The 144179-nt window shown below is 38.0% G+C and overlaps 2 protein-coding genes and 1 non-coding gene across 4 annotated transcripts; 2 read left to right on the forward strand and 1 right to left on the reverse strand.

Annotated features, from left to right (window-relative positions):
- Positions 1 to 7839: 7839 nt before the first annotated feature.
- Positions 7840 to 87539, forward strand: LOC149832473 (SNF1-related protein kinase catalytic subunit alpha KIN10-like). 2 transcript variants are annotated; one of them, XM_090014519.1, is made up of 11 exons: positions 7840 to 7989; positions 9841 to 10030; positions 32702 to 32886; positions 41224 to 41406; positions 41514 to 41645; positions 41737 to 41922; positions 85254 to 85343; positions 85429 to 85512; positions 85831 to 85971; positions 86068 to 86313; positions 87000 to 87539. In XM_090014519.1, exons 2-11 carry the CDS (start codon positions 9841 to 9843, stop codon positions 87111 to 87113), a joined length of 1551 nt encoding a protein of 516 aa, XP_089870645.1. In that variant the 5' UTR covers positions 7840 to 7989; the 3' UTR covers positions 87114 to 87539. The 2 variants fall into 2 exon arrangements, with proteins under 2 accessions (XP_089870645.1, XP_089870644.1); XM_090014518.1 differs by having other exon boundaries at positions 7841 to 7989; positions 86953 to 87209.
- Positions 87540 to 107808: 20269 nt separating this feature from the next.
- Positions 107809 to 107881, forward strand: TRNAT-UGU (transfer RNA threonine (anticodon UGU)). The gene has a single exon. It is a non-coding gene; the product is annotated as a tRNA-Thr (tRNA).
- A 7594-nt stretch (positions 107882 to 115475) lies between these two features.
- Positions 115476 to 120136, reverse strand: LOC149832475 (anamorsin homolog 2-like). The gene is made up of 5 exons (XM_090013253.1): positions 120108 to 120136; positions 119925 to 120013; positions 115831 to 115961; positions 115617 to 115692; positions 115476 to 115507 (listed from the first exon to the last, which is right to left on the reverse strand). Exons 1-5 carry the CDS (start codon positions 120134 to 120136, stop codon positions 115476 to 115478), a joined length of 357 nt encoding a protein of 118 aa, XP_089869379.1.
- Between the last annotated feature and the right edge of the window lie 24043 nt (positions 120137 to 144179).

Consider the following 144179-nt stretch of genomic DNA (forward strand, 5'->3'; position numbering starts at 1 on the left):
GACTGCCTGACTAGGGGGTTTTCACGGTCCTTTTTATGATGAAGTTCTCTGACAAATAATCACTGGGTAAACTCGCTGGCACTCAATTCCTTAAGGAGCCAACCAGTGAAAAGCATTCATAACTGGTGAGAGTTGAACTTGGGAAGGAAGGGATCAGCAACTTCTCTCCAAGCCCTTTACCACTCAGGCCACCTGGATGGCTGTCATATTCAAACGCTTTTTAATCATTTTGAACAACCCCCCGACTAAGGTACACAATATTATTCTTTTTGCAAATAAAATAATAAAGGTTATGTTCTTCTGCCAAATAAATAAGTACTTAGAGCACTTTATTTATTGTTTTTGAGCAACCAGTGGTCACTGATAGGGGTGTTAACGAGTCGGGTTATTGGTGAGGGTTTATCATAATATATATATATATTGTACCACACACTTGAATATATCTAAGCTCCAAACACAAAATCTAACCATTGGATGGTTCTGATTAAAGTTGACTCGAATATAATGTTATATACCATTTTTAAACCACCCTTGTTTTCATGAATTGTGAGCCGTCAATTTTTATTCTCTCTAAAAATGGAATTTTAAGATGTAATACACATGATAAAATCTTCTAAAGTAGTAAATAAACTATGCTAAGTACATATGTATGGTTACATTTACCATTTGGCTGCTAGATCTACACAAACGAGTGTATGCACCATCGCATGGTATCATGGAACAAAATCACCTTATATTTTCCACATCTAGAATATGAAAACTAGAGTGTGAACTAGACATTTTTTTTAATGTTTATTTTACGAATCTAACAGAGAAAATGAGTCTGACATGATCCATTTGCTAGGAATCATGTGTTGGATCATGTTTTTTTTGACAAAAAAACATTATTTTTAGATGCTTGAATATTTATAAAATTGCTGACCCATCAATTTTAAAGCCTTAAAAAAAAACTTGCTTATGCATCATGATTAGTTGATTAAAAATTAATCCCTTTAAAACCAAGCATGTGCATCACATCCATACGGGCAGGTTTAAAAAAAATAAAAAGACCCGTGAATCTCAGTTTACACTATAGTTCTCATATTCTAGTGGCACACACACACACACACACACACATATATATATATATATATATATATATATATATATATATATATATATATATATATATATATATATATATATATATATATATATATATATATATATATATAATATGTTAACTGGAAAAATGTGAACCCTGAGTGTAAACTAGGCATTTTTGATATTTTTTTGCAAATCCAACCCTTCAGATGCATTCAGACTGGTATATTTGCTTTGAATAGATTGTTAGATCATTTATTTTCAATGAAAAATGTAATTTTTGGAAAATTATAAGCCGTTGATTTTCAAGCCTTAAAAGATCTTTCTTATGCAGCGTAATAGGATGATCAAAGTGTATAAAAATCAAGCATCTAGATCACATACTTATGGTGAAATTGAAGAAAAACAAAAAATAGCCATAAAAACTGGGTTCATACTCCAATTCACATATTTTCAGTTAACATATTCTAGGGCCCTATATATTCACTAGAGTCTGACGCTTTTTCACAAATACAACCCTAAAGATGTGTTCAGCACGATCCATTTGCTGAGAATTGACAATTGGACAATGTATGTTCGATGAAAAATGTGGTTTTTGGATGATAAAAAAATTACAAGAATTCTGAGTTGTCGGTTTTCAAGCCTTAAAAAATCCTAGTTATACAGTGTAATTGGCTGACCCAAGAGCTGGTCCCTATAAAACTGAGCATGTAGGTTGCATCTGTATGGTAGGATTTAAGAAAAAAAAAAGCTCATAAAAATCTCAGTTCATACTCGGGTAAACATATTTTTCAGTGACACATAGAATAGTCACTAGAACACGTTTACTGGAGTGTGAACTAGATATTCTGACTTTTTTTCCTGAATCTGACTCTGCAGATGTGTTCGGCATGATCCGTTTGCTAAGAATCAATTATCAGGTTGTATATTTTTGTATAAAAAATACTATATTTAGATTTTTAAATATTTACGAGTATTCCCATGTCGATTTTTAATCCTTAAAAGATCCTGCCTATGCATGAAGAGCCGGTCATCATAAACATATGTTTGTGGCTTCATATATATATATATATATATATAGAGAGAGAGAGAGAGAGTGTGTGTGTAACGCCCCAAAATTTTAATCCAAAATTTGAAGATTTTTTTTTAAACAGCGTAAACAAGAAATAATATAGGATTAATCATTTCGAGACATTACGGTGGAGAGAAAACTCAACACATTTATTTCCTTCCATTTATCAAGGAATAATGACATCAGAGTTTTAAAAACATAAAATGGACTCAACTATCCCTGGAACAATAAATCCAAAAATCTCGATCCGATGCCTCATCCCGCATCCGCTCATAAACCGTAGTCTTTACCTGAAAAATAGAAAATTGATTGGAATTAGACTACCACGTCTAAGTAGGAAAACTGTATTTTTTCTTGTAGGTATATCATGTGTCAAGTATATGATGTGGTTGTCGTGTGTGAATTTTCAGCCTATTAAGACTCACACAAAGAAGGTTATGTAATAGCAGTCACAGACATATATCTAAGCAAATAAGCAGATTATGCGGCAGCAATTAAAGCATTTTACGCAAAAACAACAATTAAACAAGTAAGGCCTTAAGCAATTAAAACATATTCTACAACAACAATAACAGTCATGCATAACATACATGTAGTAATCGCAATATGCATTTGATTATCTCATATCTACATATTGCAGGATGTAATTTTATCACAAGCTCAGAACATGCTGGGAGAATATAAACATGTCTCCCTAGTAACTCCTCTCACTGTGATACCTAACATGTTCTAATTGATGTTTATCTTTTCTTATCCCGCGGGTACACACAGGCCGAGGCAACCATCACAGAAGAGAACGTTCGGAAGTATATTATTTCAAGTTGTTTCATTAACCCGAACATTCTAACTGTGACTGAAATCCCAAGGGAGCGGCCAGTGACCGAGAGAAACTCCCAAAGGGCAAAACCAAAACATGATGCATCCCTAACTTTTGAAGAAGAACATGGAGCTACCACCTAGGACACGATTGGTAGTCCGGGTCCCCCAACTCTGAGGACTGGGATCAACGAGTCGCTTTACGCTCGAAAACAAACACATGTCCCCAGAGTTTTGTACCACCTACCCTCTCCAAGGTAAGCCGGAAACTGAGTGGGTTAATCTTTTCATTTAATTTATTTTCCGAAGTACAGGGCATTTCCCCAACTTCCTTCTACTACCACAGCAGTAGAATTCCCAACCTTAGTCATTTTACCAAGGGTATAGAACAGTCCAAATCCTTTGTCATATTGATTGCATAACACACTCAACGTGCTTCGGTGCCTTTAAACCAGTCAAGCACGAATGCCCCAGTGCCTTTAAACCAGTCGGGCAACAATATTATATTTTCATTTTCATGTGGATTCACATCATAACTTCGATGGTCTATGCATGACCCTCAACACACTGGCTTGACATTCATATGTCCACAACAAACCGACCCATAGGTTCGGTTATCAGATCATCATTCACCATCATTATTATTATTTATTTATTCTTCAATAACAAATTGCCACAACGTACCATTAGGTTTTGACTTGTAACATCTCAACACATGGTGTCATATATTAAAAGCTCTACCAACAAGCAAAGACACTATTGGTGTACCTTATTGAGCATGCAGGGTAATCTTAGAGATTTGGTAATACAACTATATACATTTTTCCAAACACCTTCTCATTTGAACCTTCCACAAGATATATAACTTAGTTGCCATTTGATACTTTCAGCAAATATATAGTGTTAGGCAATAGTACTTCAGAAAAATATACAGTCTAACATGCATATGAACATTGGGGGATAAGCATCTTAATGGCTTTTTGAACCTTCTAGATGATATACACTTAAGGGGCATTGTAACATTTTAAGAAATATGCAATTGAACATCATAAATTATGCAGCTTAATATGCAACTAAATATCAACTTAATATACAAGTTAATATGCAGTTGAACACCAATTTGTATGCAGCTTAATATCTTGAACTGGAAATCACAAATCACCACATGGTAACTAAAAAGGTTGATTCCACCTAATAAACACCTATATCAATCACTCTCATGATTGTTCCAATAAGATCCAGACTTTCATTATACAGCTAAGTAGTAACTCGAATAGCCCCTCATTATGCATAAAAAAAAAACGTTAGGGATCAGCTTGACATGCAACCTAACAGGAGAGGTTGAGCCCTTGCTTAGTGTACAGTTACACAAGCATCAATTAATTATGCAGCTTCCTATGATACAGAATCTCATCATAATAGGCAGCTAACTAGACAGTAACATCAGATTAAATATGAAATTTCATATAAAACAAAATATCATAATAACAGGCAGTTAACATGACATTTGGAATTATGGAGCACAGACAGCTTTATGTGAAATCGAAAATCATTATAATAGGCAGTTAAGTTATCATTGATTACTCATGTGAAAATCAAAAGGAATATGCACATGTTCTGATCCAACTGCAGACCCACATTCTTGTAATTATGATAACCCAAAAATGTACATATATATATGTGTATATATGTATTTCATTAGTACATTTGCAGCAATCAATTAATTAAAACACAAGTGATTCCATGTAATAATTCAACATGTATAGGAATTTGTAGTGCACTTAACCATGCATCACTTTACCCGAGCAAACCCATTTTTTTTTCAAGTTCATCGCATAGTCCTAACCTACCTTATACATACATGTTATTCCGGTTACCCTACATACAGAAAATCACAGCGAATGACCGGAATCGAAACAGTGTGTGGCGTACAGCTTGGGCCCCGAACTTAACTTAGAAACACAATTTTGCCATGGATCCATGCAACAATTCAATTCCTACTAATAACCTATTTATCAGTGTACCTTAAGTAAAAGACAATTCATTTTAGCACAATGACATGAGAGAACAAAAAGGAAACCTGACAGACCACTAATGATAACGTGGTAAAACTGCCTCAAATGAAGCATGAAAAAAAAATTACTGAATCCAACTTTGACTGGGATTTCCCGAAGCATGCTATCCATCACAAATAAATCTTAGAGGCAAGGACACTAATAACGGCTTGTTCAGATACAATGTGCATGGAAAATCTAAAGCACACGCAGCAATCACCAAGTAGCTCGACTACCCTTCAACCTATCGAACAAAACTTTCGCCGAAGACCACCACTCAGGGAGACCGGAAAAATCTCGGTTTCCATGACTTCAAGTCATCTACTCTCTTCAGAAATTGAACTCATCCAGGGAAAACCCCTTCCATACTTGGCAGAATACCCAAGCCAATTTCCTTTTAACGGTGGGACAAATCCGAAATTTCCCAAATCAGGGGTTTGGGATTTCAGATTCTCCAATTTCCAACTATTGGGTTTCGCAGTTGTCGAAACCCCCAACTCCGACTTGGGGGTTTCTGTTAGCCATGAGCCAGGGTTCCATGGCGACCGAAAATCAGAGAGACCCCAGTTGCTCGAGTTAGGGCTTCCCTGTAACCTACTTCAACATGCTCGACACTCTCAATACCCAAGAGAAAAGCACAGAGGTCCTACCTTGACCGGCGTAAGAAACCACAGGAGGTGGCCGTTGTCGCAAGAACCGGATCGCCGGCGCCGACGACTTGCTGTTGAGCGGGGAGGTGTGAAACAGAGAGGGAGATGAGAGCAGGAAACGGGAGGAAGAGGAGTCCCGAATCCCTCTTTAGTAGAAGAGTGGCCTCCCGAAAATGGAGGAAGCTGTTACTCTCGCCCCCGGCGGCTGCTCTCCGGCCCACCCCCTCCCATGCGATATCAGTTAGGGTTCACACTGAACCCTAACTTTCCTTTTTTTTTTTTATCGGGCAACCCATATCGGGTTACCTTTTTCTTCTTCTTCTTTTTTTTCATTACGCTGGGAGCTGGCCTGGGTCCAAATCCGAGACTCGGGATCCAACCGCGCATTGGATCCCTCAAGCGATGTGGATCCGTGACAACTTTACGGAGTGGATCCGAAGGTCGGATCCAAATAGATCCAACTATGGATCCACGCGATATGTTTATTTATATATATATATATATACACACACACATATATATATACTATTATACATATATATATATTATATATATATATATATATATATATATATATATATATATATATATATATATATATATATATATATATATATATATATGGTTCCTTTATGGATCCTTATTCGACTTATCTGGATCCGTTCATGGATCTGGATCTCTTTCTTAGGTGGTAAAGTATTATATTCTGAATACATTTGGTTTATTCTTCAATACGATCTCGTGGGTCTTTCATAGGTTAATATGGATCCGTTTACGTTAACCAAAAATTGACATAACTTAATATGGATCCAGGATCCATTGTGCTTCGTAAATCCTTTTAATAATTTTGGATCCAGAAATCTGAAGTTTTAATTATATGATTTGGAACTATGGATCCAAATGAATTATTATGGATCCAACTAAATATACATTGGTCCTTACGATTTCCATACTAGGATCCAGATTAATATTGAAGTTCCGATGTCGAAGATCCAAATGCAATGTTATGGATCCGAACATCGCCTAGGTTATACCAATCCCACTAAAGTGTTGTAGAACCAATATAGAAATTTTATCATTAAAAATTTGATTTAAACTTCGAGGATCCAATCCATTTGACCAACATCTATCATTAAATATTCAATTTAAGGTTCGTGGTCCGATATCTAAGATCTGAATCAAATATCGGAGTTCTAAATAGGATATTAGGGATCCAACATTGAAGATCCAAATAGGTTATCCAAGATCCAATCACGAATAAACAATTAAAACAATAAAAAAAATAACCTCGAAAGAACTTAACGATTTAAATCTCAAGTTTATTTGTTTGATAAAATTCACGGGTATTATAGAGAGAGAGAGTAATGGGTAAGGGCTAAATTAAATATGCTAAATGGGTTTTTTTGACTTTTTGGTATTTTTCGCAGTTTCAATCTCATAAATGTGTTGGGCATGATTGATTTACCAGAAATCCACACTTGGATCATGTGTTTTCGATGACAAATGATATTTAGAGTTTCAAAAATTTATAAAGATTTTCAACCGTTGATTTTTGAACCTTATAAAAACCCATCCATGTGTAGGACTCCAACACTTCAAGAGTTGATCCCTATAAAATCAACTGCATATATCACATGGTCAAAATTTAAAAACAAAACAAAAAAACCTGAAAAATTCATTTAGCACATCCATTACTATATATATATATATATATATATATATATATATATATATATATATATATATATATATATATATATATATATAGAGAGAGAGAGAGAGAGAGAGAGAGAGAGAGAGAGAGAGAGAGAAAAGAAACATATTTTAGTGATTTCATTTGTATAAAAATGTTCGATTTAACATGTTCTAATTTATTAATAATTTTTGTATTGTTTTTTATGACGAAGAACCCTTGCCAAAGGACAGAAAAATCTCAGGTGAGGCCCCACGACTACCCTACCTTATGTGGCTCACCTTTTACTGGTGCGCCAGCGGGGTCCCTTCATCTCAGCACCCTCGTAACCACTGGTCACGCGGGCGACCCCCATGGTTGTATCATGTTGTGGGAAAAAAAAAACCCAAAGTTCTTTTGATTTAAAAACCTTTTAGAAATGTTTGTATGTGTCTTGAATTTTAAGGTTGTAATGGTCATTTTGGTTAAGAAAAAAGAGTATGCCCTGGGCTAGTCGTGTTCTTCGTCCCCAATTCCTCGTCACTGTCCCTTAGCAACCTCCCCCGTTTTCACCGTCAACATTGCCGGCGTCCATTTTCCGGTGTCATTTCGGCCGCTGCTCGAGTGGCTGCATCTGTTCAGGCCAGCGCCTAGTTTCTTTCTCCTCAAAGTTTTTGGTATATATATGAATGTATCGGTGAAATGATGGCGGTTGTTTTTTATGTTTTTCTCTGATTCGGTGGATCTTGATCTCTTTCCCTTCTTCGATCTGCGTTTGAGTTTCTATGCATTTTTGTTTCGAAGTCAAGGTGTGGATTGTGATTTCTTAGTTCTTATTTCTATATTTTATAGTTAATTTTTCGTATCTCGAGGTCCCTGCTGAATTTTGGTAGTGAATTCTCGTGCAGATTTGAGATTGCTCGAGTCCTTTTTTCCCTTCACTTTTATGAATCCTGGATCCTGGAAGCTTTTAGGAGTCGCTCTTCGTGAATTCTAGGTTTTGTTTGTGAAATTGGGTTTTCTGATATAGTTGGAAGAATGGGTTCAGATTTTCCTTTTTTTCTTTTTGTTTTTCAGTTGCAAGTCGGATAGGATTTGTACACTGTGAGCGCTGATGGCTCTCTTGATGAGTTTGCACCGGGAAAATATATATATATATATATATATATATATATATATATATATATATATATATATATATATATATATATATATATATATATATATATATATATATATATATATATATATATATATTTTGTTCTGCCGGGAATTCATCTGGAAATTATTCTTCATAAACTAATGAAAATCTAATGATTCTGAGTAGGATCTGGTTCAAGAGATGAATCATTTACTGGTTGAGATTATAACGAAACCCGTGAAGCGGAAGCGGGGAATCGAGTGTTGAAAAGTAGAGTAAAGTGGGATGCGGGGTACGATTATGAAGCGATTATGCAAGTTCATGAAAAATGAAAAGAAAACATAGAAAGTAATATGATGCATGAGTGGAAGCAGATAAGAAATGACATAAACACAAATATAAATCGATATAAAACTAACATGCAAGCTTATTATAAAAAAAATTATAATTTTCTTATATGGAAAAGGTAGGAAGTGAGGGGAAAGCAAGTGAGAAGTGAAAAGAAGCCAGAGAGGAACATTAAGGATGCTAAAGAAAATCGATATGGGAGATGAAGAGGAAGCAGGCTTCCTACTAAAGGGAATCAAGTTTTTCATATTTTGGAAGTGTGTTTCCCAAATCTTCTCTTTTTTTTTTTGAAAGGCAAGCTGGGATTAGGCAGACCCCTACCAGTTATACAACTATACCATTGGGTTTTGAACCTGCAACGTCCCAACACAAGGTGACCTGCACTAGCTACTCAACCAGACAGGCGGAGCCCCCATTGGTTCCCAAAGCTTCTCTTGCTTTAGGAGAAGCGAGGAGTTTCCCCCTTCCCAATCGAGCTTCCAGGAGTAGCAAGAAGCTTCCGGTAACTATGGCTCAAATTTCCTTATGAACATTAGTTTGGTGTACTACAAAGTACGAACCTCTCTCAGCACTGAATTTTATGGGCTCACATGTGTGTAATGTAATTAAATCAGGTAACTAACTTTGGATATCATCCTCTTTGGTTGATTCGTTAAGTTACAACAGAGTGCATCTTATTGAGGAATTGGATTCAATTGTTTGGTGTGATCTCCTACTATACTTTTCTCTTTGAAGCATATTTCCAAGCCTTCTATATTTTCATTTGCTATGTCATCCATTTTTGAACATTTTCACTGTGGAAGAAATTTAAGGGTATCCTAGATTTACTAGGAAGATCTCTGGCTTGTTTCTCCACATTACATGTTATTTTCTTATTGATATTATGACATGTTAATGTTCTTTTTTAGCACAATAAATAAGAAAGTAAAGCAAATGGTTTGTGAAGTTTAAAGGGAGTCTTCACTTCTTTTCAGTACTTATTTGCTGATTTGTTTAATATTTAGATGGAAGGACCAACCGGCAAAGTGGGTGGTGGCTCGGATGTGTTTTTGTCAAACTATAAGCTTGGGAAGACACTTGGAATTGGCTCATTTGGTAAAGTGAAAATAGCAGAGCATGTTTTGACAGGGCACAAGGTTGCTATCAAAATTCTCAACCGTCGAAAGATAAAGAATATGGAAATGGAGGAAAAAGGTGCATATGCATAAGCTTGTCAGTTAGACCTTTGTATAGCTAAACGCGTATTGTTGTAGCATTGGATTTTTCAAAACTATGGTTATTGTTGGGCTATACAGATTTTATTCTGTAAATATTGAAGCCATTATTTTCCGAGTCTAGGAGCATCATGTAAAATAATTTGCTTAGAATGGTCAACCTCTTTTTTTCTTTCCATTTATTAGGATTCCTTTGCTTGGAAGTTGCAGAGCTGGTATTCATTTGTTATGCTATGTTGTCTTTTATTAATTTATATTGTTTTACCTTGCTTTTTTGAGAAAGATGCATCAAAGGTTTGCCTCGTTCCTCATGGAACAGTACTCCAAGTCTCCAAGTGAATTGTGCATTCAACTCTATTCTTGATTTCCTAATTTATTTATGGTGCGGATACATGGATATACTAATTACATGCATAGTCAGCTGCACACATATCTGCATGTATCGTTTTTCCTTTTCTTGTTGTTGCTCAACTGTTAGGTGGCTTGGCTGTTTTGTGACATGTGCATCTAAATAAGTCTCATCTATGTATTTTGTTGCTTGTCCTTTTCATATTTGAATAGGTAGGAGATGGGTTTGCCTTTTATTTTTTTATTGCATTATATTCATTTAAGGCACTGAGAGTAAATTTAACTGTATTTTCCTAATGTGTCAACATTGACTTGTTAGTAGGCTCTATTTTAGATACACTTCCTTATTTAGTAGATATTCTCTCTCTCTCTTTTTTATAAATATTTGCTTGTTGCACATGTTGCAAATTATTTGGATGTTTTTTATTTTTCAGCTGGTAAAAAGGGACTTAATTTTAACACTTAGCTCGTTGATTCTGTTGTTCAAAGATGATTCACGGAAATGAGAGATATATTTCAACCATTTTATTTAGTTGTTAACCGAATATATCTCATTCACTAAAGGGTCCAAACTAAAGGTGGTTTGTGCCAAAAATCTGCATTCCAACTGTCTTTCAACTGCAACCAAGCAGAGTTCGAACCAAATTCCCAGGCTAGTCATTGAGTCGATGGCTTATGTTCGCTAGGCTCTACCCTCCTCTTATAGACGCAATTTGCTGCCCTTCAATATTCAAAAGCTCTCCCAATCCAGCTGTAATACCATTAGTAAGATTCAAAGTTTAGTGGGAAAGCAGTAGCACAAAAGGGCCAAGACTCAAAGTGTTTATTATTGAGGGAACCAGAATACAAGAGGCAGCCCCTCTTTTATTAGGCTACACATAAATAAAGAACAATAGACTATAGTACCTTATTACGATAACATACAACATAACCAACAAAAAGACAAAAATGCATTTATGAGGACCTACTTACACAAAAGTACAAGAAACACTAGGAATTGCCGACTATGCCCCTCAAAGCAATGTTGTAATTATCATATAACTCTACCTACCCTATGGTCGATTTTCCAAAAGCATCTGCTTAACAGGTTTATCATTAGGTTGCGAAATAAGGCAGTGTTCAACAAGTTCTGGATCCAGATCCAACATGTCTTGGTATGACCATGAGAACATGTCCTTATACTGGGTTAGGCACTCAACTAAGATTTTTCTCTCTCCTAAATAGTGTCTTGTAACTTTATCGGAGGACTAAAATGAAAAATCACAAAAAAATATAAAAAATACAAAAAGAAAGAGAAAAACCTCTAAAAAATTAAAAAAGAAAAGAAAAAAATGATAGAATGCAATAGAAAAAAAGAACACAAATATATGAATTATGGGTAATTAAACATAAACATTCACTAGAAAAACATTTGAAGTGAAACTGATAATACTACTAACAAACATCTAACATAAGTCACAACTCACAAGCATGATCGTTTGATGTCAAAGTCATGCATTACATGACAAAACAAAAGAAGAAGCATCCTAATCTATCTATGTTCATCAATCATGATGACAACGATATCCAAATGATGAGTCTTCTTCTTCTGAGTCATATATTACTATTTTCAAAAATTAGGATTCTGTGACAGGATCATATATATATATATATATATTATTGTAGAAGGAAGGTCGATGCACAGCCACCTGTGTAGAGAGAGAGAGAGAGAGAGAGAGAGAGAGAGAGAGAGAGAAAGAGAGAGAGTCGGCTGCACAGTAAAGAATTTCATTACTTGGATTAGGGCTTCTCTCTATATTAAATAGAGAGAGGCTAAAAGGAATAATTACATCTAAGTCCATTATGAAAACACAATTTAAAAAAAAAACCCTCTAATATAAAAAGCCTTAAACTAAAAACCACCTATTTTCAACACTCCCCCTCAAGCTGGAGCATAGATATCAATCATGCTCAGCTTGTCACAACATTTTGAGAAATTCGGCCTAGCAAGAGGCTTTGTAAACATATCTGCAACTTGGTCTTCCGACTTTAAATATTTGGTAGTGATATGACCAGCTTGAATCATATCTCTTACATAGTGGCAATCAACCTCAATATGCTTTGTTCTCTCATGAAAGACATGATTGTTTGCTATATATGTTGCCGCTTTGTTATCGCACATCATGGTCATTGGAGAGGAAACCTTCACCTGAAGATCATGAAGAACAGTGCGAACCCACATCAATTCAGCAACTGTTTGGGCCATAGCCCGATATTCTGATTCTGCACTCGACCTGGAAACCACATTTTGTTTCTTACTTCTCCACGAAATCAAGTTGTCTCCCAAAAACACACAGAATCCTGTGGTAGATTTTCTATCTACTACAGATCCAGCATAGTCAGCATCAAAATAGGCTACTATCTCCAGAGTTCCACCTTTTCTGAACAATAACCCCTTTCCAGGAGATGATTTTAGATATCTGAGAATCATTATGGTTGCATTCCAGTGTACCTCAGTTGGTTTGTCCATAAACTGGCTAACTTTGCTTACTGCTAAAGCAATATCCGGCCTGGTCACAGTTACATATAATAGCTTCCCTACTAAGGAGCGATAGCTTTTGCTATCAACTGGTTTTGACCATTCTTCAAACAACTGAATTTTATGGTCCATGGGAATATTTGCTGGTTTAGCTCCCAACATGCCCGTTTTCTTTAATAAGTCAAGAACATACTTCCGTTGAGACAAAACCATCCCTTCACGGCTCCTGGCAACTTCTATACCCAGAAAATACCTGAGTGAACCAAGGTCTTTTGTAACAAAGTGTTTTTGAAGATGAGCCTTTGTGACTTCAATAGCTTTCACATCATCTCCTGTAAGAATGATGTCATCCACATATATCACCATAACAACTATGCCAAAGCTAGTTTTCTTTATAAATAGTGTATGATCTGCTGCTGACCTATTAAAGTCAAAACTTGACATCACTTCAAACAACTTTTGAAACCATGCACGAGGACTTTGTTTCAAGCCATAAATCGCCTTTCTCAATCTACACACCTTCTGACACCCCCCATCAACCTCGAATCCTGAAGGTTGTTGCATGTAAACGGTCTCAGATAGATCCCCATATAGAAATGCATTTTTCACATCTAATTGGCACAAGCTCCAACCATGCTGAACAACTACTGAGAGAACAAGACGGATGGTACCCATCCGTGCAACAGGAGAAAAAGTTTCAAAGAAGTCAATACCATATGTCTGAGTATACCCTTTCGCTACTAATCTGGCCTTGTACCTTTCAATAGAACCATCAGATTTGTACTTTATTGTATATACCCATTTACATCCAACAATGTCAGCATCTGCTGGGGAATCAACTAGATCCCATGTATGCTGAGATACTAAAGCACTCATTTCTTCTTGCATAGCCAGCTTCCAGCGATTATCAAGTTCTGCCTGTTGATAGTTCAGAGGAATAGTTTTAGCAGATAAGGCTGAAATAAAAGACTTCATCTGATTTCCAATTCTGGCATCGGAGACAAAATGAGATATGGGATATAAGGTACATTGTCGTGTCCCCTTTCGTAGAACAATAGGCCTGTTATCATTCTCCTAAAGATCACTATTGTCAGTAGAACTTACCTCAGGAGAAGAAGAAGATGAAGGCTCTTGCGGAGGTGGAGCTCTACGCACATATACCAATGGAGGATTATTAAATCTGGAAGAGGATGAAGTTTGGTTCGGTAATGAGGGCACAGATTCCAAAGGAAGAGGAGGTATAGGTAATGGAAAAGACTCAGCTGGATCAACCTGCAGCGGGGAACCAGAAATAGAGTAATATGGAGTGGATTCCAAGAAAGATACATCCGCACTGACATACTCTCGGCGAGAAATGGGATCATAACATCGATATCCCTTTTGATTTTTGGGATAACCTATAAATATGCATTTTGTGGCTTGAGCAGCTAATTTATCACGGTCAGGGCCAAATTTGTGTACAAAACAAACACATCCAAATATTTTGGGAGAGAAAGAGAAGAGTGGGGTATTGTGTTTTAGAATATGTAATGGAATTTGATCACCCACGGAAGAAGAAGTCATGCGGTTGATCAGGTAACAAGCAGTGGTAATCGCATCACCCCAGTGTAACGCAGGAACATTAGATTAAATCATAATGGTTCGGGCAACATCAAGCAGGTGCCTATGTTTTCGCTCAGCCACCCCCATTTTGTTGAGATGAATAGGCACATGAAGTTTGATGTTGAATGCCATGATCTTGGTAAAATTGTAACAGAACTTTAGATTTAAACTCAAGAGCATTATCAGTGCGAACAATCTTGACAATAGATTCAAACTGAGTTTTTATTTCAAGAATTAAGGATTTGATAATACTTGGAACTTCAGATCGCTCTTTTATCAAAAACACCCATGACAACTTAGAGAAGTCATCAACAATAACTAGATAGTATCGACACTGAGTCCTAGTAGGAATCTTACTAGGACCCCATACATCTGCATGAAGAAGTTCAAAGACTTTATTACTAGACTGACTCTGACTCGAAGGAAACGAACTTCGATGATGCTTGCCCAACTAACATGCTTCACACTGAAATGATGTGGTGGAAGGAATCTGAGGAAAGACCGAACGAAGCTTTAACAATGAAGGATGACCAAGGCGACGATGCCACTGAACAAGACTGAATGAATGTTCCACTGCAACATGAACATTACCCATTGGATGATATAGGTAGTAAACTCCATTTTCTTTATAGCCTCCACCAATCTTCTTCCCCGTCAGCAAATCCTGAAAATGACAGCCTATCGGATCAAATATTTCTCTACAATTTTGTTCTTTTATAAGGCAACTAACAGAGAGTAAACTTTGAGGAAATTTTGGAGCATGAAGAACATTTTGCAACTGTAATGAGGAGGATATAGAAATATTTCCCTGACCAACAACCGGGGAGGAACTCCCATCGGCTAATGAGACTCCTAGCTTGAGCATTAATGTCCTTTAGATCTGAAAAAACACGTGAATTTCCACACAAATGTCTGGATGCACCAGAGTCAATAATCCACTTACTGTCAGTCAGATGAACATGATTTCCGGTTGAATAGGCAACACCAGCTACAGGAGGGGTGAAACTCAAAGGACGAAGAGCTATCAACTCATCATATTCAGCACGACTGAGGGTGATACTACTGTCACTTGCAGAGATATTTTTCTGTGCCTTTGTTGCCTCGAGAGTAGTGACATTTGCTTTAGGAGCATATGACTTTGATGAAGAAGAGGTTGGCCGACCATGCTTATCCCAACAACGATCTTCTAAATGTCCAGATTTTCCACAAAATGTACATTGAAGCTTTTCTCTGTCTCCCATACCACGTCCACGTCCTCGTCCTCGGATATTCTGAATATTTCCACGCCCATAACCATATGAGACATCAAGAGCAGATGACTGAGTCACAGGCTGAGATTGTGGCAGAGAGATCGCAAGTCTACTCAGACGATTGTATGCATCAGCAAGAGTGGGAACATCTGATCCAGTCAACATTTGAACTTTTGCAACAGAAAATTCGGAAGAAAGACCTGTAAGAAAACAAGCAACCATGGTTTGTTCTTGATGATCATTTTGCTTCGAGTAACAAAAAGGCCTGTGAGCATTAAGTCTTTCAAACACAGCTTTGACAGAGGCATAATATTGGGCCAAGGTCTGATCTCCCTGCTGCAAATTATATATCTTCTGTTCTACTTGCAGGATACGACTCACATTAGTTTCTTGTGAGTATGTATCACGAAGATTGTCCCACATCAGTTTGGCTGTATTATAGTAGATCAATCCATCTGCAATATGGGGTTCGACACTATTCATGATCCATGACATAACTATGTCATTATCTTCATCCCAAGTAACATATTTTCCTAATTTTTCAGGGGGTTTGTCTTCCAACAGAATATGTTTTCGACGATGTCCAGATACCGACATCATAAAAGTTCTAGACTATCTGACATAGTTGTTCCATTTTAGAGTCACATTTCGAAGTTTCAGCCATACTGCTCACTTGAACAACAAGTATTCAAGTAGAATTTTCCAACACTGGTGTTTCCAAAAAAAAAACAACCCACAACCAACTGTAAGGAATCAGCCTTGTTGTTTCCAAAAAAAAAAACAGCCCATAACCAGCAGGGAATCACTCCTGTTGCTTTCACGACAAAGGGATAACTTAAACTAACACAACACGAAACAAAACTCGACACAGTAGGGGATCACGACCATTGCTGCGCCCAAACACACCACGACCAACGATAATATTCAGTTGCAAAACAGATGATCACGACAACTGCTGTTCTCCAAACATATAAGGCATAACAACCAATAAGTCTTCAGGACACAATTAAATAGATCAATCATATCTCGATCACACGCAACAAGCACAGGAAATAAATTTCAGAATCACGGCAGACACGCAATCAACACAGAAAAATGAAAACACGGCAGGCATGCAACAACACAGAAACTTGCTGCGTGACCCAAACAGCAGGAACAACCAACAACACATCAATCATGGCAGGCACGCAACAGCAGGAATACAACTCGTCAACAACCAAAAATCACGTCACAGCTGGAACAGAACTCGGCAACATCCAGGAAATCACGACAGGAGATCACGAAAACAAAAAAAACTCTAAACTGAGGAGAAAAGGAGGTTACGGCTCCAGGAAATCCTCGCTGGGAGCTCCATCCTTAGATCTGACGACAGATCTGGGTAACATCCCAGATCTGTTATCAGATCTTCCACAATCGTGCAACAACAAACCTGATTTCACGCAGTCGTTTTTTTTTTTCTCGTTGGTGAAGATCAGTCCTCTCGTGATCACGCTCCCGAGATCGAGGGCTCTGATACCATGTAGTAGGAAGGTCGATGCACAACCACCTGTGTAGAGAGAGAGAGAGAGAGAGAGAGAGAGAGAGAGAGAGAGAGAGAGAGAGAGAGAGAGAGAGAGTCGGCTGCACAGTAAAGAATTTCGTTACTTGGATTAGGGCTTCTCTCTATATTAAATAGAGAGAGGCTAAAAGGAATAATTACATCTAAGTCCATTATGAAAACAAAATTTCAAAAAAAAACCTCTAATATAAAAAGCCTTAAACTAAAAACCACCTATTTTCAACAATTATATATTTATATAATTATCTATATAATATATATATATATATATATATATTATCCATTAAATTTTTAAGAAATATATATTTATAAGCATATTTTTATCATGTCGAACACCGTGCCTATTGTCAGCCATGTGTCGTGTGTAATGAAATGGTGGTCTTCCACAAAAGCACGAGAAACCTTCAAAAGAGTGTCTATTGGAGACACCTCAAGCACAACCCATAAAAGGGTAAAAATGGAAGAACACACTAAAATAATAAATATTTATTTCTTCACAAGAGATGATTAAAAAGCATTAAGATACAAAGGAGGGGGTGTAATGACCCAAAATTTAACCCGAATTTCAAGGATTTTTTTTATAACGGAAATGTTCAATTTAAACCATGTTAAGCATCTCAGGCACGTCATAGGGGAAATCAAAGCAATACCATCCATTCCATTTCTAATAAAAATTAATAATAAACCAAGTGTTATGAACATTATAATAGCAGAATTGAAAATAACTAATCTATTTCTAAACATCTCGGGAACACCAATAATTCATGCAATACGGCTGTACATCATCTCGCAACCGCTCTGATTAATCTATTCTTCACCTGAAAAATAGTAAAGTAAATTGAATCAGACTACAACCAGTCTGAGTAGTAGGAAGATACTATGATTTTGCAGATGTACTTTGTAACAAACATGCAATGTAATTGAATATTCAATGAGAAGTAAAAGCTGAGATATAACATAACAGAATTAAAAGAGTAACATGGAATCATTCAATTGCATATCACATTTATGAACTCGGGCTACGGTTGGCCCGAAATTCATTTTTTTTCAAAAAAGGACCACCTCTACGGGTCGGGTTCAAATTTGGATCGGGTTGGATCCATTGTATATGATCCAAATTAATATGGATATGGACTCAGTCCAAGACCCATATTAAATTAGAGCTGATCCAACTTTGGGCTTAATTGAATTTTTCGATATGGATTTAGATCTTGGATCCGGATCCAAAATCCATACCAAAAAACAATATAAGCTTAAATTCGTTTTATATTCAAATTAAAGTTAAAAAGGCCCCCAGAGGGATAAGATACCTTCTGGAAGCTTTTGGATAATTATTTAGTAATAAATAATTCATAAATAATTAAATTATTATTTAATGGGTATTAATTCCGAATTTTAAGAGTTGCTTTATGGTAAGTCTTTAGAGGGGGTCACCCATATATATAAAAGCGGAGAGTGAGGTGGGAAGAGCTCTTCCTAAGAGTCGATATCCAACGACTATATAGTTGGTCAAGATCTAACTAGATCATGACTAACTAGTTCAAAATGAACTAAAAAATAAAAATAAAGAATAAAAGAAAAAAAAAAAAACTATAAATATATATTATTTTATTAATATATATTATATATGTATTACATATTATATTTTAACACTCCCCCTCAAACTTACGATATAAGGAGTGAAAGTTTGTTTAAGAGGAAGTGAAATCTAGGAGCAACGAGAGGTTTGGTGAAGTCCGCTAATCTATATCACAGGGACTCGGCAAACCGGGTGCCGCACCCGTGTCGACGCGATGCGGGTGTGACACCCGGTGCGGTCAACCCGATCCTAGGTGCGTTGATCGCACCCAGGGTCATTTGTGTCCAATTTTTTTATTAATTTTTTTTCTTCTGGGGGGCGCTGCCCCCCAGAGACCCGCCAGGGGCGCCCCCATTAGACCCCCGCCCGCTGATCGCGCAACGGGAGAGCCCCCGGACCTCCCTTTCTGCAAGGGCAAAAACTCTGAATCAGGCTTCACAACTCATCAGGTCGACCCCTCCCCTGCACAAAGAGGGCACAGGGAGGGGGCTCAACCCCTCCCCTGCATAAATTATATATATATATATATATATGCCTCTCCCCCGCACCCAAGTTTTTTGAAAGTGCCACACCCCCGCACCCACACTCGCACCCGCACCCATGTGACAGCCGCTAATTGATACTCTGATGTAACATATGGCAGATCAATGGTCTCATGTAGATATTCCTCTCTGACATAGTGACAATCCATTTGAATATGTTTGGTGCGTTCATGAAATGTTCGGTTGCTTGCAATATAGATTGCACTCTTGTTGTCACAGTACATTTGTAAAGCTTGTGTTGCTTCAACTCCCATGTCAGCAAACAAACGTCTGAGCCAAATTACTTCTATTATCGTGGTTATCATGGCCCGGTATTCAGCTTCAGTGGACGAGAGAGAGACCTTCTGTTGCTTTTTGCACTTCCACAAAATTAAGGATTTACTTAAGAAAACACAAAAACCAGTGGGTGAGTGTCCGATTATTGGGATCACCTCCCCAGTCAGCATCAAGATAGACAATTAAATCTAATGAATATGAAGCAGACAAGAAGATGCCACGTGAAAGAGAAGACTTTATGTATTTAATAATACGTAAAACTGCTCCCATGTGAATAGAGGTGGGAGCATGCTAAAACTGACTAGTTGTGTGTACAAACGTGTGCTATGTCTGGTCTAGTAATGGAAAGATAGGAAAGCGCTCCGATAAGCTGTCTGTAAGGAATGGGATCATCAAGAGATTATCCATCATCAATTCACATTTTAATGTTGACAACTTCTGGGGTGTCCACTTTCTTATCATCTGTAAGTCCAGACCTGAAAACAATATCAAAAGCAAATTTAGATTGAGATATCAAATACCCCTGAGGGGAATAAACAACTTCAATTCCTAAGAAATATCTCAATAAGCCTAAATCAATCATTTCAAATTGAGTTTTAAAAAGCTTTTTAATATTTTCAATTCCCTGTTTGTCGCCTCCGGTGATGATCATGTCATCCACATAGAGAAGAATAATAATAATTCCTGAATTAGAATTCTTAATAAACAAAAGCAGTGTCAGTCAAACAAGATTGAAAACCAATATCAATCATAACATGACTAAATCTGTCATACTAGGCTTTTGGTGTCTGTTTAAGACCATAAAGAGCTTTTTCTAAACAAAGAACTTTACCCTTAGGGATACTAATACCAGGTGGGGCTTCCATATACACTTCTTCAACTAGATTTTCATTGAGAAAAATATTTTTGACATTTATTTGAAATATGAACCATTTTCTAATGGAGGGCAAAGCTATTAATGTTCTTACAGGGGTCATACAAACAACTGGGGCAAAAGTTTCTTCATAATCGATGTTATACTCTTGGGCATACCCTTTGGCCATTAATCGGGCTTTATACCTTTCAAGAGTTCCATCACTTTTTGTTTTGACTTTGGAAACCTATCGACAACCTATAGGTTTCTTACCTAAAGGAATATCTTGAATAGTCCAAGTGTAAAGCCCGTGAAAAAAAAATCGTGTCCGACTCGTGTCAGACACGTGCCCTGCACGTGTCGGACACGTGTCGGGGGGTCTGGGCAGCTTTGTCGGGCCCGGATCCGGGTCTGTACCGGACCCGAGCCCAACCCGGACCCGGGTTCTCGAACTCTCGAGAACCTGCGTCTTTTAAAAAGACGCAGGCATCTCGGGCGAGGGTTCAAAACCCTCGCACCTTCTCTCTCTCCTCTGCTCCGATCTCCCCCCTCACGCTGCTGCCGGCGATCAGAGACGACGACGAGCGTTTCCGTCCGGCCGCCTCCCCTCTCAGTTCGACGACCTTCGAGCCGACCCTCCACCTTTGCTGCTGCCGGCGATCGAAGTCCTCGGCAGCCCTTCAGCTGCCGACGATTCGCAGCCGGCATCCTCAGCCACTGACGACCTGCGTTCCTCCCTGCGGCCACTGAGCGCCGGCGACTCGCCGCCGGTCACCCGTTTCTTCCCCCTTTGCTGCTTTTTCTCCCTGCAGCTGCTGCCGGGAGGCGCTGTCTCCCCCTCAGTCGCCGGCGACAGCCTTCCAGCTTCGGCAGCGCCACCACCCTCCGTCCGGGTGGCCTCAGCCGACGGTGGCCCTCGGTCCTCCAGCCTGCAGACTCCCCTGTTGCTGCCGTTTTCGGAGGTAAACCCTCCCCTCTCTTTCTCATTTGTGTTGGGTGGATCGACAGGGGGGTTGAGCCCCCTGTCATCACCGCTTGTTGGCAGGGGGCTAAACCCCCCCTTGCCTTCCTTTGTTTTTGGTCGACGGGGGGCTGAGCCCCCTGTTGTTGGCTCTTCTTGGCAGGGGGTTCCGCCCTCTGTCACCTTTTCCCTTTTTGCTGTTGATCGACAGGGGGGTTGAGCCCCCTGTCGCCTCTTGCTTGGCAGGGGGTTACTCCCCTGCCTTTTTGCGGTTGGTCGAGAGGGGGGCTAAGCCCCTGTCGCCTCTTGTTTTGGCAGGGGGTTACCCCCCCTGCCTTTTTGCTGTTGGTCGACAGGGGGGCTGAGCCCCCTGTCGCCTCTTGTCGGCAGGGGGTTACCCCCCCCCCCCCCCCCTGCCTTTTTGTAGTGGGTCAGTAGGGGGACTGAGCCCCTATGCTCTTTTGTTGGTTCTCGGTAGGGGGAGGGGTCCCCCTGCCTTGGTGGTGCCTCTCGGCAGGGGGCTTTGCCCCCCTGTCTTTTGTTTGCCGGCAGGGGGCGAGGGCCCCCTGCCTTCTGTTGTTTCCCCTGCAGGGGGCGGAGCCCCCCTGCACCCTCTATTATTCCTGGCAGGGGGCAGAGCCCCCCCCCCCCCCCTCTGCTCTTCTGTTGCTCCTCGGCAGGGGGTTCTGTCCCCCTGCCTCCTGCGTTGTGCCAGCAGGGGGCGAAGCCCCCCTGCTTTCTTGTTTTCGAGCAGGGGCTTGCCCCCTGCATCTCTGCTGTTCTCTGGCAAGGGGCTTTGCCCCCTTGCATTGTTCTTGCTGCCGGCCGGGGGCTGCGCCCTGTCTCGTGTTCTGACAGGGGGTGTTTCCCCCCTGCCTTGTTGTGGCAGGTGTGGCAGGGAGCCTCTGCTCCCTCCCCTGCCTTTCTTTGTGCCTGGCAGACAGGGAGCTCCTACTCCCTGCCTCTGCTGCTGTTGCCAAGCAGGGCTGAGGCCCCTGCCTCTGGCACCCTTGTCTGCAGGATGCAGAGTTCCTGCATCTGCCTTCTGCAGGCAGGGAGCCTTGCTGCGCTTGTTGCTTCTCGTTTATTTTACGGCTTTTGCTAACGATCTAAGCTCTCCAGGTTGAACGGTGGATCCAGCTTGCCCTTTGTAGCTCGAGCTCTCGTTTGCCTACGCTGCATGCGTACGAGGACCGCAACCCCTTAAGGTAGGGGATTCTTGCGTGAAAGGACAATGAACTGATAAATGCTAAAATAAGAAAGATAACTAAGAGAGGATGATACATGTATACGTATAATGTATATACGTATGTCTTTACCTTCAAGGATGCGGTTTCGCGATCCTTGTCCTCTTTACTTTCTTGCACTTTCCTTTCTGTCGCCGCCGCGCTATATGTGCCTAGGATTTTCTATTCCTGTCTTTACATTCCATGTCTTTTAACTCAAGGACGCGGTTTCGCGATCCTTGCCCTTTTTACTTTCTCGCACTTTACTTTCCTGCTGCCCCGCGCTTTGCGCCCTGGCATTTACTTGCTTATGTTTGCCTTGTTCTCCAGGATGCCTTTCTTGCACCTTACTTCCTGTATTTACTTGTTGCCTTGCGCTTTATGCGCCATGGCCTTTGCTTCTTGCTTTACTCTTCGTGCTTTACTTTCTTGTACTGTCGTGCTTGCACTTGCCTTTTGCTTGTGTTCGTCCTTATCTTGCTGCTGCCCTTCGTGCATGTATTCTTATCTCTGTCGTATGCTTTCTTTCTTGCTTACGCTTATCGTTATCGAGGTGCAACCCCATGCCTCGTGAGTCATCCTTTACACTTGCGTAGTCAGTATAGGATCTCATACCTCACTAGTTGCTTGCGTAGTTGCCTGCTTGTGCGTTACGATGATCGAGGTATGATCTCATACCTCGTGTGGAACTTTAGTGTTCTACCCTCGGGTGCGGCTTCGCCCACCAAGTCTTGTCCCTCGTTTTGCCTTTGTATTAGTATGTGCATGAGTTTGCCTCTTGTCAGCTTGCACTCCCTGAGTGCAACTTTGAGTGTATAGTGTATATCGTCTCACTTGTCTTACAAGCCACAACACACACTTATGCACTTCGGTTCTCCAAAGACATCGTCTTAGGTGCAAACCTATTTTCTAGATGTATAACTTGTAAAGTAGAGGTAGCGGCCGGACCTCCCAAATCGATGTATTTGGGATAAATGTGTACAACCTTAGTTTGCCTATTCGATATGACTTAGATAACCTTGTTTAGGATCCTGTGCACAAGTAGGGCGGGGATCCTAGCGAGGTACTTGCGCCATCACTAGATCCGCGTTACCTCACCTCTGATACGAGACCTAGTTTCTAGGCTTTCTAGTTCAACCATGTTTGTAGCGCCTTCATTCGTGAAGGTATTATTGGATCTCTTACGAGGGATCCATGTTCCTCCTCTAGTAGTTGTACCCTTAGTCACGTACGATATGTTTGGACTACGAAGAGCAGGACGAAAGATCTATAGTAATCTCTAAGCGTGTTTTGACACATTGAGCTAATTCTGTTATATTGTTTTCGCCTAATAGGCAGATTGTTCGCGATTGTCTATAGGATCCGAGCACGATCAGTTGGAACTGGAATGAGTTCACCGTGGGCTTCTGTAAAGCAGAAGTATTGGGATATCCTGCGAGAGATCCTTACCCCTCTCATCGTGGTTGTACTTTTGAACATGTACGTTGCGTACTACGATGAGTAGGATGAGAGGTCTATGTCTGCCTCGAACATGCAATGGCATGTGTTTAAGATCATAAGAGTGATGTTTCTACCCTCACTAAGGATTGACCCCCTTTCATCGTGATTATACATTTGAATAGTTACGATGCGTACTGCGGTGAGTAGGATGTGAATTGTATGGTTGTCTCGAACGCGCAATGGCGCGTATAACTCACTTAAATAATAATCATGCGCCTTCATAGGCAAGATGCTCGATTGGGTTGAAAGACCAGAGCATGAGAATGGGACGACGGTTAAGAAACCCTCCGTCGTGCTCATTCGGGACAGTTCATCAAGAGAGAGGATGGATGGTACAAAACTCCGATGGACAGTCATTAATGGCAATCTCGGGTAAAGATCCGACCTTCCCCAATCATCGGAGGTTAGGGGAAATCCTTTGGGCCACTTCTGCAGAAGTACGGATGCGCATCCATTGGGCCTTTGTTTGCCTTTGGGGATTCACTCTCTTGGTCACAGACCGTCCCCTTAGGAAGCGGACTCAGTCAGTCATTCGGGGTATAATAAAATACATAGCATAATGGACCCCCGAATCGATCTCGGCTGTTTCTACATTTTGCCTTGTGCGTACCCACAACGGCCTGCTCAGTAATGAGACAAGATATAACTTATACACATGATCATGAGATATGCATGTTGTGACGTGCGTTGCTTGCTTGCTTGTTAGCTCGGTAGTTAGGTATGCTACTCGTTGAGCTAGGTACGCCTGTCGAGGCGTTACCCTTGTTGGTCAAACTGCTTGCGCAGTTCTGCTAAGAAATGACTAGCTTCTCATACTAGTCAATTACTTATAATACTAACATTATGCTAGTTGTTGCATGTTGTGATATAACTGCTACATATTTGCCTATCATAGCTGCGGGCTGATAGACTGAACCATATAATGGTACTTGTATGTATTACGAGTGTTGTTATGAATACCTGTCTTATGCAAATGCTTTGCTTGACTGGTAAATAGAGTTAGTTACTCTTCACCTATTATATCTGTGGGATTGCTATAGTTGTTTGTTTAGCACCATAATCCTTCTTGCTCTTGTGTGTAGCTGTTTGCTTTACTAGAGCTTTGCTTACTCCACAACACTTTTGGTTAGATCTGCTAGTCTTGCTTGTTCCTGCTTGAGCTAGCGTTTATCTTGCTTATTGCAGCCTTTGCTCTTTCTTGTCCTTTGCACCCCTACTAGTCTGTTGTGAGACTGACCCATTTCATGGGCAGGTGGTGGACAAGATTTACAGCTTACGATAGCACGATGACACGATGCATTCAAGGCAATGCCCTTTCCTGACGTTGCGCACCTGGGGATACTTTTGATAGATGTGGTATAAGGTTTCTTTGAAAGCATCTATTTTGATTATAACTCTGCATTTCTAAAACTGTATTACAAAAATGTGGTTCTTTTTTTCATCTCAATAAAATATATATTTGAACTGCAAATCGGTTTGTAAGGGGGAATTTGCTTTTGGTTGTAATGTGCCCAAGGTCTAGGGACTTGTTGTTTTGAACCTGATCTTCCGCTGAACTTCTGTTTTAAACTCTGATAAATGATTGATTTCAAAGCTTTCAACCTTTTTCATAAAAGGTTTCAAGTCCACGATTTTGGGGCGTTACACCAAGTGTTAGCCTTTTCTAATGCATCCAATTCTACCTTCAGCTTCTACCAATTTTATATGGTTTTTGGCTTGAGAATAGGATGATGGTTTACGTATGATTGTATTAATGCAATGATTGCCCTGTATGTGGGTGAAAAAGATTCGTATGACACAAATTTTTCATGAGCTCTAGAAATTCTGGATGACCTTCTGGTTGGTATTTCAGAATATTTTTCTAATGTACATGAAAGATTTGACTCTCTACGTCTTGAATATTGTAGACTAACGTTCCTATAGGTTTGCTCTTCATTATCAACATTATGTTCAAAAATAGAACTTTGATCATTGTCAAAATCACTTTCAAGATCACATTCATTAGATTTTGAAGTCAAATCTATTAAAAAGGAATATTCAATGACTTCCTTGGGTTTTTTAAATTAAAAAAATCTTTCTTTCTCTAGGAAAGATATATTTCTTCGTTCATATAATTTCTCATTTTGGAAATCAAAACACCTATAACCTTTTTTATTATCGGCATATCCTAAGAAGACACAAAGAATCGCACGGGCAGAGATTTTGTCATTCTTGTTGGTGAAAACAAAGCACATGCATCCAAAGACTTTTAATCTCGAATAATCAGGAGATAAGTTGACAAGTTTTTTAATTGAAGTTTTTTTTTTCAAAGAATAAAAATGGCATTCGATTAAGATCTTATGTGTGATGCCATGTAAGTGAGATAGTCTTTGAATTCTTTGGATATAAATTCTTCCCCCGAATCAGTGTGAAAAATGAAAATATTATTTTGAAATTTATTTTTAATCATTTTATGAAATGTTTGAAAGCATGAAAAAACCTCAGATTTATACTTAAGGAAGTAAATCCAAGTATGCCTAGAAAAGTCATCAAATAAAATTACATAATATGCATATCCACCTTTTGAAATAACTGGTGCATGACCCCAAACATCTGAATGTATTAATTCAAGTGGTGTAGAGGAAACAAAAGTTCTATCATGAAATGCTAATCTTTTCATTTTGCCGAGAATACAATCTTTACAAGTAAAACCTTAAGAATTAATTTTTTTTTTCTAAACTTAGAAAATGTTGAATCTTAGACATATGAGGATAACCAAGTCTTTTGTACCACAAATCCAACTCTAGTTTCTAAACATTATAACGAAAAACATTCTTAGGCAATTCTAAAAAATCTATGTAATAGAGTCTTCTTTCTCTATGACCTTCCCCAATCAGCTTCTCAGACTGGTGATCCTATACCCAATAACCATGAGAAGAGAAGGAGATATTACTCCCATAATCAGATATTTGAGAAACAGTCAAGAGGTTTAAATTTAGTTTAGGAATATATCTTTATTTTATGAAAATTTTCAAAATTTTCCATTCCTTCTATTTCAAGATAGGTACCATCAGATGTGAAAACTTTTGACACACGTGAGTTATTTTTAAAACATTCGGATAGGCTATTGACATTTGGGGTCATATGAAAAGAAGCACCAGAGTTAAGGAGCAAAGGAAAGTTACCGGGATCGGAGAATGATGAAACAACTGCTCCAGTTGAGGCTTCAGTTGAGGAGGATGCTCTTTTGAGAAGGGGTTGAAGAATCTCCATTAATTGGGTCATAGATACCGGTGCATCTTGATCTTTTAATTCCGATTCGACAAATGCAACTTTCTTTTCATCTCTTCTTTTTAGCTTAAGACATAGAGGCCTATAATGCCCCGGTTCACGACAATGATGGCAAATAACTTTTCTTTTGTCAAAATCACCACTTTGTCTACCAAAATGAGGTGGCCTATAAGTGCGCACGTAGTTACCCGATTTAGACATAGCTAGAACAGAATCATCTCAGATTTTGGAATATTCTTCTTAAGTTTGTTTTCCTCAATAGCCAATTCCTCTATAGTATCAATGATAGAGGGAACCTTTTCTCGATGTAAAAGAGCCAATTTGGTTGACTCAAATTCCGGTCTTAGACCGTTTATAAATTGATAAAAGTGTTTCATATTGAGTTGCTTTGGCGAAACTCGATATCTTCGGAACAATGCCATGTTGGCTCAAGAAGAGCCAATTCCTCCCAAAGTTCAGATAACTCATTGTAATATTCTTTAATAGTTTTATCTTTTTGAGTCATCGTCCAGACTTTGTCTTGCAAATTGCACACGTGTGCAATATCTTTAAGGGAATACATATTTTTAAGATATTCTCAAGCTTTATTGGTGTGCTCAAATTTAGCAAGGTTAGAGCATTTCTTAATGTCAACACTATTAATTAGCCATAACATAATTTGGGTGTGCCCTATTCTCCACTCTTTTCATTTTTTCTCATAGGTCGCCAAGGCCTTATTCTTCTATCCTTCCGTGAGAGGTACTTATTTTCTATTCTCAACTTTTGTGAGAATTAGTTTCGGTTCCGAATCGAAACCATCCATCGTACCCTACAACCCTTTTCCCTAAATGTGGTGCTTCATGATAGAAGCCCACATCACATAGTTGGTGTCATTTAATTTCATGGGTATGATGGTGATCTTATCATTGTCATCCATCTTTTACAAGGGTGAGAAAAAAAAAGAATAGATGAGAGAAGAAAAAAGAGAAAGAGAAAGAGAAAGAGAAAGAAAAGAGAAAGAAAAGAGAAAGAAAAGAGAGAAGAAGAATGAACACAAATATAAATTTTCGTAGTTATCCTTTCTCCAAATGCTTTCCTTCTTCAAAATAGACCTCTTGAGTCACAAACAAGAGAATGAATTACCCTTTGCAAAGGAGGCACAGAAAACGAGGTGAAAATTCTTCAAGATCTAAAAATCTTCAAGATCTAAAAATCTTCAAGGCTTTGATACCATGTAATGAAATGGTCTTCCACAAAAGCACGAGAAACCTTCAAAAGAGTGTCTATTAGAGACACCTCAAGCACAACCCATAAAATGGTAAAAATGAAAGAACACACTAGAATAATATATATTTATTTCTTCACAAGCGATGCTTAAAAAGCATTGAGATACAAAGGATGGGGTCACCCATATATATACAAGAGGAGAGTGAGGTGGGAAGAGCTCTTCCTAAGAGTCGTTGGACCTAGTCCAACGGTTCTATTTATAGCCGACTATATAGTTGGTCAAGATCTAACTAGATCTTGACTAACTAGTTCAAAATAAACTAAAAAATAAAAAGAAAGAATAAAAGAAAAGAAAGAAAAATAAAAGAAATAAAAAAATATAAATATATATAAATATATATATTATATTATTATTTTATTAATATATATTATATGTGTATTACATGTTACATTTTAACATCGTGCACCATATCAATGTGTCAAACATGATGCTGACTGAGTCATACGTGAATCACATCATGTCCCGTTTCCGAATCCGTGTCTTGTTGTATCAATACGCAATTTGCCACCTAAGTGGCATGTCCTTGTGACATAGATTTTCTGTTCCCACCTCCACCCCCTTGCCCTTCTGTTGCCATATCATCTCCAGCTCCTCCTCAGTGGTTCCATTCACACTTCCGGTTGCTTCCCCATAGTCCTTAGGTGGCACTTCTTGATCTTACCAAGGCTGAGACATATTGTAACTCCCAATTTCTGCCAACTCCTGTTTTCTCATTCTCTTCTTCGAAGATTCCTTCAATAGCTCATGCATCTGCCACTTCAGAGTTTCAGGTAACTACCTAGCATTGCATGCAGCCACATTTTGCTTTGTGTCGGCTAAATGATGTTTCATCCTCGAAATGCCTCAATGAGTATCTCTTTTACAATAGTTGCACTTGTTGAACAACCTATTTCCTTCATAAACTGGAATGATCCCATGCCGAGTCTCTTGATTCAGTTATGCTCCAAACCCTCTGAATCAAACCCTCTAGGGTTCATATTTGAGGGTTAGAGGGAAAAAAACTGTTTGTGTAAGATGGAAATAGGCGGATTTAGGGCAAATCACACTACTATGACTTGTTTTTTAAGGTTAGAACTTAGAAGCCAAAAACTGAGTCTGTAGGATGAAAATGAGTGAATTTAGGTTAAATCACCCTTCTAGGATTCGGTTTTGAGGATTAAAAGCCAAAAAAAGGTTGAGTAAAATGGAAATGAGTGAGATGTGAGGTGAATCACACTTCTAAAGCTCAGATATAGCAAAAGCCTCAATTTTTAAGGTGGATTTGATCTAAAAAAATGAGTGGGTGTGCTTAGAAATGAGATTTGGGGAGGGAGAACACAAAAAAGGGGTTAAAATGACCCATGGGGGATTAAAAATGGCTCCTATAAGTGACCAGTCACTACTTTTCCGGCACCGGAAAACCTAAAAAAATTGAAGATGACTCATAATACGGTGTATCGTATGATACACCCTTGCATTGTACAATATGGTCCAATATAGACCGATAATCGTAACATTTACGATATACATGCTATATCGTATCAGTTTATTTGTCGATACTTCATATCTTATTGTACGATAAGATACTGATAACACTGCCTCAAAACATTGCCAAACAAGAAAATACAATTTTCACAATTATGTCCCAACAAATGTTGTGACCTGAGGGTAAGAAATCATTGCTAGATGGGTTTTCAGCTGTTAATTCTACATCATTCTTTGATGATAGGATTTCCAATATTCCTTGCTTGCTTTTCTTTCATTTTCAAAATTCATGATACTGCAGAAAGCTGAATTTCATCCTTTGACAAAGATAGTTAGGTTCTTCTGTTTATTGTAAATAGTTCACTAGAATGAAGAACACTTCTCAAAAGGGTTTAAGGTATTCTTTTGGTTGATTTCTAGTACCAAGACAGAGGAGTGGCCAGGATTCTTTCTGAAAGGAAAACCATCAAGAAGTACCAGTGAAATTTTTTTAAAACCCTTTCTTCAGGTCTATCATCAATAAAAAAGATCCGGAGCTGCTATGTTGAATCTGTTAAATTGCTTTCTGCACATTTATGTTACCGTTGGTTGTGCTTGTTCCATTGATGAAACCCTTATAGTATGAGCCACGATAGTATTTCTTGAGATTCTTGTTTAATGCTTTATCCATGATTCTTGTAGAGAAAGACTAAGGGGTGGGTTAACAAATAAATTAATTAAGGCCTTGTTTGGATGTATTTTTATTTATTGCTTACAAATATAAATTTAAGCACATTTCTTAAAGAAGAATCTTGCCTTTACTTTTAATTAAGCGAATGTTTGGATCACCACCACTATTTAAATTATAATAAAGAAGAAAAGAAGATTAATGAGTAGGGGTGATGATGGTGATGGTAGATGGTGATGGCGGTGGTAATGGTGATGATGGTAATGGTAATGGCAGTGGTGGTGGTAATGACAAAGGTGTTGGTGGTGTTGGTAATGGTGGTGATGACAATAGTGGTGGTGGTGGTAGTGGTGATGGGGATGATGGAAGTGAGATGGAAGAAAATAAGTACTGAAGAAAAGGCCTCACTGTACTTTTGAAAAAAAGAGGCGAAATTTATAAAAAGTCATTAGAAAAAGTTGAAAGAAAAGATCCAAACACCAAAACTTGCTCTTTAAAATAAGCATAAATATCAAGGAGCAATTTATAAAGAGATCCAAACAAGGGGTGACTCTTTTGGTTGCATGTATATCAAAAGTATTTGAAGAGACCGTGTGAGCATCTCTTTGAGCTCGATGTGGTCAACCTCCAGTGGGTGGATATGCATCTAGAAGGGTCTTCTCAAGTTCAAGGTTGGTTTCTCCTTCCTGCTTCACGATTAGGTTTTACAATATTGCTAAATTGGCCCTCTACACAACTATGATACACTAGTTATCTTTGAAGGGTCACTGGTCATGTCATTCCGTGTCTAACTTCCAGATGAAACCATTTTCTAGAATATCTAATAGGTCCTTGATGGGATTGTCCTCCTCTTACACAACCTTGCTGGAGACCAAGGGACCCTTCTGCTTTATTTTACTATGTCCACCTTCAAGGATGAAAGTGTTCACATGGTTTATTTCATCAAGCAGTTGTTCGTCATATCAATATTTGGAAATAATTAATGTTTTTTGGGAACTAATAGTAGGAAGTGCTGGTATTGAAGTCCCGAGTCAGATGAGCTATCAGCCCTATAATGTGGAGTCGTGGACCATATAATGATTATGCTCAGGCATATTCTACAATGTTATAGCTGTAAGAAGATCAAAAGTGAGTCAATCAGTGAATTGGACACAGTCCTGGGGAATATTTTTGTCCTATTGAACATTTACTAAATTTTGTTAGAAATTCTATAATATTGAAAGTTCTGATTTGTGAATTCTTCTAGAAAGGTACTTTGTAGGCATCTAACCAGAAAGGAGTGTTCTTCAAAGAATAGGCCCAGATAATTGTTTGACTATTTTTGTTTGAGTTTATGGTTTATACACACTCTGTGATAGCTATGGCATCCCGTCCTCTCTCTCTCTCTCTCTTGTTACAACTGTATGTCCATGCCCCATGGTTGGCACTGATAGTTTGTGGCTATTTTGTTTGAAAGACTGCTTCCGATTTAATGTCTTGATGAAGAGTATTTGGTTATGTATAATCTACTTTTTCATATTCTATACATCTGGTATGGTACTCTCAATTTTAAGTGCACGTGAATGGTTAGTAACTTGGTAGTTTTTTTTTTCCTTTCTGCAATGTTCCTATAACTAACCCTAGTGCAAACTGTTCATCATACAAACAGTGAATCACTTTTGATGTCATTTTCATTGTGGTATTTTTTGTCTTAATTTTCCTTCATAATTGATTTAATTGATTGTGTTTCAGTATTAAAAATTTGATTATTTTTTCTATCAAATTATCCAGTTAGACGGGAAATAAAGATCCTGAGATTGTTTATGCACCCTCATATTATACGCCTTTATGAGGTCATAGAGACACAATCAGACATCTATGTAGTCATGGAGTATGTGAAGTCAGGTGAGCTGTTTGATTACATTGTAGAGAAGGGTAGACTGCAGGAGGATGAGGGTCGTACTTTCTTTCAGCAGGTAATTTGCCAATTTCCATGTGCATAAGTTTCTCAATCTCAACACTTACTGTCTTTGTGTTTCCATATAAAATGAGAACACTTTAATCACAATCTGTTTTATTCATGTGCCTGGACCTTTTGTGGGTATTCGCCTGAGCATTTTCTCATGGGATTTCTGAAGTCAAACAAAGTACGCTGCTATACAACTGACTCACCTTCCAAAAATATTATATGTGACTGCCATTGTTTCTATTGTTATGACCAAGTCCCACAGTTCTTATTCTGTTTGTTCGTCATTTATTCTCTAGAGGTTCGCCATCATTTTCTCTTTGAAGGGACAAAGGTGAACATCTAGTTCACTATCACTTGATTTTTTCCTTTTAGGTATTGATTTTGATGGAAGGGTGCTTGGATTGGGTTGTTGTGGTCTGGTGTTGAGGACTTGAGGTCAATTTTGTATGCTAGGGTGGATCAGGAATAGGAGTGGACATTGGGTCGAGTACCAGATTGGGTAGTTGGATAGCCAACATGAGATGGGCTGCCTTGTGCAGCATAAAGCCTGAGAAGTGTTAGGCCTGACCTGGCCTGACTAGTCAACAGGCCAGGTTGGGCCTAACACTTATCAGGCTTGAGGCTGCACAAGGCAGCCCATTCTCATGTTGGTTATCCAACTATCTCAATGGGGCCCGGCCTGTTTACTGGTTGGGCTTAAAGGCCCAACCTCATCCACTTGGTTCTAAGCCTGATAAGACCTGGGCCTGTGTGATCGGTGCAAATTTTTTTTTCTTTTCCTTCTTCCTTCTTTTTGAGGGAAAAAAGAGAGAGAAGAAAAAACTCTTTGCAAGGTCTCACTTGACCTTTTGAAAAAGATGTTTTGAAATTTATTCGCTTTTGTTTTGAAATTTTGCGGGAAAATGGAGAGACGGGATTCGCTCGTTGGTACGAGGTTCAACCGTTCTTGGCGCCTTTATCAGGGGTAATTGGACCAAGGATCGAATAAATGCCTTTCACTTTACCTAAATTTGTCTAAGTGATTATTCTGAAATCCTAAATGCACATGGAATCAGGCTTGAGCTATGACTTTTGAATTTTGAGAAAATGTGTGCTTTTCTTGGAAATATTTTAGAAATTTGGATTTTCCAAGTGATTTTGAAAATGAATTTGGAAATATCCTTTTAGAAATGTCTTTGAAGTTCAAAAAATGATTTTTGAAAGGTTGAATTTTGAAATGGACTCTGCTTTGAAAGCTTGCAATTGAGGATTTGAAAATTGGATTCAGAGTTTGAGAATTTTGGAATCTGAAATCGAATTTGAATTGCTTTTAAATTGAACATCAAGATTTAGAAATTGATTAAGTTTTGAAATCATAATTGAATTTGAAGTTTGAACTTGAACTTGAAAGCAAAATTGATATTGAATTTGAACTTTGAATTTGGAATTTGAATATTTGAAAATTGAGTTTATATTTTGAAATTGAAACTTAACTTTGAATGTGGGAATGAATTTGGAAATTGAAACTTGGAATTGAAATAAGAAATTGAAATTGAAATTAAAATGGGAATTTAGAAATGAATTTAGGAGTTGAAAAATTTGGAATCCAAAAATAAGTTTTGAAATTGGATTTTGAATTTGGAACTCGGGATTTTGAGATTGAAATTGAATTGAAATTGGAAATCGATTTTTGAAATTGAATTTGGAATTTAAGATGGGATTTTGAAATAAATTTCAAATATTTTGATTTAGAATTGAATTGAGAATTGAAATAAAATTCAGAATCGAATTTGAAAATGAAAATAGAATTCGAAATTTTGGAATTTTGAAGAAAAGTAAAGATTTTAACATTTGAATTTAAAATAGAATTCTAAGTTAAAAGTAAGAACTTAAAAAAATGGGAAGTTTCAGAAAATCGAATTTGGAATTTTGAAACAAATTTTAAAACTGGATGAAATTGGAAATAAACAAAAGATGAATCTGAATTTGTAAATAAAAGTTTGAAAATGATTTTGAATCTAGAAGTGAAAACTGTGTTTTTGAAAATTTATTTCAAAAATCACTTGTAATTTCGAAAATAATTTGAAAAGATGGCAAATAATGATGCAAAATAATGTATGCATTGAAAGAATTTATTTAAAATTGAAATTTTAAAAGCAAATTTCATTCTTTAATAGAATTAAAATAAGATTAAATTTTAATACATTTATGACTATGGTCACAAATATTTTTTAATCTAATCTTTATTTGAATTCTAATAAAGAATAAAATAAATTTTTGTGCCTTTATAAGATTTAAAACAAAACTAAATTTTAATATATTCATGACTATGGCCACAAAAATATCTCAAATTAATTTATATCTTAAATTCTGATAGAGGAAGAAAATGATATCCATTTTTAGAAAATATGATGTTTTTCAGAAGGGACCTAAAGTGTAGGTCAAATTTTATTCCATAAAAGATAAAAATCCTAAGTATTGTTCACATTTTGATTGTGGCCATAAATACGAATCATTTACTTAGGGTCATTTACCTCTTATTAGAATGGTGCACGTGCCATTCGTGTTTTCTCCATAGTGCTTTTTGAAGAATAAAATAAAATAAAATGCCATAAGCAATTACGAGAATTTAAAATACAACTATATACTCATACATTCTATTCTAAACAGAAAAAGTAGAAATTCTCATTAATAATGAAATTATTCCAGTTTGAAATTGAAATATTAAAACTTCCTATTCTAGGAAAGAAAATCAGGATCTCTCCAGCTTCCCTGTAATTACAAGATAGCACAAAGCAATAGAAATGCAAAATATAGAAGGAAAATTGGAAATGTTATTTTAACACTGACACACGTATGGTTATGCTTATGCTATTATTGAAATGCATGTACATATGGGAAGATGTAATGCTTATGCTTACGAAGAGATGCATATACATATGCTTAAGTGCAATGTTTATGCTTATGAAGAAATGCATATGCATTTGCCTAAGTGCAATGCTTATGCTAGTGAAGAATGCACATGCATTTGCCTAAGTGCAATGCTTATGCTAAATGAAGAAATGCACATGCATTTTGCCTAAGTGCAATGCTTATGCTAATGAGAAAGTACATATGAGAATGTATATGCAATGCTTATGATGATGAGAAAATACATATGAGAATGCATATGCAATGCTTATCTGATGAGAAAATACATAGGAAAATGATATGCAATGCTTTATGCTAATGAGAAAATGTACATGCATTTGCGTAAGGGCAATGCATATGCTAATGAAGGAATGTATATGATGAAGCTTACAGTAGAACCTGGGCATGCTTTGAGAATACATATGAGAATGCATATGCAATGCTTTATGCTAATGAGAAAATGTACATGCATTTGCGTAAGGGCAATGCATATGCTAATGAAGGAATGCATATGATGAAGCTTACAATAGAACCTGGGCATGCTCTGAGAAATCAGATGACATGCTGTTAAGAAGTCTAATGACATTGTAAGAAACCAAATGGCATGCCATAAAGAGTCACATGATATGCTGCTAAGGAATCCAATGACATGTTGTAAGAAACCAATGATATGCTGTGAGAATATCAAGTGATATGATGTAAAAATGTCAAGTGATGTGCTGTGGAAATATCTAGCGATATGCTGTAAAAACATCAAATGATGTGCTATGAAAATACACAGCGATATACTGTGAAGATATCAAGTAACGTGTTGTGAAAATATCCAGCGATATACAGTGAAAACATCAAGTGATGTGCTGTGAAAACATCTAGCAATATACTGTGAAAACATCAAATGATGTGCTGTGAAAATACACAGCGATGTACTGTGAAAATATCAACTGATGTGCTGTGAAAAATACACAGCGATATACAGTGAAAACATCAGGTGATGCTGTGAAGATAGCAAATGATGCCAAGGGATAACATCAAGTGATATCAAATGATATGCTGTGCCGATATCAAGTGATATCAAGTGACTGATAAAATCGGAAGTACAGGTAAGTGGTGATGTGTAGGTAAAGAATCAAATATGCAGTGAATGATGTGCTGTCTGTGCAGGGATCATATCAAAATGCGTTGCCATTGATAATTCAAACTGGTCAATATCTACAACATGAAAAGGATCATCCAAGAAACCATGTTTTCTGTCATGGCTTTTGCGCCGAATGGTAAGCTCTGTTCTTCGCTATCTTTAACAATGTGACTCAGACTATCCAAAGAAAATGCGTTAGATTGTTCAGCAGTTGAACAAATCACAGCCATTTGAACTTTCAAATCAATCCACCATAGTGCAGTAAATCAATGATCTACTCTCCACGGCAGCAAACTGGTATGCAGCAGGTCATTTGTATACAACAAATTGACTTGCTGAAAACCGATTTCTGCCAGCTGGTTTCATCAGCCTCAGCAGATGGACTTTAGCAGCATCAAACAGTGGATTTAGCAGCAGCAGCAGCAGATCGACTTCAGCCAGCACATCGATTTCAGCAACAGTAGGTCAACATAACAGTAAATCAATAGAACAACACTGCAAATTGATTTGCCGATCGATTTTCCTAGCATATGAAAATTTGTTGCCGAAGGCTATGTCCAACTCTTTCCGTTGTGGACAGCTGAGCATGGCATGTGATATGTTGGTATGATTATGGGAGTCTGACTAGTGATTCCCCTTGGGAATTTCCTCATGAACATGAATGGAACTATTGGCTTTTGCAAAGGACGAGTTACTTGCAGCTTGTCAAGTCCAATCCCATAATGTAACGACCTGAGTTTCTTTTTTCGAGCCGGGTTGTCTAGTGATCAAATGGTTATCAATTAATGGTATTCAAGGGACCATACACATTATATGAAATCTGATTCTTCGCTTGTAAGGTGGAGAAGTGAAATGATGTGAAGTGAGGTGCCGTGAGCAATGAAGTGCTGATAAAAGCACAATGCTGAAAAGGAGAAACAGATGAGAAGATCTGATTTAAAATCAGCAGAGCAGTGTGTTTCACGGTATAGCAGAGGAATATTACCTAGCAAATGCAAAAATCTGTGAGAGGCTAATGCTCAGCAGTTTCTGGATTGAATCCAATTCAATACAGAAATCAAGTTTGATGCAATTGAGATCACTATACTAAGTTTGATGCAATCGGTAGCTGGGTTAAGTTTGATGTATCAAAACAAATTACAGAACATTAATGCCATTGCTATGCTGAAACAGGAAATTGATACAGTTGAGATGAAGATGCTGGAAAGCTGATGAGATGAAGAGACGAACTAGGATTAAGATTGGTAGATCCGATGAATATGATGTTAAATGAATGACACAAGAATCGGAAAACAGGAAAAATGCTGAATCAAAAGACGGAGTGCGGATGATGAAATCAAACATGTGATATACAATCTGATGAATGTCAAACAGAGATGATCAAATGAATGGATGATGTACATACAAATTGTGATGATGCAGATGAATCACAACGATGAAAACAAAATTTCAGAAACAGAAGAATATTACTAATGAAACCAGTAAAATGTTGGAAATGAAATAAAGAGGATGGAACTCAGAAATGCAGAAAATGTAGATTGCAACAGTAAATGCAAAACAAACTTAATATAGGAAATACAAATTGCTGAAATCATAGGAAAAACTAAATGAACTTGATACAGGAAATACAGAAGACACAGACGGCTGAAATAAAAAAGTTTCAAATGAACAGGATATTACAGATGCAAGGTATTACAAAGTGCACCACCGGTTGGAATGCAGATGCAGGGTATTACTGAAGATGCAAAATGCAGATGAGATGATGCGATTCAAAACTAAAAAAGAAGAAGGAAAATATGATGTAGTGATGAAGATGGATCGCTGAATCAGAAAAACGCAGATGATGCTGAAACCTATGTCACATGGGTGCGGGTGCGACACGGGTGCGGCGCAATTTTAAAAATTTTAGACACGGGGACTCGGCTATATATATATATATAATAATAATAATAATAATAATATATCCTGTGTGCATATATGTGGATATTGTCCTCTAAAGTTTGGCACTAGCATGAGTGTTTTTATAAACTTTGCAAATTGTACTTTTGCCCTTGCAGAAAGAGGGGTTCGGGGGCTCTCCCGGCACGGGTCCCGCTGCGCGGTGAGCGGGCAGAGGGGGGGGGCAGCGCCCCTCGTAATTTTTTTCTTCTGGGGCTTATGTTTGAGACTCATGCTATATATATATTTTTTAAAAAAATATATAAAAAGATCATTTTTTTTGTTTTTTTCCCTAAAAATGGACAATTTTTGGACTCAGTCAACGTTGACCGAGACAAAAAAAGGACGGACTCATCCTCGACTCGTTGACCAAGTCCGACTCGGCATTGACCGAGTCCGGGCCGAGTCCGAAGCCGCACCAGTGTCCGCACCCGTGTTGGGGCATGTCGACTCGGGTGCGGCGCCTCCCTAGCCGAGTCTGTGTGACATAGGCTGAAACTGAAATTTGCTGAGTGAGGATTAGATCGGATGAGATGAAATAATGCTAAACATTTAGACAACAAATCGCAGAAATATTAAAATGATACAATGCTTATCCGAAATTACGAAATGAAGCATAATTCGGAAATGCAATGCGATTAAGGTAGGATGCTGTAATGAGAATCAGATGTAGCTAACCCGATGAAAATGTCTATAGTGAAGTGCTAATGTGCACAGTGAAGTGAATGCGAGAATGATGCAGAAAATCAAAGTATATGAACCAACAACGAAAGAAATGTAACAAAGAAGAGATCAACATCTTATTGCAAAAATGCAAACCGATGGTGCTATAGGCAGATCGGTAGTGCATATTATGCGTCAATGGAGAAGAAACAAAAACTGATATCATATAAAGAAAATCCAAGCGAAAGGAGAGGAAAAAGGCAAATCCACAGAAAGATAAAGAGGGAGAGGGGATAATTCTTACCTTGGCTACTGTTGCAGGGCTGATTTCCTTCAGTCGATCAAGAAGAGAAGAAAAAGAGAGAGAGAGAGAGGGAAAAGGAAGAAGGAGAGAGAAAGGGGAAAAGGAAAGAGGAGAGAGACAGGGGAAAAGGAAAGAGAGGAAGGCTCGAAGGCCCTTTTGCAGTGCTCGGTGTGAGGATGCGATCGATGCTTGGTGGATCCGAGATGGTCTCTCCTGCGTTGGTTTATAACGGGGGAGGCCGTTACAAATTTTTCAACAAAGGTCCCTCACATTTTTAAAGTTTTTCAAAAAGAAGGTTTTATTACAAGTTTTTTTCAAAAAGAAGGTAAAGCTACTTTTCGAAATTTTTCTTTTATGTTTTTGAAAGAAAAACCTAAAAATACGAGGGAAATGCGAGGGATTTAAGAGATGGGGTTCAGATGAGATTTTTTTGAAAAGTTTACGAAAGTATTGAATTTGAAATTTTGAGAATTTTACAAAAAAGGGGAGTTTTGAAATAGCAGGTTAAATTTTAAAAATCGAGTTTTAAAATGGATCTGGATTCGAGGTTTTGAGCAAACATCGAGTTTGGATCTTGAATTGAGGAAACATAAGAGGGATGGATCCAAATGGAGATTGGATCTAGATAAAATATCTGAGCCACAAAAAAAATTGATTTTGGATTTTTAGATTTTGAATTGTAAATAGGAGATCCGAACTCAGAATTAGATTTGGATATTTGATCTGGATTCAAGATTGGGTCAAATATAGAAAATGAAATTGGATTTCGGATCTTCAACAAGGAAGTGAATCCGAGAAATAATCAGGAGTTGATAAGAAGTTGACCCAATTACTCAGAAGGTGGGGACCAGGGTCAAAAAAGGAATTTTTGAAATTTTTGAAAATTTGGGGTGTTCACAGCCTGGCCCAAACCCCAAAAGAGTCAGGTCAGGATTTTGGGTGGCTGGGCTAGGTTGAGCTAGCCTAATGTCCACATGCCAAGAAAGGGATAAGAAGCACAGCTGGCAGAAAAGGAGTTTTAACGGTGAATGAACATGGTTTACTAAAGAGGGTTTGCAGTGAAATAAAGGGTAGTTCCGTTAAAAATGAGGGTGATGTAGTCATTTCTTTAATGATGGACAAACAACTGATTTCAAAGCTGAATTAGGATTTTTATGATGGAGGTCTTCTCAAGTGTGTCATTAATGTGGCTTGGGAAATCTGAAGGGTTTAAATGTAAAATTTAAATAAGTGAGCTGGTTAAATATGAAACAGATAAAAGGTTATTGGAATTTGTTATTTGATCTAATTAAAGTTAAAATAATTTATTTTGAAATAACATGATCTTTTTTGGGGTATAAAGAGCTCATTTGAGAATGTTCCTAATTTTGCATGATGAAGTTTTCAGCATAACTTACAGTGCATTTTGAAATCAGATTATTTCTGGTGTGGAGTATTGCCACAGAAATATGGTAGTTCACAGGGACCTTAAGCCTGAAAATATTCTCCTAGATTCCAAATGCAATGTAAAAATTGCAGATTTTGGCTTAAGCAATATCATGCGAGATGGGCATTTCCTGAAGACCAGCTGTGGTAGCCCAAATTATGCAGCTCCTGAGGTAAGTACCACTTTCTAGTAGTGATTTTGTATTTAAGTTTTATGGCAAGGGCATTATGGTAAGGTGCTGTGCATCTGAATTTTTTTGTTTCTTCTCTTCTTATGTAGGTAATATCTGGAAAACATTATGCTGGACCAGAGGTTGATGTTTGGAGTTGTGGTGTGATATTGTATGCCCTTCTTTGTGGGTCTCTTCCCTTTGATGATGAGAACATCCCAAATCTGTTCAAAAAAATAAAAGTAATTATTTTGATAAGGACATCCCAAATCTTCCCTTTGATTTTATTGTATTCTTCAGTGTATTTTTTGTTTAATGGTCCTTTGCTCATAGGGGGGGATATATACTTTGCCGAGTCATTTGTCAGTTAGTGCAAGGGACTTAATTCCGAGGATGCTTGTTGTTGATCCCATGAAACGGATAACAATTCCTGATATTCGTCAACATCCATGGTTCCAATCTCATCTTCCACGCTATTTAGCTGTTCCCCCACCAGATACAATGCAACAGGCGAAGAAGGTATGATCTCTCACCTTGATTTGCTCAGATTCTTCTAATCATTTGATCTTTGGTAATGCATATGGCCAGATGGTACTCTTACTTTCTTCACAAAAGCAGAGGCTCATGTAAATAGATTCAGACTAAATTGGTGCAGTTCTATTTGTACTGTGGCCATATCTTAAGCTGGCTGAAGTTCTTATTTGTATTCTTAAAATACAACGTTATGTTGATTTTCATGCTAAAGCTGCTGGCTACAGCATAATTTCAATAGGAAGATTTTGCATTTCTGCTTAAATCTAGTTGGCTCTGCTTTGCTACTCAAATGTGCAGAATCCGCCCTTTGTATTGAATAATAATATATTAAGTGAAAAAATACTTGTTTAAATCTATGGCTGTGTTGCGTTTACTTCTAATAGACAGCCATTGCCATGTCAGACCTATGTCACATGATCTGCAGGGAGGGACATATGATGCAAATAAGCTTTGTAGGAAGACATGGCAGTTCCCAAAAATAAGGATATGGGGAGGTGACCATACCATACACAGACTGTCACGAAGTAGCACGGATCCTGAGGCAACCAAAAGACAAATACAAAAGATCTAAAACATAAACATAATTTATTTAACCAAAGATAAGAAATAACATATTTATTAATACACCCACAAGAACACAAAAAAATAAAATAATTTTTTTTATTAATAATATTTTTTTTTTTTACAAATGAACCTCACTACAAAGACACTCAAATACACCCCATATGTACATCCTCTATTGCCTATACAACAAAAGGATGAGCAATATATAGAGGAAGACATAACCTAGCCGTTAGAGCTAGTCCTAACAGCTAGTTTGACTAGTCAAACTAGCTGTTAGAGCAAATTCCAACTGCTAGTTTGACTTTTCAAACTAGCCATTACAAACCCCAATGGCTAGTTGGTTAATCTCATTTGACCAAAAAAAAGTAAATAAATAAAATTACAAATTTAGTCCTATTAAATAATGACTAATATTAATAAAAATAAAATCCCTATTCTACCCTAAAAGTATACAATATGTATACTTATCCTAAACTATCCTTTTACTAAAATTTAGATCACAATAAGTATACTTGGAATTACAATAAAAAAACAATACAAAAGAAATACAAAAAAAATACCTATAAGTATACCTTAGTATACTTATGTAGATAATACAATGTATATATCTTAACACCCCCCTCAAACTCATGGTTGACAAACGAAAGTTTGCAAACAAAATATAGATCTTCATTGGCTTCAAATAATAATATTTATGGTGAGTTCTTCAACAACAATAGATCTTTCAAAGGAGATTCCATGATCACTATTAGGAATCTACTCTTTCAAATCTCTAAGGAGCTTTATAGCAATCCATGACTTTGATTAGATCCTTTGTAGAGATAACGACACAAGTCAACCACTACAACAAAAGTATTATAACACAAAATATAGAAAAAAAATACAAGAAATATATATATATATATAATATTAGTTACATATATATATATATGGAGAGAGGATGGCCAAATACACCAAAGACATGAGAAAATAAATATAAATTACAATAATTTAAACAATGAGGAGAAAAACTATTTTAAAAAAAATTTGAAAACAATTACAAGAACCAACTAAATATAAGTAAGAGATACTATAGACCTTTCAAACAAGAGTTACTAAACATAATTTCATATCTTCAGTAATTCTAAAATATCCATAGTCACAAAAACAACACATTTCCAATGATAGATAGAAGATATTAAAACACTGGAGACCAAAAATAATCACAATATACACTATCAAGAGGCAAGCATGCACAAATGATATTTCAATAGCTTAGATAGACATTTCATACGAAAATTTAAATCATCAACAAATTTAAACAACTATATCAAATTGTCAATAAGAATCATATAAGAGCAAAACTTTAATGTCTCAAAGAAATGCAAAAGGTCAAAGGATCATAACAATAACAATATCAATAGGAAATAAATGCATTCAAAATGCTAATGGAGACCACAAATTACCATTTCTCATAAAAAGGCAAAAGGGCATTGAAAAAGATTAGAAAATACATGAAACAATTATAGAAATCCCACATCAACAAATTTTAACATCATAAGAAACAACAAGTTTTTTCACAAATCCCATCAAGGCTTTATAAAAACAATAGTTTGGTCACAACAAGCAATCACCAAGAGTTGCCAGTCAGGAAAGCGAGAGCAGGAAGCGATTCGAGAAGCGGAAGCCGAAAGCGAGGCACTTCCAAAATTTTAGCAAGTGAAAAGCGTGGGACGACTTAGAAGCAAACCAAAAATCGTTTTGGAAGCGGCCTAGAAAGTGAGGTGGAAGCGAGGGGGAAGTAAAAAAAGGAAAAAAAAGAAAGAAAAACAAAACAACTACGCCTTCATCCCAAAACAATTTGGGTCAGCGATATGAACCAAAAAAGAAATTCATTTTGGGTCTTCCACATGAATCCTTTTCCTCCAATCATTTCTATCCAATGCCATGTCCTCGGTGAGGTTCAAAGCATTCATATCCTTTCCTATCATCTCCATCCAAGTCTTCCTAGGCCTACCCCGACCTCTTTTAACTAATATATTTTCCCATTTCTCCAACCTTCTAACTGGAGCATCATTAGGCCTTCGCCGAATATGTCCAAACCACCGTAAACGATTCTTTCGCATCTTATTTTCAATGGGTGCAACACCTACCTTCTTACGTATCTCCTCGTTCCGAATCTTATCTTTTATTGTATTTCCACACATCCATCTAAGCATCCGCATCTCAGCTACACTCATTTTTTGAATATGATGTCTCTTGGCAGCCCAACATTCCGTACCATATAGTAAAGCGGGTCTAATAGTCGTCCTATAAAACTTTCCCTTCAACCGCAATGGCATTCTACGATCGCACAACACTCCAGTTGCACTTTTCCATTTCATCCACCCAACCTTTATCCTATGATTTACATCTCCATCAATTTCTCCATACTTTTGAATGATGGATCCCAAATATTTGAAATAATCATTCACCGGTATATCTTGCTCACCAAGCTTCACTACACTCCCATCACTACTTCGTTGCTTACTAAACCGACATTCCATATATTCAGTCTTACTCAACTTAAAAAAAAGAAAGAAAAACAAGAAGGAAAAAACAAAAAAAAGGAAAAAAGAAGAGAAAGTGAGCTTCCCATTAATGGGGAAGTGCGCTTCCCATTTTTTTTTGGTGTTTCCCAACATGTTTTGGAAGTGTCATGTTTCGTGCTTTCAAAACACACTTTGGGGAAGTGCGCTTCCGCCGTTCTTATGGCGCTTCCGGTAACCCTGCAATCACCTCACTGACCTCCAACTCAACATCATCAAAATCCGAGTGTATCACAAGAGATAAAAAAGTGTTAGCAATAACCATACCAGTAACCATGCACCAACAATACCGACTATCTATACTAACAATAAAAATAAGATAAAACCACAAGAGGTGCACACACCTCACCTCATCCATGGTAGTAAAACTATATATAACACCATCAGCTACAACGGGTGCACACAACTCACAACACATATTTGTAAAATTGATATAACATGACCCTTGGCCACAAAAAAGGCCACTCGAATAAGAGGGGAGAGAGGAAAGCAAGAAAGGTAAAGAAATCTTGTAATGAAAACAAACTAATGTTATTAGAAATTTAAGAAATAAAATTTGAAAAATAATATTCAAATCAAGGCAAGAGAAATAAGAGATTTAATTCACATGAACCACCATGGTACACAACAAAAATAGTATAGCCATCACCAGTGTTGTGAAAAGCGTTGTGGCGTAGCGAGGCGCTCCACCAAAAACCGAGGCGAGGCGTAAAGCGTAAGCCTCAATTTTTTTTTGAAAACTTTAAAAAAAGTATAAAAAATATATACAAATACAAATAAATAAAGAAATGCTTTATTGATGAAATAACAACCAATAAGAAATAGAAAATCTCAAATAAGTACTAAAAATATGAGATTAACATATAAAAGTAACTAAAAAACTGATTACATAACTGGAAAATATATGAAATTAACCAAAAAAAGTTAAAATATACTAAGAAACTGATTACATAACTGAAATAACTGGAAAATATATGAGATTAACCTGCAAAAGTTAAAATATATGAGATTATTCTAAAAAATATGAGATTAACATATAAAAGTAACTAAAAAAATGATTACATAACTAGAAAATATATGAGATTAATCAACAAAAGATAAAATATACTAAGAAACCGATTACATATCTGGAAAATATATGAGATTAACCAACAAAAGTTAAAATATATGAGATTATTCTAAAAATATGAGATTAACATATAAAAGTAACTAAAAAAATGATTACATAACTGGAAAATACATGAGATTAACCAACAAAAGTTAAAAGATAATTAATAAGAAATTGATTACATAACTGAAATAATTGAAAAATATATGAGATTAATCTACAAAAGTTAAAATATATGAGATTATTCTAAAAAATGTGAGATTAACATATAAAAGTAACTAAAAACTGATTACATAACTGGAAAATATATGAAATTAACCAACAAAAGTTAAAATATACTAAGAAACTGATTACATAACTGAAAAAACTGAAAAATATATGAGATTAACCTACAAAAGTTAAAATATATGAGATTATTCTAAAAAACATGAGATTAACATATAAAAGTAACTAAAAACTGATTACATAACTGGCAAATATATGAGATTAACCAACAAAAGTTAAAATATACTAAGAAACTGTTTACATAACTGGAAAATATATGAGATTAACCTACAAAAGTTAAAATATATGAGATTATTCTAAAAAGTATGAGATTAACATATAAAAGTAACTAAAAAATTGATTACATAGCTGAAAAATATATGAGATTAACCAACAAAAGTTAAAATATATCAAGAAACTAATTACATGACTGAAATAACTGAAAAATATACGAGATTAACCAACAAAAGTTAAAATATAGTAATATATTAAGAAATTTATTATATAACTGAAATAACTGGAAAATATATGAGATTAACCTACAAAAACTTTGCTGATTATGTCTCAGAAATCTTGTTGGAAAGTAAATTTTTTTTTTTGCGCCTTAGGCTTGCGCCTTGAGGCACAAATGGCCGCGCCTCAAGGCGAGGCGCACCTTTTGCGCCTCAAGGTGCATGTTTGATAACTATGGCTATCACAAATAAAGATCAATACAAGCATATAATCACAATGAATTACACACGCCAAATAAAACTCACATAGCCAGGGATCAAATCAATGTTAGTTAAAGCCAAACTGAGTATCGACACCGCACTCATAAATCGGCAATCTAAACCGATACAACGAGGTTCACACAAATCACCTCAACAAACATCTCTAACCCCACAATTAAAGAGGTGCATGTAATGAAATGAGCGGAAAACAAATACAAGCCAACGAAGGGCATACAAACACACACTACAACCACAAATCCACTTTAAGGATAACACATTAAGCCAAGTAGGGCTTGCAACAAAATGTAAAAAAAAATATCTTTTATTGTCAAAAAGCTTAGCGAGAAGCTTGAAAATAAATGGGGACCTTATGTCCCTATTTATACACATAGAGGGAGCCTTGGGAGCTCCCATAGAGATGTTGGGAGCTCCCAACGGCTATATTTGTAGTTGTTGGGAGCTATCCAACATCTCTATAGGTTAATTCCCATAGAAATCCTTACACTAACCTAAATTACATTTATTAAAAAAATAAAACTATTTACCTAATCAAGTTACATATAGTAAAATGACCAAAATGCCCCTGATGGACATTATATATATATATAAATATATATTAAACATTCATATTTTAACACCCCTCCTCAAACTTATAGTGTATACATTGAAAGTTTGTTAAGTATGAATATGAAACGAGGTGATGCAAGAGCTTTGGTGAAGAAGTCAACAAGTTGATATTTAGAAGTAACATATGAAAGCTCGATGATTCCTTTCAAATATTCGTCTCGTACATACCATTTTGATATGCTTGGTGCACTCATGGAAGGTATGGTTGCTAGCAATATAGATAGCACTCTTGTTATCACAACACATTTTCAAAGGTCTGGAGATGTCTCCATATCTTTAAGAAGATTCCTTAGCCATACAAGTTCCATAGTTGTAGCCATAGCCATATATTCAACTTCAGTAGATGACAATAAAACTTTTTGCACCATCATGAAATTAGAAAATCCCCTAAAAAAACACAAAAACGAGTAGTTGAGACCTTATCATTTGGATATCCTCCCCAATCAGCATCAGTATAAGCAAACAAATCCAATGATGATGATGAGGATAAGAAAGGCCATTTATTTATGGAATTCTTTATATATCTCACAATTTGCAACACAGTACTCATGTGTACGATGGTTAGAGCATGTTGAAATTGACTTGCAGAGTGAACAACATGAGCTATGTCTAGTCTGGTGATGGTTAAATAGGTAAATGACCCAATCAACTGTCTATATAGAGTAAGATCGTCCAAAAGTGTCCCATCTTCAAATTTTAGCTTTGCATTGACAACTTCAGGTGTCTCCACTTTTTTGTCATCTGTTATACCAGACTTTGCATAAATATCAGCAGAAAGCTTTATCTGAGAAAGAACATAGCCCCTGGGAGAATAAAAGACTTTAATACCTAAAAAATATCTTAAAAAATCAAGTCAGACATATCAAAATTTTTGTTTAAAACATTTTTAATTTCAATAACTCCTTATTCATCATTCTCTGTTAGTATCATATTATCTACATATAGCAGGTACATGTACTTTTAACAAAAAAGAGTTGTGTCAGTATAACAAGAATGCAATCCTAAATGAATCATGACACTACTAAATCTATCATACCAGGCTTTTGGGGCATGTTTGAGACCATATAACGCTTTTCTTAATCTAAGAATTTTCTCTTTATCAATACTAAAACCCGACAGGTCCATATAAATTTCTTTATTTAATTCTCCATTGAGAAATGCACTTTTGACATCTAGTTGATAGATAGGCCCTTTTTGTATGAAAGCTACGACTATTAGGGTTCTAATAATAGTCATCCTAGCTACAGGGGCAAAAGTTTCTTCATAGTCAATTTTGTATTCTTGCGAATAACCCTTGTCAACTAGCCTTGCTTTATATCTTTCTAGACTTCCATCACTCTTGGTTTTAACTTTGAACACCCATCTACAACCTATGGTTTTCTTTCCTAACGGTAAAGTAGTTATTTTCCATGTTTTGGCTTTCATAAGGGCATCTAATTCTATCTTTATAGCTTATTTCCAATGAGAAGTTTTTAGCTTCATTATAATTAGACGGTTCATGATAAGAATGTGATGATTACTAAATTTTTATCTAATGATTCTTCTTCGGGAGAAAAGTATTTTTCGAAAGCATTTTGAGGATTATTTTCCTCACGTTGGGTATAAACACGTATGCCTTAAATAGATCTCTTATCTACTATATCACCATCTATAGTATGATGATCACAAGGTTCTATACTCTCATTACTAGGATGGTTATCATCATTATTTAAAGTCTCATTATCATTCCTCGTAGTGAGATCAAATAAAAAAGTGTAGTCTACTTCTTTTTCATTTCTTTGATTAAAGCCATTCTCATTTTCTAAGAAAGTCACATCTTTGGAAACATAAAGTTTGTTGTTAAAATCAAAACATTTATTATCCGTTTTGATTTTTTCCATATCCAATGAAAACACATTCAATGTCCTTTGGGGATAATTTATCTCTCTTGTATAGGAGTACAAAACATTTACAACCAAAAACCTGTAATCTTTTGAAGTCGGGTGTTATTTTAAATAAATTTTTACAAGGGAAAATATTTTGCAATGATAATAATGACATTCAATTTATTAAATATGTTGAAGTCAACACAGCTTCGACTCAAAAGGATTTTGAAATATTCTTAGAAATAAGGAGGGTTCTAGCGGTTTCCATAATATGTCTATGTTTTCTTTGTGCTAGCCCATTTTGTTGGGGAGTTCTAGGACAAGATCTTTGATGGCAAATTCCATGTTTTAAGTATTTTTGAAATTCTTTTGATAAATATTCTCCACCCGAATCGGATCTAAGTGTGACAATGTTACTTTGAAATTGATTTTTGACTATCATATGAAATTCTTTAAAGAAAGAAAATACATCAGATTTTAAATTAAAAAAATAGAGCCATACATATCTAGTAAAGTCATCGATAAATGACACATAATATGAATAACTTCTTTTCGATATAACCGGAAAAGGACCCCAAATATCCGAGTATACTAACTCAAAAGTTTTTTAGAAATAAAAGTTCTATTTGAAAAATGGATAGATTTCATTTTGCTAAGTATACAATCTTTGCTTACCACGTCATTTTCTTTACAAAATTTTTCCTTTTAAGGAAAAAGATACATTTTTGAATAACTTGAGTGTCCAAGTCTTTTATGCCAAGTTTCAATATCATTATCTTGCACATAATTACAAAAATGTTTTGGTGGAAGAGATAAAGAATCTATAAAATAGAGATCTCCCCTCCTATAGCCTTGCCCAATCCGTTTCCCAGACTGGAAATCCTGCATAAAGCAACCTTTAGATGAAAAGGAGATTTTGTAATGAGATATGCGGAAAAACAAAGAGTGCGATAATCCCTTACAATGTCCATCAATGGACAAACAAAAGGGATGACAGCCAAATCCACAAAGGGACAACACAACATAAAAATATAAATGTCTCTTATTGAAAAGAGAGAGAGCTCTCAAGAGTAAAGAATACAAGAGGGGTTCACCCCTATATATACACAAAAAAGGAGAGTGAGGGGTGACCTTATGGCCTTAAAAGAAGCGCCACATAGGGGGCTCCCCATGGAGTCGTTGGGAGCCCCCAACGGTCACAAATGTGACCGTTGGGGGCCCCATCGACTCCATGGTGGGGCCCCTTATGTGGGTAAAAAACAAAATAAAAAAGAAGAAAATAAAGTGCAAAAATAAATACAAAAGAAAGGGAAAATAACAAGTACCCCTATCGGGTACTTGTGAAATGACTAAAATACCCCTATTGGGTATATTAGACAATATATATATATATATATATATATATATATATATATATATATATATATATATATATATATATATGGATTACATGTATTTTAACACCCTCCCTCAAGCCTTACTGGGATATAACCGAAAGCTTGTTAAGGAAAAACAAAAAACGAGGAGCGGCAAGGGCTTTAGTGAAGAAGTCCGCCAACTGGTACTCGGATGTGACGTAAGGTAGTGCTATTGTTCCTCTTAGGTATTCATCACGTACGTAATGAGAGTCCATCTCGATGTACTTAGTACGCTCATGGAAGGTGTGATTGCTTCCAATATAAATTACGCTTTTGTTGTCACAACACATCTTCGAAGGAGTAGAGATGACAATGCCCATATCACTGAGGAGACTTCTTAGCCATACAAGCTCCATGGTTGTAGTGGCCATAGCACGATATTCCGCTTCTATTGAGGACAAAGATACTTTGTGCTGCTTCTTGCATCTCCAAGAAATCATAGAGTCACCTAAGAAAACACAAAAACCCGTAGTTGAGACTTTGTCATTGGGATTTCCTCCCCAATCAGCATCAATATAAGCAATTAAATCAAGTGATGAAGAGGAGGAAAGAAAAACTCCCTTAGTTGACAGAAACCCCTGAAGTCATCAATGCAAAGTTAAGGTTGGAAGATGGAACACCTCTCGAGGATCCTACTCCCTACTGTCAACTTGTTGGGTCTTTAACCTACTTATCCATCACTCAGCCAAACATAGCTCATGTTGTCCACTCTGTTAGTCAGTTTCAACATGCACCTACAACCGTGCACATGAGTGATGATCATAAATTCAGACATGTCAAAATTTTCTTTTAACACTTTCTTAATATCATTAATTCCTTGCTCATCACTACTAGTGATGATCATATCATCAACATAAAGTAGTAGAATAACTACTGAAGACCCTGCACTTTTCATAAACAAAGCACTGTCAGTATAGCATGAACGAAAATTCAAACTTGTCATTACATTACTAAATCTATCATGCCAAGCTTTTGGGGCTTGTTTCAAACCATATAATGCCTTTTTAAGTTTGAGAATTTTATTTTTACCAATACATACTCCTGGTGGAGGATCCATGTAAACCTCTTCATTTAATTCACCATTTAGGAATGCATTCTTAACATCTAGTTGATAGATAGGCCATTTTTTAACTGACGCAACAACGATAAAAGTCCTAACACTAGTCATCCTAGCTACGGGTGCGAAAGTTTCTTCATAGTCTATACCGTATTCTTGAGCGTATCCTTTTGCTACTAATCGGGCTTTATAGCGTTCTAATTAACCATCACTTTTAGTTTTAATTTTGAAGACCCATCTACATCCAATCGATCTCTTTCCAGTGGGTAATGAAGTTATTTCCCAAGTTTTCGCCTTTTCAAGGGCACTAAGCTCTAAGTTCATGGCTTCAACCCATTGGGGAATGTTTTTGGCTTCATTATAATGTGAAGGTTCATGAAATGAGTGTAACGCAATTAAACACGCTCTATACCTTGGAGTTAGAGACTCATAGGAAACAAATCTATTAGGAGGATTAAAGATTCGGCCGGATCTCCTTAAAGAGGTTTCTTCTAAGTTGGAACCTTGAGAGTATTTTTCTAAGGCGCTCATTTGAGCTTGTTGACCACGCCTAACATAGGTTTGGATTGGTCTATCACTTTCATTTTCAACATTGTTAAGAGGAATATCCTCTAGGTCATTCAACGACTCATTAGAGATTTCCTCTTCTTGAGGAGTCTCATCTTCTTGAGAGAGAAGATCAAATAAGAAAGCATATTCGCTTTCGTCAATATCTTTAGTTTTTATAAAACCATTTTCATTTTCCAAAAAGGTTACATCTTTGGATACATAGAGTTTGTTATTTTTAAGGTCAAAACTAGGGTTACCGGAAGCGCCTAGCTAAAAGGGGAAGCGCGAAACGTCGGGCTTCCGAAGCGTGGGGGGAAGCGTCCCCCTTTTTTGGGAAGCGCGCTTCCCTTTAATGGGGGACGCGTTTCCCTTTAATGGGGGACGCGCTTCCCTTTAATGGGAAGCGCGCTTCCCATTACGCTTCCCCCTTGCTTCCCATTACGCTTCTCCTGTTTTTTTCAATTTTTTTGTATTTTTTATTTTTTATTTTTATTTTTTTCGCTTCCCCCTCGCTTCCGAGACGCTTCCTAGGTCGCTTCCGAGACGCTTCCCGAATCGGTCCTAAGTGGTCCCACGCTTCCCCACTTCCTAAAATTTTGAAAGTGCCTCGCTTCCCTCTCCTGCTTCCCGTATCGCTTCCCGCTTCCTCAACTGACAACCATGGTCAAAACATCTAAAACCCTTTTGATTTTCTCCATATCCTAAGAAAACACATTCAATAGCTTTAGGAGATAATTTCTCTTTTATGTGTAAGCACAAAACATTTACACACAAAAATTCTTAATCTATTGAAATCGGGTGTTCTTTCAAATAGTTTTTCATATAGAGATGTATTTAGTAAGGACGAAGATATCATTCTATTTATCAAGTAAGTTGAGGTTAAGGCGACTTCGGCCCAAAAACTCTTTGGAATTTTCTTGGAAATAAGGAGTGTCCTAGTGGTTTCCATGATGTGTCTATGCTTTCTTTCGGCTAAACCATTTTGTTGAGGAGTCTTAGGACACGATCTTTGATGGCAAATTTCATTTATTTCTAAATAATTTTGAAATTCATTTAATAGATATTCTTCACCCGAATCGGATCTAAGAGTAGAGATATTACTTGAAAATTGATTTTTGACTATCATGTGAAATTTCTTGAAGAAGTCAAAGACTTCGGATTTTAAATTGAGAAAGTAGATCCACACATACCTAGTGTAGTCATCAATGAAAGTAACGTAATAGGAGTATCCTCCTTTAGACATGACCGGAGAAGGGCCGCAAACGTCCGAATGGACTAACTCAAATGGTCTTTTGGACACAAAAGTTCGATTTGGAAAATGAGTGGATTTCATTTTGCCAAAAATACAATTCTTGCAAACAAAATGTTTCTCATTACAAAATTTCTTCCAAATGGAAATGAGTACATTTTTGAGAAATTTGGATGTCTAAGTCTTTGATGCCAAATTTCAATATTTTTATCTTGGACATGGTTACAAAAAGAGTTAGTGGAAAGTTTCAAGTTGCTCATGTAATAGAGATCTCCCCTCCTATGGCCTTGCCCAATCTGCTTCCCGGACCGGAGATCATGTATAGAGCAATCCTTAGTTGAGAAGGAGATTTCACATCCATGATCACATATTTGAGCAACAGAGAGGAGATTTAAATTAAGATTCAAATTAAGTTGAGGTACCACTCTCACGTTTGGCACAAAGAAATCTTTGAAAAAATTTAAAGTTCCAAAACTTTTTACTTGTAAAGATGTACCATCGGCAGTTGAAACATAGGAGTTTTTTGAGTTATTACACAAATCAGAAAGCTCATTTTCAAGACGGGTCATATGAAAGGAGGCTCCAGAATCAAGGATCCAAGAAGACATACCTGGAGGAGAGGAAGAAGCTATGGCGTCACTCGAGGTTGATGGTATCTTGAGTAGAGTTTGTACTGCTTTCAATAGTTGAGCAAGAGAAAAAGACTCCTTCCCTTTGATAGTTTCCTCCTTTTGAGTAGCTTCTTCAACGGAGGCAACCTTATTCTTAGGTGCTTCATTCAACTTAGGGCAATTAGGTCTTATATGACCCAGTTCTTGGCAATGATGGCAAATGACTTTTCTATAGTTGCCATTATAATTATTTTGCCTCCCAAAGTGTGGAGGTTTATAGGCTTTCACATGGTTGCCGGGTTTAGATACGACCAAAACGTCATCTCCTCCTTTAATCGTGGCAAGACGAGTTTCTTCTTGGCATATTTCGGCCATGGCATCTTCTAAGGAAAGAGGCTTAGATCTATGAAGAAGGGAAGATCTAACTTGTTCATATTCGGGCCTAAGCCCATGTAGAAATTAGAAAAAGTGTTCTTTTTCCATTTATTCTCTTCTTAGTTCCACATCCACACTAGAAACCCACTTTGGTTCTAGTAAAGATAGCTCGTCCTATAAGGGTTTAAGAGTGCTAAAGTAATCCCTTACACTCGTTTCTCCTTGCTTGATAGTCCAGATTTTTTCTTAGAGGAAGAATTGACGAGCAAGGTCTTTTTGAGTAAACATACCTTTCATAAAGAGCCATGCTTCATTAGCCATCCGAAATGTAGCAATGTTGGCGCAAATTTTGAGCTCCACATTGTTCATGAACCAAACAAGAATCTTCACATGCTTACTTTCCCAATCTTCCACTTTAGATTGGTGATCTTCAATGGCCTTCATGCAGGCATTTCCTTCAAGAGCTTTTTTTTGATCACCATCTATCTTGGTGAGTTGGAGTTGTGGTTCCGGAATGGTGCCCATAACGTATCCCCAAAGCTTTTTACCTTTGAGGTTGTTCTCCATGGCGGCGGCCCACATCATATAGTTGGAGCCGTTAAGCTGAAGGAAAGATCAATCTTTTGTTCCCCTTCCATTTAATCTCTCACAAGAAGACAAACAAAGAGAGATAAAAAAAAAGAAATACAATATATAACTACTCAACTAGCTATATTAAGAATCAAGAGCATACACAAGGCTCTGGTACCATGTAATGAGATGCGGAAAAATAAATAGTGCGATAAGCACTTACAATGTCCACCAATGGACAAACAAAAGGGATGACAGCCAAATCCACAAAGGGACAACACAACATAAAAATATAAATGTCTCTTATTGAAAAGAGAGAGAGCTCTCAAGAGTAAAGAATATAAGAGGGGTTCACCCCTATATAGACACAAAAAAGGATAGTGAGGGGGTGGCCTTATGGCCTTAAAAGAAGAGCCACATAAGGGGCTCCCCATGGAGTCGTTGGGAGCCCCCAACGATCACAAATGTGACCGTTGGGGGGCCCATCGACTCCATGGTGGGGCCCCTTATGTGGGCAAAAAACAAAATAAAAAAGAAGAAAATAAAGTGCAAAAATAAATACAAAAGAAAGGGAAAATAACAAGTACCCCTATTGGGTACTTGTGAAGTGACTAAAATACCCCTATTGGGTATATTAGAATATATATATATATATATATATATATATATATATATATATATATATATATATATATATATATATATATATATATATATGGATTACATGTATTTTAATAGATTTCACATTCATGGTCAGTAATTTGAGAAACCGGAAAAGATTTAAATTTAACTTAGAAACAATCCTAATTTTTGTTTGAGATTCTAAATTTTCAATACTTTTAATTTTTAAAGGTGTTCCATCGACGGTGGAAACACAAGACAAATTTGGGTTAGTGCATATGTGGGATAAAGAAATCTCATATGGAGTCATTAAAGGAAGCTCCCGAGTCAAGAATCCATAAACACTCATTGGGATACGGAGAAGAGGCAATGGCGGCACCGGATGTAGAGGATAAAGATTTGAGTATTTGTTGAAGCGCCATAGTTAATTGACAAAGTGTGTCCTTTAGCTCTCCTCCACTTTTGCCTTCTTACTCTTTCTTTGGTGTGGATTCTTCTACAAAAGCCACCTTGTTTTTAAGCTTTGGACAAAGAGGTCTAATGTGACCTGACTTATTGCAAAAGTGATAAATAGACTTTTTTGATCCTCCGTAGTTGTTCCATGAGCCATTTTGCCTCCCAAATTGTGGAGGTCTATATGCTTTAACATTGTTTCTAGGCCTAGATACGGCCATCACTTCATCTCCTCTTTTAACCATGCCTAGACGAGTTTCTTCTTGGCATACTTCGGCAACGACATCTTTTAAGGGAAGTGAAGATGCCCTATGAAGAAAAGACAATGTTACTTGTTCAAACTTTGAACGTAATCCATACAAAAATTGAAAAAAATATTCTTTTTCCATTTGTTCCCGCCTAAGTTCCACATCTTCGGTGGCCACCCACCTAGGCTCTAATAGTGCCAATTCATCCCAAAGAGGGGATAATGCACTAAAAAAGTCATGGACACTCATGTCCCCTTGCTTGGTTGTTCTAATTTTCTCTTGCAAGTAATGTTGTCTTGCAAGATCTTTTTGAGTGTACATGCTTTTCATAAATAACCAAACTTCATTTGTCTTTCTAAATTTGACAATATTAGCACAAATTTTCATTTCTACATTATTCATGAAACATGCAAGGATCTTAGCTTGATTACTCTTCCAATCTTCTATTCTTGATTGATGTTCTTTAATAGTTTTTGATCGAGCATCTCTTTCAAGGTCTTTTTCTTGACCTCCTTCAAGTTTGGTGAGTTTGAGTTGAGGTTCGAGAATCGTGCCCATCACGTATCTCCAAAGCTTCTTTCCTTTGAGGTTGTTCTCCATAGCGGAGGCTCACATACATCATGTAGTTGGTACCATTGAGTTTGAAGAAAAGATCAATCTTTTGTTAATGCCCCATTTGAATGATAGAGAAAGAGGAGAGAGATGTAGAAGAGTATGACCACTTAAGATCTCACAAACACTTTTGGATGCTTCTTCACGAATACAAACACTTTCCTCAAGATTGAGAGCCCTATCGCTCTGATACCATGTAATGAAATGAGTGAAAAACTGGTAAGATATATACTTAGTATATACATTTGCTGTAAACCGAAATACCCAACAAGGGTATTTTGGTCTTTTATTGTAATAGGCGTCAGCCCATTAGGGGCTGACAATCTTTTACTTTTATTTTATTTAATTTTGTATTTTTTTGTTTTTGATTTTTGTGTTTTTGGGGCAGCTCCAATATAGCTGTTGGAGCTACTCCCAACGGTCATAAATATGACTGTTAGGAGCAGCCCACCAGCCATATTGAGGCCACTCTCTAGTGGTCCATTTGTATTATAAATAGGCCCTTTGTGGCCTTGTATTTTCAACTCATTTTGAGTGACTCTATGCAATAACAAATTTGTTAGACCCTTGTGTAGGTGGTTTGATGATTCAATCAAGTCAAAGTGTCTTCTTGCATGTTTATTGGATTCAATCCATTTCATTACATGGTATCAGAGCTTTGGTTGTCCAAAAGCATTTTTTAGAGGAAAGTTCGTGACAATATCAAGAGGAGGATCGTGAGCTTGGCGGATACAACAAATCGTGGATTGTTGCATCGAGAAGCATGCCACCTCTCAAGAAAGTTTTGTATTATTTTTTTTTCTTTCTCTTCTTCTCTACACTCTCTCTTTCTCTACCCTTTCTCTTGGAATTGTAAAAAAATGGAGAATGAGAGGGAGGTAATGGTCTCCATTCCCGTACGCCTAAACGATACTATGTGATGTGGGCATCCATAATAAAACACAAAATATGAGAAAAAGGACTATGGGGTTTGGTGGACGGTACCGAAAAAGAACCTAAGCTTGTTTTTACGAAAATTGAGAATGGGAAGAAGGTTGCACTTCAAGGAGAGAAAATGAATAAAGCCGTTTTCGACTTTGAAAAGAAATGGAAAAGAGTGGAGGATGTGCCATTCCAAAATAATTAGATGACTCATCAATAATGTGGACATCCACAAATGTCCAGTTTGGCGAAATTTGATTTCGCTAGTGATGCGTGGAAATATCTTAAAGACATGTATAATCTTGAAGATATTGCACACATATGAAATGTTTAAAACAATGTGAGAATCATGACTCAAGGAGAGATGCGCATTAGAGAATACTATAATGCACTCTTTCTTCTTTGGGATGAGTTGACTCTTCTTGAGCCAAAGTGGCATTTCCCACAAGACGTAGAACTTCGTGAAAACCAAATTAAAACAGAGCATTTCTACCAATTTATTAACGGGCTTAGACCCGAATTTGAGGGAACCAAGTCGACCCTCCTTCATAGAGGAGATATTCCTTCCATAATGGAAACTCTTGAAGAATTAACTATGAAAGAAAATAGATTAAAGAAGTCTTCCGTTTCAAAAGATGAAGAGTCTGTGCTTGCCATGTCAAAGCTCGAAAATCATACTAGAAGCTATAAACCTCCTCGTTTTGTTAAAAATGAGAATGGAAGGAACCCCAGCAACTATGAGAGGAATGAAAAGAGGGGTGATCATGACTACAAAAAAAGTGAAAAGATAATTTGTTATCATTGTTACGAACCGGAACATATCAAGCCTTTTTGTCCCAAAAGAAAGAAGGATGATCATAAAGAAATAGTTGCTTTGGTTGAAAGGAGTGAGATAGACGACTCCAAGCTCGCTCTCATTGGCTCAACTAATGGAGGCGCTATAACCTATGCTTAAAGCTCAAGCTCTGCCCTTTTCAGGAGCGGCCATATCTACAAGTGGTGACCATGTTTAGACCTCTTGGATTCTTGACTCCAGTGCTCCCTTTCATATGACACCAAATGAGTCTATATTGTCCGAATGTAAGTTTAACCCAAATGACTATTATATTTCAACTGCCGATGGAACATCTTTGAAAATCAAAAGTTTTGAGATTTTTCAAAAGCATCCAATGTTTCACATGCAAAATATTAGAGTAGTACCAAAATTAAATTTAAATCTTTTATCAGTTTCTCAAATTACGGAACATGGTTGCAAAATATTATTTTCACCTAATGATTGTCTAATTACAAGATCTTCGGTCCGAGAAGCCGATTGGGCGATTCCATAGAAGAGGAGATCTCTATGTTGTGGACAATCTTGAGTTACCAAAACAACCGGTTTGTAATTTTGTAGAAAAGAAAAATATAAAAATTTGGTACAAAACACTAGGACATCCTAGCGTGACCAAATTACATTTGTTTCCATTTCTTTCAAATTATAAAGAAAGAGATTTTGTGTGTGAAGATTGCATTCTTGGTAAAATAAAGTCTTTGCCTTTGGATCAAGACATTTTATAACTAAGAACCCATTTGAGTTAATACATTCGGATGTATGGGGACCAACTCTAGTTGTATCCAAAGGAGGGGTATCCTATTATGTTGTGTTTGTAGATGATTATAGTAGACATTCTTGGATATTTTTTCTAAAACAAAAATCGGAAGTATTTGAGTGTTTTAAAAAAATTCATTGTTATATTAAGAATCAATTTAAAACTAATATTCAAATCCTTAGAATCGATAACGGTGGAGAATTTGTGTCAAAAAAATTCAAAAATTATTTTGACCTAAATGAGATTATTCACCAAAAAATGTGTCCATACACTCATCAACAAAATGGACTAGTCGAGAGGAAACATAGGCACATTATTGAAACCACTAGGACACTTCTTTTGTCTAGAAATGTTCCAAAAGCTTTTTGGGTCGAAGCCGCCCTTACGACAGTCTATTTGATAAATAGAATGCCTTCCAAAAACATTGAAAATATCTCTCCTATTGAAAATTTTTTTAAAACATCTCCCGATTATAAAAGGTTAAGGGTCTTTGGATGCAAATGCTTTGTCCTTACCAATAAGAATAACAAACTTTCTCCAAAAGCAATCCCTTGTGATTTTTTAGGCTATGACAAAGGCCAAAAGGGATATAGATGTTATGATATTGAAAGAGACAAGTTGTATGTTTCTCGAAATGCCACTTTTCTTGAAAAAGAAATTGGTTTTTGTAAAGAAAAAATCCAAGAAAGTTGTGACTATTCATTTCTTTTTTACCTTGTCAATGAACATGAAAAGTGTGAAAATATTCATGACACACATGAGAGTAGAAATGAAGACATGCATAATGCAAGTGAGAGTATGAATGCGGTCTTAATGATATAGACCCGTCTCACAATGATATACAAGCCTATGCTCGACGTACTGAAGATCATCCACCATGTGCTTTAGAAAGGTATTCTCAAAACCAAGACATAGATTCGTCTAGTCTTAAAAAATCCATAAGAATTTCTAAAGCTCCCAGTAGATTTGTATCTTATAATTCCTTTGAACTAAGGTATAGATCATGTCTTATGGCCATACACTCATTCAGAACCAAGATCTTATCATGAGGCTAAAAATCATCTAAGAATGGATTAAAGCGATGAATGATGAATTAGAAGCCTTGGAGAATGCAAAAACTTGGGAAATCCAAACACTGCCTAAAGGAATAAAGACCATAGAATGTAGAGAACATTAGAAAAATACAAAGCTAGGTTAGTAGCCAAGGGATATAGTCAAGAATATAAAATAGAGTACGACGAAACATTTGCTCCAGTTGCTCGAATAACTATTGTGAGAACTCTCATTTCCATAACATCAATTAAAAAATGACCTATCTTTCAAATGGATGTAAAAAATGCGTTTTTGAATGATAATCTGGATGAGGAAGTTTATATGGATCCTCCGCCAGGCTTGGAATTAACACATGGAAAAAGTCTTCGGCTGCACAAAGCTTTGTATGGCTTAAAACAAGCTCTCAAAGCTTGTTATGATAGGTTCAGTAATATGATGAATCAACTTAATTTTAAATTTTGTTTTACTGACACTGTGTTGTTTGTAAAGTCTTTCAATGCAGGGACGATGATCTTATTACTTTACGTAGATGATATGATAATCACAAGAGGTGATAGACAGTGAGTTGATCATATCAAAGATGTGCTTAAAGGCAACTTTGATATCACAAATCTTGGTTTTTACCTATGTCATAGGGACTCGGCAAACCGGGTGCCACACCCGCGTCGCCGCGACGCGATGCGGGTGTGTGTGCAGCACCCAGTGCGGTCAACCCGACCCTACAACAAACAACATGGGTGTAGAGCAGATAACATGGATCACGAATGCCAAATAACATGCCTAGTGCCTTTGACAACTAAAGGCAGGGACCCTGGCCCCAAGAATTTACAAAAAAAATCCTTAGGTTGTATACTTAACTTACATGACTCAGGGGTTTAGTCCAAAAATAATAATAAAATGCTATTACTCTTTCCTTGTTTTCCCTCCCAATGCCTTTTCAACTTCCTTTTTACACTTTTTACGATTTTTTCTTAGAATAGAAGTTGCCTACTCACATCGTGGTTATTTTTTGTCACAGACTAAGTATACAACAGAGATCATTGAACGATCAGGACTCTCGGATGAAAAACTGGTTGATACTCTGGAGGTCATAAATGCCAAAATGAAGAAAGATGATGAAGAGCTTTTGTAAGATCCAACTCCCTACAGACAAATGATTGAGGCTTTGTCTTATCTTTTTATTACTCGTCCTAATATATCTTATGCTATTCATTGCGTTAGTCAATTTCAGCATGCTCCCACTACAGTATATATGAGTGTTGTAATGAAAATTGTTAGATATGTTAAGAAATCCATTAATCATGGCTTGTTTTTATCGTCCTCTTCCTCATTAGAAGTCATTGCATATTCTGATTCTAACTGGGGAGGGATGTAAATGATAGACGCTCAACCACTGGTTTATGTGTGTTTGTAGGTGATTCTCTAATTTCATGGTGATGCAAAAAGTAGCAGAAGATGTCTCTCTCTTTCACTGAAGTTGAGTATCGTGTCATGGCAACAACTACGTCTGAGTTGGTATGGTTGAGACAACTTCTCAAAGACTTGAGAGTTCATATTGTGGAACCTTCAAGGTTATGCTGTGACAATAAGAGCGTTGTATATATTGCAAACAATCATACATTTCATGAGACGACAAAACATATTGAAATGGATTGCCACTACGTTCGTGAAGAATTTTTGAGAAAGACCATCACATTGCCTTACGTTCCGTCTGAGTATCAACTAGCAGACTTCTTCACCAAAGCACTTCCGTCTCCTAGATTTCACTTCCTACTTGGCAAACTCTCGGTTGTTCCACCATGAGTTTGAGGGGGGTGTTAATATATATATATATATATATATATAAGCACTTAAAAAAATAAATGACTCAAAGATCTAAGATAATAATCACACAAAAGCACATATCCACCTAAAATAGGCTAAAACAAAAGAATAACAAATTTGAAACCCATAAAAAAGAATAAACTTTAATTTATCATAAAGTCACCAAATGGACATTCATGAAAAATCAATAGCAATGAGCTTATATGCAAAAATAAGAACAAAAGAACATAAGGGATTTTATAAAAAAAATTAAACAAAAGAACACACACACAATGTATGAGTATAAAAAACAAAAAATAAATAAAATCTCTATTTTACCCTAAAAGTATACAATATGTATACTTATCAACTATCCTTTTACTAAAATCTAAATCACAATAAGTATATTTTAGTATAATTGGAATTACAATGAGAAAGAAAATACAAAATAAATACAAAGAAAAATACCTATAAGTATACTAAGGTATACAATACTATGCATATATCTTAACACAGGTACACATATATAAATATATAATTCTTAACCTTAAGTGATATGAGATGACATGAATATTATTTCAAGTTCCAACTCTTCAGTAACAATTCTAAATCACTATGATTAAATATTCAAATAATAAAACTAAGTTGAGATTGGAATGTAATGTAATTGATAACAAATTTTGAAAGAAAAAGAACACAAATTAATACAGAATAAGTAATCAAAATCACAAAAGGAAATAGATTAAGTTAATGATACAATGTTGACTATGTCCAACACTGGTTTGACTGTGTACATGAAGTGTCCTGGTGTGTCAGAGTGTCCTGTCTTGTGGACATGGAATATGCATGCTAATTGAAGCTTTCATGACCACCACCAAAACTGACACCATCATTTGTTGTCACTTCTGGTATCTCATGCATTTCATTACAATCTTGATGCCCTGTATTGACAGAAACCAAAATAAGGTATACCAAGCGAAATACTGAGGATACCACCTTGGTCATTCAGATCTCAACATCTAGTCATCCTAGATATAGTTCTTATAAAGAAGAAAAGGGGAAGGTGGTGTCTTTTCAAAGTCGATAAAGGAGAACAATCTCTCAAATTCATTGAAAAAATGAAAACAAAAAGCTGCCTCCGAAACTCCATGTCCCACGTTACATAGAATATAAAAAGACAAATAAAGAAATTCCAACAAGGAAAAAATATTCACTTAATATTAACATTTTCAGTCTTTTTTGTACCCTATCATAAGGGAACCATAATACATTACAAGATAACACAAAATAGAATTCAGATGGAAACTTTAAATTCTCTGTGACCTTCGTGGTTAATTGAGTTTGGATGTTGATCCACACTGCATCATAGGAGAAGGTCAACCGTCAACCCAAGTTTCAAACTTTCTTGCTTTGGTTTCTGATCTTCCAGTTCCAATGTTTTTGTGGGTTACAGTTCTACCAAAATTTAATCTGGAATCTTAATCTTAATCTTATGTTTGGTTTTTGTTGTTTTATTCATCTTCATATTTGACTTAACTTCAAAATCTCAAAATGTTTGCTAAAAAATTTTCGACCACTTGATCAAATCTTCAAAGGGCATTTAAATTTTGAAATTGGATGTGGTACATGGAACTTATCGTTATTTGGATTTTGATTATCGATGCAGATGTGAACTCTGATCTTGAACTGTGAATCTGACTAAGCCCAAACCTGTTTTGTTTTTCTTTTCTCCATAAGTGTTGATTCACTATTCAGCAACTTAGAGGACATCAAGGTAGTATGTTGATTGTCTTTGGGATCTTCATCAGATATTGAACCCGCCTTTGATTATAAGTGAGATTACCCTCAACTATGGGACCCTCTTGTGGATCCAAAACTTCAGGATATTATCATAAATTGTGTCCTCAAAATCTTGATTTCCACATGTTTCCTAAAGATAAATCAAAGCAATTCAGTCTCTTTTGATGTACTTGGATCATGTATTTACTTCAGCTTATGAATCAAAATCTACATAGGAGCCTCATTCTCAGATTTTCGTGAAATCCTAAACCAAATTGATATGAACAAGGTTGTCTTTATCGTGCCGTATTGTACAATACATGTTATTACTTTTGGGGTTTGCGATACGATACACACTCGTACTCGTATCGCGATATGAGTGTGTATCATACCCATATCGAGTGTATCGTACGATACACCCTTGTAGCTTGTCATAACGTACGATATAGGACGTATCGTACGATACAGGTGTGGCACACTTAAAAAGGACTCAAAACTCTTTTTTTTTTTGGTTTGGGTTTAAAAGGCCTCTTGAGGGCCGAGTTCTCCATATGGGTTAAGGTGAAAAAATCTTTATTATGAATAAAATTATAAAGCTACTCTCCAAAAAAGATTTGCCTCGGGGGGGAACCGATTGAAAATCAAAGATGGCAAAGATGGTTGGATTCGGTAGAAATCAAAGACGGCAAACCGATACCGTTGGATCCGCGAAAATTAAAGATTTATATCAAGGTAGAAATCAGGCTCCACACTCCTCCAACAAAGATGGCATAAGATGATCCGACATGGTAATGACGGACTCAAGTAATGTGTGGAAACCGATTGAAAATCGAGTGCAACTATTGCCATAATATTTTTGTTTATGCAATATGAAAGTATGAGTCTTGTGGCATGTTCTTAATTGCAAGATATTTAATATTTATGATTCTATATTAGTTGATGTTTGATGATGTCTTATGCAGCTCATAGAGACATAAATGCTTCATATGTGATTTTATGGTTGTCTTTTCTGAAATTCATCATTGTTTCATGTGATATGACCTTTTTAGAAATTTTTGCTATTTTTTTCCGACGTTTTTTTTGGAAAATTTTTATTAAAAATTTATGATACGGTGTTACTATGGGCCCGACCGATACGATACTTACAACCTTGATATGAACTACAACTCCTACCAAATTGGTACAGCAGAAACCAAAGTAACCCCCCATCTCCTCATTCACATAATAAGAAACAAACTCAATAGAAAAGAAAACTGACCAAAATCGTGGCTGACTTTCTATGGAGTGGCAGAAAGAAGGCAACAAGATAATCCCTCGCCCATGGACCTTGGAGGTATGAGAAGGATTAGAGAAGTGAACAGGGCTTTCTTAATCAAATTGTGGTGGAAGCTCCATTTCAACTCTCTTGGTGGGTCTTCTTCATTAGAAGCAAGTATGGAGTTGTTGGGCTGCCATTCAGCTGGTTTTGAAACCTTTAAGGGCCCGTTTGTGTGTCACAGATAAGTACTCCATGCATTGTTCAACGTTGAGCCTCTGTCCGCTGAAACGAAGTCGGACCACCCCCCGTCAGACTTCGTTTCTGCTGAAAGGGTGGTCCTCCCGGTGAAAAATGGGACTCTTTCCACGCAGAAAGGAAATCCCCTGTTTCAATGGGAGGCTGTGGGTCCTGCGGAAATGCATGGGGCCTCATGCGCTTCCGCAAAATCCCTCCACTTTCTGTTGCACGCAAACATGCCCTAAAGGTGGAAAGTTATCAGGCATATGGAAGGGGTGGTGTAGGGTTAAGACTCGAGGACCCCACATCACTGAAATCAGTTTCCAGTCTCATCTCTGGCCATTCAAAGGAACCATAAAAGATGAATTCCTAGGACTGTACCTCTTGGCCATCAACAAGGATTAGACTGTTGCCAACATTTGGTGAGAGCAGGCAGTTCTTGAACATCATTTTTCAAAGAAGGCTCACTTAGTAAAATTGAAGAAGGGATCTCCTTTGATCAACAACTACCACACCTAACACTAAACAGCATTGCACATTTGATCACATAGAAATTCAGCAAAGAAGGTGCATTCTCCGTGAAACCTTGTTCTCTTTTAGAACCGATTAATGCAATTTTCCTGAAGGGGACCATTGTTAAGTTGTACTTGTATATATATATGTATATATATATATATATATCTGTTTCACATTGTACATGTATATATTTGTTTCATATTGTACATTTATATATATTATTTATAATGTTGTAATAGGTACTACCCTTTAGGGGTATTTTTGTCTTTTGTAATAGGCTGTGCCCATTAGGGCCACATCAGTCTTTTTATTCTTATTTTATTTTTATTGTTTTTTTTTGTAATAGGCTAAGGGCACTTTGGTCAAAGGCCCTAAGAGCCGTTGGGAGCAACAGCTATATTTATAGTCATTGGGATGCTCCCAATGGCTCTTTGAGCCTCTTGATGTGTATAAAAAGGGGATCTCACCCTCATTTGTGGTAATGCTTTCCTAGGCATTCTATCTCAATAAAGATTATTATTTTTTATGTTTTTTGTGTTTCTTTTGTGTGTTCTTTGGTGCCTCTTATAATCTCATATATTTGCCATTGATTGGCTTGTGTATTGTCTTTTTGTGGACTTGTGTTTGTGCACATTTAGGCTCTTTTGTAGCCATTGTATGCACTTAGGTGCTTTTGTATTGCCTTTGGCATTTGTATTGTCCCTTGTAGACTTCTTTTTGTGCTTATGCATATTATGATTTCGCTTTTCGCTTGATTTCATTGCAACCATTTGGGGCTCCCATCCCAACCCTAGAGCTGTATACTTCACCTGGCTGGTTGCACTCAAGAAGATACCAACACAGGATCAGTAAATGAGAGGTTTTTACATGGCAGACATCTGCTACATGTTGGACAACAATGAGGAGACTTCATGGTACATTCTTTGTGAGCTTAAATTCTTCTCCGAACTGCTGGATCTAACCTGGACAGACTTTCACATTCAAGATGGAATAGTCTTTCAAAGAAGTCTTGTTGGCTCCATGGGTAGCACAAAAGAAATGGAAATTGGTGTTAAGTGGTGGTTGCTTTTGTTAAATTGTATCTTCTATGTACATATATTTTTACATGTATATGACGAAAGATACATATACATATATGTATGATGTATATGTATCTATTGTTATATATATATATATATATATATATATATATATATATATATATATATATATATATTTCACTTCATGTAACCCCCAGGGGTATTTCTGTCTTTTGTTCTATTTTACGCATATTTACACTTGTAAATATGTTTGTAATTTATTTCTTTTTTCTTTTCTTCTTTTCCTTTTTTCTTTTTTCTCTTTTCTTTTTCTTTTTTATTAAAGTTGACTTAGTCAACCTTGGAGGGGGGTCCAACACTAGTTGTTGGACCCCTCCAACGGTTAGATTTCTAACCGTTGGAGGGGCTCCAACGACTAGTGGGAGCCCATCTAAGGCTTCCTCTCTTCTATAAAAGGGGTTGAACCCCTATTGTATTTTCATTCAATGTGGGGAGCATTGTCCTCCAACTTGTTCAATAAAATTCTTTATATTTTTGCATTTGGGTTCTCTTTTAGTACCTTTGTGTACATTGTTCTAAGTGTTCTTGTGCCTTTGTGCACCTCTCCCTTTGTGGTGGTTGTGCGTATTTATCACTATCTCTCTTGAGATATTTTCACATGGTATCAGAGCAAGGTTGGTGATTGAAGATCGTGTGATTCTTCGTCTTTTTCAAAGTGCCTCATAAAGCGTGCCTTTGGCTTCTTGGTGATTGAAGTAGGGACTTCTCTTCCATCAATATTTTGGAAGATTCTTACGACAAGAAAGACTTAAGAATCCCTTATGGTACGTATATATTCTCCATTCTTCCTTTTCTAATGGGTGAGAAAGAGTCCCATTTTTCACTTGGTTTCAAATTAAATGGCTCAAACTACTATGTTTGGGCCGATAATATGGAGGCTCACATTAAAGGGAAAGGTCTTTGGGGATATGTTAAAGGAACCATTCCCGAACCCGAACCTAAGATCACCATTATTGATAAGGGTGAAATAAAGGTTCTTGATGGCGAAGAAAGAGAAAAAGCTTTTGAAGAATATAACAAAAGACATGAAGAATGGGAGATGAAAAACTACAAAATTCTCTTATGGTTCTTTTCTTCTGTTGAAACGAAGATAAATGCCAATATTTTGAAGTTCAAGAAAACCTTCCATGTATGGGAATATCTCGAAAGAATGTATACTTCGAGAGATTTGTCCCATAAATATTACCTTCAAAAGAAGGCATTGACCCTTCAACAAGGGGAAATGTCCGTTAGAGAATATTTTGCCGAGCTATCCACCATTTGGGATGAACTTGCTCTTCAAGAACCTAAATGGAGTGGAGAGGCTATTGAATTAAGGGCCAAAAAACTTGAAGAGGATCACTTCTTCAACTTTTTAAACGGGCTTAGACCCGAATTCGAGCAAACTAGGTCCTCTCTCTTGTCTTCTTTCTCTTTTCCTCTGTTGGAAGATGCACTTACCAAGCTAAGTGGAGAAGAAACTCGATTGGGGATGAATAAAACCAATCAAAATGTGTTGGTTGTTCCCTCTAAAGATGAAGATGAGGGTGCTTATGCCGTCTCTAGACCGGGGAATAATGTCAAAACATATAAACCCCCTCACTTCAACAAAAATCAAGGAGGAAGAGAAAATGGTGGACAATATGCAAGAAGAGATTATAGCAAAATCATATGCTACTTTTGCAAAGAACCGGGTCACATTAAACCGATATGTCCTAAATGGAAAAAGATGGTGTCTATGTCTACAACGTTCCAACAATATAAGGAGGAAGGACCATTAACTTCCAACAATGCTACATTATCTCTAAATCAAATAATGGAAGCTCTTCAACCTCTCCTCAAGGAATTCGTTTCCGGAGCTGCCATGTCCACCTTCTCTCCTCCTGGTAAGATTCTTTGGCTCTTAGACTCGGGTGCATCCTTTCGTATGACTCCAAATGTTTTTGCACTTTCTAAATACTCAAAAAATTTGTCACACTCTTTTGTTTCTACGGCGGATGGGGCTTCTCTTGAAATAAAGGGAATTGGAGATTTTGAAAGTCAAGGTTTTTTTGTTCCTAAAGTTAGATTTATCCCAAAATTAAATTTAAATTTGCTTTCTGTCTCTCAACTATCAGATCATGGGTGTGATATCAAATTCTCATCAAATAAATGTTGGATGGAGGATCGCCGATCCGGGAAGTTGATTGGGAAAGGCTCTAGGAATGTAGATCTATACTTTATGGAATTTCTTCAAGTTCCAAAACAATCTTTTTTGTAATGTTGCCCAACATAAGGATATAAATGTTTGGCGTAAACGCCTTGGGCACCCAAATATTGTCAAGCTTTCTTATTTACATTTTACCAAAACTTTATGTAAAGACAACTTCAATTGTAATGATTGTATTCTTGGTAAAATGAGAAGCTTACCTTTTGGACAAAGAACTGTGTTTTCAACTAAGCCTTTTGAAATTGTGCATTCGGATGTATGGGGACCGACACCCGTTGTGTCTAAGGGAGGGTTTTCATATTATGTTATTTATGTTGATGATTTTTCAAGATATAGTTGGATCTACTTCCTCAAGCATAAACATGAGGTGTTCTCTGTTAAAATATGATGTATATATATATATATATATCTATATATATAGATTATGACACATACACATATATATTAACATATATATGTCTATGTGTCTATCTACATATATAAATATATATATTTATTTTGTAATACCCAATAGAGGTAAATCTGTCTTTTCACTTGTACACGCATATCCTAGATATGCTTCTTTTATTTTTCCTTTTCATTCTTTTTCCTTTTTTTCCTTTTTCTTTTTTTTCTTTTTTTATTGATTAAGAGGGGTCCACATAGAGTCGTTGGACCCCTCCAACGGTCATAAATATGACCGTTGGAGGGGCTCCAACGACTCTATGGGAGCCCCTCCTTGGGTCCCTTAGTGTGTATAAATAAGGGGCTTGGCCCCATGTATTCTTCAAGCTTCTTATGAAGCCTTTTATGAGTGAAATATATATTTTTTACCTTTTTGTGTGTTTGACCACTTTTTGTGGTTTATTTTGCCCATTAGTGGCCTCTTGTGTATGCGCGTGCTTCCGTGCTTACGCTTGGAGATTTCGCCTCTATCGTTTGACACTTCATTACATGGTATCAGAGCCTTGGTTGAGAAGGCTTCATCGGATCCTCTCTTGACAAGTAATATTTCTCCTCTCTCTTGTCTTCAAAATTCTTTTTCTATAAATGGCCAACAAAGATACAAAAATCGATCTCTCATTCAAATTGGATGGAACCAATTACCGCATGTGGGCGGCCGCTATGGAAAATAATCTCAAAGGTAAAAAACTTTGGGGTTATGTATGTAGAACCATTCCGGAACCACAATTGGAGTTAACTAAGTTTGAAGAAAATGAGGAAAAAGCATTGAACGAAGAAGAAAAAGAGAAGGCTATTCTTGACTACTCTTCTAAAATGGAAGATTGGGAAAGTGAGCATGCTAAAATTCTAGCATGATTCATGAATAATGTCGAATTGAAGATTTGTGCAAATCTTGCAAAATTCAAGAAGGCTAATGAAGCTTGGTTCTTTATGAAAGGCATGTACACTCAAAGAGACCTTGCTAGGCATTTTTTTCTACAAGAAAAGGTAAGAGCTACCAAGCAAGGTGATATGAGTATTAGGGATTACTATAGTGTCCTATCCTCTTTATGGGATGAGCTTGTTCTTCTCGAACCTCAATGGGAAGGTAGTGCTATTGCCATGAGACAAGAGCAAATGGAAAAAGAGAAGTTCTTTTAATTTATTCATGGGCTTCGTCCCGAATTTGAGCAACTTAGAGGATCCCTTCTTCATAGGGCCTCTACCCCTCTAAGTGACATTTTGGCCGACTTATGTCAAGAAGAAACTCGTTTGACCTTGAAAAGAGATGTTGATGAAGTACATGCCGTGTTTAGACCCGGCAACAATGTAAGATCATATAAACCACCACATTTTTGGAAGAATAATGGTGGTGGAAGAAAAATCATTTGTCATAATTGTAATGAACCGGGCCATATTCGTCCGGATTGCCCCGAATTCAAAAAGAAGGTTGCTTCCGTGGGTGAAACTCCTCCAAACACCAATGAAGATTCAAAGAAGGATGGAGACATAAAGGAGTTCATCGCTCATCTAACCGAAACTCTTCAACAATTTATAAAGATGAACTCCTCTACATCATCCTCTTCACCTTCCACCTCCGGTGCCGCCATCTCCTCTTTTCCAGGTATGACTTCTTGGATTCTTGACTCGGGTGCCTCATTCTATATGACTCCAAATGCATCACTTTTGTCAAAACCAAGTCTCAATAAATTCAAATCATATGTATCCACTGCCGATGAAACATCCTTGAATGTTGAAGGCATTGGAAATCTTGAGAAAACTTATGACCAAACAAAGAATTTTTTGTTCCCAAAATCCGAATTATTCCAAAACTTAATCTAAATTTTTTTTCCGTTTCTCAAATTACCGATTTTGAGTGTAATGTCTCTTTTTTACCAACCCATTGCTATGTGTAGGATCACCGGTCCGGGAAGTGGATTGGGCAAGGCCATAGAAGAGGGGACCTTTATTATATGGATTTTTTGTCTTTGCCATCCAAATAATTTTGTAATCATGTTCAATCTAAAGATATTGAGACTTGGCATAAGAGGCTTGGACACCCTAGTATTTCCAAGTTGTACCTCTTTCCGTTTTTGGAAAAATTTTGTAATACAAATACATTTACATGCAATGATTGTATTCTTGGGAAGATTCATTCTCTTCCATATTCACATAGTAATTTTGTGTCAAAAAGACCTTTTGAACTTGTGCATTCCGATGTATGGGGACCGACACCCGTTATGTCCAAAGGGGGCTATTCTTACTATGTTTCTTTTATTGATGACTTTACTAGATATACATGGGTTTACATTATTAAAAATAAATCCGATGTCTTCACTAATTTTAAAGAATTTCACGTTCTTATTCAAAATCAATTTCAAAACAATATAGCCATATTTAGATCTGACTCTGGAGGTGAGTACATGTCTAAAGATTTTCAAAATTATTTTAAAACAAATGGAATTTTGCACCAACGATCTTGTCCTAAAACTCCGCAACAAAATGGTCTTGCGGAAAGGAAACATAGACATTTAATCAAAACCACAAGAACTCTTCTTGTGTCTAAAAATGTTCTTAAAAACTTTTGGGCCGAAGCTTTTCTTACCACAACATATCTTATAAATCGTATGCCCTCTTCTTCTTTGAAAAATGTTTCACCTTTTGAAAAATTATTTAAAATTACTCCTGATTTTAATAGACTAAGAATCTTTGGATGCAAATGCTTTGTACTTATTCAAGGACAAGATAAATTGTCACCCAAAGCTCTTGAATGTATGTTCATTGGCTATGGTGAGAATAAAAAAGACTATAGATGCTATGATGTTCGAAACAATAAACTCTATGTGTCAAGAAATGTAAACTTTCTTGAAGAACAAAATGGTTTTGATATCCACACATCTAGAGAAGACATCGATTATTCTTTTCTATTTGACTTAGCTCCTAGAATTGAGTCCCCTGATGCAATTATTTGTGATACTACTTGTGATGGCATCTTACATTATAATGATATACCACAACAAGATAATGTTTCTCAAAATGAAAACCTTAATGATATAAATGTATATACCCGGCGGTTAGGAAATGAACATCAACCTGCTATTGACAGATACCCTCAAGACTTCTCTTTAGAAGAATCTGTTGATAACAATCCACCTAGGAGATCCTCTAGTACTAGTAGGCCACCACAAAAATTTGTGTCTTATGAATCCTTTTCTCCGAATTATAGGACTTGTCTCATGTTAATACATTCGTATCATGAGCCTACCTCATTCAAAGAAGCTAAAGATCATCCACATTGGATTGAAGCTATGAAAAACGAATTAGAGGCTCTTAACAAAGCCCAAACTTGGAGCATTATTCGTCAACCATTAGGAAAAAAGGCAATTGGGTGTAGATGGGTATATAAAGTCAAAACCAAATGTGATGGGTCTCTAGAAAGATACAAAGCTCGCTTGGTTGCAAAAGGCTACGCCCAAGAATATGGGATTGATTATGAAGAAACCTTTGCTCTTGTAGCCAGAATGACTAGTGTATGAACATTAATTGCTTTAGCCTCCATCAAGAAATGACCGATATATCAACTTCATGTTAAAAATGCTTTTCTAAATGAAACTCTATGTGAAGAAGTTCTTATGAACCCTCCGCCAGGTCTTGAAATTGGGAAAGGAAATATTCTAAAGTTAAATAAAGCTCTCTATAGTCTTAAACAAACACCAAAAGCTTGGTATGATCTTTTTAGCAAAGTAGTTCTTGATAATGGTTTTTCCTCATGTTACACATATACTGCTTTGTTTATTAAAACTTCTAATGAATACATAACAATTTTGTTGTTATATGTTGATGACATGATTATCACAGGTAATGATAAGAAATGTATTGACCTTATTAAAAATATTCTTAAGAAAAATTTTGATATGTCTGACCTGAGTTTTCTAAGGTATTTCTTAGGAATTGAAGTTGCATACTCCCCCAAGGGGTATGTCCTATCTCAGATAAAGCTTGCCTCCGACATTATTGCCCGGTCTGGGCTGACAGATGATAAAAGGGTGGAGACTCTAGAAGTAATCAACGCCAATATGAGAGCCAGTGATGGCACTCCATTAGCAGACCCCACGCCTTACCGTCAGTTGATTGGATCACTAACATATTTATCTATCACCAGACCTGACATTTCACATGCAGTTCATAGTGCAAGCCAATTTCAGACTGCTCCTTCTACTATTCACATGGCAACAATAATGAGGATTATCAGATACTTGAAAAATACCATAACTAAAGGATTATTCTTACCCTCTTCTTCACCTCTTACTTTACTTGCGTATACTGACTCCGATTGGGGGGGGTAACCCCGATGATCGTATTTCTACCACAGGTTATTGTGTGTTTCTTGGTGAGTCACTTATCTCATGGAGGTGTAAGAAGCAACATAAAGTTTCTCTCTCGTCTAAGCAACATAAAGTTTCTCTCTCGTCTACCTGTTAGTTTGGATCGTGGATCCGACCCGACCCACCTCGAGATCCAGCAGTGGCATGTTTGTAATTAGATCTTATTACCTGTGTAAAGTGTATTGTACCACTTATAAATATCAAGTAAAAAGGGAAAACCCTATTGCGCCGACTATTCCTCTCTCTCTCTTCTCGTTCTTTATTTCTGATATTTCTCTAACATCTGCAGGCTGATATCTCTAACATCTGCAGGATATTTCTGACATGGTATCAGAGCACAGGCGCAGAAATCGATCATCTGGAAGGCCTATAAGGACCAGTGCGTGAAAGGACGTAGGCTTCCTCTATCCCTTTTCTGATCTTTTCTCTGTTTCTCTAAATCACGTATCCCTATTTCTTCAGTTTCTCCTTTTTCCCTAGTCTGATTTCACACGTTATTTCTTTTCTCCTTTTTCCCTAATCAGATTTCTTCAGTTTCTCCTTTTTTTCCCTAATCTGATTTCACACGTTATTTCTTCTCTTTCTTCAATTTGCGCATCCTTATTTCTATTTCGATTTCTTCTCTTTTCAAATCCTTTTTTCTGGCTCTCACACATTACAAAGCATTGCTGTTTTTCTGTGCACACAGCATTGCTGTTTCTCTGTGTACACAACATTGCTATTCCTGGCCTGGTTCACACGTTATGCAGCATTAAATTTTTTTTTTAACGTGTGTGTGTGAAGATTAATTTCTGGATTACACGTCATTATATTTTTCTGTGCAATGTGTTGCTGATATCATTTTCAGCACACACAGTATTGCTGTTCTTCTTCTATTAATACACTGTTAAATACAGTTTGTTCTCTCATTCTTCATAAAATCTATGGATTCCAAATTGAACCCTAGTTTTCTTACTCATCTCATGACCCACAAGTTATCACATGATAACTATTTGCTTTGGAAACGCCAAATTGTGCCTTTTATTCGCAGTCATGGTCTTTATGGGCATCTAGATGGACGATCGCCCGCCCCACCTACACATATCATGCAGGAAATAACAGGTGAAGACGGGAAGGTGAGTCAACTTCGAAGCACCAATCCAACTTATGACATATGGGTACAACGGGATCAGACATTAGTCGCTTACATAACTTCCACACTTTCTGATCGTGTTTTACAAACTATCTCTGATGACCAATCCGCTGCCGAGTTGTGGAATGGACTAGCTCATTCTTTTTCTCAGGTTTCCGAATCTCGGGTTTTGCAACTCAAGTGGAAGTTCCAATCCATGCGAAAAGAAAATAAATCCATTACAGAGTTTATGGGGGATGTCAGAGTGATTACAGATCAGTTAGCTGCCATTGGAAGTCCTGTATCAGATAAGGATATGGTACAACAAGTATTAGGTAGTCTTGGACCTGAATATCGCATGTTCTGCACGGCACTCCAGGTTGTCTCAGTCCTTCCATGTTTTGATGATCTTCAATCTAAGCTTTTGCAATATGAGGTCAGTTTAAATCAGGAACACGCGTCAGAGGATGCTCATCCTGTGATGATGACGCATACGCCTATTCAAACAGGAGTTTCATTTACTCCCCCTCGCCCCAATGGAACATCTATGAACAGAGGAGGATTACTGCCTACACCAGGAGGAGGAGGTATTGGTTCAAGCAGTGTACCACGAGGAGGACGTGTTCCTACTTGTTTTCTATGTAACAAACGGGGACATGTTAAAGCAAACTGCTGGTATAATCCTCAGAACCGGAACAAATCAGGGAGGCCAGATAGTAGGCCAGGGCAGAAGGTCACTCATCAGTTTGCCCGTACTCCTCAGGGACAGGTTCTTCCACAGGACGTACAGAATATCCTTATGACTACTTTCAATCAGATGAACTTACGCCAAAATGAGGAAGGTATATGGTATATTGATTCAGGGGCAACAGCACACGTTACTTCTGATGCAGGTAAATTTACCCACTTGACTCCTTACACTGGAAATGGCACTATAGTCATAGGAGATGGATCTCACCACCCCATCTCTTACACTGGAAATGTCTCCATTTCTTTGCCTGAATCTCAATTACCCTTGTCAAATGTCTTACTCACACCTGCTATTCAAAAGAATATTCTATCTGTGTCTAAATTAGTTGATGAAACAAATTCTTCCATTGAATTTACTCCTTCTGTTTATCTTAAGGATCTTCACACCAAGAAGACGCTCGCTAAAGGTGAACGGCGCGGGAACATGTACGTCTTTGAAGAATCTCATGTGCCTTTGAAGACGTCGTCTTCCGTAGCCGTGGCTTCTTCAGCTCATTCTTTTCCAACATTTTTGAGTCGATCCACAGATCATAGTTCTTCATCTAGAGTCTTGAAACTTAATAAGCCAAACTTATGGCATCTTCGTTTGGGTCATTGTAGTCAAGTCTTTCTTGACAAGTTGTCTGCTAAAGGTCTAATACCCGCAGTTAGTTTAGAGTCAAAATGTCCAAGTTGTCATTCATGCAAAAGTCATGTACTTCCTTTTCATAGTATCAATAAAAGAGCATCAAAGCCTTTTGAAATTATATGCTCAGATGTTTGGGGTCCTGCACCCACTGCTTCTCTTTCTGGATCTCGATACTATGTACTCTTTCTTGATTCTTACGCTCGTTTTAGTTGGATTTACTTCATGAAAAACAAACATGAAGTTTTCAAGTTGTTAAAACAGTTTCATGCACTAGTCCAAAACCATTTCAATACCAATGTTGTATATTTCCAGTGTGATGGGGGGGGGGGGGAGAATACATATCCCATGATTTTAGTGAATATTTGAAGGAGCATGGCATTACACGTAACATTTCTTGCCCTCATACCCCTCAACAAAATGGAGTTGCTGAGAGAAAGCACAGGCATATTGTTGAAACAACCTTGAGCATGATGCATACTGTGGGCATCCCTTTTTCCCTTTGGACCGAGGCTTTCCACACAGCTGTTTATGTTATCAACAGGTTGCCCATGACCATCCTTGAAGATAATTCTTCGTATTTTGTTCTTTATAATTGTCATCCATCATATGAAGAACTACATCCTTTTGGTTGCGTATGTTATGTTCATATTGATCATTCATTGAGAAATAAGTTTCAAGACAGAGCTATACAGTGCAAGTTCCTTGGGTATGCAGATGACTATAAGGGATACAAGTGTTATGATCCTCATACAGGCAAAATTCGGATATCCAGAAATGTTGTTTTTGATGATGAAAATTTTGACACTCTGGGTTCATCTTCCACAGATACACAGGACAGTTATGATCCTTGGCTCAGTGACTCACTTTTATATGACTCGTTGCCTCATGAGGATTCATCTTTATTGACAGACAATGAACCCTATACTTTTGATGTGGAACCACATATGGAAGACATTCCTCCTACAACAACTTCCTCACGTTTTTCTGGTCTTGTTTATTCTCGTAGAACTCACCCAGTCAATGCTGAGACTCCCCTACGACATTCCACTCGGGTTAGACATCCTATAGATCGCTGGGTAAGTTATAACAATTTATTTTTGGATTTTCAAACATTTCTAACCAGAGTGTCCAAAGAAACAGAACCTTCCTCCTTTCATGATGCTGTAAATTCTCGTGCCTGGGTAGAGGCGATGAATGAGGAAATGGAGGCATTGCATGAATGCAACACATGGGAAATTGTGCCAAGGCCATATAACAAGAATGTTGTAGGATCCAAATGGGTGTATAAGATCAAGCACAAACCGGATGGCAGTGTTGAGCGCTATAAGGCTCGCCTGGTTGCACGAGGCTTCACACAGCAATATGGGCAGGATTACGATGAAACATTCAGCCCAATAGTAAAACTGGGCACAGTCAGAATTGTCATTGCGTTGGCATTACAACATGGATGGTCACTCAGTCAACTTGATGTTAAAAATGCTTTTCTGCATGGTGAACTAAAGGAAGAAGTTTACATGGAGCAGCCACCTGGATATAGCATGCATGATTCATCAAATTGGGTATGTAAACTTCGACGCTCTCTTTACGGATTAAAACAAGCTTCTCGATCTTGGTTTGAAAGTTTTTCCACAGAGATCCAGCGTCATGGTTTTAATAAAAGTGTTCTAGACCATTCATTGTTCATCTTCAAAAGTGGTTCAGCTATTGTTTGGGTGCTTATATATGTTGATGATATCATTATTACCGGGAGTGATGAGGATCACATATCTTGGGTTAAGTCTATGCTGATGGCTAAATTCAAGATGAAAGACTTGGGTTCCTTGCGATATTTTTTGGGTGTGGAAGTTGATAGTCGACATGAGACTATTACATTGAGCCAACATAAGTACACTATTGATATTCTCCTCGCTACGGGGATGGAGAATTGTAAACCAATTAGCACACCTTGTCTTCTAAATCATAAGTTAAGTGCTAAAGAAGGCACCACTTATCATGATCCTACTTTGTATCGTCGAGTTGTAGGGATGTTACAATACTTAACATTCACTAAGCCTGACATAGCATACTCTGTCAATCAGGCTTCTCAGTTTATGCATGCTCCTATAGATGCACATATGGAAGCGGTAAAAAGAATCCTTCGGTATTTAAAGGGTACGATTGGAGATGGTTTGATGTATAACAAAGACACAGATTATACGTCAGGACATCGACTATTCACCTACACAGATGCGGACTGGGCTGGTGATCCTGATGAGCGCAGATCAGTTTCAGGGTATTGCATCCTTATCGACAATAATGTTGTAACATGGAGTAGCAAGAAGCAAAAGGCAGTGGCGCGATCTAGTACTGAAGCCGAGTATCGTGCAATGGCAGCAGGAACAACTGATGTTACGTGGGTGAGACACCTACTGCAAGAATTACAAGAACCAATCTCGTCCTCTATGCTTCTTTGTGATAATCAGAGTGCTATTAATATTGCCTTCAATCCCATTCTTCATTGTCGCACGAAGCATATCGAAATCGATCAACACTTTGTTAGACAAAAGGTGGAAGAAAAAGAAATTGAACCCGCATATGTTAGGTCAGATATGCAAGTTGCTGACATTTTTACCAAAGGATTATCCACTCATCAGTTTTGGGCACTCAAAGACAAGTTGAACATGATCAAAGACCATACTCAACTTGAGGGAGGCTGTTAGTTTGGATCGTGGATCCGACCCGACCCACGATCCACCTCGAGATCCAGCGGTGGCATGTTTGTAATTAGATCTTATTACCTGTGTAAAGTGTATTGTACCACTTATAAATATCAAGTAAAAAGGGAAAACCCTATTGCGCCGACTATTCCTCTCTCTCTCTTCTCGTTCTTTATTTCTGATATTTCTCTAACATCTGCAGGCTGATATCTCTAACATCTGCAGGATATTTCTAACACTACCGAAGCAGAATATCATGCGATGGCCACTACCACAACTGAGATTGTATGGTTAAGAAGCTTGCTTAAAGATATGGGTGTTTCATTCTCAACTCCTTCAAAGCTGTGTTGCGACAACAAGAGTTCTATCTATATTGCTAGCAATCACACCATTCAACTCCCATATGTTCCTACCGAATATCAATTGGCGGACTTCTTCACCAAAGCTTTGCCATCGTCTCGCTTCTACTTTCTCCTTATCAAACTCTCGGTGATTTCACCGTGTGTTTGAGGGGGGGTGTTAAAATATGATGTGTATATATATATATCTATATATATATCTATATATCTATATATATAAATTATGACACATACACATATATATTAACATATATATGTCTATGTGTCTATCTACATATATAAATATATATATTTATTTTGTAATACCCAATAGGGGTAAATCTGTCTTTTCACTTGTACACGCATATCCTAGATATGCTTCTTTTATTTTTCCTTTTCATTCTTTTTCCTTTTTTTTCCCTTTTTCTTTTTTTCCCTTTTTTTATTGATTAAGAGGGGTCCACATAGAGTCGTTGGACTCCTCCAACGGTCATAAATATGACCGTTGGAGGGGCTCCAACGACTCTTTGGGAGCCTCTCCTTGGGTCCTTTAGTGTGTATAAATAAGGGGCTTGGCCCCATGTATTCTTCAAGCTTCTTATGAAGCCTTTTATGAGTGAAATATATTTTTTTACCTTTTTGTGTGTTTGACCACTTTTTGTGGTTTATTTTGCCCATTAGTGGCCTCTTGTGTATGTGCGTGCTTCCGTGCTTACTCTTGGAGATTTTGCCTCTCTCGTTTGGCACTTCATTACATTCTCTACCTTTAAGGTTTTTCATATGATGATACAAAACCAATTTAATAGTAAATTACAAATTTTTAGAACCGATTCCGGGGGAGAATATCTCTCACATGATTTCAAAAGTTATATTGAAAATAATAGAATTATTCATCAAAGGTCTTGTCCCAAAACTCCTCAACAAAATGGATTAGCCGAACGAAAAATAGACATATAATAGAAACTACAAGAACATTACTCATTTCTCAAAAAATTCCAAAAAGATTTTGGGCCGAAGCGGCTCTTGCATCGATTTACCTCATAATTCTACTTCCATCCAAAAATTTGAACCATATAACCCCTTTTGAAATCTTATATAAAAAGGAACCCGACTACCATAAAGTAAGAATTTTTGGTTGTAAGTGTTTTGTCCTCACCGACAAAAATGATAAATTATCTCCTAAAGTTATTCCTTGTGCATTTTTGGGTTATTCAGAAACACAAAAAGGTTTTAGATGTTATGATATTAAAAATGACAAACTATATGTTTTAAGAAGCGTGACCTTTTTAGAGAACATAAGTGGTTTTAAAGAACACCAAGCTCATGCAGATAATGCCGATTACTCTTTTTTGTTTGAACTATTATCTAGAAATAAAGATTTTTTTTAGTGATGATGAAGTAAATGAGGATGTGGGTAGAAGTGAACGTATTCCACAACCCATCCAACATGAAGAAGAAATACTAGTTGAACCAATCACCTATTATACACATAGAGATAAAAGTACCTTTAGAAGTGCAATAGAAAAATATAGTGACATTAGTGAATCTTCTAACCAATCTCGAAGAATCGAAAGATCTAGGAAAAATCCTTCTAGATTTATATCCTACGAGTCCTTTTTTCCAAAGTATAGGGCATGTCTTAGTGCTATTCACTCCTACCAAGAACCTAGAAATTTTGGAGAAGCCAAGGAAAGAATAGAGTGGAGGGATGCCATGGATAACGAGCTTAGAGCCCTCAACAAAGCTAAAACTTGGGTTTTTCAAGATCTCCCAAAAGGAAAGAAATCAATAGGATGTAGATGGGCTTATAAAGTCAAAACCAAGAGTGATGGTACTCTTGAGAGATATAAAGCCCTCCTTGTCGCTAAGGGATATAGTCAAGAATACGACATTGATTACGAAGAAACCTTTGCTCCTGTTGCAAAAATGGTCACTGTTAGGTGTTTGATCACCATTGCCTCTATTAAAAACTGAAACATTTATCAAATGGATGTCAAAAATATTTTTTTAAACGGGTACCTTAATGAAGAAGTATATATGGATGCTCCTCCCGGCTTGGATGTTCAAAAGGGAAAAGTCCTTCGTTTGCAAAAAGCTTTTTATGGTTTAAAACAAGCTCCTAAGGCTTGGTATGATCGATTTAATGAAGTAATGGTTCAAAATGGTTTTGTTTCATGCTACACTGACACTGCTCTGTTTGTCAAAAGGTCTAATGCAGGTATTGTGATTTTATTGCTTTATGTTGATGATATGTTGATAACAGGTAGTGACATAAAGGGTATCAAAGATATTAAAAACACTTTGAAAGAAAGGTTTGAAATGTCATATTTGGGGTATCTAACTTATTTTCTTGGTATTGAGGTAGCCTATTCTTATAAAAGCTATTTTTTGTCTCAAACCAAACTTGCATGTGAGATTCTTGACAGATCTGGTATTACTGATGATAAAATTTGTGAAACTCTTGAAATTGTGGGATCAAAGATGAAAATTGATGATGAGATTATGTTGAAGGATCCTACCCCCCTACCGGCAACTTGTGGGGTCTCTAATGTATCTTAGCATCACAAGGCCAGACATCTCACATGTCGTGCACACTGCAAGCCAGTTCCAGCATGCTCCTACATCCGTTCATATGGGCGATGTTCTCCGAGTTGTCAGATACATAAGGGGAATTATCAACAAGGGAGTTTTTCTTTCCTTATCCTCTGAATTAAATTTGATTCCATATACTGACTCTGATTGGGGAGGTGACCCAAATAACCGTCACTCCACTACAGGCTTTTGCATTTTTTTAGGTGAATCCCTAATCTCATGGAGATGCAAGAAACAACAAAAGGTGTCTCTGTCATCCATAGAAGCAGAATATCGAGCCATGACTTCTACAACTATGAAAATTGTGTGGATTCATCAACTGTTACAGGATATGGGGATTCAGGTTCAAGGACCTACTAAGTTGTGCTGTGATAATAAGAGTGCAATCTACATTGCCAAAATTCACACATTTCATGAACGCACAAAGCATATTGAGATGGACTGCTACTACGTTAGAGAAGCATACTTGCAAAGAATTATAGATCTTCCATACGTGACTTCAGAATATTAGTTGGCAGATTTCTTCACCAAGGCTCTATGCTCTCCCAGATTCAATTTTCTTCTTGGCAAACTCTCGGTCATTTCGCCCTAAGTTTGAGGGAGGGTGTTAAATTGTATCTCCTATGTACATATATTTTTATATGTATATGACGAAAGATACATATATGTATATGTATCTATTGTTATATATATAAAAATATATATTTTTTCACTTCATGTAAACCCCAGGGGTATTTCTATCTTTTCTATTTTACGCATATTTACACTTGTAAATATGTTTGTAATTTATTTCTTTTTTCTTTTCTTTTTCTTTTTTCTTTTTTCTCTTTTCTTTTTCTTTTTTATTAAAGTTGACTTAGTCAACCTTGGAGGGGGGTCCAACACTAGTCGTTGGACCCCTCCAACGGTTAGATTTCTAACCGTTGGAGCGGCTCCAATGACTAGTGGGAGCCCCTCTAAGGCTTCCTTTCTTCTATAAAAGGGGTTGAACCCCTATTGTATTTTCATTCAATGTGGGGAGCATTGTCCTCCAACTTGTTCAATAAAATTCTTTATATTTTTGCATTTGGGTTCTCTTTTAGTACCTTTGTGTACATTGTTCTAAGTGTTATTGTGCCTTTGTGCACCTCTCCCTTTGTGGTGGTTGTGTGTATTTAGCACTATATCTCTCTTGAGATATTTTCACAGCTTTTCTGTTGGTGGTACACATGGGGAGAAAGGAATAAGGGAATCTTCAATGACAAAAAAGAAAACTTGCTGATCACACATAATATCTTTCAATCTCAGATCACAGTTTATGCTAAAGAAAGATGGGTGAATCGAAGCATAAACTGGTTTGGTTTATGCAGCATAGGAATCCACTCAGCAACTAAATTTTCTACATGACTTCCCATCCCTATTGCGCTATCTCCTGCTTATGCTTTCTTTTTAAATCATTACTACTCTTTGTAGCTCTGGCAACTTCTCATCACCTTAATGAAAATTTTCCTTAACAAACAAAAACAGAAAAAGAAACTTAATCCTACTTGTTCTTATTATCAGAGTTCCTCAATCGTTTCTTAATCTTAAGATAACCTTATTGCATTTTAAGATGACAAAATAAAATTGAAATGGAAACCTTAAATGCGCTTAGTCTTTCATGATGCTATGGATTTGGATTGGACCGCTTCATGTCCTCTCTCTTTTATAATTCAAAGTCGAACATGAATTACATCACTAGGATCGTAAGCTCTCCATGGCATTCCCTTGGACTTTTCCTGAAAATATCTTAAAGTTCACTTGGTGCCATCCAAAAGTTTCTCATGTATAGTATGTCCATCTTGTGGTTAACTTTCCTTATGGTTGATAACTCAAAGTATGCAACTGCGAATGACTAATATGGTCCATGCTGGATGACCACGACAAAATTTTAGAGGAGAAAAGAGGGCAGCACTTCTATGGTTCCTGTTTGACCCAAATGTGATAAATAGGGAATGGTATGGTAACAATTTTTCTTCTATCCCCTCCCATTACCATTAATAGGTTGAAAGTGTTGAATGAAGAATCCTGTTCTCAGTCAGCTAAAGGGATCTATGTTTCTGCAGATGCTGCTACTGTGAAGGCAAAGAAATTTCTCTGCTTTTTGATGGACCGTAGTAGTAGCTAAGATCATAACTTCCTTTGATGTAACATGGTGTTATCTACATTGTGACTGATGTCATTATACCTTTAAAACTTAACGTCCTGTATTTTATTTATTCTTGTTGGATGGATGCTTTCTCTTCATTTTTTTGCTCTTCCTTAACGTTCCACATGATGTAGAGGCTCGAGAAATCCTTGTATGTCTTTATATTGTAAATGTTATATGAAATTGTGAATTGACATGGTGTACGTATGAGGATCATGTATGTTTTTCTTCATGAATATTATTAACAGAGTTGTTTGCATTTAACATGTCTTTAGTTGGAGGATACTGAGGTACTTCATGTTTTATTGCAGATTGATGATGACATTTTGCAAGAAGTGGTTAAGATGGGTTTTGACGGGAAACAGTTGATTGACTCTCTCCTCAACAGAGTACAGAATGAGGTATAAGTAACTCTGGGTGCTATGCTGTCTATGATGTTTGTATGTTTTATTTCTGATTACATGGATGATGATGTTAATTTTACAGGCAACTGTTGCATATTATTTGCTATTGGATAACCGGTTTCGTGTATCAAGTGGATACCTTGGAGCTGAGTTCCAGGAAACGATGGTGAGCAGTTCTGCTTATGCTATCATTTATTTGATGTACTCTCTTTTGTATGGTCTGTTTCAAGGCTTGTGGTCACCCGTAACTCTTGGGACTTGGTTGAGCTTGAGCTCAGAGTACAGAATCTTTAGAAACGGCGATCTCTGCTCATTTGTCTGAATGCATCAGCAGCTCATCCTAAATTAGTCACTTTACGTCCTTGTACTAGCCTGCAGATATACACTGATTCTTAATGTTGGTCTTTGCACAGCATCTTGTTCTATGTCATTATTTTCTTGCATTTCATTTTCTATGATTATGATATTTAATGCATTTTTCCAGGAATTTGGATATGCCCGAATGCACCCAAACGATGCTGGTGCAGTGACTGCTGGACATCGCTTGCCAGAATATATGGACCATCAGGGCATTAGCGTGAGGTCCCAGTTCCCCATTGAAAGGAAGTGGACTCTTGGTCTGCAGGTCTATAATGAACTGTTCCTACTTGTTCTCTATGTATATTGTCTGCGTTGTCTTTTGTATGCTTGATTGTAATGAGATGTTTCTTTATTTTTGCAGTCTCGGGCACATCCACGCGAGATAATGACTGAAGTTCTGAAAGCTTTGCAGGAGTTAAATGTTGGTTGGAAAAAGATTGGACACTACAACATGAAATGCAGGTGGTTCCCTGGCTATCCAAACCAATCTGAGAATGTACTTAATAACCCCAGCCACAGCAACAATATCTACAGTAATGGAGCAGCCATCGTTGAAAGTGATGCTGTTGATGCAAGTGCGGTAAATGTGGTAAAGTTTGAATTGCAGGTATATGTATCAGACATTTTTATTGCAGAAGACCAAATCTCTCTCTCTCTCTCACACACACACACACACACACATGCACGTGTACATAAATTGTAAAGAACGATACAGTATCTTCTAAACCTATTTAATTCTTTCTTGAGTTCTTAGCCTCGTAGTCTTTACTCTTTAATATCTTGCATCTTGAACCTTGATGCCCCCTACAAACTTAGTTCGTTTAGAGCTGGGTGACGGAATCCGACACAAGGCTTTGACCAAGTTGGCAGATTTAGATTACTAGCGCAGAATTTCAAAACATGCACTTTTATATAACACATTGGACTGGTGATCCATCTTTGTCGAGCAAAGATTGAACCTTTGCTAATAATCAAGTATTAAATAACTGCTGCATCATTTGATGAAGTCAACAGGGAATGCAACGCTTGCATGATAAAGAAATGGTAGAGAACTACCAAAACTAAATGCCAAACTGGTGTTTTGTAATTACCGTCAAGCTGGGGGTTTGAACTGAAGACCCCACAGTTGATAGTTTGACTTTTTTTACTGCAATTTTAAAGTCTTGCTATCTTGACCCAAACAAAAATGGTAGGAGTTTGCAATGCTTTATTGGGTAACTTTTTTTTTTGCATCAATATCATACAGGTTTATCACTATGCTCTTCTTGATGGTTTGGAGTGCTTTGTTTGCAGCTTTACAAGACCAGGGAAGAGAAGTATCTCCTTGACTTGCAGAGGGTCCACGGGCCTCAGTTCGTCTTCCTTGATCTTTGTGCTGCCTTTCTGGCGCAGCTTCGTGTTCTGTGATTGTCCAATGTCTCAGTTTGCTGACAAATTTCAATTTGTACCGACCGACTGCGAGCTTACGATGTAATATATGCTGTCTCGCAAGCTTTTTCCTCTATCTTCTTCCTGTTTTCTTTTTGGTTGCTCTGTTTAGTCATGGGAACAAATGCAAGGCCAGGCGTATTTTAGTGGGCTGGCCTCTTGGACTCAAATTCTTATTAGTGAAAGCATGCCTAGGCTACTTAGGCTTTGGTATAGCTTCTAGGAGTTGCTAGGTGCTTAGGCAAGCGCCGAGACGGGGGCACCTGAAAAAATAGTCTATGTATATCTTATGAATTTTGAAAAAAATGTAAGCTTCTCTTAATTGAATTTCATGAAATATGTAAGTTTTTCAGATTTGCAACATTTGGAGAAAGGAATTCATTATCACATCAAAGCCAACGAAAATGTTAGAATCTCGTGTTTGTTTCCTATGCTTGTTTCAATCCTGTGAGAGTAGAAAGGAAATTATCAGCTTCCTATGTTTTTGACTGTATGAAGTGAGATATTTCTATAAGTTGAAGAGTCAATGATGTAACGCCTCAAAATTTTGAACCTTATAATTTTTTTGAAATAGTTGAAAAATTCTTTTTCTTTACAGAGTTTATTTTTAAAATCAACGGAAACGATTTCTTTAAAAGAAAAAGAACAAGTTTGACAACTTTGGTCACGTTAGCGAGAGAACAAAGATTTACCATGAACGATCTGCAATAATACTTAGGAAACCATTTCTTCTATTTAAAGAGAGTATCAAGTTTGTACAAAATTTGGATTTCCTCTATGAAAAACTGTATCAAAAACCAAAATGTTCAGGAAAAGAACTACGAGCAGAAACAGTGGATCCTTAAATCATTTCGCAGTCGCGCCATTGCCTGATGCACCTATTTGTCACATGTACCCATGAAATAACTTAATTTTGCGAAAAACTAGTAGGAGAGCACAAAGACAGAAAGAAATTAGACATAGATAATTTATGCAGCAGGTAGTAATGAGCAAACTAAGTACAACAAATTGAAAGGTGAGCATGCTCAATTTAGTTATCACTTGTTAACCGGCCATGCCGGTACATACATGACACGTGAGTCGAAATAGTCGAGTCCAAGCCGAGTGTTCATTATGTTAAGTATTTTAAGATACCTCGGTTGTCTGATTGAATCCTATTCCTATGGAGATGATCGATGGTCGAGAGAGTAAGTCCCCAATGCTTGATAGAGATGCATTCAACTTCTGTAGAAGTGTTAGGCTAACTTATGTAGCCCCTATCTCCCCCTAACCTCCGATGACTAGGGAAGATGGGTCTTTTGCCTAAAAAAGCCATAAATGGTTCGTCCATCGGAGTTAGTACCCTTCGTCCTCTCTCTTGACGAAGCCAGGTTGAATCGAGCGCGATGGGGTTTCTTAGCAGTTGCCTCATTCTTCATGCTCTGGTCCATTAGACCAAAATGAGCATCTTGCCTATGAAGGCGATCCCATTCTTTTATATGTGTTTTCAACTACGTGCACAAAACACTAATCGATGTCATAAGACCATCTCATTCAATCGTCGTAGTACTAACATGCCTCGCATGTTTAAGAGTACACTACGAGGAAAGGGATATAAGTCCTTAATAGGAGCCTCGGGAGTGTGTTTCGCAAAGATATAATGTTTTAAAAAGCTATTTTTAACATTTTAAATCTTTCGAAACGACCCACAACTTGCCAACATATGGCATGTGATTTTCTCGAATCTGACATCCGATGATGCAGTGTCTGGGTGCTATGCAAGTCACGATACTGGTTTTGGTAAATGGGCTTCGCAAACGAACCCATCACCTAACAACTTGATCTTGCCCCAGATCAAGGGTTTTCTCAAAACATATCGGGTAAAATAGTGGAATAGGTATTCCTCCCAAATACGATGAGTCGATGGCAAGGCAAAAACGAAAGACAATAATGCGAAAAGCAAGAGCCTGGGCGCGAAGCGCGACGACAAACAGAAACAGGAAATGCGAAAGCAAGGACAAGGATTGCGAAACTGCATCCTTAAATTAAAAGACAGTAAGTAGTAAATACAAAAGCAAAAGCCTGGGCGCAAAGCGCGACGGCAAATAGAAACAGGAAATGCGGAAGCAAAGGACGAGGATTGCGAAATCGCGTCCTTGAATTTAAAAGTGTACTTATATATGTATATGTAATTAAGTCCTTTCAACCTTTAATTATTTTAGCTTGATTTAGTTATTTAAGTAATTATGCAACTTCTCTTACCTTGGGGTATTGCGAGAAAGAAATCGTCTACGAGCGTAGGTGATTGTCGGTTTAGTTCGCGGAGCGCGAACGGGCTCCGTTGCGTAACACTGCAAAAGTATGTTGTTTAGCATGCATAAAACGAATAAGGATAGGGAGAAAACTCGGTTTCTCCGCAACTCAATGCAGGGGTCATCGGCCCCTACAGTTACGAAAAAGAACGGGGTAGGGTCCAATGACCCATGCCGTTAAAGGAGATAGGTGCAGGGGCCATCGGCCCCTGCCGAATATCTAAAGGAGGGCAGGGGCCATCGGCCCCTGCCGTGATAACAGTAAGAGGGGCAGGGGCCTTTGGCCCCTGCTGAGTCTTCAAAAGGAGGGGCAAGGGCCTTAGGAGGCCCTTGCTGGTTTTAAAGAAAGGAGGGGCAGGAGCCTTCGGCTCCTGCCAGGTTTTAAAAGAAAGGGACAGGGGCCGATGGCTCCTGCCAAGGAAACGAGTAGGGAGGGGGAGTGCAGGGGCCGATGGCTCCTGCCAAGGAAACAAGTAGCGAGGGGGAGCGCAGGGGCCAAAGGCCCCCCATGCGGCTTAACAGGAGAGGAAGCAGGGGCCAAATGGCCCCTGCCGAGCCTTGCTCGACAGAACACAGGACATGGGCCATAGGCCCCTGTCGGTCTAGAGAGGGGCAGGAGCCATCGACCCCTACCTGAAAGAGAATGGCAAGGGCCGATGGTCCTTGCCGGAACAACAAAAAGGGCAGGGGGCGTAGCCCCCTGCCTGCTAAAAGAGATGAAGTCAAGGGGGGGCGGAGCCCCTTGCTTGACGGAAAAGAGCAAGAAAAAAAGGAGAAAATGGGAGGAGAAGGGGGCTTACCTGGGCTGCCAAGGGAAAGGAGGTCGTCGGGGAGTGGCTGCCGTGAAGGAAGCTCGCCGGAGTGGAGAGCGAGGGATGGAGTCGGAGGGAGAGAGAGCAGAGGCAGAGGGGAGAGACGAGAGATGATAGAGAGAGTCGGGGGGGGGGGGGTCGGGGGAGGCTCGTAAGCCTTCCCCTCTCCCCTCTTGCTTTTTTTTATAAGGTGGGGGCGCACATAGGGCCCGCCCCCTGTGTCGCCGGAGATACCCCTGCCGTGGGCTGCCAGCCTGTTATCGTCGCGAAATTTTTCCCCGTCTTCCCTTCCTTGCGGAAGAGAGAAAGAGGAAACGCTTTCGCGCTTCAAACTTGACCGGATTTTGGAAAATGTTTTTGAAATACTCGCCTCCGTTTTGAAAATTGCGGGAAAATCCATGGGATGGGGCTCGACCTGTCGGTACGAGGTTCGACCGTTCCTGCCGCCTTTAACAGGGGTAATCGAACCAAGGACCAAAATTGTGCTTGACTTAGTTAAATCATCAAAATCATGTTCTATCCTAAATGCACAGAGAATTTAGGCATGTGCTATGAGATTTGGAAAATGCAACTTGGGAAAACATGATGTATGCTTGGAAAATATTTGAAGTTGAAAAGATTTCTCAGGAAAAGAGTAAATTTCTCAGGAAACTCAGATGAAAAGATTTGAAATCTTGAGAAAGTTTATAAAGACTTGGGAAAATCATGAATGATTGGAAGTCCTGAGAAAATGTGAGTAATTCTTAGGAAAAGTGTGAACATTTGAAGGGAAATGCTTGTCAGGAAAACTCCAGCTCTAAAAATTTTATTTGGAAAGAGGATTGAAAATTCATAGGAAAACTTTTGGAGTTGAAAAGCATTTCTTGGGAAAAGGTGAAAATCGATTTCTCAGGAAACTCAAATGAAAGGGGTTTTGAAATCACAAGAAAGTTCATAAAGGTGTGGAAAAATCAGAAATAGTTGAAAATCTTGGGAAAATAGAAGTGATTCTTGAGAAGAAGGTGAACCTTTGAAAAGGGAAACACTTCTTAGGAAAACTTGGACTTTGAGAGTTTTCTTAGGAAAATGATGGAAATTCATAGGAAAGCTCATTGGAGAAGGAAATTCAAAACTTGGGAAATTGAAATCCTGGGAATTTTACCCTTGAAATACTTGGAAATCGATTTTGATCTTGGAAAAAGATTGGAAAACTCTTTTGAAGCTCTTAAGAAAATAACATTTTCCAGGGAAAACTATGGGGAAATTGACTTGGGAAAACCGATTTTGAAAGATTCTTAGAGTTTCTTGAGAAATCGATTTCTTGAGAATGAAATTTTCTTAAGAAAATCATAAGAAAACCAATGATTTCATGATGCAAATGATATGAATGAAAGAATGCACTTTGAAAGGTTTTCTAGAGAAATTTGTTGGAAAAATGTGTATTAAGTCAAAGTAAATCCTTCACATATTCTGACTGTGGCCATGAATATGTTCCGAGTTTAATTGATTTAATGCACAAGATTTTGAAAACATTGGAAATATGATGTGCATTTTCAAGATACCCTAAGAGTGTAGGCTCAATGTGACTAGTAGAAAGATGATGGATCTGGGTCTCGTCCATATTTCGACTAGGGCCGTAAATATGGATTCCACCGAGTTCATCAACTCCCTAAGAGTTGGTGCACGTGCCATTCGTGAATATCCATAGTGCTTTTGAAATAAAATGCATGAATCATATAAGCAGGATATTGCATAAATTCAAACTATATGATATGCATCCTAGTCTAAGAAGGAAATTAACTCTCTTATTCCAAAATTTACATTATTACATCACTAAATAAAGGAAATAAAAGAAATTTGCAGACTTCAGCTCCTTCTTTTGAATGTCCCTGCCAAACTTGAAATAAGGTTAGCTCAAATATGTGGGTTTTTCCAAAATTTTCCAATAATATTATGAAATTATTGGATTTAATTGGATATAAACCCTATGATCATGCTTCCTTGATATTTGAAATGATGTAAATCCAGGGAATTCAGTGGAAAACAGTTTGAAATTCGGAATTGGGGTCAAAATGACCAAAATACCCCTAAAATTAAAGTTACACCTTTAAAATCAGGGTTTTTTGAAGGAAAACTTAGTAAAATTGGGATTTCGAAATTCAAATTGAATTCAATGATGATGAAATGCAGTATGACATGCTGCTAAACACATTAGGACTGTAAAATCAGAATTTGGCATTTTGCAATTTACTCAAAATAACGAATTTCGCTTGTTTTTCACTTGGATCCGGGTCCTGCGGGACCCTATTTTGGTATTGTGGCTAATCCGAACCTCAAATGGATTCCAAATTGCACCAAATTCGGTATGAAGCATCTACTTACTCTGATAAACAGCCTAGAATGCTAAAAATCACGAAATGATATGATTTAAATGCTACAATTCAAAGAAAGTTCTAAAATGGTGGATTTTGCCTATGGATCTGAACCAAATGCAATGCTTAACATGATAATGCAAGATTTACACCATGAAAACTTCTGATATTTTTTAGACTGCTAAAAGACTCGAAATGGAACATTTTTGGTTTTTACAGCCTCGGGATTTGAGCCATGATGAGTTTAATAACAGGGATTTAGTTCTGACAGAGGTAAAAATCACCCTAATCTGATGTAAAATGCCAAACAAATATAAAACAGCCATGGAAATTTATGAAATTAATCCGAGCTATGCGCGACATCTACATAAACAACTTTCATGTTTATGACTTCGACATTTGATCAACATAAACACATAGAAAAATATAACTATTTCTGCCTAAACTAACAGAACAGACAAATGTAGCAAAACAGGGGACTGACAAGAAAAATCCGAAGCAGGTATCAACACTGTTATAAAAATCACAGGCTTTTACATACAAACAGAGGACATCTCGGACACAATTTTCACTTTTTATAGTTTTGGATTTGGAGCAACACACAAAGAGAAACCATAGCCCTAAGTCGATCCAAGATCTCAGAGGCCCAAATTAGGCTCTGACACATGTCCCGAACTCTCGGATTTTTTTAGACATTAACAAAAATCCGGAAAATCTGAAAAAATCATATTAAAAACTAGACATTCTCCCGAGTTCAGAACATTTTTCGGATCGAAAATCGGATCTCCCATGAGGGATATCGCGATTTTACAAGTCGGCAAATGATTTTCAAAACGCATCCCGGGTAACAAAACCCGACTTGCCATTTTGAATGTTTACCGCAGTAAACAAATTCAAATGACTCCGAATTTTTGGCAAAATTTCAGGAACACCTAAGGGCGCATTTCGTGATTTTTTTGGGATTTTTAATAAAAATTAAATGCATGAAATGACGTGTGGACTGACTGACAAAAACAGAGACCTACTGAAAATAAGCATAATTGAAATTGATGCTAAATTAATCCTAATTAATTCGTGAAATATGCTAAATGAATGAAATAAAATGAAAATTAAATCTAGCTAAATGCATGAATGTTAGAAATCATCAAGGAAGCATAATGAAACATTTTTATATATGTCGTTTTATGAGAATAGCTCAATCCATCATTCGGATGAGCTCTTTCTTCAAACGACAACACGAATCAAACCAAAAGAATTATCATAGTGAAATCAATAGGAATGGAGGCTTACCTTGTGTTCTCCAGCGGTTTTGGAACTCCCAAAATGAGTGGCTACCTTGATAATGGGCTCCAGAGGGGCGTGAATCCAGAGGAAACCAAGAAAGAATGAAAATGGAATTCTGAAGTTCAATTCTCAAACAGGGCTCTCAGAGTGAAAATGCTAAATCCAAAAGAAGCTCCTCTAGGCTGGGCATGGGGCCTTGTATTTATAGAGATTTTTGGAAAATTTTGAAATTCAAAGAAGCTTAATCTGAGCCCTCCATGTGGCGCCATCTCAGAGGGTGTTGTCTTGGAGTTTGAAATTCAAATTCTGCTTTATTCTGGAAGGAGGAGAGACTTCCATGTGGCGCCATCTCAGAGCATCCACATTGCCATGTGTCAGAAGGTAGGAGCAGAGGAAGAAAAAGACGCCACCTCAGAGGGGTTTGAATTCTACTTTTTCTGATGAAAGGAGAGACTGACATGTGGCGCCATCTCAGAGCATCTTCATTGACATGTGTCAGAAGGAAAGGCAGAGGATTCAGATGGTGCCACCTCAGAGAGAGTTTGAAATTTAAATTTCTGCTTTTTCTAGAGAAAAGGAGAGACTGCCATGTGGCACCACCTCAGGGTGGCTCCTACAATGACATGTGGCAAGAGGGAGGAAAAGGACACGTGGCACCAATCTCACACAAAATAGAAAAGGTGAAGTTCAGGATTTGCACCACCTCAGACTGGAGTTTGAACATTTGAATTCTAGCTTTCTCTGAAGGAGGCAGAAAGTGACATGTGTCACTTGCTTTTTCTGAAGAAAGCAGAGAGAGACACGTGTCCCTTGCTTTTTCTGAGAAGTGCAGAGGGTGACATGTGTCACTTGCTTTTTCTGAGAAAAGCAGGGAGTGACATGTGTCTTCTACTTTTTCTAAAGGAAGCTGGAGATGACATGTGTCATCTACTTTTCTGAGAAAAATAGGAGGGAGACATATGTCCTCTGCTTTTTCTGAAAGGAGCAGAGATTGACACGTGTCGCTTGCTTTTCCTGAGGAAAGGAGAGAGTGACATGTGTCACCTGCAGGAGACATAATTCAAATGGTGCCACCTCAGGGGAGACAAGTTCTACTTTTTCTGAACAGGACAACACATGACACGTGGCATCTCATGGTGACCTTGGAATGACACTTGGCACAGGGTGAAGATGGTAGACATTGACACGTGGCATAAAATAAAGAGGATGACTAATGACATGTGGCGGCATCTTAAGGTGGTCCCACACTGACACGTGTCAAAGGGTGGCAGAAGAGAGAAGGTGACATGTGGCGCCAACTCTAGGTGAACCCTATGCTGACACATGGTAGGTAAATGGGAGGAGAGAGAAAGGACAAGTGGCACCAATCTAGGGGACAAGGTTCCTATTTTTTTGGGTTTTTCAAAGTTCAGTTTTTTCAAAAGAAAAGTCTATGTGACACCACCTCAGTGTGGGTCCCACATTGCTTCTTTATTGAAATAAGAACAAGACAACAACCGCTTTTTGGAATTTTCATAAAATCTGGGCTAATTGGTAAAACAGAAATTTTTGGAAAGAGTTGGCCCCTGTAGGGCAATTTTGTAAAAGGAAGATATTTGAAATTGTCAAAAGGGCAAAATCTGAGATAAGGTGGCTGAAATCCATATTAAAACTATCCAGATCATTTTCTTGAGGAAATATTTTAAAATTCAGAGCCCTGGGGGTAAAATGGGAAGAACTGATAATTTTAAAGACTCAGGGTTTTGAAATCAATTTTGAAAAGAGTTGAAATTCTAATCTGGATTGAAAATTTTGAAATCAAGAGTTCTGGACCTCGAAATGACATGCTGTGCAGTGCAGTGATATGAATTGCTCATGCAATGCTATACAATGACATGTCTTATGCAATATAATCTTGAACCAAGACTTGGAGATGCCTGTCTCCTGTCAGGAATAAAATTTTGAACATCTGAGCTAAAATAGGGAGACTTTGAGAGTTCCAGATGAAATTTGGACTTTTACAAGGTTCGAACTCAGAAAATGACCATTTTGCCCTCCGGCGATTTCAAAGGCTGAATGATGATGTTTGGTGAAAATGTCAGGGAGGTGAGTGAAAATTTGGGGTGTTTACACAGCCCCTCTGAAAAGGGGTTTTCGAGGGGCTGGGCATGGGTTGGATCCGGGTCGAGTCTGGACCCGACCCGGGTCCGAGTTTTTTTTTAAACTGGGTTTTACATCCAACCCTCCTTAAAATAATTTTCTCCTCGAAATTAAATTAAACTCATCGATCAAAGTACAAGTCATGGTATTTCTCCCTAATATCAGAGTCAGGCTCCCAAGTATATTCCTCTATCCCATGGTGCTTCCAACGCACCTTTACAAGAGATATTGTCTTTGATCTAAGCACTTGATCTCGACGATCAACGATATCGACTGGTCTTTCCTCGAAAGACAAATCCTTCTGAATGTCTACATCATCATAATGGATGACGTGTGATGGGTCGTGAACGTATTTTCGAAGCATGGATACGTGAAAAACATTATGGATCTGAGCGTACTGAGGAGGTAAAGCCACACGATAAGCTGCTTCACCAATCCGCTCTAGGATCTCAAACGGTCCGACAAATCTAGGGCTTAGCTTTCCCTTTTTCCCAAACCGAAATACGCTCTTTGTGGGAGATACCTTAACAAAAACCATATCTCCTATCGAGAAGGTGAGCTCTCGACGACGACGATCCGCGTAACTTTTCTGCCGACTCTGTGCAGTACAGAGTCACTCTCGTATCATCTGCACCTGCTGAGTGTAGTGTTGTAGCACTACAGGAGATTCCATCCTTCGCTCACCAACCTCGTCCCAGTAGAGAGGCGAACAACAGGGCTTTCCATACAAGGCCTCGTAAGGGGCCATCCCGATGCTAGCGTGATAACTGTTGTTGTACGCGATTTCGGCCAGACTGGTATGAGAATCCCATTCTCCCTTCCAGTCCATCATGCACGCACGCAACATGTCCTCCAAGGTCTGAATTGTGCGTTCAGACTGTCCGTCTGTCTAAGGGTGAAAAGCGGTGCTGAACTTTAAATTTGTACCCAAAGCGATTTGAAGTTGTCCCCAAAACCTCGAGGTAAACCTTGGATCACGATCGGAGATGATAGATACAGGAACGCCGTGCAACCTCATAATCTCACGAATGTAGAGGTCCGCCAAACTGTCTAACGACTGACTAATACAGATAGGAAGGAAATGAGCCGATTTGGTGAGTCGGTCAACGACCACCCAAATCGCATCGTTCTTTCTTCGTGTCCTAGGCAAACCGACGATAAAGTCCATAGTGATGTCTTCCCACTTCCATTGTGGGATCTCCATCTGCTGCATCACTCCGCCAGGTCGTTGATGCTCGATCTTAATCTGCTGGCAAGTCAAACACTTAGAGATGTACTCGGCCACGTCTTGCTTCATTCCGCTCCACCAATGCCTGCGTTGCAAGTCCTTGAACATCTTCGTGCCTCCAGGGTGAATCGTATATTTCGATTTACGGGCCTCTTTGAGAATCTTGTCTCTCAAAACAGGATCATTTGGGACCCAAAGACGATTTTTGAGCCAAATGCTTCCATCGTCCTTAAGTCAGAAAGGAGTATAGGTCTGTTGTGTACGAGCCTTCAGCTTCTCGTACAACCCATCAGTCTTTTGCCCAGCAAGGATCTTGGCTAATAACTCAGGTTGAGCTATCAAATTTGAAAGACTGATAGAATTCGACGAGACTGCAAACTGTTTCCATGAGACCAAATCCTCAATCAATTTTCAACCAACATATAATAGGTTGACGAAAATGCTAGAAGCTTTACGGCTAAGAGCATCAGATACCACGTTCGCCTTTCCTAGGTGGTAGGAAAGGGTGAAATCGTAATCCTTGAGAAATTCTAGCTACCGTTGTTGCCTCATATTAAGTTCTTTCTATGAAAACAAGTACTTGAGGCTCTTATGATCTGTAAAAGCCTCGAATTGTTCCCCGTACAAGTAGTGTTGTCATATCTTCAATGCGAACACCACAACTGCTAATTCCAAGTCATGAGTTGGATAATTCTTCTCATGAATCTTAAGTTGACGCGAGACGTAGGCGATTACTTTACCATTCTGCATTAGGACGCAGCCCAAGCCTGTCCTAGAAGCATCAGTATAGATCACGAAGCCGCCTTGTTCTGAAGGCAAGGCCAAGATAGGGGCAGTAGTAAGTCGCTCCTTCAGCAACTGAAAACTGTTTTCGCACGAATCGTCCCAAATGAACTTAGCTTCCTTCTTTAGCAGCTTTGTCATAGGTAGAGAGATTTTGGAAAAGTCTTGGATAAATCTTCGATAATATCCAGCTAATCTAAGGAAACTTCTGATGTCTCGAACATTCCTCGATTGTTGCCAATTTAGTACGGCCTCCACCTTGGCAGGATTTACGGATACGCCTTTCTCGGATATAACATGCCCCCAAAACATAACCTCCTTGAGCCAAAACTCGCTTTTAGAGAATTTAGCAAACAAATGCTCCTTCCGCAAGGTTTCCAAAATGGTGATCAGGTGTTCGCGATGTTGATCCCAGGTCTCCGAGTACACCAGGATGTCATCGATGAACACGATGAGGAAGGTGTCTAAAAAGGGTTTAAACACACGGTTCATGAGGTCCATGAAGGCTGCAGGTGCGTTGGTGAGTCCGAAAGGCATGACAATAAACTCGAAATGCCCATACCTGGTTTGAAAAGCCGCCTTGGAGATATCATCTCCCTTAATTCTGAGTTGATGGTATCCTGACCTAAGGTCGATCTTTGAGAAAATCTTGGTATTCCGCAGTTGATCGAACAGATCTTCGATACGCGGTAACAAATACTTATTCTTTATCGTGGTCTGGTTGAGCATTCGATAGTCGATGCACAACTGCAATGATCCGTCTTTCTTTTCAACGAATAAAATAGGAGCTCCCCAAGGCGAGACACTAGGGCGAATGAATCCTAAATCCATCAACTTTTGTAGCTGCTTCTTGAGTTCCTCGAGCTCGGCTGGCGCCATACGGTATGAAGCTTTAGAAATTGGCGCAGTACCTGGTAGCAACTCGATGTTGAATTCAACCTCTCGTGGTGGGGAAAGTCCTGGCAGCTCCTCTGGAAAGATGTCTGGAAAATCCCGAACTACCTCCAGATCTCTTATAGAAACTTGCATCGGCTCGGACTGGACGACACTGACTAAAAAGGCAGTGCATCCCCTTCTCAGGTAATTTTGTGCCTTTAGAGAAGAAATCAACTTGCTTGCACAGACCGCCTTCGCGAACTTGAATTCCACCTTAGGCATCCCTGGTGGAGATAACACAATCTTGCTTTCATGGCAAAAGATTTTGGCATGGTACTTGTGCAACCAATCCATGCCTAGGATGACGTCAAATTCGGTCATATCTAGAAGGATAGTGCAGGCTGGCAAATGTCGATCCGCCAAGACCACGTCCAAAACTGGCACGTAGGTCGCACAAATAGTGTTTTTCCCAATCGGGTTATAGATGTTGAGAGCATTATTTAACGAACATACAGGTACGTGCAAGAGTTCAACAAATTCTACGGAAATAAAAGAATGAGTGACACCGCAATCAAAGAGTACAAAAGCTGCTTGGTTAACAATCAAGATGGTACCTTGCACAAGCTCGCCTTTGGTCAGCAGTACGACCGTGGTAGTGTAAACGCGTCCCAGTGCTTTCTTCTGGTCGCTGGACTGTGGTTGCTGCGCCTGGTAAGAATGTTGTTGTTGTTGCGGTTGCGGCGGTGGTCGAGGGAGCAGAGGTGCTCCACCATTCCGTCTGAGGTCGTCAACCGCCTTCTTGCGGCACTCGCGAGCGAAGTGGCCCATCTTGCCACAGTACAGGCATTCGCATGTAAGAAGAGGGCATGCCTGCCCAGGGTGAGGTCGTCCACATTTGGGGCAGACATCGCTCGCCTGCTGCCGGGCAAGAGGGTTGCCCTGAGGTCGCTGATGTTTTGAAGGAGGATATGGCTTTCTTCCACCTTCCTTGTTTATAAAAAAGGGCGGTCGCTTGGTTTGACCGCCAAAGGGATATTTCTTTTGATCGCTACCCGCAACGAGTAGTTTCTTGCTTTGGGTGCTCTTGGAGCGTTCCCAATCCTCGGTCAGGAGAGTGGTTGCAACAACAACTGCGGAGAGAGTTGATGGCATGCTGTTTAGGACCCTTGGTCGGAGTCCTTCTTTTAATCCGCGGATGAATTTTCCCACCCGCTCCCGATCATCTTTGAATAAGTTGGGGCAATAACGCTCCAACTCCTGGAATCTGGAGATGTAGTCCACCAGACTTGACGTGCCTTGGCAAAGTTCCAAGAACTTCACCTTTTTCCTTTCCCTTGCATGATGAGGAAAATAGTTCTCCAAGAAAGCCTTTTTGAAGGTCTTACAAGGAATAAACGAATCTGTTGAGAACTGTATGTTCCGAGTCGTGTCCCACCAATGGCGGACGACACCCAAAAGTCTGAAAGTACCGAAAAGAGTCTTCTTGTCTTCTGGGACTGTCAAAACTTGGAATACTTGCTCTATTTCCAAAATCCAGTTTTCAGCTGCATCGGGGTCAGTCTTGCCTGTAAAGGTTGGAGGATCGAGCTTTAAGAACTTTTCATATGATACTGTCGCAGAGTGGCTTGGTTCTCGGGTATGTACTTGGTTGTGCGCTTGATTTTGCATGGCGCTAGCCAATGCGCTCAGGGAATCCATGATGAATCCCCGTTGATCTGACCATTCGTCAGACGAACCTTCGTTCGAACCTTGAACCATCCTTAAAATAACCAGATGATGCGTAAGTCAAAACTTGGAGGAAAAGAATAATATCAGAAAGGTTATCGTATATCCGAGTAATAAAGATTATAAAAGCCCAACAGTGCTGGTACAGGAGGGCACTTACAAAAAGTCAAAAAAACAAAAACTGCCCACGGGTACAAAAACCAACGAGTTTTATCTCCTTTAAGGATGATGAGAGTACTTCTTCAAGTACTCTCTTGCGATACCCGTGCGCCTTAACCCGCACAGAGGGGGAAAATGATGCAAATTCTCATTCGGGACTCCTTGCCCGTGAAGAAGAGTAGTAGGGGTGTAATGTGGCGAGGCATTCGTCGCATAGGGTGGCGAAGCCGGAGTGTACACTGAAGAATCCGGTATGTATTGTGGTGAAGCTAGTGTGTACACCAGAGAATCCGATATGTACAATGGTGAAGCCAGAGCGTTTACCGGAGTATCTGATATGTACTGCGGTGAGTCTGGGGTTGGTGTGTATATTGGTGAGTTGAGGGAAGGCATATGAGTGAGTGAAGCGACCTCCTGAGCACTCTCTAGGGGTAATATTTGTCCATCAAACGATGGTGTGTCAAAAGTACCCTGGACTGAGGATGTTGTGTCTTCCAGATCTTGTGCTGTAGACGCCCTTCTATCGTATGCTTCTCTAAGTTGACAATTATTTATCGTATGTTCTTCCTCACCACAGAATTCGCACCCCATCTGGGCTTGCCAAGGAATTCTGCTTCAAAGGATTCCAGAGAAGTGTGCCGATTAACTAAAACATGATTTGGTACGCGACTTCCTTCCCGAAAGTGCACTGTTGCCCATGTCACTGCTAGCGGTGCTTGGTAGGCATCCAGAAGCGTAAAACCCCAAGATTCCGCAAAAGTGGGAGAGGGCGGCCTGCTGGTCCAATGTTCTGAACCGGTAGTCAAACACTCAAGTCTTCCTATCACAGAGCTTCTGCCCCTTACTGAACGACAGTGCATTCTTCGTGCACCTCTTCTGCGTCCCAATCTCTCACCATCCGGAGGGTTCATTTTCTTTGAACAAGAAAACCCCAAATACTCATGTAAGGTATGTTCTAGTCTAATAGTATAGAAAAAAGAGAAATTAAGTTACTTACAGCGCGATGCGGATGCTCGATGACCAAGAATCACTGTTTCGATCTGCTCTGATACCAAGTTGTAACGCCCCAAAATTTCAAACCTTATAATTTCCTTGAAATAGTTGAAAAATTCCTTTTCTTTATAAAGTTTATTTTTAAAATCAGTGGAAACGAATTCTTTAAAAGAAAAATAACAAGTCTGACAACCTTGGACACGTTAGCGAGAGAACAAAGATTTACCATGGACGATCTGCAATAATACTTAGGAAACCATTTCTTCTATTTAAAGAGAGTATCAAGTTTGTACAAAATTTGGATTTCCTCTAGGGAAAACCGTATCAAAAACCAAAATGTCCAGGAGAAGAACTACGAGCAGAAACAGTGGATCCTTAAATCATCTCGTAGTCGCGCCATCACCTGATGCACCTATTTTTCACCTGTACCCATGAAATGGGTTAGTTTTGCGAAAAACTAGTAGGAGAGCACAAAGACAGAAAGAACTAAATTAGGCATAGATAATTTATGCTGCAGGTAGTAACAAGCAAACTAAGTACAACAAACTGAAAGGTGAGCATGCTCAATTTAGTTATCACTTGTTAACCGACCATGCAGGTACATACATGGCACGTGAGTCGAAACAGTCGAGTCCAAGTCGAGTTTTCATTATGTTAAGTATTTTAAGATACCTCGATTGTCTGACTGAATCCTATTCTTATGGAGACGACCGATGGTCGAGAGAGTTAATCCTCAAGGCCTGATAGGGATGCATCCAACTTCTGCAGAAGTGTTAGGCTAACCTATGTAGCCCCTATCCCCCCTAACCTCCGATGACTGGGGAAGATGAGTCTTTTGCCCGAAAAAGCCATAAATGGTTTGTCCATTGGAGTTAGTATCCTTCGTCCTCTCTCTTGACGAAGCCAGGTTGAATCGAGCGCGACGGGGTTTCTTAGCTGTTGCCTCATTCTTTATGCTCTGGTTCATTAGACCAAAACGAGCATCTTGCCTATGAAGGCGATCCCATTCTTTTATATGTGTTTTCAACTACTTGCACAAAGCACTAATCGAGGTCATAAGACCATCTCATCCAATCGTCGTAGTACTAACATGCCTCGCATGTTCAAGAGTACACTATGAGGAAAGGGATATAAGTCCTTAATAGGAGCCTCGGGAGTGTGTTTTACAAAGATATAATGTTTTAAAAACTATTTTTAATATTTTAAATCTTTCGAAACGACCCACAACTTGCCAACATATGACATGTGATTTTCTGGAATCTGACATCCGATGATGCAGTGTGTGGGTGTTATGCAAGTCACGACACTGGTTTTGGTAAATGGGCTTCGCAAACGAACTCATCACCTAGCAACTTGATCGTGCCCCAGATCAAGGGTTTTCCCAAAACATATCAGGTAAAATAATGGAATAGGTATTCCTCTCAAATACGCTGAGTTGATGGCAAGGCAAAAACGAAAGACAATAATGCGAAAAGCAAGAGCCTGGGCACGAAGCGCGACGACAAACAGAAACAGGAAATGCGAAAGCAAGGACAAGGATTGCGAAACCGCACCCTTGAATTAAAAGACAGTAAGTAATAAATACAAAAGCAAAAGCCTGGGCGCAAAGCGCGACGACACACAGAAACAGAAATGCGAAAGCAAAGGACAAGGATTGCGAAACCGCGTTCTTGAATTTAAAAGCGTACTTATATACGTATATGTAATTAAGTCCTTTCAACCTTTAATTATGTTAGCTTGATTTAGTTATTTAAGTTATTATGCAACTTCTCCTACCTTGGGGTATTGCGAGAAAGAAGTCGTCTATGAGCGTAGGTGATTGTCGGTTTAGTTCGCGGGGCGCGAACGGGCTCCGTTGCATAACACTGCAAAAGTATGTTGTTTAACATGCATAAAACGAATAAAGATAGGGAGAGAACTCGGTTTCTCCGCAACTCAATGCAGGGGTCATCGACCCCTACAGTTACGAAAAAGAACGGGGTAGGGTCTAATGACCCATGCCGTTAAAGGAGATAGGTGTAGGGGCCATCGGCCCCTACCGGATATCTAAAGGAGGGCAGGGGCCTTTGCCCCCCCCCCTGCTGAGTCTTCAAAAGGAGAGGCAAGGGCCTTAGGAGGCCCTTGCTGATTTTAAAGAAAGGAGGGACAGGAGCCTTCGACTCCTGCCAGGTTTTAAAAGAAAGGGGCAGGGGCCGATGGCCCCTGCCAAGAAAACGAGTAGGGAGGGGGAGCGCAGGGGCCAAAGGCCCCCTTGCGGCTTAACATGAGAGGAAGTAGGGGCCAAATGGCCCCTGCCGAGCCTTGCTCGACAGAACATAGGACAGGGGCCAGAGGCCCTTGTCGGTCTAGAGTGGGGCAGGGGCCATCGGCCCCTTCCTGAAAGAGAATGGCAAGGGCCGATGGTCCTTGCCGGAACAGCAAAAAGGGCTGGGGGCGGAGCCCCCTGCCTGCTAAAAGAGATAAAGGCAAGGGGGCGGGGCGCCTTGCCTGACGGAAAAGAGGAAGAAAAAAGGGGGGAAAATAGGAGGAGAAGGGGGGCTTACTTGGGCTGCCGAGGGAAAGGAGGTTGCCGGGGAGTGGCTGCCGTGAAGGAAGCTCGTCGGAGTGGAGAGCGAGGGATGGAGTCGGGGGGAGAGAGAGCAGAGACAGAGGGGAGAGACGAGAGATGAGAGAGAGAGTCGGGGGGGGGGGGGGTCGGGGGAGGATCGTAAGCCTTCCCCTCTCCCCTCTCGCCTTTTTTATAAGGAGGGGGCGCACACAGGGCCCGCCCTCTGTGTCGTTGGAGATCCCCCTGCCGTGGGCTGCCAGCCCCTCTGAAAAGGGGTTTTCGAGGGGCTGGGCATGGGTTGGATCCGGGTCGGGTCTTGACCCGACCCGGGTCCGAGATTTTTTTTTGTTAAAACTGGATTTTACAAATGATAACCCCTGTGGCATTCGACCCGGGCCCCCTTGGGTATGATGGTGCTTCCTAATTGTCTAGATATCTTGTTCAACTCCATTTAAATGTATTTGAATGGATAAACGTTTCAAGGTTTTTCTGCGAATATAAGAATAGGTCCTAGATCCGCCCGTTTTTTTTAAATAGGCAAGCTGGGGTTAGCCTGACCGTTACCAGTTATACAACGATACCATTGGGATTCAAATGATGCCCAAACACAAGGTACCAGACAAGCGGAGCCCCGGTTGGTGTTTAGATTCATGCCACTTGTTGACAGAGATTTGGTCGATTTGGGTTGGAAGTTATGGCCCGGTCACTATTTTGGTTTCATCGATTGAATGTGATTAGGCATGCCAAAGGCAAACCAATAACTCTGATCATGGGCACTGGGCAGTACAAGAAGAAATCATTCCTAATTCATATAGAAAGACGATGAAAAAGTGTTTTTTATCCTATATTTAAAAAAGTCCGTTGGATGAAATAAAAAGTATGATCCTAATTATATTCTGTGAATGTATATCTAATCAGATTGAATTAGATAACTTTCATGAAAGGTACATTTTCTAGCAAACTGAATGCCGAATGCATTTGCAGGGTTAGATTTGTGAAAAATACTTCTAAAACCCCATTCTCTTGCAGTAGGCACCTACTTGCCCCCCCCCCCCAAATGTGGGCATTTTCAACATTTCTTTTTTGCAAATCCAACCATGTGGATGTGCTTGGCATGGTGAATTTGCTAGGAATCAACCATTGGATCATGTATTTTCGATAAAAAAATGCAATCTTTGAATGCTTGAATATTTATGAAGATTACGAGTCACCAATGTTAAAGTAAAAAAAATCTTGTTTATGCATCAAAATTGGATGATTTAAGAGTGGGTTCATATGAAACCAAACATGTAGATCACATCGGTATAGTTAGATTCAAGAGAAAAGAACAAAAAGTCCATGAAAACCGTAGTTCACACAATATTTCTAATATTCTAGTAACTATATATACTCACACCACATTTTTTCCCTCAAGTGGCCTATTCTGTCTATGTACCAGAAGTTTCAACGTTGAAACAGGTAATGAGCATTCTGAATACCGATTTTTCATAGGTTGTGTACACGTCATCTAACCAAATGTAGGCTAATTGGATCAGTAGCCATTGGACCCCTTTTGTTTGGGAAATTTTCGTTTAGGAGCCAAGCTTTTGCTCTTAATTTAAAAAATGAGTCTCACATTTTTTAATTTTCTGATATGAGCTTCTGTTTTCTTAGAAACTGTCAAAATATAGGCTACATTTATTTATGTAGAGGAAACCTCACCGAAAACCAGGTCACTTAATGGGCCCGCCTCTGTGCGCGAGGTAAACCCCAAGATGGGTCACTGCAGGCTCTTACGGAGCCCACCAGTTAAAAGCATCCACGCACACCTGATGGGAGCCGAACCTGGGACAAAGGTGTCAGCTCTCTCTTTCTTCATGCCCACAGCCACTTGGGCATTGTTGTTAAAATCAATCAATCAATCAATCAATCAATCATTCTCTCTCTCTCTCTCTCAAAGGTAATTTACAAAAAGATGCACAAACTCGGAAGTATTTTTTCGAGATCCCCAAACAATTGGTTTTCAAGTTCAATCACTTGTCTAAGTTGTCTTTAATAATTTAGAAAACCCCCTCTAAGGTATAAAATTATTTTTTCTTTGCAGAAAATGTTCTTTTGCCAAATAAATACACAAATACAGAGAATCATTTATAGTTTATTCATTGTATTCTACAAACCAGTGGATACAGGTACGGTGAGTGATTATAGGGCAGAGTGTGTTTATCCTTTCCACTCTTTTAAAAAGAAGGGCCAAAAGTGTCTTTGAAACAAATGCAGGTCAACCCTCAAAAAAGCGGAACGGTTGAGGCTTTGGGCACTTTAAAGTTTAAAACCTAAAAAGGGAAAAGTAGACTCATCTTAGATATTGAAAACTCTCTCTCTCTCTCTCTCTCTATATATATATATATATATATATTAGCTACTAAATGAAAGTACAAAACTAATGGGCTAGAAATCATAGGTAAAAGTTGTATCACTTAGAGCTTTGAATTGTGCTTTTCTGAGGTAAAAAATGTGATCTTTTGAGTTATAAAATTTTGACATATTGTGAGGAGTCGATTTTTGTAGTCCTTTAAAAACCTAATTACTTGTGATAATCACATGATTCAAAACAAGTTTTCTACTAAACAAACCAAACCATGTAAATCGCATAGATTTTTTTTAAGAAAAAAGTGATTTTTACTCATTAATTTTGTACCTTCATTAGTAGCCAATATTAGCCCCTCTCTCATCTTACCCTTTTTTTTTGACCAAGGGCCCTTGGCCTCAGAGACGGGGGATCAAGGTTTGATTGTCATGAATGTCCTTTCTTTGCGCTAGCGGAGTTTTACGCTACCGGCATGACGACTCTAGGTATGGTAGGCTGAGCCAACATCACCAGGTCCTCACTGCAGTTTTTTGGGGTTATAAAAAAAGTGGTTTCAAAGTTCTGGACCCAGATTTGAGTGTTTGACCACTAGGCCTGGACTCACTCAGCTAGGACTTGGCTCGAGTCAGCTAACCAAGTTGACTTGCAGATTGGATGTAGAGCACCCCTTCTCCAGCCAGTTGGGTCATGCTTGGATCCAACTCGTTCATCAAAGACCTAGGGCTCTCAATAGATCCTGGTCCAGGTTTGACATCAAGACGAGGCCTTCTGGATCCAGTTTTCCCATACTGGATCAGGTCCAGATCAAATTGATGTCGTCCCTGTTCCAACAAACTAGAAACCCTATTTTTTTATTTTGGTTTCAAAATTTACATTTATGATGAATTACATATGGTGGTTGGTTGAGGTAATGAATCGGGGTATTAGATCCGAGAGAAGAGTGTCAATGCAAATGTTAATCCTATTCTTAAAAAAGCCCAATCACGTTAAGTTTGAATCCGATCCGAATTTTTCATCCAGATTTTGTTTTAAGACCCATAACTTAGCATATAATGTGTATGCTAAATACTGAATGGATCCAAGTTCATGAACGTGTGATAAGTTTCTAGGTATTTGTTTTGTATCCACATTAAGCATTGCCTCTATAGCTCAGTTGGTAGAGCGTCAGTCTTGTAAACTGAAGGTCTGTAGTTCGATTCTGCATGGAGGCAATTTTGTTTAATTCATTTTTGCTGCTAAGTCTAAACCTGGCCTATTCAATTTGTGACACGATGCCACAGATCTTGCTAGCGGATTTTCAGGACGAAGGGAAATCTTGCGATCAATTAAATATTTTTTGGACGAAATATCATCATATATAAGATTTTTAAGACTAAAAGACATTAAAAAATTAATCTTTTCAGGAATACCTTGGAAAAATATTAGCATATACAAAATTTTAAAAATAAAAAAATGTTGAACACAAAGAAATTCCTTTTTTTTCTTTTGACAACCTACATAACAGAAAGACTTATTAACTTGTGACTAAATGCCACAGATCTTGCTAGCAGGATTTTCAAGGCAAAGGAAAATCTTGCAGTAAACTAGACTTTCATGGAAAAGATTTTTAAAATTAAAATATATTAACTTCTTAAAGAATACCTTGGATAAATATTAGCATCCATAAGTTTTTAAACATATAAAATATATTAAACACAAAGGAAAAACCTTTTCTTTAACAACCAACATAAACAAAAGCTTCTGAAAATATTGATAATATGTTAACGTTTTCAATTAAATCACCATACTTTGAATAGTCTCCCTCTCCTAGACTATCCAAATCTGCCTGTTATTTGATCAGATTTGGAGAAGGCAAATGAGTCGAATACCCGACCTGTTGACAACCTAGTCAATCCAATGGTTCTTTACCTACAAACTATTCCAGTCAATACGGCACTCAATCCACTACAAACAATTCCACTCAGTACAGCCACAATAATTCATATCAATCATCTGTTTACAAACTCAACATGAAGAAATTCCTTCCACAGAAGCAGACTGCAAAGAATCCAAAAGAAGATTATGCAGCATGGGACCTTGCCGTTCTGCCATGCTATCGGTCTTGAGGGAGCTGCAGCCATGGAAAGTTTCCACCCTGCATCTGCTTTTTCGCAGCTGCACGCCGAATTGGAGAAACAAGTCCACACTGCATCAAAGAATTTGCAGATACCTATGTCACACACACTTCATTTTGCCCTCTGTACATATAAGTTTGTATTCAATGTTGGGTTTCCCTCCTTTGTGGAATCCATTGGTTCGATGCACATTCAGTATCGCTACAGAATTTCAAGCATGACGCTTGATCTTCTCGAGGATGATTTGGAGTATTCGTTGGATAGTGATTTGTAGAAGTCCTCTCAGCTGAATGACGATTCAGCTGTTCAGAGTTTGATGTTCAACGATTTATCAATGATGATTTATGGTGAGTGTCTTCAGCTGCATAGCGATTTGTGGTTAGTGTTATGTGCTCCAGCCAGATGACGATTTGTGGTATCGTTGGATAGCGATTTGTGATAAGGCGCTTTAGGCGCATCGTAAGTTATGCAAGACGTTTAGTCTTCCGCATTTAATGTGGGTTTCGTTTTCTATATAAGAGATGAATGAGAGAGAAGTGGGTGTGAGCGAAAAAGGCAAAACATTAGAGCGCGAGAGAGAGAGTATGAGAAACACTTTTAGGGCACCGAAAGGGTGCGAAGAGAACAAAAGCAAGAAGTGCTGCTACACTTCTTTCAGGACAGCTTCGTCAAGCTGGTTCTTCAGATCATTCGTTCTTTGTTCTTCAGTGAGGTATATCCTCTTGTTTATTTCGTTACACCTTATGTGTTTGTAGGGCTTATGCCTTTTGGCCACTTTGTAAGAAGATAGTGGAAGTTGCTGACCTATTGGTCGCCGTGGACGTACCTTAGTTGAGAGGAAACCACGTAAATCGTTGTGTGCTGTTTATTTCCGTTGTTGGTTTATTTTGGTTTTATTTCTTTCACTGTCATTGCTTTATTGTTTCCATCGATTCACACTTATGGGGAGACCTGGTACGTTCATTTTAACCCCAACATCTGGTATCAAACCTTTTGTTTCTAGTCTCAGTTCATCATATATTTGTGTGTGAGTTATGGAGAACAACGTCGATCGCATGATCAGTTTGAATGACACAAACTGGATGACATGAAAAAAAAATGGAAGACCTTTTGGTTTGTAAAGATCTGGATGAACCTATAGAGGGTGATAGCAGCAAACCAAAAGAGATGAAAGATGACGAATGAAGAAAGCTAGACCGAAAGATTGTCGGTTTCATTCGGCAATGGATAGATGATAGTATCTTCCATCATGTATCCACAGAAACTTTGGTGCATGGTCTTTGGACCAAACTGGAAAGTCTTTATGATAGAAAGACAGTAGTGAACAAGGCCTTTCTATTTCGAAAGCCTGTGAACCTCAAATACAAAGAGAGCAGCTCTATTGCAGAGCATTTAAATGAGATCAAAAGCATTGTAAATCAGTTGGTCACAATGAAAATCGCTTTTGATGATGAGTTGCAAGCCTTGTCGCTCCTTAATTTCCTTCCTGAGAGTTGGGAAACCTTGGTGGTCACAGTCAGTAACTCCGCACCTGATAGAACGGTAACAATGAGCCAAGTTATCAGTAGTCTTCTGAATGAAGAGACAAGAAGAAAGTCACCAGGTCCTTATACCTCTGAGGCACTTGTGATTGAAAACCGAGGGAGAAGCAGGAGTAAGAGCAAGACTCCGAACTACAGTGACAAATCCAGAGGCCACTCACACTCGAGTTCAAAGAAAGATGTCAAGTGTTATTATTTCCATAAGAATGAACATATGAAGCGGGAGTGCAGGAAGCTCAAGTTCAAGGAGCACAACAGAGAGAAGAGCTCAGAAGAAAAGCAGAGTGTCACAGTCGCAGTCATAGATAAAGAGTTCATGGTTATCTATGATGACACTAGCATCAATTTGATCAGTCAGGCGACTGATTGGGTGATTGGCTCTGGAGCTTCATTTTATGTTACCTCACAGGCAGATTTCTTCACTTCCTACTCACAAGGTGACTTCAGAAATGTCCGAATGAAAAATTAAGATGTGTCAAAGATTGTTGGCATTGGCGACATTTGCTTAGAAACAAACGTTGGCTGCAAAATATTGCTGAAAGATGTGAGGCATGTACCAGACATCCAATTGAATCTGATCTCTGCCAGAAAGTTGGATGATGAGGGCTATAACAACACCTTCAGTGATGGAAGGTGGAAGTTAACCAAGGGTTCCTTGGTGGTAGCAAGAGGAACTAAGACCTACTCCCTCTACACTTTGCAAGCGAAGACCTGCAAGAGTATTGTGAATGCTATGGAGACTGACTCATCCACAGATATATGGCATAGAAGGCTTGGGCATATGAGCGAGAAGGGACTGCAAGTCGTAGTTAAAAAAGAGCTCCTAGCGGGGGCTGAAGGTACATCTTTAGAACCATGTGTTCATTGCTTCCATGGTAAACAGAATAAAGTTTCTTTCTATAGAAGCATTGCATCTAGAAAATCTCATGTTCTAGATCTTGTACATTCTGATGTCTGTGGACCTTTGAAGGCCAAGACATTTGGTGGTGCATTGTACTTTATGAATTTCATTGATGATCACTCTAAGAAAGTCTAGGCTTATACACTGAGAACTAAAGACCAAGTTCTAGATGTATTCAAGCATTTTCAGGTCATGACTAAAAGAGAAACTGGAGGCAGTTGAAGTGTGTTCGCTCAGATAATGGTGACAAATTTAGGCCATTTGATCAACATTGCACTAATCATGACATCAAGCACAAAAGAACTATGAGGATGACACCTCAACAAAATGGGGTTGCTGAGAGAATGAATCATACCATCCTTGAGAGAGTCCGATGTCTGCTGTCACACTCTAAATTGCCAAGATTTTTCTGGGGTGATGCAATAAGGACAACAGTTGATCTTATTAACTTGTCTCCTTCTATTTCCTTGAAGGAAGATGTTCTAGAGAAAGTTTGGACATGGAAAGAACCTTCCTATGGACACTTAAGAGTGTTCGGCTGCAGAGCTTTTGTTCATGTTTCGAAGAAAGAGAGGTCCAAGCTTGATCCAAAACCAAGCAGTGCATATTCCTTGGTTATGGACATGAAGAATTTGGCTATAGACTCTATGACCCTGTTGATAAGAAGATGGTCGGAAGTCGAAATGTTGTCTTCTTGAAAAGTCAGACCATTGAAGACATTGGTAAATCTAAGCCATCAGAGTCCAGTAAAGGTGATCTTGTTGACTTAGATTCCCTTGATGCGTCGACTGTTCAGGATTTCGTGGAGGAGATGCCACCTCTTCACAATGATGTAGAGGAAGGATATAATGAGACATAAATTGAGGGGGAGCCAACACCTCAAGAGTCACTTCCTCAGACTTCGATAAGGAGGTCTATCAGAGAAAACCAATCATCCAGGAAATACTCATCAAATGAGTATGTGATGATTACAGATCAAGGTGAGCCAGAAACTTTTGAAGAAGTTTTGGAGAATGAAAACCAAACTAAGTGGCTTAAGGTAATGAAAGAGGAAATGAATTCATTGTATGAGAATCACACATTTGATCTGGTAAAGACACCTAAAGGAAAGAAGGTGTTGAAGAACAAGTAGGTCTTCAAGCAAAAGACTGATGTGATCAACTCTCAACTTAGATACAAGGCACCGTTTGTAGTGAAAGGTTTTGCTCAGAAGAAGAGAGTTGATTTTGATGAAATCTTCTCACCAGTTGTAAAGATGTCCTCCATCCGAACTGTGCTTAGTATAACTGCAAACATGAATTTAGAAGTTGAGCAGCTTGATGTGAAGACTGCATTTCTGCATGGTGACCTGGAAGAAGAAATTTATATGGAGCAACTTGAGAGCTTCATTGACAAGGGTAAAGAGCACCTAGTCTGCAAGCTGAAGAAGTGTTTGTATGGATTGAAGCAAGCACCAAGACAATGATATAAGAAGTTTGATTCCTTTATGACTGAGCATGGATATTCAAGAACCTCCACAGACCATTATGTGTTTGTAAAGAAATTTTCAGATGGTAATTTTACCATTCTCTTGCTTTATGTAGATGATATGCTGATTGTGGGCCAAGACATCAGCATGATAAACAAGTTAAAGTTGGAGCTGAGTGAGACATTTGCCATGAAGGATTTAGGTCCAGCAAAATAGATTTTTGGGATAAGAATCGTTCGTGATAGATCACATGGGTTAATTTGGTTATCACAAGAGAAGTATATCAAAAAAGTTCTTGAGAGGTTCAACATGGACACAACAAAGCCTGTTAATTATCCACTTGTAGGCCATTACAAACTTAGCTCAGGGCAATGTCCTGCAAATGATGAAGAAGGAATTGAGATGCAAAAAATTTCCTATGCTTCGACAGTAGGTTCGTTGATGTATGCTATGGTCTGTACTCGACCAGACATAGCTCATGTTGTTAGAGTTAGTCGATTCCTGTCAAATCTAGGGAAGGAACACTGGGCAACAGTGAAATGGATTCTGAGGTATCTTCAGGGCACTTCGAAGTTGAGCCTGTATTTTGGAAAGGGTAAACCTATTCTTGATGGGTTTACAGATTCTGATATTGCTGGTGATGTAGACAATAAAAAGTCTACTTCTGGGTATTTGATTACTTTTGCAGAGAGAGCAGTTGCATGACAGTCGAAATTATAGAAATGTGTAGCTCTCTCCACTATAGAAGCTGAATTCATCGCCATTACAGAAGCCAGTAAGGAATTGTTGTGGGTGAAGAAATTCTTGCAAGAGTTGGGCTTGAAGCAACAAGAGTATGTTCTTCACTGTGATAGCCAGAGTGCGATTCACTTGAGTAAGAATTCCTCGTTTTATTTAAGATCAAAACATATCGATGTTCGATACCACTGGATTTGAGATGTCTTGAATGAAAAATTATTGCAACTAGAGAAAGTGCATACTGATGACAATACATTAGATATGTTGACCGAGTCGTTGCCCAAGGACAAGCATGAGAAGTGTCGATTCCTAGCAGGAATGGAAGAAGCTTCCACATAAGTTGGGAAGGGGGAGAATTGTTGGGTTTCCCTCCTTTGTGGAATCCATTGGTTCGATGCACATTCAGTATTGCTGCAGAATTTCAAGCACGACGCTTGATCTTCTCGAGGATGATTTGGAGTATTCGTTGGATAGTGATTTATAGAAGTCCTCTCAGCTGAATGACGATTCAACTGTTCAGAGTTTGATGTTCAGCGATTTGTCGATGACGATTTATGGTGAGTGTCTTCAGCTGCATAACAATTTGTGGTTAGCGTTATGTGCTCCAGCCAGATGACGATTTGTGGTATCGTTGGATAGCGATTTGTGATAAGGCGTTTTAGGTGCATCGTAAGTTGTGCAAGACGTTTAGTCTTCTGCATTTAATGCGGGTTTCATCTTCTATATAAAGGATGAATGAGAGAGAAGTGGGTGTGAGCGAAAAAGGCAGAACATTAGAGCGAGAGAGAGAGAGTATGAGAAACACTTTTAGGGCACCGAAAGGGTGCGAAGAGAACAAAAGCAAGAAGTGCTGCTACACTTCTTTCAGGACAGGTGGTTCTTCAGATCATTCGTTCTTTGTTCTTCAGTGAAATATATCCTCTTGTTTATTTCGTTACACCTTGTGTGTTTGTAGGGCTTATGCCTTTTGGCCACTTTGTAATCTTTGTAAGAAGATAGTGCAAGTTGCTGACCTATTGGTTGCCGTAGACATACCTCAGTTGAGAGGAAACCATGTAAATCGTTGTGTACTGTTTGTTTTCGCTATTGGTTTGTTTCAGTTTTATTTCTTCCACTGTCATTGCTTTATTGTTTTCATCGATTCACACTTATGGGGAGACCCGATAGGTCTCTTTTAACCCCAACATTCAATTTATAATTTATAATTATACTTTTAGTTTATAACTTTATATTTTTAGTATATAATATATTTTAAATATAGCATATATATTTAGATTATATTCAGTTTATTTGGAATTTATTTTATATATATATATATATATATATATATATATATATATATATATATATATATATATATATATATATATATATAACCGTGTTTCCGTACCCTTATTTTTTTAAATTGCCATGCTGCCTTGGCACCCGCACCAGCACCCATGTGTCACAGGCAAATACTAACACTCGCAGACCTCGATCCAGCAACAGACAAACTGGGGATCACAATCATAGGTCCCCTGTTATCTGTATTTGGGTTTTTGTTCATCCTCAGGAGAGTCATGTCTTGGTACCCCCGGCTTCCAGTTCCAATATGTCATCGTGTATGTGCTCACCGAACCGCTTCTCATACAGACGAGGGAACTGATCCCTCCTGTTGGTTTTGAACGAAATCCACATGGACTTCTGGTTCTTCTCTCCCAACAAATGTAGAGTATTACTCCAGATATTCAGTTCTTTTTTCTATCATGATTTATACTTATATTTTATGGGAAAGAACAAATAAACAAAAAGAAAAAGAAAAAGAAAAATCCGTGCCAATGATTCAAACTATCTACAAAATTTTTTATTCACCATGAGTAACAACAGCAGAGTTCTCCAAATGCGGTATCCAGTTTCTCTAATTTCTCTCCAGTAACTGTTCATCCGTAAAAACGAGTTCATGATATTACATCTCTATAAAGGAGTAAAAGAAGCGCATGTTGTAAACCTCTCCAGTTGCGAGTGGTGCCTGTAATTAGCCAATCGTCATTCATCCTCTAGATGTCAGCTACTAGGAAGTTCCCGGGAATTGTTACCTGCAACATCGATCACAAATTAAATTGGCTCAGACCAAAATGGAGTGGAACACATTAACTCAAGGCAGGAGCGATGATGACGAGCGAAAAATACGCTAGAATTTCTTACCTTTCTCACCGAATTTAAATGGATGTAAACCCCTGTAGAGACATCCACTGCAACGAAATGCATCTTCAAGACCACACTGCATGCAGAGTTTGTGTGGAAAATGTCAGCAAAAATCATGGACAAGCACATTATGGTCACAATTGTAATACATGATTAACTGAAAATGGCATAGGCCTCTTCACTTTAGCAAAAAATGGAACTGAGTAAAACCCACATTTCCACAGGCAGATTGTGGGTTGTTCATTTGCTCTGCAGTCAGAACCAGCTTCTCATCCTTTTTCTCTGCTTCAGCCTGGCCGCATGTGCAATTCTTGCATGCTTTCCTAATGCCACCAATTTCGCAATCTATGGCAAGTGCTAAGGAATCAGTGTTGGACATTATGGGTTACGGGTCCAACCCACAGTCTGACCCGGTTTGACACCCTCTTAGTGGGTCACGTAAGTGGCTGAATAATGGAGATAGTGGGTGGGAGTTACGTGAATGTGGAGAGACCACATTCACGTAACTGCCCAATTCCTCCATTATATAAAGGGCTTAGGGGTTACGAAGATGATGAGAATTCGTAACACTTCCCTGCCCAATTTTTGTTCCGCATTCAGACTCTGCGGAAAGGGTCCTGCTCACCGTCGACATAAGGTTTGGGCTCATTGTGGGCGTCGACCGGCTGAGGAGAATGCCGAACTACCTACACGGACTATGGCGAATCCAGGTACGCTCCCTGTCAATGATGTTTTTACAGGGTTTCGCCCAACATTGGGTTATGGGCCCACAATACCACGCATTTCCGCTGCGTGTGACTGTGTAGGCCGTTTCAGCGTTTACGACATCGATAGAGTCGCCGTGGGGCGACAACCACTGGTAAGCGGCTGATCATATCCTTATAAAAGAAAAAGAAAGGATGATCGGAATATACCTGTGGCTGTCGGGCTGCAGGGATGATCCGCTGTTGCCGGGATGGTCGCTGGAACCATCGCCTGAAAAGTTCTCCGTAGCCATCGGGCGGGTTACTTTTCGCTGGAGTGCTGCCGGTGACAACGACGGTCATGCCGGCGCCATTGATAGCCCCACCTCATCGCCGGAGAAGCCTGTAAACCGGCGACAACAACAAAAAAAAATTAAACCCTTACCTGTTGTCAGAGGGGGGCTGTTTTCGCCGGGGGAAGAGGATCGCCGTGAGGCGATTTGCCGGCAAGGGCTGCCATTGGTCGGCGACAGTCTTGCTAGCACTGCCGGGGCTGCCGCTGGACCGGCAGGCGGCGCCGGTCTTCTGCCATTGAACTGTAGAGCGTCGCCGTGGGGCGACGTCATTTACCCGGGGCGGAGAGGCTATCGCCAGACCGACGTCACCGTGGGGTGACGCAGGTCGCCGGCAACCGGCACCGGTCGCCGTGACGGCGACGTGGAACCGAAAAGGGCGGAAACCGAAAACCCCCTTTTCGGTTTCCCTAAAAATTAAACAGAAACCCATCGGGTTTCTGTTTCAATTTTTTATCTGGGTGCCCGGATCGGGTCCCGCGAGGAGACTCGATGACAGACCCAATCCAAACCCTTTTGGGTGGATCGGGTCTGCTTTTCACTTTTTGGATCTGACCCGGACCTATAAAGGTATCAGGTCTGGGTCTGATCCAGAAAGTATTGGGTTTTTCTCTCGGATCGGGTTTGACCCGGGTCCATTTAGGACCGGGTCTTACCTGGGTCTGATTTTGGATTGGGTCCGATCCGAACCCATTAAGAGCCGGGTCGTACCCGGTATCCAGTTTCGATCGGGTCATACCCGGAGTCTGTTTAGGACCGGGTCTGACCCGGGTCTGTTTTGGACCGGGTCCGACCCGGGACTGTTTCGGATCGGGTCCAACCCGAGTCATGTTCGGGCCGGGTCTGATTCGTATTAAGTAAGGGTCGGGTCAGACCCGGATCCCATTTATACCGGATTGGATCCATAAAAGCAGGATACAAACACTATTGAGACTGAATCAGATCAGGAACCTGATCCGACCCCTTCTAAAACCGGTTCAGAGCTGTTTTGACCGGTTCTTTCCAGTTTTTCACCGGTTCCGAGATGCTGAGACCCTGTTTTCATAAATATAAAGAAATACAGGGATTTTGGCATACAGTTATAGAGTTTTATGAACTTTTGTTCATATTGAGTACCGGTTTATAAGGTTCTGAACCGGTTCGAACCCTTAGATGACCGGTTCGGGGCAGATTCAGACCGGTTCAGAGTGTTTTTAGACCGGTTCCTACTCGTGGACCCTGGGTTTTACCCATATGAGCATGCTTTTGTTATTTTTCATGCTTTATAAAGTATTTATTTTGAATAATGCATGACTTATGCATGTTAATTCATGTATTTAGTGTTGGTTAAGTTGTGCATGATAATTTTTAACATGAATTGTAACTAAATTCATGAAAATTAGTTTATGCATATTTGTTGAAGTATGAACTGATATTAAGTCATGAATATACATGCATTAAAATGTGTGCATGGGCAAGCTCCATAATACAAATAGTTTTTTCGGTAAAAGATTTTGATTAACCGATTCATGTAATCACCAAAGTGATCTGAGTCGTGTTAATTAAGGATTCTTTGGACCGTATTAAGATTCGTAATTATGATTGTGTGTGAATTTATGAAACATCGATTCTACCCAAAGGTAGGTCGTTGTGTTCCAAATTTACACAGAGTGTGATAGTAGATGTGTATTCCAGCCCATGAAGCATGTTCATACCCAAAGGTACAGTGTTGAATTGCCTCTAGATTCATGATCTACTAGTTTCACCAACTGAAGTCAATTCCTTGAGAATTGAAGAGACAGAGCAATTATGAGTATTGTCGTTTTCACCAAAGTGAAACGATAATGGCTCAACTATGCTTGTCTCAGAAAATATGAATAATAAAGGGTCTCATATTTACCTTTTCAATATAAATCTCGTATAGAGCGATTTATCCCCCACTCATACGGAGAATAGAAAAACTGTTTTGAAGGTTGTCTATGAGAAGTGAGAGCGCTCAAAATGATGTCTATGAGAAGATGGAGTATTCAAATAATCTTAGCCTATTGCTTTTGCAATCTTGAGTGCCTTAGAATATTTGAGGTGTTATCTCTCACTGCAAGACAGTGAAGGAATTTCTGAAATCCATTGGGACAGAAATTATTAATTTTATACGAGATTTTATCTCAGGCCATTTGGATAAAGAACTTTATTATGGGTCTTGGTATAGTGGACTCTATTGAGAGACCACTAAAGATCTTTTGTGATAATGAAGCAGCCGTGTCCTTTTCAAATAACAACAAGAGCTCAACATCGTGTCGACACATGGAGTTAAAATATTTTGTTGTTAAAGAAAGGACTGAGAATCATCTGGTATGTATTGATACAATTGGGACGAAGAAAATGACTGCGGATCCCCTTACTAAAGGGCTAGCACCGAGATTGTATTCCCAACATGTAAAGGGGATGGGTCTTTTTGATTCCTTCTGATGTATGACAATACATTATGTAATCACATTTATGTTTATGTTTTGATTCTCTGAGGTTTTGTGTTATTGCTGATTTTGCATAAAGAATCTCTCATATGGGCTAGAGAGAATAGCAGAATAACAATATTAAAGGACCAATAGAATAGGTGAGAGACCAACCTATTCATAAAGGTAATTTCTTTACATGCCTAAGCACTGAAGGTGAATTGTAGTGTAGTATAATGAAATATGACATTTCATAAAGGGGTGTTCATATCCTTGACTCATACGATTCATCATTGTGATAAAGGGTGGCATGTGAACCCACATGAAGAATTAAATCGAGATAACGGTATACACCTCGATTTAGTACACTTTTGGTGTCAATGGGTCAAGTGGGAGAATATTGGACATTATGGGTTACGGGTCCAACCCACAGTCTGACCCGGTTTGACACCCTCTTAGTGGGTCACGTAAGTGGCTGAATAATGGAGATAGTGGGTGGGAGTTACGTGAATGTGGAGAGACCACATTCACGTAACTGCCCAATTCCTCCATTATATAAAGGGCTTAGGGGTTACGAAGATGATGAGAATTCATAACACTTCCCTGCCCAATTTCTGTTCCGCATTCAGACTCTGCGGAAAGGGTCCTGCTCACCGTCGACATAAGGCATGGGCTCATTGTGGGCGTCGACCGGCTGAGGAGAACGCCGAACTACTTACACGGACTATAGCGAATCCAGGTACGCTCCCTGTCAATGATGTTTTTACAGGGTTTCGCCCAACAATCAGATGATGTTCAACATACTCACGAAATGTTATGGTCATAATCCAATAAACTGACCAACTGGCAATTCGGGTCTCTGCAAGTCTTCCTCAGTTAAAAGGCTGTCCTCATCGATGAGATCATCTTCAATTTGAACCTTGGGGAAGCTCTTTGTAGCCTTCTGATGCAGGAGAGAGAGCGTGACACTACCGGGTCCAGTTGGATCCATCTTAATTATTCATGTTTTTTCTTTAATTACACTAGTTGGATATTGGTTTTTTGATCTTCATATCTCAGAGTTTCATATATATTTCAAATCATAGTAGGATTAGGGTTTCTAGGGTCCCCGTGGGTTTGCTATATATATTTGGGAGCTTGATGAATGAATTATGAGATATTTTTAGTGATTTTTTTTTTCATTTTTATGTTAATTTCATGTTTTTCATAGTTTTGTAGCTGTGCTAGGGTGGCGATTCGTGCGGAGTTCAGGAGCTGATCACTGCATCAGTTTCGAACTTGTGACATCCCGTCAACTTGGTGACATTCACAAGTTGTCCATACAAGATAAAGCACTTATGGGATTAACCAAGTCCATCAGTTTGGCTGGAGCAAGGTGATGTCTGACTATCGAAAAGCTCCCACAATTAGATGCAGGGCATGTTTGCAGAGACCTGGAACTGCTTTTTCACCTGAGAAAATACACCATTTTTTAGGTAAGAAAGTTCTTAGAGCTTTGCAAACATGTGGTTAATTTTCTCAAAGAAAATTGATAGAACAAATATATACACGTGAAAGTTATCTCCACTCATGGTCCTGAAAAAAACAGGGCATGCTTTTAACTTTCCTCTGCAATGAACTGGCATCGTTCATTTGTTCCACTGTACCGGTGAGAGGAGCATAGTTAGAAAACTCAACGAGTCTTGTAACTCAGCCTAGTTGATTCGTATCAGCACCAAACATTCAAACCGAGTCAAGAAACTAGCTTGACTCGGTTTAAACCAAATTTGGCCGAGACTTGAGTAAGCTGAGTCTCATTTAAAAAATAAATAAAAAAATAAATATCACTCAAAAGGAAAAACAAAACAAGTAAATTGATGACAGTCTTGAATGCTACATTTAAAAACTTGGCCTAGACTTGGCACAAGTTGTTTCCTTCTAACATCCGACCATTCTGATTTTCAATGTTCCAAGCCTTATTTTATAAATCAAACCTCATATGTTTATTTATCAATATTGTATTTTTTTATATAAAAATACAATTTTATGAGCCTTAAAATTATGAACATTTCATTTATAAGGTAAAATTCTCTAAAACAAATCTAAAAATCGAAAAATTTAAACTGTCTGCACCCTCTTACCAGAAAGAGTTATGATTGCTAAAAATAAACACCCTACAAAGCTCTTTCCAAACCTCTTGCCGGCGGTATCCCAACCGTTCTGCACCAATGTTTATGACATAAGTGACACATTCAATGGAGGCCAGATCACCACATTGCACAAAATGCTTGTGCAGCTGCACCTGACCACCATCATTTTTTCTGACACAACCTATGAACTGTGAGTTCGGATGGGGTGCAATTACATGGCACAAAATTTGTGGATTAAGCACCTGATTGCCCTCCATCAAGCCTTGGGCCCCACAACTGACAAGCCCTGTCCCCAACATAGAGGGTGACCATGTGCTTAATCCACAAATATTTGTGCAATCATATTACACCTGATCTTCCCACGTGAACTGTGGGGCTCAACAGCAAATTGCACCTGATCCCAACTCTTCAATGGGAGATCTAATGAAATTGTTAGATGGTTAGATTATACCGTGATAACCAAAATCTAAGCCTCAAGGGGTTTGATGCAGTGGAGGGGGCCTTGGCACTATTCCAGTTTTCACGGTTTCATTGTCATGAGTGTTAAACCTTTTGCATTAATGAGGACAAGAGATAAGCTCTTGCTCTTGCTCTTGCTCATGCTCAGGGGAAGCTGGGCGACTCATTAGGGGCAAGAAGTACTCCAATTTACAGTGTTGAAAAGGTGATTAAGTACGGTAGGATGAGCCAGTACAACTAGGTCTCTGATCTCGAAGGTGGTTTTTCCGTCCTTCATGAAAGAAAAAACAAAAGGTCTAAGGTTCAAACGGTACAAAGGTTATCCCCTCACTTGTATTGAGCTACAGTACAGGGGTGAGTTATCTCACCCAGCGTTTTACAGGATTCGCTCTCCCCGACTCGTCAATCACCAAAAGAAAAAAATATCAAACATTAAATATATGTACCATGATTTACAGAGCCTACAACAGTTGAGTTAATTATCCAAGTACCCTTATTCGTGCCACGTTCTGTAATCTTTGGGGGCGTTTAATCGCATGGAAAACAGCGTTTGCCCGTCACTACTGTATACGCCCTACGCAAACGTCGGACACGCTGAATGCATGGAACATGGTGTCCCATGCATCCAGTGAGACACTTTTTAGGTGACCCACGTCTCCTAAAGCAGTGGTTGATTTCTGGAACACTTGGGACAACCCCCCCCCCCCCCCCCCCCCTGAAAACAGCCCGTATTAATAGGAAAAGCTCAAGAACAGAAAAGAAGAATGACTAGTTTACCGAGAGGGTGTTGTGTGTTCTCCTCCGAAGATGAGGGGTTTGCTACAGGGCGTGTTCGGGGTCCAAATGAGTGCTACATATATAAGCACATGGGGCTCGTATCTGTGTGTGTGTCAGCATCACTTAGCATCAGAGTTCGGTGCGGTTGCAAAGACTTAAGTACCCTTTCTCGCCATCTTGCCATGAAACGCTGGTTCGAGAAAAAGATAAAAATATCCTTCATCCAGAAAAAAGAGGATGATCTTAACTCTTCAAAAAGTCCAAACATTCTGATTTTGCCCTAAGCAGTAAACTCCTATGCTGTAATAGGAGCTCCCTTTGACGACACTGAAAGTGCACTAGGATCGAGGCAACGAGCACTAGAGGGGGGGGGGGGGTGAATAGTGCTTTTAAAACTTTCTGCGGAATATTGAAGGATTTTGCAAATCTCAAAGCAAACACACAAAGAACACGAGATTTTATCCTGGTTCGGTCAAACCCGACCTACATCCAGTCCCCAAGCAAAACCCGCTTGAGATTTTCCATTATCAACCTTGTAAACTACAAGATCACACAGACCATAACCGGTCCCACTTTCAGTAACAATCCCACTGAAAGCAAACAACTCCTTTACACCAAGGAGTCCTTCTTTTTACAGAAAATAAATAACAACTTACAATACAACCTATGAGCCTTCCTTTTGAATGTAAATGAGATGCAATTGGCTTTTGAGGTTGTTGAAACACTCTACTAACGAATTCACTATCTCTCAAAGTGATTTGAGTGAAAAACTGAAGTGAAAATATCACGTGAGTGAGAAAACAAATACTTGAATGAATAGGAGTGAAAAGCAAGAAGTAATTCAATATAATTCTATTGAATTTGATGTTTTTGAGTGTAGAATGCACTCATATTTATAGTTAAAATATTCCATACGTTGAGAGTATGAAAGGGTGTCAAAACTGTCCATTTTGAACGATCAAAACGTTTGAAAAATGAAAAGACACGCCTTTTTTGAAGTTTCAGGAAAACGGCAAAATTAGTCGACTGAAACATCAGTTAGTCAACTAATAGTTAGTTATTAGTAGACTGACAGTTATCGTCGGTCGACTGATCTGTTAATCGAGCCGTTTGAAAATCTGAACTTTTGAAACTTAGTCGACTTAAGAAAAGTTAGTCGACTGATAATATCATCAGTAGACTGAAAAACCTTTTAGTCGACTGCTGCTAAAAACTTCTAAAAAACAAACATTCTGTTCGGTCGACTGATAAAAAGCATTAGTCGACTGCTGCTAAATTTTCAGAAAACCCATGTTCTGTTCAGTCGACTGATAAAACCATTAGTCGACTGCTGCTAATTTTCCAGAAAACAGACATTCTGTCCAGTCGACTGATAAAACCTTCGGTCGACTAATTTGACAAAAATGACTTTTTAGAAATATGGCGCGAAAGGATTAGTCGACTGATAAGTCTATTGGTCGACTAATAAACATGAAAATTTAAGAAAAGAGTTTTCTAAAAAGATTTTCAAAAGAGTTTCTTTTAGAAAAGTTTTTCTAAAGACTTTTAAGGTGAAATGCAACCTAAATATGCACTCTAAGTAAGGCTCTTACAAGAATCTAAGACTTTTAATGAATTAAACATATGCACACTAGTCTTCAAAGATTCTTCACTGAATTCTTCAATTTCTTCATAGCCTTAGCTGAAATGCAGTTGATTCCACTTGCTCATCATCAAAACCTTGTACTTGAAGTATCATGTATGGCTTCATTGTCGTAACAATCTCCCCCTTTTTGATGATGACAAACTTAATCAAAGATGAAACTTTTTAGATGCATAGATGGAGATTTTACTCCCCCTATCAATATGCTGCAAAACATTAAAAGTTAGCACATTTAAAGCACATATATCACATATTGATTGGTTTGCATTTCTATTCATCATTTTTTCATGCATTTAGAAATACATTCATTCAAAGCTTTCTTTTTCTCTTAATTTTGCATTTCTCATGCAAGATCTCCTGTAATGCTATCTTTATCTTTTTCTCCCCTTTTGTCAGAATAAAAAAGAGTAAGGGCAAAAATAGCATAAGCAGAAATAGAGATACAAGTTTAAAAATATTACAACCCATAAAGTAAGTTTTTCAAAGATCAAAGATCAGAAAAGAGAGTTTAGCAAATCCTTAATGGCAGTTACATCCTTCTGAATTGAAGCAAGTTGTTGAGTCACATCTTCACGAAAGGTGTGTTGATGCAGCTCCAAAGCTTCCAGTCTCTGCATAACTTTATCATGGTCTTGATTTGTCGAAAATTTCTTTCTTTTTGCATGAGATGAAGGTGTCGCAGAAGGTGAAGGTTCAGAAATAGATGGTTCATTAGGATCAGATGGTTCAGTTTGATCAACATTTAAGGGAGGCAGATATTTAATTTTCATTCTTTTAAAAATTGTTTGATCAAAGAATTCTTTTTGCTCAATGTACTTTTCATTTGTTAAAGGAACTTTAAAATGTCTAAAAATACGGGTTAAAAGACAACCATAAGGAAGAAATGGTTTTTGTTTTCACAAGTTTGTAAAATACACATTGGCCCAGTTGACAGAAATATTTCCAAATAAAACATAAAGAGCCGTAGATAGATCTGTGGAATAATAATCAAAAGAACCAGTTTTGGGTAGAACATTGTGGGCAAGGATTCGTCCAGCAATGCGTGCACGAGTTTGAAGATTAGTATTTTTAAAAGGAGGGCAGTGAGGTGCTTCTGGAAGAAGAATTTGTTCAAAAACTCTTTCATCATTCAATTCAATAGTGTTGAAAAGAGTGTCTAAAGGTGGAATTTCAAGAATTTCTCCAAGCAATTTCGAATCAAACTCGATTTCAACATCACGAACAAGAGAAGACAAAACTCCAGTTTCATGATTCATTTGTAAATTCGTGTAAAACAAGTGAATAAGAAAAGGATAGTGAAGGGTGTCTGCACAAGCATCAAAAAGATGTGAAATACCAAGAAATAATTCTCTTATTTTGTAACGAGAAAACAAGTGAAATAGAACATTTCGGCCTGGTAAAATAGGTAGTGCAGAAATTGATCCAAAAGTGTCATAGAGAAGAGGATTGCGAAGTAATCTTAGTGAAAAACCATGTCTTGAAGTAGGTGTAGGAGGAGGAGAACCTAAACCTTTTGCAGATGCAGACTTCGTACGAGGCATGGTTACCAAAATGTCGGCTTCCAAATGACGTCCGACAAAGGGAAAAAGCTTTCCGGCGATAAAAAAAAGACGATGCGGTGGCTGACGGCGAGGAGAGGTCGGCCAAAAGGGGATTCCGGCAATGCACTGTCACGGCAAGAGAGTTCCGGCGTGTTTTTGAAGATGCGTCAGTCACTACAAGAGGATTCCGGCGTTTGAAGATCACAGCCAGAAGATTCCGGCGTCGACGAAGATGGAATCGAACGACACTCCTAGGGTTTTTCGGAAGAGAGAGAGAGAGAGAGGCAAAAGAGAAAGAGGGGTTTTCGATTTAAGGGTTTCATTTAAAAAAAAAATGAAAAGGTACGAAGTGAAACGATGCCTCTTTTAAAAAAAAACGGGTTTTAAAACAAATCCAAGGGGTGTCGGGTCCCTTCACTTAATTTTTTTTTAAAAAAAAATTTAGTCGACTAAAACTTTATCGGTCGACTAAAAAAGTGCGACTTATTCTAAAAATATCATCAGTCGACTAGAACTATATCGGTCGACTAATATGATGCGATACATTCTAAAATATAAAAACACCAGTCGACTAGAATTTATCGGTCGACTAATATAGTGCGATTTTGAGATTTTGTTAAAAAATCAGCATTTTTATAAATCCAAAAACGAGCAAATACCTAGTTCTCTCCTAATTCTCATAAAATCTTCATTTTTAAGAGGTTTAATGAAGATATCGACATGTTGTTCTTTAGTGGAAATAAAATTTAACGAAATATCTCCTTTTAACACATGATCTCTTAAAAAATGATGTCTGACTTCAATATGCTTAGTTCTTGAGTGCTGAATAGGATTTTTCGAAAGATTTATAGCACTAGTGTTATCACAATAAATAGTTGTTGTGGAGTAATTCAAACCAAAATCTTTTAAGGTCTGTTTCATCCAAAGTACTTGTGAACATGCTAAACTAGGCGCTATATATTCAGCTTCAGTTGTTGAGAGTGATACTGAATTTTGCTTTTTACTAAACCAAGAGACTAAGGAATTTCCCAAGAAATGACAAGTTCCACTAGTACTCTTGCGATCAGATTTACTTCCTGCAAAATCTGCATTACTATATGAAACTAAATCAAAGGAAGATGATTTTGGGTAAAACAAACCGAAATCTGAAGTATCTTTCAAATAACGAAGAATTTGTTTTACTGCAGTTAAATGAGATTCCTTTGGATTAGCTTGAAATCTTGCACACATAAAAACACTAAACATAATATCAGGTCGACTAGCAGTTAAGTATAATAGAGATCCGATCATACCTCTGTAGAGCTTAGTATCTACACTTTTATCATTTTCATCTTTATCAAGAGAAGTAGTTGTACTCATAGGATTCCTTCTTGATTTCGATGAGTCCATCCCAAATCTCTTGAGAAGTTCTTTTGTATACTTACCCTGATTGATGAAGTTTCCTTCTTCAGTTTGCTTTATTTGAAGTCTAAGGAAGTAGTTTAATTCGCCCATCAAGCTCATTTCAAACTCTTCCTGCATAGCCTTAGCAAATTCTTTACAAAGAGAATCATTAGTAGAACCAAATATTATATCATCAACATAAATTTGCACAATAAGAATATCTGAATTAAAATGTTTAATAAATAAAGTGGAGTCTACCCAACCAATGGAAAAACCAGATTGTTCTAGAAGATTTCGTAGTCTTTCATACCACGCTCTTGGTGCTTGTTTAAGTCCATACAAAACTCTTTTAAATTTGTAGACCTTTTCTGGATATTTCTCATTTTCAAAGCCTGGGGGTTGCTCTACATAAACTTCTTCATTGATGTGTCCATTTAAAAATGCACTCTTAACATCAATTTGATATAACTTGAAGTTCATGTAACTAGCAAAAGCAAGCATCATACGAATTGACTCTAATCGAGCCACTGGTGCATAGGTTTCATCAAAATCTATGCCTTCTTCTTGATTATAGCCTTGTGCCACTAGCCTTGCTTTGTTACGAATGACTTCACCATTTTCATCCAGCTTATTTCGGAAGACCCATCTTGTTCCAATTACTGGATGATCCATTGGTCTATCAACTAGATCCCAAACATCATTCCTAGTAAATTGGTTAAGTTCTTCAGACATGGCTAAAAGCCAAAATTCATCATCACATGCCTCATTGATATTCTTTGGTTCTAATTTAGATATGAAAGCAACATTTGCAATATATTTTTCTAACTGCCTTCTAGTTTGGACACCACTCTTTATTTCACCAATAACTTGTTCATGTGGATGATTAGGAACTTCTTTCCAAACCGGTTGAAGAGGAATATTTTCTTGAGAAGTACTCTCTATCAAGGGTTCTTCTTGAAGTGTTGCTTCTTCTTCTTCGCTTAGAGGAATAACCTACTCACAATTCTCATCAAATGCAACATGTAGAGATTCTTCAATACAAGATGTTCTTTTATTGAAAATACGATATGCTTTACTTGTAAAAGAATATCCAAGAAATATTGATTCATCTAATTTTGAATCAAACTTATCAAGATCATCTTTGGTATTTAACAAGAAACATTTACTACCAAAAATTTTAAAATATGAGATATTTGGTATACGATCATAATACAATTCAAAACATGTTTTATGTAAAATTGGTCGAATAAGAACACAATTTAAGACATAACATGCTGTATTAATTGCTTCAGCCCAAAAATATTTTGGTAAATTTTTATCTTGAAGCATGGTTCTAGTACATTCTTGCAAAGTTCTATTCTTTCTTTCAACAACTCCATTTTGTGGAGCCGCTCTAGGAAAAGCAAAGTTGTGAGATATACCATGTAAATCACAAAACTTTAGAAAAGATTCATTTTCAAATTCACCACCATGATCACTACGAATTTTAATAATAGATGTAGATTTTTCATTTGTAATTCTTCTACAAAGTTTAGAAAATTCTGAAAAAGCATCATTTTTGCTTTTTAGAAAAATCACCCATGTAAACCGAGAATAATCATCTACTATAACAAAAGCATACTTGCTACCATTCAAACTTTGAATTCTAGATGGTCCAAATAGATCTAAATGTAAAAGTTCAAGAGGACGTTTTGTTGAAACTATATCTTTAGCTTTAAAAGAACTCTTAATTTGTTTACCCCTTTGACAAGCATCACATAAGTGATCCTTTTTATATGGTATTCTAGGTAGGCCTCTTACAAGATCATTCTTGGATAATTTTGAAATAATTTTAAAATTAACATGTCCAAGTCTCTTGTGCCATAACCATTGAATTTCATTTGAAACAATAAGACATTTTTCATTAAAAGAGGGTAATTCATCTAGATATAGTTCATACACATTGTTTCTTCTTTTACCTTTAAAAATGATCTTTTCAGATTGAAAATCAGAAATTAAGCATAAATCATTTTCAAAAGAAACATGAAAACCTTTATCACATAATTGACTAATAGATATTAAATTATGCATTAAACCATCCACTAAAAGAACATTTTCTATCAACGGAAATTTTGGATTACCAATACCTATCACTTTTCCCTTGTTATTGTCACCAAAGGTGACAGTTCCTCCATCCTTATTTTGGAGGGTGGAAAATAACTCCGGCCTTCCAGTCATATGTTTGGAACAACCGCTGTCCAATATCCATTTGCTCCTTATGTTGTGTACCTATAACAAAATCAGAAAACAGAGCATTTGACCCCTTTCTATTTTCGGGTCCATGAGAGTTAGTCTTAGGAACCCATATCCATTTGGATTTTGGTTTCCTTTGATAATAAATATTTTTTCTATAAAAGAATTTAGAATAAACATTTCTAGATGCATTTCTATTAGAACTAGAAAGTTTAGTTTTATGAACAAAAGGTTGAGAATAATGTCTTTGATTTTTCACCACATAGTTTGGTCTATTTTAAGTATCAAAGAAGCTATATCCCAATCCGGTTTTATTAACCGAGCATCTTTGAGAACCAAGAAGTTTTTCTAGATTCTCTTTACCATTTGTGAATTTGGTCACTATAGAAAGAAGATCATTTGACTTTTCTTTAAGACTAAGTATTTCATTTTGTAAGAGATTGGTTCTAACTCCAATTTCTTTTATCTCAAGTGCTTGGCAAGAATTTTCCTTCTTGAGATCTTCTATTTCTTGAAGTAACACTTTATTTTGAGAGTCAAGAGTTAAATTTTCAGTTTTTAACTCTTTATTTTTAGAACTAAGACTCTTAAATTTAGCATATAAATCATTAAATGCTTCAAATAACTCATCATAGTCAAATTGACTTACCGAATCTTCTTGTGCTACAAAACACATGTTGGCGACTTCTTCATTTGATTCTTCATCGGAAGAGGAGTCACTATCATCCCAACAGGCTTGAAATGCCTTTTTCTTCTTGAATTGGTCCTTGGGCTTGAATTTGAGAAGAGGACAATCTTTCTTGATATGTCCTGCCTTTTTGCAGTTAAAGCACTTTACTTCATTGGGAATGAAAGAATCTGCTTTCTTTACCTTTCTTTGAAATCTTTCCTTTTTGATGAATCTTCTGAATTGTCTTGTGATGAGGGCAATATCTTCATCTTCATCTTCTTCAGAATTTTCTGAGTCAGAAGTAGCCTTGAAAGCAAGAGATTTCTTCTTAGGCTCTTCTTCATGTTTGTCTTGAAGTTGGACCTCATATGCCATTAGGTTACCAACTAAGTCTTCAAGAGTGAGAGTATTGAGATCATTTGCTTCTTCAATAGCAGTGGTTTTTTTCTCCCATTCAGGAGTTAAACACCTTAGAATCTTTCTGACTAAATCCACTTGTGAATATTCTTTTCCAAGGGATTTCAAAGTGTTAGTTATATCGGTCATTCTAGTTACCATGTCCGATATAGATTCATTTTGCTTCATTTTGAACAATTCGAATTTATGAACTAAAGAAGCAATTTTAGATTCCTTTACCTTTGACGTACCTTCGTGTGTTACGAGAAGAGTATGCCAGATTTCATTAGCTGTAGAACATTGAGAGATGCGATTGAACTCTACCTTGTCAACACCACAATATAAGGCATTCATTGCCTTGGCATTAAGTGAAGCAGTCTTCTTTTCATCATCGGTTCATCGGCTGAAATCAGTTGATGGAGTTTGGTACTTTTCTGAAACAACTCTCCAGATATCGAGATCCATGGATTGCAGGAATATTGTCATTCTTACTTTCCAGTATCCATAGTTTGTTCCGTCGAAGAGAGGAGGACGAACGGAGGAGCTTCCTTCTTTGTGCTGAGATATTGTAGTTGCCATGCTATTTGATGGTCAAATCAAAGTAATAACAAACCTGTGCTCTGATACCAAATGAAAGTGCACTAGGATCGAGACAACAAGCACTAGAGGGGGGGTGAATAGTGCTTTTAAAACTTTCTGCAAAATATTGAAGGATTTTGCAAATCTCAAAGCAAACACACAAAGAACACGAGATTTTATCCTGGTTCGGTCAAACCCGACCTACATCCAGTCCCCAAGCAAAACCCGCTTGAGATTTTCCACTATCAACCTTATAAACTACAAGATCACACAGACCATAACCAGTCCCACTTTCAGTAACAATCCCACTGAAAGCAAACAACTCCTTTACACCAAGGAGTCCTTCTTTTTACAGAAAATAAATAACAACTTACAATACAACCTATGAGCCTTCCTTTTGAATGTAAATGAGATGCAATTGGCTTTTGAGGTTGTTGAAACACTCTACTAACGAATTCACTATCTCTCAAAGTGATTTGAGTGAAAAACTGAAGTGAAAATATCACGTGAGTGAGAAAACAAATACTTGAATGAATAGGAGTGAAAAGCAAGAAGTAATTCAATATAATTCTATTGAATTTGATGTTTTTGAGTGTAGAATGCACTCATATTTATAGTTAAAATATTCCATACGTTGAGAGTATGAAAGGGTGTCAAAACTGTCCATTTTGAACGATCAAAACGTTTGAAAAATGAAAAGACACGCCTTTTTTGAAGTTTCAGGAAAACGGCAAAATTAGTCGACTGAAACATCAGTTAGTCAACTAATAGTTAGTTATTAGTAGACTGACAGTTATCGTCGGTCGACTGATCTGTTAATCGAGCCGTTTGAAAATCTGAACTTTTGAAACTTAGTCGACTTAAGAAAAGTTAGTCGACTGATAATATCATCAGTAGACTGAAAAACCTTTTAGTCGACTGCTGCTAAAAACTTCTAAAAAACAAACATTCTGTTCGGTCGACTGATAAAAAGCATTAGTCGACTGCTGCTAAATTTTCAGAAAACCCATGTTCTGTTCAGTCGACTGATAAAACCATTAGTCGACTGCTGCTAATTTTCCAGAAAACAGACATTCTGTCCAGTCGACTGATAAAACCTTCGGTCGACTAATTTGACAAAAATGACTTTTTAGAAAATATGGCGCGAAAGGATTAGTCGACTGATAAGTCTATTGGTCGACTAATAAACATGAAAATTTAAGAAAAGAGTTTTCTAAAAAGATTTTCAAAAGAGTTTCTTTTAGAAAAGTTTTTCTAAAGACTTTTAAGGTGAAATGCAACCTAAATATGCACTCTAAGTAAGGCTCTTACAAGAATCTAAGACTTTTAGTGAATTAAACATATGCACACTAGTCTTCAAAGATTCTTCACTGAATTCTTCAATTTCTTCATAGCCTTAGCTGAAATGCAGTTGATTTCACTTGCTCTTCATCAAAACCTTGTACTTGAAGTATCATGTATGGCTTCATTGTCGTAACAGACACAACATTGGCTGTAACAGGAGCTCCTTTTGATGACGCACTCTTTACCATCGTCTGTTGTCGCCAGAGCATCCTTTGTTGTCATCTGTTGCCGTCAGAGCACCCTTTGCCGTCGTCTTGAGTCCAGGCTCTCGCCTTGGTTTTTAACTTATGTTACAACACATTACCGCCTTCTCGTTCTTGCCTTGTGTTACAAAACATTCTTGGGTTCATTCCTACTTCATGGAGATAACTATAAATCGATCAACTGGTTTGATCATTGGTGGGCGTCATAGGGGCATTTATCGACCATCTATTTTTATCGTCTTCTCTTCTTCTTCGTTTTCGTTAGGCAATATGGAAAAAAGCAATGACGTACAAACATTCCAACAAGTGCCATTAAGGCATCGTGAGTAGGGGTGGCAATTTCTGACACAACCTGCCAACCCGCTTCTTAGGCGAGTTCAGGTTTGGCTTAAACGAGTTCATGTTGTAAACGGGTCGACCCACCTAACCCGTTTATTAAACGGGTCGGGTTCGTGTTAGGGCTATGCCAACCCGGCTAACCTGCTTAATAAATGGGTTAGGCGGGCGGGTCAACCCGTTTACCCAAACCCGACCACCCGCAACCCATATATATTTAATTATCTAACCCTATAACCCTAAACCTAAAGTGTAAAGACTTCCCTTCCTTCCTACCCAGCCGCAGCCGACGAAGACCTCTCGTCTGAGTCCTCTCTACCTCGTTGCCATCACGATTCACCGCACAGGTGCACGCCGCACACCACCACCCTCTTCTCTCCACCTCTACACGTCGTCGAACGTTGGTCGCCACCCTCCAATCGGTCACCCCCGACCCCGAGTATCCTCCTCTCTCTCCTTCTCTCCCTCATTCTCTCTTTCACAAAACCCTGAACCAACCTCTGTTGGCCACCCTCTTTTGTCAACATAGGCACCTGACCTTCGTCGCTATATGCCATCCACCGACATCCCTCCCTGTCGGTTCTCCCCCTTCCTTCTCTCTTTTCTCTTTCTACGGTCAGCACCAACCTTTTTCCCTTTTGCTTCCTTGTTTCAGGTATATTAGGGAACTAACAGGACCCACCAACCGGTTGGCGTTCGTCGGTCATCGGCGTAGGCAACCGCCGATGCCCTATTCTGATCCCTCTTCTCTGTTTTGATTCAGGTTTCACTAAACCCTAAACCCGACCCACCAACCCATTTACTCGACCCGACCTGTTTATTAAACGGGTTAGGCAGGTCGTGTCGTATTACCCGTTTAATAAATGGGTCAGATTCGTGTTTGCCACAGCCGACCCGTTTAATAAATGGGTCAGGTTCGTGTTGAGGTATGCTAACCCACCAACCCGTCGACACGACCGGCCAACCCGACCCGATTGCCACCCCTAATCGTGAGTACCTTTCCATGTCATCATGTTATTGTTAAAGAACGTATGTAGTCGTGAGTGCCATTAAGGCATTGTTTTATTATTGCAAGTGGATGTTGTATTTTTGACGGTTGGAAAATTAAAGATATTTGTAGGACGCTGGGACATGTTGACAAGAATGCTTGGTTACAGATGCGAGGAAGAGCCTCTACCCCATCTGGTATCGTCCATTCACTCAGTATATGCAATGTATAGTAAATCACAGTTGTAGTAACATACTACCAATTTGTGAGATATTGTTTTATTTGTTAATATCGATTTGTAAGCTATTATGCTAAATTTTTGTATCGATTTAAAATATATTATGCAAAATGTATATCAATTTGTAAGATATTATGTGTTTTGTAGTGTCAATTTGTAAGCTATTATACTGAATTATCGTATCGATTTATAATTTATTATGCGATATGTATATCAATTTGTAAGATATTATGTGTTTTCTAGTATCGATTTGTAAGATACTTGTAGTATGATTTTAAAACGCGTGCATGCAAAAATACATTGTTGCGCGCTTGCGGTGGCGATTTGCATATTCAAATCGCTGCTCATTTAGCGATTTCTATTGAAATCACTTCACAATGTTGTAGATATAATTAAATTGTTGTCACGTGAATCGCTATCACGAGCACACATATATGATAAATCGTTTCTTTTATTGGCATGGTAAATAACGACTCGATGCATAGTATAAGCAAATAACAAATCGTTGTTGCTTTTATATTGTGATTCGTTAAATCATTTTTTTGACTTGCTTAACCTTATCTATATCCGTTGTTATATGCATCTTGAATAAATCGTAGTAAACGTATACGCTGGTTAACACAAAATGATATCTTGCTTATGACAATGGTGAGCTTATCATCTGGTTGCAATGAAGATGATCTATCTCAATCATTGGAAAGTTATGGAGAAGTGAACATTTGTACTAATGACATACCTGAAGAAGTGAACATGTGCACTAATGATGCATATGATAAGAAGGGTGAAGGCATTGAATTCATTATTGACTTGAATGTTCCAGTAGAAGAAATGCAATTTGATAATAAGGTAGACGATCATGACAATACACTTGATAAAGGTGCAGGCACTAGGAATGTACATGATAGTACACTTTACTCTGTTCCCATAGAAGGAATGCAGTTTAATAATGAGGAAGCTGCATATAAATTTTACAATGATTATGCCTTAAAACTTGACTTCAGTGTCAGAAGGTATTCTTGGTAAAAAATGCATAGGGTATCATGGCGAGAAAGATATATGTTTGCTCTAAGAAAGGTTAGAATAAGTCAAATGACAATTCAACAAGGAGCAAGCTAGATTCAAGATATGATTGTCCAGCGAGAATGGTGTTAAGAAGACTTCTGAATGAGAAATATGTAGTTTGTACTTTAATAAGTGATCATAACCAAGAATTAGCAGCTTCATTTATGACTCATATGTTAAGATCACATCGTAAAGTAATTGAAGCACATGCTGCAATTGCTGAAATAGCTAATAGCGCCAACATTGCACCAAGAAAGACATACAATTTCTGCATGCACATAGATGGTGGTCACGAGAATGTGTTACTCACACCTATGGATCTAAGAAACCACTTGAGAAGGAAGATAACAAATAACATGAAGAATGAAGAGATATGTTGTTTGGTTGATTAATTACAGAAGAAATCAATCAATGACCCTGGTTTCTTTAGTGCAATGCAATTGGATGAAGATGGATATGTTGTGAATATGTTTTAGGCAGATTCAAAGTCAAGAGTAGATTATGAATGCTTCAATGATGTGTTTGTTTTTTATACGACAGTGAATATTAATATTGAATAGTGACCATTTGCACAATTTTTCAGAGTGAACCATCACTCATAGAGTTGCATATTAGGCAATGCTTTTTTGTATGACCAGACTAAGGAAAGCTTTGAGTGGTTGTTCAGAGTATTTACATAGGCAATAAATGGGAAGCACCCTGAAGCTGTACTTACAGATGGTGATCACGCAATTGCGGCTGCAGTGTCTTATGTATGGTTAGATGCACATCATCGCCTATGTTTGTGACATATCTTTCAAAATGCAGCAAAGAACATATGACACATATTTAATCAAAAGACATGATTTGATAAAAAGTTTACAAGGTGTGTACTTGAGATCGTAGACGAGGTCACCTTTATGTCTGATTGGGAGAAAATGATTCAGATGTATGACCTTGAAGACTCTGTGTGGTTACAAAATTTATATGCAGACAAAGAGAAGTGGGCATTGGCATATGAAAAACAATACTTTTTGTGTAGGTATGATAAACACACAAAGAGTTGAATCTATGCATGCCACACTAAAGAACATGTATGTAATACATTATATTGCTTCCCATGTAAATTGCATTATGTGCAGCTTATCAATATCTAACTTATGTAATTTTCAACATGCAGCAATACCCTACAGACGTGCACTACAATGTTGAAACCTTCAATCCTCCCGACCAGTTTGAGTCGAACAATGACATCAGTTTTACAAGTCTTTTGGTATATAATCAATGTTGGGAGGATGTTTGCATTTCTTGTGAAACTTAATGTAGTGTCTTATATTGTTTTGTTTCATGACAGACTTAGTTCAATTCAAAAGTGAGCAATGGAACACATGAATCACGTGTGGATTCTTCAGCTACAAAATTGTATTTGATTGTATTAACATGTTCGATCATTCACATGTATAAATCATTGTCTCATCTAGCCTACAAAGCTACAATTTCAATACCATTGGTAAATCACTGTTGTTCAGTGCATATACCATTAGTAAAAACCGTTTTCTCTTGTAGCCTTCACACGTACAAATCATTGTAGATACATAACACTTTTTTCCTTTTAGTGCAATTTTTATTTATGAATGCTAAACATGTGATGACAATTTATAATAACGGGTTCTTACTAATATAGCATGTACTGACTTTCTCGCATTTGGTAAATTGCTAGTATAAAATCACTAACGCTGACACGTTTGCGGTTGTAAACTACGCCGATGTGTTACATTTACTACCTATGCATGATCACTTTTAAATCATTGTAGCTTAATTTTTATACCATTGATAAATCACTTTTAGGGTGATTTATTTGGTAGATAAATCATGGTGCGATGTAGTGTCCTATCATGATTTACGCAATGACATCTTTGTCAGCTAAAACTGGATGAAAATCGCATTGTACATTATTACAAATCATGGTAAAAGTTTAAGTACAAATTGTTGTCTCATCTAGCCTTCACATATTCAAATAGTTGTCTCTTACTCTTTTCTGCGACAATGCAACTTCTTCTTCTTTTTTCTCCTCCGCCTTCATCTTCTTCTTCTTTCTTCTTTTTCCTTGTATTTTTTTTCTTCTTTATTCTTTTGTGTTCCTTCTATCTGTGCTTGAAAGATGGGACTTGATGCTGATAACCTAGTTGTTTCATGTCGTGAGAAAAGATCTGAATAATCTTCAATGATGATTATGGTGGTTATCTTTTGTGTATACATCGATATATTCATGACACCTACGACTGTGGCATATTTGTCATGAAGTATATCAAAGTTTATACAGAATACAATGACCATAATCATCCTCAATCACCGTCGTCATACCGTAGCAAGTATAAATATTCTGCATGATAGACAGAGGGTGATGCTGATGACCATTTATTTGATCTCTATATGCCGAACCCTCCATCATTCACAAACCATCCTTCGTAGTTGGAAAAATATCTATCTAATCTTCGATATACTTCATGACAAATATGCTACAGTCGTGCGAGCTCTATCTTGTCTGTTTGTAGAGACATATCAACGATGATGGGATCCCATACATTCTGCAACTCCATCTTCTCTGCCTGTTATGCCTTCGAAGCGCACCACTATTTGAACGTGGGGATGATGTTGATGATGATGTATGTTTTCTTTAATGATGATGGCCATGTATTGTATCTAAGCCAAACCATTGGTCATGATGTATTGTAACTAAATACTCATATTTTTTTATAAATAAATATGGTTGTAAATCACGTTGATTTGTAGTTATGAAGTTACCGTGTCAACTATATGCCTTTGTTTGTCTTTATGAATGAAATCGATTTGTATTTATGAAGTTACATTGATTTGTATCGTTAAAGTTACCTCAATTTGTACTTTACTAAGTATAAACATCATGTCAATTTGTTTTTTCTTTCTCTTTTTTGCCTTTTATCATTCATTCTGTAAATCATGATAAGATAAATCGTTGTATATATACTGTATTTGAATCGTTATACCAGATAGTTTCCTATAGAGATAGGTCAAATGAATTTGGTGAGATGGGATGTATTCGATTGAGAGGATGGGTTTAGGTGGGGAAGTGATTAGATTGGGTTGGTTGTGAGACCCATTTAACTCTCATCAAATCCAAACACAATCTAAATATATATATATATATATATATATATATATATATATATATATATATATATATATCATATACATATTAATTAAATTTATTTGGGTCTCAAATGAACCCAAATTCTATTTATTTAAATACGATTCATTTGGAATTTAGATAGATCTAAAACTTATTATATTCTAGTAAAATTCACAGTACACTAGAAAGATTCATTTCAATCATAAGTGAATACAAATCTTGTTTTCTTAAGTAGGATCTATTTGGGTCTTCAATTGAATTCAGATCTAAACAAATTCATTTTACCTTCATGAGATCCATTTAGGTCTCAGTAGATCCAAAAGCCTTACTTATTGAAATTCAATTGGAAATCCAAATGGGTCCAAATGTTAATTTACGTAATGGGATCTAATTGAGTCTTCAAGTAGATTCGATATCTTATTTACTTAGTATGATCCGATTTGGTCTATAAATGAATCTAAAATACTTTTTACATTAGAAGAGATCTATTTGTGTCTTAAATTGATCCAAATCTCTTATAGAACTGGTCCAAACCCTGATCTGAGGCGAAACTTTTTCCATATCTATTTGGGTCGACCCAAATACTCTGCAAAGATCTCATAATTTCTTCAATTAAACATTAAATAACTTGAATAAATACTGAAATATTATGATAATGAATTTATAAATTAGTCAACCGATAAGTTTTCAGAAAAAACTGGTTGCAATCCAATCAGTTATAGAAAGAATTATATAATTATAGAATATTACGTTACAACAAAGCATTATAACTGGTTGCAAGCCAACCAGTATCAAGCAAATTGCGATAGCACGTAGCCTTCATATATACAAATTGTTTCAGTCTTTTATCAATCATTGTATAAATCACGATAGCACGTAGCCTTCATACATACAAATCGTTTAAGCCTTTTATCAATCATTGTGTAAATCACGATAGAAAGACAACTCGTAAAAGCAAATCATAATTTTTACAGTACACAACGCTAAATGCTTCTTCGATTTTTATTTATGAAAGCCAAACATTACAATGATTTGTTCAGTGGCACTTATGTGTTACACTTATTAAAAAGAGAAATATACAATTATAGAATATCATATTATAAAAAAGAATTATAGAATTACAACAAAGAATTATAGAATTACAACAAATAATTATCAGGACGTTGATTTGTATTTATGAAGTTACTGCGACAACGATATGACTTTGTTTATCTTTATGAATGATATCGATATGTAATATCGCGATTTACTCATATCGGTTTGCAACTGTTACTAAAATATTAAGAATGAAACAATGATATCGATTTGCAATTGTTACTTAAGTCGGTATCAAGTTGTAAATCGATTTGTATTTATGAAGTTACCTTGATTTTTACTTTACTAAATCTAAACATCGTGTCAATTTGTGTACACGTGCATAAAACTCTAGTATATATGTAAAACCCTAATATAGATCTGTGTAAAACCCTATTCTATGTAAAACCCTACCCTACTCAACCCGACCCGTTATCCAGGTCTAAAACCCTAATCTATTTAACCTCTCTTACTCTTTTCTGCGGCAATGCAACTTTTTCTTCTTTTTTCTCCTCCACCTTCATTTTCTTCTTCTTCTTCTTCTTCTCCTTCCTTATAATTTTCTTTCTTCTTTGTTCTTCTATGTTCTTCTACCAGTGCTTGATAGATGGGGTTTGATGCTCATAACCTACTTGTTTCATGACATGAGGAAAGATGTGGATAATCTTTGATGGTGATTATGGTGGTTATCTTCTGTGTATACATCAATATACTTCATGAAAAATATGCTACAGTCGTGCAGACTCCATCTTCTCTGTCTGTTGGGATCCATACCTTTTGCAGCTTCATCAGCTCTGTCTCGAAGCTTTCTGCACTAGTAAGCTGGATTTCATGCACACCTGGATTGATCATGCAAAGCCTTATATGTCCTCGATTTGAAATAAATGAGGAGACCATGATTATGGCATATTTGTCATGAAATATATCAAAGTTTATGCAAAATACAACAATGACAAATATGCTACAGTCTTGCAGTTTCATCTTCTCTGCCAGTAGAAACATATCGATGATGATGGGATCCCATGCATTCTACAGCTTCATTAGCTCTACCTTGAAGCTTTCTATACTAGCAAGTTGGATTTCATGTGCACCTGGATTGCATTCAAAGCACATCACTATTTGGATGTGGGGGTGATGCTGATGATGATGTCTGCTTTCTTTGATGATGATGGTCATGTATTGTATCTAAGCTAAGCCATTGGTCATGATGTATTGTAACTATATACTAATTTTTTGTAAATGAATGTGGTTGTAAATCACGGCGATTTGTAGTTATGAGTGTGGTTGTAAATCACGTCGATTTGTAGTTATGAAGTTACCGCGACAACGATATGTCTTTGTTTATCTTTGTGAATGAAATCAATTTATATTTTTGAAATTATCTCGATAGAACATATCATTTACATAGACAAAGCTCGTAAAAGCAAATCGTGATAGGACAAATATTGTTATATTTTGAAACTTAAAGAATTTTGGTTGTAAGTCAATTTGTATTTATCAAGTTACCTAGATTTATAGTTTACCAATAAACATCGTGTCAATTTATTTTTTCTTTCTCTTTTTCATCTTTTGTCAATCATTGTGTAAATCACGATAAGACAAATCGATGAATATATACTATATTTGAATCGTTATACCAGATAGTGTCTTATAGCGATTTACAAAATAATGTCTATGTCAGAGGTAACAATTTGCCTTTGCTACAAATAACAATCCAACTTATTGATGTGTTTAGTAAAATTAAATTTTTATTTCAACCCAGAGAGATTTCCATAATTTATATACACAGTCTTACAAAATTTGTATACAAAATCTATTAGAAATCTCTGCACATCATATTACTCATGGGGAGGGGGGGGGGGTCGCGTCGTTTGTTGCCTTCTAAGTATTCTTGCCAGTTGAGTTTTTTTCTCTTTCATAATTAGAAACTCCCTCAATTTTTTGCATAGTTCTATGCGAAATCCAGGTATATCATCCTGCAATAAAAAGGTAATGTGACACCAATATATAAATTGAGTTCCTACTAATATAGGATAATAAAACATGTTTAAGTGTAGAGCATACAATGTCGAAAATAGGTTCTTCTTCATTGTATATTGCTTCAATATACTTCATTATAAATACACCACAATCAACACCATTATTTGGTAAAGGAGCATCATGTGCGCAGTGAAACCTCCACTCACCAATGTCGACACCCAAAACGTCTTTGACGAATCCCTTCTGTGGTTAATGTAGAAGCAAGTAAATTCTAGGCCACCGTACAAGATACAATATACTTATAGATATAAACTTACCAAATGCATAATGTCACGTTGTATACTAGTGTGAAAGTCCAATGAGTTGTAGTACCATAGTTATTTTTTTCGTAAATTCATCACGTATAAGACCCAATGCTCAAAAGATTGCCATAATGTAGGAATCAATATATGCAAATCGATAATAAAATATCTTACAAATCGATATGGAAATTCATATTGATAGCTTAGAATCAACATACAAATCAATATTAAGAAACAAAACAATGTCTTAAATCGATATAATATCTTATAAATCGATAGTACAAATTATGTTAGGACTGTTATGCCTCATAAACCTTGGACAACAAGTTTCTTCACTTACCTTTTCATTTGACTAAAAGTCTCTGCAGTGATCATCAACCCCCAACATTATATTCCATCTTGAAATCCAATGGCATATGGCAGTTGGCAGACGAAACTCTGTTGAACGAAATAGTGATAATAGTAAGGTTAAAATACGAAGCAACAAGAGTAAATCAAAAAAGAAAATAAACATATAAGAGAACCGATATACCATGAAATAGGGGACGATGATGTGTCTAGCATTGGTTGTTGCGTTGCTTTGAATATACATGACAAAATTGTATATAGTCTGTTTGCAACAAATATGCATGTGTTAACATACATACCCATGACATACGTAAATATATAACTGATAGTGGTTTCATACGTACAAAATTACTGATAGTGTTTTCTTATGAAAATTCATCTTGCAGTCGATTGATGTTATCTTGGAGCTCTTTATTAAGTTTTCGGGCACCTTTTTTTTGTAGATGTTCTACTGACATTAGCAGAATATTCAATAAATGATTCATCATATTATACTGTAATTCCTTTCTATAGTACACAAAATAAATCGAATATATGACATAAAATATATAAATTTTGAATAAACTCATCATGAAGTTTAGAAAATATATGTCTGATTCACAGTAGCTGACCGTGTAGTTGTCGTTGTCTCCTTCTTCGCCATCGATACCCTCTTTGCGATGAAGTAGGTTATATGTTAAACCCACGAACACGTTGTTTATAAAGGAAATGTTGGTTCGTCTGTTCCTTACTGATGAAGCAAAGCAAAGCGACACCCTCCTAAACTTGTGCAACATGTCATTCATTTATAAAGGAAACATCATTTCACATACCACTCCCTTTCAAAAATCATGCACAAAAAAATTGCATTACGCATTAATTAAAAAATGTCATTTCATTTGCCTTTTACAAAAATGAATTATAACTGGCACTACAAGAAAATTGTTAATTAGCGACGGAAATTTGCGACGGATTTTTTCCGTCGCTAATTAGCGACAGATTAGCTAGAGAAACCTTTCTTCATGAATCTGTCGCTCATTCGCGACAGATTAGCGATGAAACAACTTTTATCGCTAATCCGTCGCTAATTAGCGATGGATTAGCGACATCAATTTTTTGTCGCTAATTCTTAATACAAGAAAACCTTTTTAGCGACAAATTTAGAGAGGGAATTGTGTCGTCGCTAATCCATCGCAAATTAGCGACGGATTAGCGACAGAATATATTTCGTCGCTATTTTGGTATTTTGATTTACGACGGCTTAGCGACAAAATTATTCTGTCGCTAAGCCGTCGCTAAATGTCGCGTCAATCCCTAATCCCATCCCTCTTTCTCTTTTTCCTATTTCGCTGTCTTGCTCCCGCCCGCCGCCCTCTCCCTCCTGCCGCCCGTCGGCCTCTATCCGCCCCCCACCGTCCACCGCTCGCCAGCCGCCGCTCCCCGTCAGCCTCCCGCCACTGCCCGGCGACGCGCAAGTAATCATTTCCGGCAGCAGGGGGATGACCCCCCTGCATTTTCGGCAGCAGGGGCTCGACCCCCTTGCGTTTTTGGCAGGGGGTCGACCCCCTGCGTTTCCGGCAGGGGGTCGACCCCCCTGCATTTCCGGCAGGGGGTCGACCCCCCTGCATTTCCAGCAGAAGGGGGTCGACCCTCTGTAAACACCCCAAATTTTCCTCATCCATTCTCAAACAACCCTCCTCGTGCAGTGCCAACCCTGTTAGGTCAGTGTAGGAGTCAAACCCCGAGTCAGTTTCAGAAAATCACCATCTTACCCATTTTCATTAAGAAAATTACCATTTTACCCCTAGGACATCCCAGACCCCAGTCAGTCGGAGTCAACCAAGCTCATTGGTCAGTTCAGGACAGTCAGAATATCAGTCATTTCAAGCTCATTTGAAATCACAGTGAGAAAGTCATTTTCATTTCTAACCATTCATAACAAAATAGGATTATTTCCTCAGAAATGAGCTCATTTCTCACTCAAATCCAAGCCAATTGTCTCTGAGTCAGTCATTCATAGTCAGTCATATTCCTCAGAGTCTAGCTTGAGCTCACCAGGAGTTCGAGTGCTCCTATTTCAGTTCAAAACCATTTCTAAGTGTCCAGGAGCCCATTTTAGCCTGTTCCAGCTCTTTCAGCTGAAATTGAGCTGAGTTCAGTCAGTTGAGCTAGTGTTTGAGCCTCGATTTTAGTTCATCTCAGTATTAGTAACGTTTGCTTCAGCTCAAACCCAGTTCAGGGTCGTAATTCACCTCGCCCCAGTGACCATTCCCTACCATTTCTCT

The sequence above is a fragment of the Nuphar pumila genome, chromosome 7, assembly GCF_984573655.1.
Source record: "Nuphar pumila chromosome 7, dmNupPumi1.hap1.1, whole genome shotgun sequence".
Taxonomy (NCBI): domain Eukaryota; kingdom Viridiplantae; phylum Streptophyta; class Magnoliopsida; order Nymphaeales; family Nymphaeaceae; genus Nuphar; species Nuphar pumila.

What these genes read in the sequence shown, in the direction of transcription:
- LOC149832473 (XM_090014518.1), top strand. Translation starts at nt 9,841, where the DNA reads ATGGAAGGACCAACCGGCAAAGTGGGTGGTGGCTCGGATGTGTTTTTG. An exon ending in ATCTGTTCAAAAAAATAAAA is followed by an intron (nt 41,646 to 41,736) that starts GTAATTATTTTG and finishes CTTTGCTCATAG; the next exon opens with GGGGGGATATATACTTTGCC. An exon ending in TCAACAGAGTACAGAATGAG is followed by an intron (nt 85,344 to 85,428) that starts GTATAAGTAACT and finishes TTAATTTTACAG; the next exon opens with GCAACTGTTGCATATTATTT.
- LOC149832475 (XM_090013253.1), bottom strand. Translation starts at nt 120,136, where the DNA reads ATGAAGATCAAAAAACCAATATCCAACTA. An exon ending in AAAAAACCAATATCCAACTA is followed by an intron (nt 120,014 to 120,107) that starts GTGTAATTAAAG and finishes GGCTACAAAGAG; the next exon opens with CTTCCCCAAGGTTCAAATTG. An exon ending in ATTTAAATTCGGTGAGAAAG is followed by an intron (nt 115,508 to 115,616) that starts GTAAGAAATTCT and finishes TCGATGTTGCAG; the next exon opens with GTAACAATTCCCGGGAACTT.